Raw genomic sequence first — 144,179 nt, forward strand, 5'->3', positions numbered from 1 at the left:
TACCACAGGTATGTCTCCTTGAGCTGGGAATCACATCTGCAGTTCCAGGGTGTAAACACCCTATGTAGCTAGCTAAGGATGGTAGTGGCTGCAACCACAGATTATAACTGTGCACCTACAGTCTCTCAAATCATGCACAGTGCTATTCTGTTTTGAGTGTAGTTCATGAAATCCACTGCTATTTTGGAAGCTGTTTTGGGGCCCTTTTTCATTTCAGAATTTGTTTCACCAGAGACAGTGCAGTCTTGAGGACTTCAAGGTACAAAGTCCCAATATCTACTCCCTGTTCTGATGACTCTCTCCAGGATTTAGGCCTGATGGGAGTAAGTGACAACATACCTACTTCCCACTGGGGCTGTCAAGCTTCATTAGTTAATATCTGTGCAGCGCTTTGAAAACATCAAGCACTGGATAAGTTCTACCTATTACTCACACCTTTAACTCTGAGTTTTTAGATGAAGTGGCTGGCTGTGCCTTGTACCCTTCCCCAGCATTGACTAAACCTATACTTAAATTCTGAAAACCAGACCGCAAAGAGCTGTGATACACACCAGCCCCATCCCACAATCTTAACTCTGCCCCTTGGAGCTGGCAAGAGTCACTGGAGATGTGCTGTAAGAAAGCTTCAGCCAGGGCTGCTCTATAATAAGCAGATGTGAGGTATGATAGAGGAATGGGGCATTTCACATGGTGTGGTGTCTACAGAACTGTATTCACTCATTCATCTGCAGGCACCCCTCAGCTACTCTTCTTCACTGTGGTAGGGACAACTATGATGACTAGCACAGGGAGTACATGCAGCAGGGTGCCACAGCACGCACAATGATACAAGGACTGGTGCTCTGGCACCCCTAGTGATCATGGACCCTTGTTTCTGTGCTGAGTTACAGGGACAGTGCACATAGAGGAGCACAACAGTCTCTGCTTGCTGTGCAGATTTGTAGGAGTCAGGTAGCAGTTGTCCCAACGTACAGCTAAGAACAGCTGATGTTTCAGAGGGAATCTTTTGGTCAAGGGGTGTGTCACAGTGCACCCTTATAGTGTAATTATGTATTGTTTAATGCAAAATGTGTAATGTAAGATGTTTTTGGAATGCTCAAGGCATACTGAACCTTGTTATAGTGATATGTTTGTTGCAATGTCATGTATGGTTATGAGGCTCTATGTAATATTCCCAAATATGTGTCTAACGACTTGAAGAGTTTTGCCTGGATGTGTCTCGAGCAAAGAGGCAGTTCATGCCTCACTAAGTCATGCATAAAACAAACCAGCTCTTCCAGGAACAATAGACTAACCTAAGCATTGATAAGTGGAGGAAGCCATACAAGGACATTGTCCGTCACCTGACTGTGAGAGAAGTGAGGCCCCAGAAAGGGGTGAAGGGACATGTTGAAAAAGGGAGACATTTTGGTAATCTCTCTCTCTCTCTTTCATTCCATCTATGAAAAACATCAAGCAATTGAAGCATTGACCACAGGGGAAGAGTCTGACTGGAGGCAGACCAGCCAGCCTGTGGTGAGAAAACCATCTAAGACTGTATGGTTGTGGAAAGTGTTGTTCTTAGTTTAGAATGTGATTTGCCTTTTATTTACTTTTGATCAAAACTGACATGCTTTCCTCTGACTTATAATCACTTAAAATCTTTCTGTACTTAATAAACTTGTTTTTATCTAAAGCAATGGATGTGGTTTAAGGTGTGTAGAAACTCCATTTGAAGTGACAAGGCTGGGGCAAATAAATTGACAGACTAATGAGCTTGCAATGTGCCATGGACAGTGCTGAACATTTAAGACTGCAGTTGCATATGGGACTGGGGATGTTGGCTGGTGGTCATACCATTGCATAATTCCATTGGTGGCCAGCTAGAGGCACTCACTCATTGAGTCGGGGGGAGGGGGCGGTGCAACTTGCTTGCTGGGGGCTGTGCATGAGCTACCCAGGTGTAGGGGTTCATGCAGCAAAGCAGAGTGAGATGTGCTCCAGGCCTGGTGGATTGGGGTGACAGTGGTATACCAGACCAGATTGCAGAGGGGAATGTCACAGGTTGATAACAGCTGGCAAATAGCCTGCAGAATAGGTGAAGTAGTCGAGCATAGGCCAGGCTTAGCCAGCTGGTGTTCACTGACCCTGTGCCAAATGCAAATGTGATGTTTGCTTTAGTGAAGACATACAGCAGGAGAAACCTTCAAACTATCTGCAGTGCTCCATATCATCTGGAAGGATACAGTGCTGGGGTATCTGGGGCATCACTCAAAGAGGGCAGACTTAAATGTGTGGGGCAGGGACTAGTATGTACCTTAACACTGTGTTCCCTGGTTTTCAGAGGTTTAAGCATAGGTGCACTCAGTGCCTGGAAGGATGGGAGGCACTGCCAGTCACCCTTATCGCCACATGAATAAAAGATTTTTGGACAATGGGTTTCCCTTTGTGAGGAAGTAGTGAGAGGTGTGACTAGAGAGCACAGGGGTGGGAATGGTGAATGAAGAGACTTCCTAGGAACACTCCACCCGCCTCCTTCACACCTTCCCCCCCCCCCCCCCCCAAGGAACTGAAGCACTTTGCAAGGTGAGAGTGACAGATGTGAATCTTTGGGTTATCAGTTGGATGAACTATTGCAAAATTAAATTAACTTCTTGTGTATTTTTCAGAATAAATATAAGTTGCTGTTGTAGGTGGGGGCCGGGTGAGTTCAATGGCCACAGTATGGCACCGTGAAACACTCACATACTCTGACATCTGGCTTGCAACAGAGCTCCAGTCTGACTGTGTGTGCACAGATAACTAACTGTGGCTCTGACATTTGTTGTACTGTGTAGGTCCCAGGTTATCAGACAAGGTGGGTGAGGTAATATCTTTTATTGGACCAACTTCTGTTTGGTAAGAGAGACATTACTTCACCCATCTTGTTACTCTGGCACATCAACTTGGCTTGAGCCATTCTGTAGATCCAACTTCCATCCTGAATAACTTCTAAAATATTGCTTCCCCAAAGGTGGCTGACATCTGTTTGGGGAAGAGCAGAGCCATAGGGAAGCCCTAAGTGTATGCAAAATAAATCCCAAGAAATCTGATGGCTGCATTTCTGTATGTCTCTAAACAAAAGCTCACAGTTGCAATGATGTTTTGTTTCTGATATTTACAGGGCAAAGATTTGTAAACATTTTAATACTTTCTAAATAGTTTGTATACATTATGTGTGTGCACACACTATACAATTGTCACATGATTTCATGGGGTTTTATATCTGGAAAACTGTCCTAACAATCTAAAATTTGTACCACTAACCCGATCCTGGACCTTGATGAAGCACAGCAATTTTGAAAACACTCCAAATAAGCATGTGGATTTTAGAGCACATAGAAAAATTGGCTGTTAAAAAGTAAACTAAGCTCACCTTAGTTAGTGAGTAGTGTTAGTTACAGTAGTGTTGCTGCCTTACTATAATAATTGATACATCATCCTCGCTGCTGAGGCTGTCATTTGTGTGTTTTACTTTAACATTTATTGTGTAACTTTGTGAAATCCGCCCTCTGTCTCTCATCCACTCCCGAGAAAGGCATTTTCTTTTTAGCCATGGAATGACTTTTTCTTTTTCCTGGAAAACGCCTTGGCTCACAGACAAAAAAAGCCTTGTATACTCATGAGAAAAATCTACAGTGAACAGTTTAGGTGGTGATCAGCATATTGATGGCTGTGAAATGGTCTGTTCAGAGCTTCACTAGAGCACACTCCCCTTGTACAGATCAGGAGATCCAAGGAAAGTTTACAAATATCCCTGTAGGGATAATAACCCCATCAGTTAATAACCCTTGTCCCTGATGGGAAGTTCTGTAAATCACACCGAGTAACTCTATAGTACCCATGGTATATTTATTTCAAACATTACCATGCAAGCATATGTATGGAAACCAGCCTCAATAAAAATACAGCAACCTGTAAAGTTTACTTTTTAATCTCACAGAATGGAGGTGTGAAGTGATATTAATTAGAGCTTGAGAGCCAGAAAGGCTAAGTACTTGCATCTGCTGACTTCAGCTGGAGCACTAAGGGCTCAGCCCCTCTGACAGTCAACTCCAAGAGAGCTCAGCACCCCTTCTTATGACCAGGTTTCCAAAAACTCAGCATCAGGTGTACTGAGCTCTTTTAAAAACCTGACCCTTAATGTCAGTATTGTAGCTTTAAAACACAAAAGCATTATGTATGTGCTAATATTAATTACAAGGGGAACTCTGCCTCATTTCTACAGTGGAAAAAGCTGTTAGTGTAGCATGCTAGCCATTAATAAATCTTCCTTAAAAACCACACCAAATCACTTTCCTGCCTGTGTAACTAGTAACACCTGAGATTATGAAAATTAGAAGGTTTTTTTAAAATGACATTTGTTTCACATTTTTTGCTAGTTCCTACTTTCTTGCATTTCATTCAGCTTGAACGGTGAAACTGACTCGAGACATGGTGGGCGATGGAATATCTTTTATTGGACCCACTTCTGCTGGTGAGAGAGAAGCTTTTGAGCTTCAGAAGAGGTCTGTGTAAGCTCGAAAGCTTGTCTCTCTCACCAGCAGAAGTGGGCCCAATAAAAGATAGTACCTCACCCACCTTCTCTCTCTAATATCCTAGGAGCAATACACTTACAGCAAAACTGTATACAACAATGGAAGATGATAAACCACTTTCACGGCCTTGCCTTGTGTTTGCTACCCCAGACACTGCAACACTTGCTGGACAAGGGTCAAATGCAAACCAAAACAGCTGAACAATGTGATCCCCATCCTGATAGGGACCTGTGGATGGGACTGCCATACAAATAACAAAATAGTTTTCTTCTAACAGTTTTTGTGAAAAGCTTAAAGAAAAAAAGACATTGAATTTAACATTGACAGTGTCTTTTTAACATAAGCAGTGAACAGACATTTTACAACATCTCACACAGTGAGATGTTTCTTAACTCTTTACTAGCACCCTAAATGATCTCTTAAACTTTATCCCACCCTTCACATTGTAACCAAAATAACCTCCCAGTTCTAGAGTTAAAACAAAATGGTCAATAAGTTGCCACAAATGTTATTTGTACCCCATTTCTTTGTTCAACGCACTGGTGTCTGATTTAAATTCAGTGTGTGGTGCTTACCACTCTTCCAGATGCCAATTCCAGCATTTGCACAACCAGCCACTTTTGCTACCCAACTTGAGCCTTCCTGATTGTCTCTTGGTTTGTCAGATACAGCTGCAGAATGATTCAACTAAAGGAAGTTAATGACTTAGCAGTATGAAGTGATTACAGCAAAGCTTTCTTCTCCTCTCTTGCTGTGGGGGAGCATAAGAGTCTCAGTGTGGAGCTGAGAGGTTTTGGCACCAGCTACAGAGTGTCTCTGTATCATCCATGGAAACACCTTCTAACCCATTCTCCCGCAGCATTTGTGTTATTGTCCTGTGTATGAAGTACCCTGTGCAGAATGAAAGCTCCACCCCTTCACTCACTGATGTTTGATCCCACTGCTGCTTAATGATACTTAATCAAAACAAAGGACTCAGCATGATACTGAGACACAATCTAACAGTGTGACAGGCACCATGCTGATAGATGGAAAAGAACAACCGAAGAGACACAGTCTCCCTGTAAATCACATGGCCAGTATGTGTTCTAATGCTATTTCCAAGCTACCCCTGTGGCTCCTGCCCCATTCATTTCAGGAGCAATGACCATATTCTCAAAGGTATTTAGGCAACTATCTAGGCCTTTCTGACTGTCTGAGCACCTCTCAGGTTTTAACGTACTGATCCCATTTTACAGATGGGGAATTGAGGCAGAGAGGGCCAGATCCTCAAAAGTATTTAGGCACCTAATTCCCATTGAAACCAATGGGAGTTAGGCATCAAAATATCTTTGAGGATCTGCATACACACTAAGGGTTTTTTCAGTAAAACTATTTCAATAACCAAAATAGTGATATGGGTAAAATCAGCCTGTTGACCACATCTAAGTCACTTAGACTTGCCCACAGTCCCATAGGAAATCTGTCACAGAGCAGGGAATTGAAGCTAGCTCTCCCATGTCCCAAGTTAACATTCTCCCCACAGCGCCATCCTTCCACAGTTTTAAATGGTTTTAACAGCATGCATATTATCTCTTTCCAGCTTCCCTCAGCTCATTTATTGCCAGCCTCTTTCTGTCTCTTCTGATGATATCTTCATCTTTGTTGGGTCAAGAGTTTTCTCCTCCGCAGTTCCTTGACACAAGCAAGCTGGAAGATAACTTTCTTGTATCTCTCTGCCTCACTGAATTCTTCTTTTACTTGAAAATACAGAGGCTGTGAAGCATAGTAGTTAGAGCATGGAACTGGAGCCATGCAACTCCTGAATTCTGATCTCTATTCTGCCACTGACTTGAAGTATGACCGTAGCCAAGTCACTTAACAGCTTAGTGCCTCAGTTTCCCCATCTGTAAAGCGAGATGGTGACTTACCTGTTAGCACACATAGATGTATGAGGATTTTCTTGTTTGTAAAGTATTTTGAAAATCTATATGCTTGGTGTTGTTATTACTCTGACTTAGTACACACTTACCGGGAAATTTGCATAACTCCCATCTCCACTGCATTGCGCCAACAGAAAATGTATTCCCATCCACACAGCGCTACGCCTTTTGGGCAATACCCTCTGTGTTGCCAACTTGCAATGTTATTGCAAGTCTTGCAAGAGTTGTGTTTTTGTTAAAGCCTCCGCTCCTGTAGTCAAGTGATTATGGGAGAATTGCAAGTTTCATTTTTTAAAAAGTATATTTCTACCCCCACATGATTGTGCAGAAAGTTATGTCGGTATAACTTATGTTGCTCAGGAGCGTGAATAAGCCATCCTTCTGAGCAACATAAGTTACACTGACCTAAGTGCCGGTGTGGGACAGCACTATATTGGTGGGAGAAGCTTTCCCGCCAACATAATTACCACCGCTTGTTGGGGGTGGATTCATTAAGTTGATGGGAGAGCTCTATCTTGTCACTTTAGACTGGCTACACTAGAGTAGTCATAGCCTAAATGTCTGTTCTCTTCAGCTGTTGGTCTTATAACTGACTGAATGCTTCAGTATTACTCAATATACAATATCTTTTCAGACCTGTTTTCAGTCACTTATGCCATATACTGTCTGCTGGCTTGTAAGTTCTAACTGCAAGGTAAAGCATTATGGGAGACTCACCATATCAAATAAAAGTTGATATCTTCCATTGCTATAGCCCTGTTGGTCCTAGGATATTAGAGAGACAAGGTGAGTGAGGTAATATCTTTTATTGGACCAACTTCTGTTAGCGAACGAGACAAGATATCGAACTACACAGGTAGTTCCTATTAACTATACAAACAGAACCAGCTTGAGCCCCCTCCAAGTAATGGTGGAAAATTAACCCCACCCTGGGCTACACTAAGAGGCAATACTTCCCCACTCGTATATAACATGTCTGTGTATAACAAAAGAAAACTTCTATTAAAAGGGGAAGGAAACCCAGCATTAATCTGGGAAAATACCACAACCACTATTTGAAAGCACATAACCATAACCAAACACCCACCCCACAGTATATTGGTCAGTGTTCTTTGCCTCAGTTTCTCACCTTGCTATTTGAAAGTCTGACAAATGAATGTCCCTTTAACGTGCCACTCCACCTGCCCTCTGCTGCATCCTACTCACAGTTGGTTGTTCTTAGTCAGCGAAGTACAGAGGTGCATTCACGTAGGTTGACCTCCCACCCCTGAGAAGGACGAAACCTGAAGAAGCGCACTGTGTAACTCAAAAGTCTCTTTCACCAACAAAAGTTGGTCCAATAAAAGATATTACCTCACCCACCTTGTCTTTTATCAAATAAAGTTATTTTATAATGTATTATATCGCATGTTTTACACAGTGCAACAACAGACATGCAGGGATTTTAGGAAAAGCCTGTGTTGAGGTTGCAGAGTCTATAGAATTAGAAGGCTAGAAGTAGGTATGAGAGGATAGGGGCAGAGAGAAGTCAGTTAGGCACGCTGAGAATGTGACAGAGTACAGGTGAAAAATAAAACTATGTTCCGCCGAGGATTTGGGACAGACCTTTTCCCTTGACACATTCTCAGGGCCTGATCCAAAGCCTATTGTTGTCAGTGGAAAGACTCCCATTCACTTCAATGGGCTTTGGATCAGACCCTTACTGTTTGCCCTGAAGTGACTACCTGGCTGGTCTATGATAAACGTTAAGGGCTAAATCTTGGTTTCACTGATGTCAAAGTTTTGTACTGACTTCAATGGGATCAAGATTTTGCACTAAATCTTTAACACTTCCTTGTACCTCCATCCCTTCCCCTCCTTCCTTATGGCTTTGCATTGTTAATCAACTGTGGGGCATAGCCCCTTTTTCCATCTCTCCCCACAGAAAGTATAAAAAAGTCACAGAGATTGGAGTCTTTGACCTTTCATCTCATTTAGGCCCTGCCTACACTTGGGCCATAGCTGTGTTTGAAAATTGTAACAGGGTTTAATAATGGTGTACAAGAGTGTTGCCAAGTCTCACCAATTTATTGAGAGTCAGGCAGTATTTGGTGTTTTAATTGAAGCCACAGCTTCTGGAGTCAAATGATTACAGAGAAACTCAGCTTCCATTTTAAAAATAAGGAAGTTTCTAATTCTCGTGGTTGCAGAAAAAAGCTTGAAAATGTGACCCGAGTGCACTCTAAAGGCTCAAAGACCAAAAGGGCAATAAAAAAAACCAAAAAGTTGGTTTTGTTTTTTTACTTTCATTATTTTTAAGCCAGTCTCATGATTTTTGGGACCAAACTCCTGATTTTTGAATGTCTGGGTTGGCAATACAGACACAACCTTATTGTTAATAAAGCCAAAGCCTGAGAAGAGGTGGGATTTGGATTCTATTCAATGTGTGGCCTTCGTTTTAGAGCAGGGAAGGCATCTGCTCATGACATTATCTTCATTTTGCAGATACGGATATTGAGACATAGAAATGATTTGCACAGTGACAGACCTGGGAAAAAGATGCAGGATTCTATGTTCTTACAGTGGGAGCACAGTTCCATCTCCATGGCTTCTGACTGCCAGAAGCTGCTTTACAGATGTCTCCACAAAGGACATGTTCAGTTTCAGTAAAAATCTACTTGCTGTTTCTGCTGCTCAGTTTGGGGATGAGATGGGAGGGATCAAAAGGCATTTGTGTGTCTGCTTTGAATGACAAAGGCTCAGGCCAAAGCCAGCTGTTTTCTTTTTGAGGCTGCATTACGGTCAGCATCTCACCAGGTGGCACTGTTTACGAAGTCACAAAGGCTACTGTTGTGTGCGGGAGGAAAGATTGACAAATATTTTCCTGTAAAAAGCATGTCATGAGTAGTCACGTTGATTTGGGGGAAATGCAGTTATTTTGGCAGTAAGGATTAAATTAATCCAAGTGCAGAGAGCTTGCGCAAGGCCCTATTATGCTGCTGCTATCTCTGTTACACACCAACCACACTTCCCATAAACTCTTAATGCAAGATTTCAGAGGTGAATAGGGTCTAATTTCAACATAGAATATCAAAAATGTGTATGTGTGTGTTTTCATACACCCATATGATTTCACATGCAAGTGCATGTGGAAACAGGCAGATATACATATATGTGCACACAAACTTATCAGCTTGCAGTCAGTTGCCAATTAATATACAGCCACTAGCAACACAATGCCCCTAATGCTGTGCTACAGGATTTGGTGATGGACTACACATCCAAGCAACAAAGGATAGCAATGCAGCACCCTCAAGACACTGCTGGGTAGGATAGAATGAGCATATCCGTGTGCTTCCCCTGGAAACTGAACTGCTAACTTTCTAACTGGGTGTGTTTGTGAAAGAAACCTGCTGTGAAACTGAAAGCAGTAACTGATGCATATGGCTCATTTAATGAAGACCTTTCTTTGTGATGCCAGCATGTTAAACAGGTTGCCATAGTAGCAGCATCCATATCAGAGGGGCCAACAGGCTGGAAGAAGTAGGTCAGTCTGATCTAAATTGTACCCAGACATGTCAGTTTCAAACTCAGCTTCATCAGGGGAAGGAAATGGAAAGAAAAAGAAATCTAGAGGCAAGATTCAAGTACGTGGCTTTAAAAAGTGCATTTCTTTTCATCAGAAAAATACACTATGAGCAACTTTTTAAAGCTACTTATCTTTGTGTTATTACGAGAGATGGGCCTGAACCAACACCATAAACCTGACCATAAACTATGAGGGCATTTGGATACTAATCTGGACCACAACTTCTCAGCTGGTCTTTATTTCTTCAGTGGCCCAAATCAAAACTTCCAGACTCCAGCTCCACACAGTTAACAACATGGTTGTACTGTGAGTTCTTATATTTCTAGTTTAAAAAAAATGTTTTAAAAGTAATAATTACATCAGAACTGACAAACCAGGACTCCCATTGAGCAAGAATTAAGATTCTTATAGAAAAGTCCTGGTAGAAAAGGATAAAGGAGGAGTGGGGCGAGAAAACAGCCTCAATTATCCTGACAAAAGTTTAGATGTTCAAGGCACTGACATGTTGTTTGCATCAGAAGCATTACTTAGGTATCAGATTACCTGATTTAGATACATTTTTGATCCTAAATACTTAAAACTCTGAGTTACTTGCTGGTAACTGAGAAGTATAAAAATGGCCACTCAGATATCCCTCATGTGTGAAAATGTGGCTAGCTGAAACAGGGCTATTGTGAGTCATTGCAAGCAGGGTGATGAGGCTGAGCCAGGCAAAACTTCCAAAGTGGCAGTGAACTAGCAAGCACCAAGCCGGTGAGCGCCTGAGCCGGCCCTTCCAGAGGGCTTACTGAAGCAAGAATCAGTTCTGTACTTTGGTGAGCGGCTGAAACAGAGGGTTGATTAGCAAGCTGAAGGGTGTGTTTAAAATTGGAACGAGACATTTTAGGTCTGGTCTTGCATCTATGGAGTCATGGGAGTTTTGCCATTGACTTCAGTGGGTCCAGGACCCTTTTTCAGCTGGCTGGTGACCTCCCTGGCTTGTTCTGAAAGCTCACTATAGAGACTGCCAGAATAGCCAGGCACTTTTGAGCCACTGGCACAGAACTCACCTTCATATAACAACAAGAGATCAGGCCTTGCCTATACACAAAAGTTGTATTGCTTTAACTATGCCAGTATACTTAAAGTGGTATAATGCATCTCCCCCAGGGTGGTTGTAGTTACACTGGTACAAATATGCTTACATCACTGTATCTTATTCTCATACGGGAAGGGGAATAATCTATATATGTATTAGGCAACATTATATTGGTGTAATTGTGTCCACACTAGGGGTGGTACCAGTATAATTATATCAGTACAAAAGTCCTACCCCTAACTATTACATCAGTACAAAATGAGCGTGTAGATCAGGCCTCAGTTTAACTCATGAAAAGCAGCAAACACATGAGCTTCCAAATAAACACAGAAAGACCTAACAGAGAGACCTGGGAAAAAACATGGTGAACTGAGGTGATCTTCTCAGATGCTTCAGATTCCAAGTGAAGACTGATGCTGGAGATGATCCTAGTGATAAGATGATGATGTAAAGAGGGGGGTTGTGGATTCACCAAGCATAGAAATGCTTTCTGAGGTGAGAGTTCAGCTGGTCAACATTTGAGTGTCACCTTCTCAAAACAGCCTCAGAAATAGCCTGGCTTGTTAGCAAATTTTAGATGAGGACAGTTGGGGCAGGGGAGCTTTCATACAGCTTCAATAAGCAGACAACCATTTTCAGTGTAATTAATAAGAAAGAATACATACTCTGTAAGGGGAAGAATAAGAATACAGAGGTGAAATGTATGCTTGAACCGTCATCATTTGCACAAAATGAATGGGAGGCACATTGTGGATTATCCAGTTTTGTGAATTAGCAAAAAGAAAAAAAAGGCTGTATCATACAATACATATTTTTATGAGTATGATTTTGTTTTTATTAATCATCATGACAATGTTCCTTGGGGCTTGCTCCAAAGCCCATTGACCTCAATGTAAAGACTCTCATTGAACACTCTGGGGCAAGCCCATTAGCATGTAAAGAAAAATCCCAAAGCATTAGCAGTAGAGACCACCCTGTATCTCACTACTTTAATCCTTTCGTAACAAATGGAGCAATGTAAGACTGCCAGAGAATTAATCAGGTTTGCAGATTAAGAAAGAGCCTGTCTATATTTAAAACACCGCTGTGCCACTGTAGCCCTTCAGTGTAGAGACTCCCTACACCAACGGTGGGGATTCTCCTGTCGGCACAGCTAATCCCCCTCCCTGAGAGGTGGTGGGTAGATTGAGGGAAGAATTCTTCTGTTGACCAAGTGCTCTCTACAGGAGGCCTTAGGTCGGCTTAACCGCATCACTCAGGGATATGGATTTTTCACAGCCCTGAGCAAGGTAGGTGGATTGACCTAATTTTCTAGTGTAGACCAGCCCTAAGTGAGAGTTAACAAGGTTTAACTGTACATAAGTGTTTATACACAAATGCAGGGAGCAGAGGGAACAAGCAACACAATCTAGAAGTTGTGTCCAGCAATGGAAAGAATTACCTAGTGTGCACTGCTGAAACATGATGGGATGATTCTCATACCTGAGATGTAAATGTCAATTGGTACAATCTCTGTAAGAAAGCCATGAAGGGAAGGGGGACAACAGATAATGAGCCCCATCATCTTTTAAGGAGCAGATTTTTGCACACTGATCAGTTATCCCCCTCCCCAAAAGGGTGGATGCTGACAAATTATGTATTATTTGTATTGAAGTAGTACTGAAGATTCCCAATCCAGGATCAGAGGCCCATTGTGCCAGGCACTGTACAAATAGACAGTCCCTCTCCCAGAAGGCTTACAGTCTAAGTGTCAGACAGTGTGGGATAGGGGGACAAAACAGTTAGAGTGGAGGTGAGATGGAAAGATAAGATAATACAACTAAAAGGGATTAGTAGAAAAATAGCAGTCTGGGTTTACCCTTTTCCCAGTCAATGCCACAGGGCAGCAATGTGAAGGTTTTTTAGGAGGGAGAAGATGGTGGAAGAAGGTGGTGGATTTACACACAACAATACTTTATTTCTTGTAGAATGGCCTTGATTTGCTAGAGCTGCTGGTTAATTCAACAGTTCTAGGCTGACAGCCTCCCAATGGGGTTTTTTTCCATTTCTTGTCTTATATTGACTTTGTTTGACCTTCTAATAAGAGAGTGGTAAAGCTATGGATATTATTAATAACCCTGTCACGGCCTAGCCCATCCCCTCTTCCATGGGAAACCCTAGAGAGAGAGGAAATCGCTGTGAAGATTCCCCATCAAGTTCTGACCCGATTATTCCATCAGCTACAAGGAATACCCTCTACCTCCCTCCACCAAGGGGCCTTCTCCTGAACATGCAGGATATCCAAGGATCTGGGGCAGGCCAGGGGTATTTGCTCAGATGCCTTGCTTATCAGCACTGGCTGTCTGGTCCTCAATTTCCTGGCAGTACAGCTTCACTGCAGCCATGCTCCCAGGGATCTCCACTTCACATCAGCTGTCTCTGGGAAATGGAGAAACTCCATGGAAAAGCTGATACAGCCTCATGCTGTATTATCTTTTCCAGGCAATTACCACAAAGATAAAGGAGGGATTCCGATGCATGTCCCCCAACCACACATGCCTCTTTCCGTTCCTTAGTGAAGGAAACCTTCTACTAGCTCCGGGGTGGGGGGGAGGGAAGTTCTTTGCTGACCCTTGCTTCTGCATTGATGAGGGAAGATCCACAGAGGGAGGATTCTCTCTATCTGTGGATATTGGAGGCCAGAGTGGGAGGATTATCTGGGCATGTGATTTCTAACTTTAAGATGCAGTCTGTGTAATACTTACCATATGGACATCTCATGCTGCCAGTACTAAAACATCTTTGGAATTTCTAAGCATTACAGATGACAATTTACTCCCTCAAAAAGGGTCACAGCCAACGTGGAATAAATCCATATTAGACCTTGTCTTAAAAGTTCCTCTGATGGAAAAAATAAAAATGAAAGGTAGCTTAAGTACAAGTGATCATGACTTGATCACATTTATAGTGTGCAAGCAGCATAAAGTCCAGACCACTAATGTATGTACTTTAGCTTTAACATGACCAATTTCATAAAGCTGAAAACAATTATGAGCCAAATCAGCTGGGAGGAAGAATTTAATCAAAAAATGTGAATGATAACTGGGAATCATTTAAGAGTACCTTGCTAGATGCCCCAAAAACCACAATCTCACAATCAAGAAAGAATTCTGTACCGGTTTTAAAAAAAAAAAAAGGACCTGGTTCAGTGGGGAAGTGAAGGCAGCTATAAAAAAATAATATATAACAAATGGAAGAAAGGGGAAGTTGATAGTAATGAATATAAATCAAAAGTTAGGAATTGTAGAAAATTTATAAGGGAAAGAAAAGGGATACAAGGAGAAATATATGCAAGCAGAGTTAAGGACAATAATAAGGAGTTTTTAAAATATATTAGGAACTAAAAGAATCCTGACAATGGTATTGGTCCATCACGAGATGGAAGTGGTAAAATTATCTATAATGCAGAAAAGGCAGAAGTGTTCAATTAATATTTCTGTTCTGTATTTTGGGAAAAAAACAGGTGATATATTCTCATCATATCATAATGATAACACTATTTCCATTCTGTTAGTATCTCTGAATGATGTTAAACAGACATTACTAAAGTTAGACATTTTGAAATCAGCAAGTCCAGATAACTTGCATCCAAGGGTTTTAAAAGAGCTGGCTGTGAAGCTTGCTGGACCATTAATGTTGATTTTCAATAAATCTTGAAGTACTGGAATAGTTCCAGATGACTACAAAAAAGTTAATATGCCAATATTTAAGAAGGGTAAATTATGGACCTGTCAGACTGACATCGATCCCGGGGAAGATAATGGCGTGATAGATATGAGACTCTGTTAATAAAGAATTAAAAGAGGGTAATGTATTTAATGCAAATCAACATGGGTTTATGGAAAATAGACCATATCAAACTAACTACTTTTTTTTAATGAGATTACATGTTTGGTTGATAAAGGTAATAGTGTTGATGTAAACAGACTTCTGTAAAGCATTTGAGTTGGTACTGCATGGCATTAAAAACTGGAATGATATAAAATTAACATGACATACATTAAGTGGATTAAAAATGGGCTAACTGATAGATTTCAAAATGTAATTGTAAATGGGGAATCATTATTGAGAGGGTACAGGGTTCCCAGTAGGTTCCAAAAGGAACGGTTCTTGGCCCTATGCTATTTAATGTTTTTATCAAAGACCTCAAAGTAAATATAGATTCATCACTGATCAAGTTTGTAGATGTCACAAAAATCGAGGGAGTAGCAAAGAATGAAAAGGATTGGTCACTGATACAGAACGATCTGGACTGTTTGGTAAACTGGGAACAATTAAACAATATGCATTTTAATATGGCTAAATGTAAATGTATACATCTATGAACAAATTGTGAGGCCATACTTACAGAATGGGAGACTCTCCTAGGAAGCATTGACTCTGAAAAAAGTTTGGGGGTCGTGGTAGATAATCAGCTGAACATGGGCTCTCTGTGTTACACTGTGGCCAAAAGAGCTAATGCGATCCTGGGACGCATAAACATGGGAATCGAGTAGGAGTAGAGAGGTTATTTTACCTCTATAGTTTGCACTGGTGCAACTGCTGCTGGAATATGGGTCCGTGCCGTATCGTTAAGGTTAAGATTCTGTCACAGGTATTTATACTAAAAGACAGGGACAAAAATTCACAGAAGCCCTCGACCTGTCCCTGACTTTTACTAAAATTACCCTGGGGGAGGAGGAGCAAAGAGGTCTGTCAGGGCTTGCAGCTGCTCAAGCCCTGCCGCTGCTCCTGCAGGAGGGGCTGGCTGCTGCTGCTCCAGCCCCAGGGGGCCTGACTCAATCTCAGCTGCGCTAGGGGGTCAGCTGTTGGGCGGCCACAGGGCTGGCCTCCAGTCAGCTGTTGTACAGCTGCCGCTCTGTGGCCATGCCCCTGGCTGCAAGTCAGCTTTTCAGCAGAAACTCTGGGGCTGACACCTGCTCCAGCGCTGCCCCAGAAGAAGTCACGGAGGGCCCAGAAAGTCACGGAATCCGTGACCTACATAACCGAATCATATCTTTATGTATAATGATAGACTTAAAAAAATTAATCTATTCAGCTTACCAAAGAGAATGTTAAGAGATGACTTGATTACAGTCTGTTTGTGCCTACATGGGAAACAAATATTTAATAATGGGCTCTGCAGTCTAGCAGAGAAAGTATGGCATGATCCAATGGCTGGAAGTGGAAGCTAGACAAATTCAGACTGGAAATAAGATGTAAATTTTTAACTGTGAGAGTAATGAACCGCTAGAACAATTTACCAAGGGTGGTGGTGAATTCTCCATCACTCACCATTTTTAAATCAAGATTGGATGTTTTTCTAAAATATATGCTTTAGGAATTATTTAGGGGAAGTTCTATGACCTGTGTCATACAGAAGGTCAGACATGATGATCACAATAGTCCTTTTTGGCCTTGGAATCTATGAAATCCATGAATATGAAAACCATATGCTTGAATGCCTACTTAACCTGTGCACCAAAAAACCATGGTTTCTGCATGATTTTCATGTTCAGTAAAGAGACAAATTAAAAAACTAATAGATATCATTTTAGGATTACCATCCTAGACAGAATTACCCTTGCCAGATGGCAGACTTTAGGGCCTATGTTTTACCTAATTTAGTGCTGTCCTGTCTGTCCTCCTAGCTTTGTAATTCATGCTGCAAGTTGGATTTTCATTCCACAATTTTCTGCTATAGGTCTCTTGACTGATCCCTCCGCTTTCATCCCTCCTCACCATGAATACCATTGCTAACATAATGCAGGAGCTGCGTGATTATTGGGCAGACCATTTCTCACGCAGATTTCAACCCAAGAGGCCTCCCCTTCGCCGAATCACCTCCATATCCACTTTCTACCTCCTTGACTACAGAACCCGGCAGGCTGAACTGGGTTTGGGTTACGGCCCTCCGCAAGCTCAGCTAAGTGATGCCAAGTTTGTCTTCCAGGATGGCAAGTGGCAAGGTGAGAGTGGCCTCTCTTATCGGCCACCACTGCTGCAGTTATTCTCCTCCCGTGATAGAGAGAAGCCCTGCAAGGTCCTGAAGAAGGAGAACAAGGCTCTCCTGGAGGAGAACAATTATCTGAAGCTGCAGCTCGAACTGCTGATGGATATGTTGACAGAGACCACGGCCCGATTGCACATGGTGGAGAAAAAAATGGATGTCCCCACATGGCGTACCAAGAAGTCGCCAAATAAGGTGTTGATGCTTAAATCCTAGCAGGAACCTTGGATGCAAAACCTGGGAGTTTGCACTTGCTGAAACACATGCATATCTGCATCCTTGGTTCCAGAAGTCTAATAAACTCCTGAATCAGATTAATTTATAGAGTGATTTTTGCTTTATTAAATACATTGGGATTTAGACAGCAAGAAATCAGTCAGTACAGTTTATTACCCTTCTAAACCAAACCTGACTGTTCATAGATTGTGTCATATAAACAACAGAAAAGTGGTTTTACCCATTATTCAAATGCAGAAATTGGGACTTAAGAATATACCTGAGCTTAAAATCACTTTTAACTAACAGTATTATAAAACAACACTTAGCACTTGTATGATGGTTTTCATCTGGAGATCTCAAAGCACTTTAAAGGGAAGTAAATATCATTAGCTGAATACTACAGTTGGAAGACTGATGGCTGATAGAGAGGAAGGGTGCTCCAGTGGCTAGAATGCTAACATAAAAGTGAAGAGATCTGTATTCAATTTCCTACTCTGCCAGGTGCTTCCCATGCATGACCCTGGTCAACTTGCCTAGTCTCTCAGTTCCTCAACTGCTAATGGGGATGATACCTACCTTCCTCTTAGTGGGGTTGTGAGGATAAATACAGTCTATTAAAGATGGTGAAGTAGCAAGATGATGGGGACCTCCTTAGATATGGGAGCTCAGCTCTTATGATAGTCTTCTGTCTGAATCACCTGTCAGTAGTACCATCTCTTTTCCCTCAGGATCTGCTAGGTGTTATCAGGACACAGGCAGAATTATTTCAGAATTAAAAAACCTTTGTAGTCCTCTGAGTTCAGAGGTAGTTTCCTGAGACCATAGCTGGTCCACAGTAATTTTAAAAAAGAGGCCAAATTACTGTCTTCAGTACACATTTTGAGCGGCCTGGCAGTAAGATGGAGAGTCCCTTTGGAGCTGGAATCAGCCCACTCCCTCCATACCACTCTGTGACTACTCCAGACTCAGGGATCCATTTGCCTTTGTGTTGCTTTGTTTGTCTGCTGCATGTGGAGAAGAATGGCCAGTTGGTCTGTGTAATGGCAGATAAACCAGCCCCACCCCTAAATCCCCCTGCGCTGCAGCGGAGAGTAGGGAGCCACCCCACACAAAACAGGACTCCATGATTCAGAGGGTGTATGCATCTCTCTCCCATGTGTAGTCTTACCCAGCATAGTGGACCTGCTGCCCCTAAATGACAAGCAGTCGATCCCCAATTTTAGTGCAGCTGCCTGATTCTAATACTAAAATATTTGTAACTTTCTGCTTTAGCATCACAGACTCAGGGGTCAAATAAACCACTGATTCACACCCCAGGCAATCTCTGCAGGATAGAGACCACATCTACCTTTCTGTTTGACCAATGCCTGGCAAATCAGGGCCCCGATTCTGGTTGTAGCCTCTGGCTGTCATTATAACATAAACACAGAATAAAACAGGCGTTCTCAATTTTTCCCCCCATACCGTGGGTCACATCTTAATACAATTCATTGTGAATCGCTTCTACCTCTCCCTCATTTGCATTCATGCAGTCCCCCCATTACCCCTCCCATTTGCAATCGGGCAACCTCCTCCTTCCAAAAATGCGCAGCCCACCTCCCATTTGCGCTCGCGAGACTTTTTTTGCGGCAATTGTTTACAGAGGAGTATCGCGTTACTTTTAACTACTTTGCTGCTGGTTCCTGAGAGTGCCCTAAGGCAGGCTCCCATTTCTTCTCCTCCGACGGAACCGCTGCTATTATTGGAGGCAGCCAGGCTGTCTTCTCCCCCCCCCCAGCTGTTTTCACAGGCCTCCTACTTCCTCTAGGCAATAAAAAGCAAGGGCATTTGCAAAAGCAGCTGGAAGCTAGGAGGTGGAGCCAGAACCACCTGACCCACCCGCTTCCCGGGCCGGAACGAAACGACGACTGCTGTCCGTCATCGTTGGCGTCTCTCTCTCTCTCTCTCTGCCGCCCTCTCGGTTATATATATCCGGCCCGGGGGGGAGCAGCCGGTCGCTGCGGGGAGCTGGGGACTCAGGCACCTCTGTCGCACCGCAAGGTTTGCAGACGGCTCCGGCGGGGGAATCAACGCCCGCGTGTATCTGGCCGACCTGCAGGGGAGCGCGGCTGGGCGGGGAGGCCTCGCGGCTCTGTAGCGCGGTGGGCGAGGCGAGCCGGGACACAAGCTGCCGCCTTCAAAGTCCCGTTTTCTCCAGGGGCAGATTAAACGAACGACCCCGCTGCTGAGGGGACCCCTCCCCCCCGTGTTTGTGATAGCGTCAAACGTGCCACGTGAAAAGCCTTAATCCCCCCCCCCCGCCGCCTTTAAAGCGTGGGGGAGGGGCAGGGCTGTGGTACATAACAATCCCGTGTAGCGGGAGGGGGGGGGCGGCGTTGTGTCGTGTCGTGTCCTTCCAGCTGCCCTAAGAACCGCCCGCCGGCGAAGGCGGACCCTCCGGCTGCGCTGAGCGGGGTGAAGGAGGCGCCTGCCTGCTTAGTGCTAGCTCCCCCGGTGAGCCGAGCCGAGCCAGCGGCCTCCCCGCTCGCCCCTTATCTCGCTCCCTCGAGCGGCTTTTCTTGGCCTCCCCCCTCCCCGCTCCCGTGGCTGCTGAACGTATTTCACCCAGGGGTGGCTGGGCCCTGAGGCCTTATCTCGAGCCGCCTGCCGCCGCTTACCCCAGGGGGCCGCCTTTGGCCTCCCGGCGGGACTGAGGCGCCGCATTGGCCGCCAGCTGATTGGCAGCGCGGGAGAGGGGCGGGGTTAAGTAATCTGACGTCACACAATCCTGCGCGCCCCTCCCCCCCCCGGTCACCAGCTCTTTATAACCCTGCCCGGACGCAGCGCGCGTGCCTGTAGCAGGAGGAGGCGGGAGAAGAGCGGTTGGGGTTCGGCCGGGCAGGAAACAAAAAAAATCCGACTTACCTTTTTTTTTTATATTTGTTTTTAAAGACAAGAGCGCGCGCCGAGGAGACCGTTGCTGCGGGGGTAGCCTGACGCCCTCTGCCTTCCTTGAGCCGCGACCGAGCCCCCGCTTGCCGAGCTTTCTCTTTCCGCGGGCCCCTGTGAGCGCCTGGGCAAGATGGACCCTCTCCGCAGCGAGGAGACCGAGGGGGAGATTCCCGGCCTGAGTGAGTGTCCGTTGAGCCCCACGCGCGCGCGCGCCGCGGCTTCCAGAAACTTCCGAGCCGCTGCCGCCGCCGCGCGGGGAGCGGCCGAGCCTGGGCGCGGCGCAGCTGCGCAGGCCGCATGAGCCCGGAAGTGGCGAGTTGGCGCCGGGCGCCGCGGCCTTCTCGACCCCCCCCCCTTCTCCCTCCCCACCCTCGTGGTGTGCAAAAGGGTGGGGCAGCCCGCTGGGGGACGTACCCCCGCTGTAAAAGGGGCCCCCATCGGAGGCCTGTGCGAATCCCTGCCCCCGATGGCGGCGGATGGGCCCCGACCCAAGCCCTGTCTGCGCTAGGCCCGTGCCGCGGCCCACAGGCCGCCGCGGCGGTGGAGCGCGGCTCCCGCTGCGGCCTAGGCCCGTGCCTGGAATCGGGAAGGTGCAAAGGGAGCTTCACTCCTCTCACCCCCCCATCCCGCTCTCCTCCCCGCTTGCTGAGAGGCTTGGCTTCGAAACCGAGCCTTAGTCGTCCAATTTGGGAACGGTTTCAGGGGTCATTGGGGGAGCCCAAGATAAAAGACTAAACGGAGAGTCGGCAGTCTCCTGGGTTGAGTCCGCCCATGCGGGGAATGGCGGCGAAGAAGAGGCTGTTGCAGTTCAGCTGACTGCTTTGTCCTTCCCTGTATTTATTTTCAGCCTCTGTAGAAGAGTGCTGGTCGGTGGCAACAGTTTAACACGTTGTCTGCCGTTATTCAGTAAATGCAATAGCCTGTCTGTACGCTTTACAAACGTTCTGTAGTATTTGCTTGGGAGTCAGCATAGACAACGACATATTTAAGAGTTCATTGCTATTGAAATACTAATTCCTGTCATTAGCATAAATATTGTGAAACACTGACTCCATAACACAGCGGAAGCCATAAATGCTGTTGTTTAAAGCAGTGAACCATGCCAATTGCAAAACATCATGCGAGTGAGCATGCCCTGGGATACTTAACTTCCTCATAAATTCAGTTGACTGTTCGACAGGGAGACAGGCTGGAACCTTAGTACAATTACAGAAGAGGCTTGGAACCATTGTTAGGAGTCCCTTGAAGGGTGGTATGGAAACTACTACTGAAAGTAATGCTGCAGCAGCACTCCTCTTGTGTACCTCCTACCAGATGTCCCGATTTTATAGGGATAGTCCTGATAATCAGAGCTTTTTGTTATATAGGTACCTCTTACCCCCCCCCCCCCCCATCCTGTCCAAACAACAAGTGTGAAAAAATCAGGTCACCCTATTCTGAATTCTGTTAGGGTTAAAAAGTGGGGGAGTTAGAACTGATACACGGTCAGTACACTCAACTACCTGCCCGAACACCCACAATCTTAAATTTTGCATTGCATGGCAATAGAGTTCCACTCACCCATTTTATTTTATGGCATTTGCAAAAAGTGTATTAATTTTGCCATTTGTTAGATTAGGCAACTACTTGCTTCTTAAAATGTGTAAAACACCATATTAGTGTAAATAGTTTGAGAATCAAAGGGACTCTTACAATGGTGCAAGAGTTAGGAGAATAGAGTCAGAAGCAGAGCAGGGACTAACGTTAACAAGCCCTGAATAGCAAATGTCCTGAGGAGTTGCATAGGAATATTACTGCCTTGAATACTCTTAATATAGTTGTACAAAATCTGTCTGAAGTTTTAAAGAAACTCAGTCTAGTCTGGTCATCATTCTTACTAATCTTCAAATGTTAAGAATTCAAAAAGCTTTGAGCTGTTAAGAAATCTACATGATTGAAGTGTTTCAAAAACCTCCTAACAGTTTGTAACACTGTTTAAAATAAGTTACGCTTAATTGCTTCCCTTTCTTCCCTGTGCGAAGAACAAATCTCCTTACTGTACAGGCTTCCACACATAGCTCTTCCCATACATAAACACTCTTGACCTAAATGCCCCAGTCTATTTGTGATAGATGGCTATGAACCCAGTATTTATCATTTGGAAATGCACTTGAGTTAATTTCCATGAAGTCCATCCTAAATAAATAACTGACAATAATGCTGTCCTGGTTCTACCAGAGGATTGGGCTGTGAGTTTCAGATTGAGGGGAAAACAAAGTCTTATCAGATGGCTAAACACAAGGAATGAAGATGTATATAGAAAGACAGATGAGCTTAACTTTAAGGTGGGGGAATAGAACATGACAATAAAGTTTCTCTTCTCAAACTATAGGAAGAGAAAAAGAACAATTGGATAAGGTATAGCCGATCATAATATGCAAGGTTATTGTAGTATATCGGTACCACCACATTAGTTAAGTTAGGGGCTTGGATACAGGTTTAACAGCTCTTGAGTTTTCGAAGTGGTCTAAAATTCACATGCTTTCTTAGATTGCCTTAAAATGTTGCATGTAAATTCCGTGTAGGATTAGTGGGCTAAATTTGAGATTGTTTTGAACAAGGGGTTCCTAAGTGTGGCTTGAACCAAGCTGTGAACCAGAGTGCTTTGCATACGTGCAGCAGAGCAGAACTTCCTTTCACCTCTTAAAAAAGAATAATATGCAGCCATGATATGGTAGCAGTACCACTAACCCATAATATTGCTAGGTCCCATTAGGATCAGGGGTAGGAGTTAAACTTTGTCATCTTGATTCGTCAGTCATATCCCCACTATCTTCCCCCCTTCCTCCCTCCCCCCAGGAGCTGATTTTAAAAAGTGTTTTAAAATCCATGTATGTGGGGAGATGGTCTTGAAAATTGGTATGCCATGACAGGGGTTGGGGTAGACTTAAGGAGAGGAGTGAGAACACTCACTACTTAGTTCACACCTTTCAGAATTGATGGAAATGGATAGGCCACTTAACACCTCTGCAATTCTATTGTGCAAAGGGTTGTGCTGAACCCTTTCCTCCATGCTAGTCCCTGAAGTCCAGCTTCCTTCCTCTCCCTGGCATCTGCTGCCATTCTGGGCAGGGGCTTCCAACCCTCTCTGCCCGCAGTGCCTGGGGACATGGAGGAGCCAAGAAGAGGGCAGGGCCAGTAGCAGAGTTAAGTTTTTTTGCGTAGTGATTTTAACCTGTGCAGTGGAGGCAGCAGCATCTTCAGTTTAAAGTAAGGAACTTAAGAGATGAAGGAAAACCTGGTATTGATTAAATCTAGTATAGATTCTGCTACTGGTTTGCTGTGTAGCCTTAAGCAAATCACGTAGACCTTATTTAGAGTAGGAAAACAAATCCCATTAAACTAGCTTAGCCTACTTGGTAAAGTGACACAGGTGTCAAATTAAGTTAACTCAATTGAGTTAGTTTGGTGGGAAGGAGAAAGCATTTTTTTCTTCCTAGTTAAGGCGATAGGCCCAACTTTAAAGGTGGTTAATACTCAGGTTCCCATTGAAATAATCTAGAGTTCTTTCCCCAAATTGTACAGAGGAATGCTTTACTCTTCAAACAGCTACTTAAGTGTTTAGATATTGCTTATCAAGTAGCATTATAATGGAGAGTGCAGTGCTCCAATGAATCAGTCCTTTTATAGACAAGACCTTAACAGATCTTATTTCTTGGGGTTTTTTGGTCTTCTCATGAGTATCTGGCTTAAATGAAACTAGAAGGTAATATCAGGAAACAAATGCTGACAATCCCAAGAGATGAACTGTTTATTGTAATGCTTAGAGACCCTGGTCATGTTGTACTACTGTAATAAGACAACTCCTGCACTGCAGGTCTTACACTAGAGACAAGAAAGGGAGTTGCAAGGTATGGGGTTCACTATTAAACTTATCAGTATAAACAGTGGTCATGGCATACCAACTGACTAGTCCTTGTCAGAAGGTTTTTGTAGGCAAGTAAGACAAGTCAGTATCATACTCTTAGCAGAATATAAACTTTTATTTAATGTTTACAGCCCTTCTGGTTGTGAAGGTCCTTTTCTGAGTATGACCTGTCAGTCTGCAGCTAAACTCGAACAATAGTAAGAAAAGGCATGAATTGTCATTTTTTCCCCCCTCAGATGTTCATGATGAGCCTGATGACCTAGCTAGAGAAAAATCTTTAGTTCAGTCACAAGGAATGACTTCTGTGGGTGCAAAAATATATTGATCACTCTGCATTCTGACAATAGTACCCTCTATTTTAAAAGAGCTTATCATAGTAGGGAAAACTTATTTTCAGACTCTTCTATTAAAACTATTGCTGTGGAACAATTGTCAACATTCTGTTCTAATTACAGGAGCAAGTGGGAGAATTCTTGAAATACTCCTAACTTTTTTGTCTCCTTTGCTAGCTAAATGGATTAGCATATTGTAAAATGCATTTGTATAACGTCCTTTAGGACAAATTGCCTCTTCTAAATGCCAGGTTTTTTTAAACCCCTTGAAGATTTTGCTTAACTGGACAGCTTGCTCACAGGTTAGCAAGATTTTAAACCTGTTGAGCTTTTATCTTTCCTTCGGAGTGGACTGTGTGACAGGTTATTAATAACTAGTTTCTACCTCACCCCTTTAACAGGAAACTAATTCAAAATACCATAGGCGAAAACCTGAACCAGAATTATAACCTGCTTTTGGAGGCTCTGCCTTCCTCCGCAAACTAATACAGGAAACTTGTCTTCCTGCATCATGCCAAATCTGAGCAAACAGACTAAGCAGTCTCCGAATTCCACAGTGTATGATGCACTCATATCTGGGTCATGAGTTCCACCCTGTATTAAATTATACTTGGGAGTATAGATGTTATAATTAGTGCACAGTCTTAATGTGTTGCTGGATTTCAGTGGTAGGAATCTACTGCTGTTCTACTCTGAAATGGCTTTCTGGTTTCAGCTGAAAAGGAGTTTTCTCGGGAAAGTGCTAATCCAGCAGACGCATCCAGTGAATACATGTCCTGCAACAACTTCTGCAAAAGAGACATCGACTCAAGTTAGTAGCCAAGGATTTACCCATAAGTATTACACTGCTTGTGCCAACCCCGCTTAGCAGTGGATTTCAAGCTTCAATAAAGCAAAATATAGCAAACTTCCAGATAGACACACTTCTTCTAAAACTTTTGCTCCCAAATAAATAAACTGAACTTTGCCCAATTTCCCTAATGATTTATTTTTCATACAACTCCAACCTCAATCTACAGTAAAAGCTGTTGTATGTGGTAAACCTGCAGAGGCTTGATGGCTGCCTCCCCAGCTGCTTATCTTGAAGCTAGGATTAATATTTAAACACTAGTTCAAATATAATCCATTGGCCTTAGTTTAAATGTGATCAGAGGTTCTCTCCCATATCAGAACTGGAACTTACTTGGTAAGCAACTATCTGTTCTGCCAACTGTTTTGGTAGGGAGCAGCAGTGGAGAACTAGGCTGTGTCTATACCACCACTTATGGTGTCAAAATTTGTTGCTGGGGTGTGAGCCCTCTTCAGTCTCTTATCTGCAACCTTTCCTGCATTTCTGCAAGAGTAAACAAAGTAGTATGGCTCAAACAGCATTCATCATGTTTGCACTTAGCATAATAGCTCTAGCATGCTCACTTTAGCTAAGTAATGCATTGATGACTTATAAATTTTTGAAATGTCAAGACATAGTTTCAGTTGTCCTTACTTGCAGTACTACTGCATTAGATGTTTAAAAGTATATTTCTTCATCTGTTCACCACCATGTAGGCAGCTTCCTTTTTGCTAGCAGGCTTCCTTTTTTTTATTTTTGTTTGCAGTGTTGGTCCCAGAATATTAGAGGGACAGTGTGGGTGAGATCTTTTATTGGACCAACTTCTGTTGATGAAAGAGTCAAGCTTTTGATCTTACAGAGCTCTTCAGATTTGGAGAAGGGACTCAGTGTCCACACAGCTAAATACAAGGCAGAACAGATTGATCAGAATAGGAGTTAACATGTTGTAAGAGCTCACTCAAGGTGAAATGGGCAGCTAACTCCCCTTGCTCAGTCATAGGACAAAGGAGGGTTAGCAGGTCATAAGCTTTATGGCTCATTACAACATACCTTTGAGCTTCTGATTTCTAGTGTCAAACAGTTATGATTTTAAGCTCCCAGGCTTGTCTTTTAAAGGCTTTTTTATTCTTGTGTGTGAAGATGTAAATAGACTCAAACCTGACTGATTCATATGCCCTGGCTAAAGTGACAGACTCTCTGGCTAGTCTGTATACACTAAATCTCCTTCACTCAAACCGGGGGGGGGTGTGGAGAGGGGAAGAGTTTCTGAGAACTCACTCTAAATGGAACTTTCTTAACCAAAATGGTTTTACGGAGGTTAAAAAAAATAGTTTTATACATTTTTCGTACATGCTTTGCCTACCAAATGAGTCACAAACCCACAACTGTAAGCTTTCTATGACTGTTCAGGGCCCTTAGCAACAGTGGTGAATGTTGGCAACAATATAGAATCTGCTGACATCAGAATAGCAGTTGAGAAAGGAGAATTTTGTTTAGATTTAGTCTCTGTGAAAGAACTGGAGACTGCAGCTGCTGTCTGTAAGTATGCTGTGGTGTCCTGTCCTTACGGTGGCTTATTTGTATCTTCTAAATCTGGTATTTGGGTTTGTCTCAGTTGGAGTGTAAAGTACAGCATAATAGGATAGTGTCCTATATTCTACTTTAGAAATTGATTCCTGTAACATGTTAGGAATACGAACTTTCAGAATGCTGTACACATAGTCTTTCATGCTCACTAAAACCCTATCACCTGGTGTCAGGTTTTCAAAACCACGTGTCCATCAGCAAGAGCAGTTCAAGCTGTGTGGAATTTTGTTGAAATTGGCACAGGCTTCCAGTTCTAGACTAATTTGTACCTGCATTTGACCCTGATCCCCCAATGTCTGTGTCAATGAGTAACTTCAGTATTAAACTATTTAACTGCTGGACCCCATAAATCCTGCAAACAAGTGCAGTCATCACGCACAACATAATTTCCTACTCTGTGTTGAGGATGGGATGTCTACAGACAAGAGCTAAGAATATTCTTTAAGCAAAATCTCGGGTTCTGCAGAAACATTGGATAGCAAAAATCCCTGGAAGACTGCAGAGTCTCAATGCCACTTGCAGGGCCACAAGAAATGCGTCAGTGGTGATGGACGTAGACATTTTAGGTGCACTGTGCAGAGAAACTGATGATATCAGAGCAATGATATGACACCCCCTGTATTCCCAAAAGCAAATTAAAATGATCATTTCAATCTATTTAATTCCAGGGTGGGAATACCTTTTTTGAACCTTCCCCTAGATGAGGCATTTAGCTACATCTACTTGTTTAATTTTTAATTAAACAAAACCTGATCTGCCTCTAGCCATTAAATTAATGTTAGGAGTAGGGGAAACCAAGCATAATACTAAAATGTTGAAAATACCATTGTTTCTCAAATAGTGAGACCCTGTTCTCACCCATTTCGTAGCCTCTGTTACATTTACTAACACTTGTTTTGGGTTCAGCATACAGATTGAAGTTAAGAGGAAGTTCAGTTGCTATCTGATCTTGTATAGTCAAAATACCTCAATTAGGTTATTACACTGCAGGTAACAGTGTAGTAAATAGCTCTGAGTGAAAGGAAGTATGTAGGTCAGACTGCATGAGATGAGCGTGACTTATTATATATTTCCTGTTTTACAAGAAATGACAACCAATTCAAATATTCTGGTTTAGAAACATCTGGAAATGGTTATTTATTGCATAAGTAATCATACCTCAGGTGTAGTTCAGAGGCGATCAAGCCTTTCAACTCTCTGATTCAAACTGGTGCAGAAGCCACATATATATATATATACACACACCATTCTAAATAAATAGCCCACTCTGTTTCATTGATATTTCCAGATTCAGGTTGGAAACAAACACATGCCTGCAACATAAGACACTTCTTATAATCAAGTGTAAGGAGTGGCAGAAACTTTTAAACTGCTTGGAAAAGCTTTTTAAAAAAATTAGAATTATATGATTAAGACAGCACAGGTCTTGTGGTAGACAGCAGTTAGAATGCGTGTCATAGCTGTAGTGCCTGAATTAGTCTACAGTTGAAAGTAATTTCTTAAGATAGGATATGAACTAAAGTATAGTAGCTATTCCAAAATAAATCCATGTGTAGACTAGCCCTTACCTATGCAATGTATTACCTACCATAAGTGGGCAAAAATGCTTGCCACTTTTTTCCATTAGTCTTTAAGAAGCAGCATACTACTATTCTTTGTAGCAGAGTGCATGTATGATGAAGTGTGTTATTCTTGCCTTTCATCAACATTCATTACTCATTTGGCTGAGTCTACACAACAGGTTCATTGGGCCTTTCACACTTTAGTTTTAGTGTGTAAAAGCTTGCTGGTAACATAATGGCTAGAAAAGGCTTTTACAGTAGCAGAATCTAAATTGGTCAATGGGATCAAAAGGCATATGACTTATTGCTATTCCCACTACATGAAGCTGACAAACTAGAGTATAAATTTAAAGCACAATAGTTATTCCTGGCTACTGACCCATGTAGGCAAGGTCAGAGACTTTGAATTAGTCACTGAACTCTATCAAACTTATTAGCCACCCAGACAACTTTTGAGTTACCTGTTACTGTACAGCAATCACTTTTTTTTTTTTTTTTTTTTAAAGAATCTGCTTCATGTAGCTTAGCTGAGACAGGCTTTAATTGTGATCTAACCCTACTCAAGCAGGCATAAGTCTGAAAGGTACAAGCCCAGAAGATGGGCTTATACAACATTTGAAATACTTAAAGTTCCTGGGAGGAAAAAGGTAAAGTTAATGAGCAGCATTTGTGCATTCTCTGTAACTTTTACATTATTTTTGTTTGAGGCGACTGTAAGGGTCTGTGGGTTTGTTCTCCCTCCCCCAATTAGGAAGAATGTTCTGAACACTATTTGCTTAACATGTGACTTATTTCAGCTGCCATGTGTGAGAAGTGCAAAAATTTACAGTTTTCTTTGACATGTAGCTATTTCAGCATTTATGACATCTCTTTGGAATAGATAAGCCCTAACCCCACATCCCCCTCCCTCAAAACATTTGCAGGGATGCGGGAGGGAGGAAGAGGGTGAGTGTCTTATGCACGCTTGAAACTGCATTTTCCATTGAATAGATAACTTTTCTTTGCCTCTTGAAACTTCTGCTTTGGGAAAAGGCAATGTTACTTGCTTGTGGTTTTTAGAGGCTTGTAAATGACAACTAGAATCTAATAAGATAGGACTTGGTGGGATACTGTGAACTAGCACTGTTAGCTGCAAACCTGTTTAATCAAGGATGTTAATCAACCTCCCTTGTTTTACAAAATGTGGTAGATTTCTTTTTTCAAGTTTTAAATGTTGGTCTGCCATAGTTGAATAGGGGCTTTGGATGGGGGGGGTGTCTTTACCCTATTTGTACTGCAGTAGTGCCAGGGACCCATTGTGCTAGGCACTGTACAAACAGGGACAGTCCTTATCTTAATGTGCTTACAATGTAAATTATTTACTTTGTAACATTACATTTCACTAACCTAGAACTTGTTCAGATAGTTTTTTGTAATTTTTTTAAAAAAAAAAAAAAAAAAAAAGGGAGGGGGAGTTGTGTAAAGGTGAGATGAGGCTTCCTATTTAGGTACTTAATTCCCTGCTTCCCTGCCTTACAGCCAGTGTTAGGATTGTGCTGGTGCTGAGGCCTGGTAGTTCAAGGAGGAACCCTGTGCCTCGAACTAAATGCAGCAGAATCCCAACACTGTTCCATTTGGCAACTGGAAGAAGAATAATTTCCTTGTTCTCTTCCCCACCAGCACACCTACCTCCTCTTACCCATTTTCAGGTTTCTGAATATTGCATCATTTGGCATAAATTCAAGGATTGCTCCCCACTCATCATTGTATTTCTCCAGCATGTGAACAAATGTGGATTTTCCTGCAGCGATGGAAGATTTGCAAAAACAAGAATTCTAGCTTTTCACTAGACATTTTATCAGTCCTGCTCTGGCCAAAGTAAAATGCTGTTTATTCATAGATGTTTCAGATAAACAGTTCTAAAATGCCTGAGGTTGTTAAAACTGCACTTAAAATTCACAAATCTGGAAAGCCAAGAGGCTGCCTTGCTGTCATCCATATTAACTGTCCCTTGTCTGCAACTTTAAGTCTGACAAATCTGTTTAGCTGGTTGTGATAGGCATATAAAATGTTTCCAATATCTGCTTAATTTGTATCCTCCCAGTAGTATGTTACTGGCCACTACACAAGTGCTACTAAACCAACTTGTTTGAAGCAATTAGAAGGCATATGCAGCACTTGGTTTGAATAGCAAAATTTTTACAACTGCTGGGAAATGCTTAGTGTTACAGAGGTGGTGTGTGTTAGTACTTTGAGCAGGGACTAGAAGCTGTGGGAGGCCTTCATCACTGACTTTGTAGCGGCTCTTGTACCTTTTCACTTGCCTGCAAAAGGGATACGGTATCTGTAGCACTTTGCAATACACAGGACAGTAAATTTAGGCTGCCTTGTTTAGCTAAGTCAGTAGGTGGAGCTGGAATGGTGCTGAACACTGAGCTTAGCTACATTTGCAGCTAAGAACTGCATTGCCAGCCACCATTTTAGAAATCATGGCTTTAAAATGGGGTGGGGCTTAGATGTTGCCAATGCTGCATTCTTTAAGAGCAGGGGGTGTGGTGGAAGAGAGGCTGAGCACACAGTTGCTGTACACATGCAACACAGCAGTTGAAAATGAGATTGGAGGGAGTGTGGGAGAATTACTAGAACTTGTAGTTGAAATCTGGCATTATCTGCAAGATTACCAGAGCTAAATACAGGAGGCTGAGGAACCAGAGTGCCACTTACAGTATCCATATCTATTTTGGGCCAATAAGAGAAGAACTAATTCAGTGCCTGAGGACCCACATTGTGTGACTTATTTAAATCCCATAGTACAAGTGCTGTTTTTCTTAGGAATCACTAACGAGTAGAGGCTGAAAATAATCTTCGCTCTGTGAAACTATAAATAATGCTGGTTCCAGTCACAGCAACTTCCTGACAAAGCCATTACTTTCTGTTAGCAGAAACTGGTGCTAATAGATGCCACTGAATTATTTCCCCTGCTCCCTCCTTAAAGCTAATAGACACATTGCATGTCAGTGCTAGCCAAGTGTCTGTCACTTTCCTTGCAGGGACTGTAACCTAAATCTTGCAGCGCTGTGCTGGGGAAACTGACCAATGTCATTGATGCCCGGGTTGAATGAGGGACTGTCAAGGCTGCGTGCGCATGCAGAGCTTCATTCCTTTTTATGCTAGGGTTAAACATTGATGACTTGGAACAAAGGCTTGGGTGTGTCTTTCCAATTGTACTACTTGACAGAGTTAAATTGGTTGAAGGGCAGATGTGCCTGGGTGCTGAACCAGGACCAGTAATTTGATGCAAACACCTAGGAGGAGTCTGGCAGCTGGCTGCAAAGCACCATGCCACTCTTGGTAGTGTTTGGTGCTGTGAGGCATTAGCTTCGTGGCCCGTCCCACTTTCTCTGTGTACCTCCCACATCCAGCTCCTGTCTCTCTGGCACCTCCACCTATGTTAAGAGAGGCTGTGTGTGTCTTTAACTGGGAAGGGGGAGGAGAAAAGAGACCCAATCCCCTACCCCTAAACCTGGAGGAGGAGGTGCATCAACCCCCCCCGGATTGTTGCGAGGGGAAGGGGGGGGCGAGTCAGCCCCTCTAGGCCCTGAATGAAACTAGTCAGACCCAGTGCTTGCAGCCCCCTGATGGTGGGCCAGGGAGGGAAGGCCAAGGGGAATTACTGTAGCCTAAGCCTGCCCTGTGCCTCCCTCCACCTTGCTTCCCACTTCTCACCACCAGCCAATCTACAAGGTTGGCTGCCTCCCTTGGCCACGCCACTGCTACAAGGGCTTGGTGCCCTATGCACAGGCTGCCCCTCCGTGTTAGTACCCCACCTCATCCCACAACCACTGTTGGCTGGGTCCCCTGTGCCTGGGCTGCCAGATGTCCCCCCTCTCCCCCTGCAACAACTGCTGGCCCTGTGCCAAGTTCTTCCATCCTGCTGCTGGTTCAGCCCCCAGTATCTAGGCTGACTTTTCTATACCAACCTCCTCCCTCTGATGCTGGAGGCTCAGACTCTGTCTGTACTAGAAAAATTGCACCAATTTAACTAAATAGATTTAACTTTGACCTGCTTTGTAAGTTACCTTTTTTTAAAAATTGGCTTTCTTAAGCTGGTGCAGTGCTTTTAGTATAGTCAGGGTCTCAGTCCCCTTCCATTCTAGCAGCCTCCATGCATACTGTATCAAATGCATGGACTGTCTTCCATATCATGTCTCCAACAGTACCAGCTGCCTCTGAGAAAGGGGCATAAAACTCCATATTTGACAACTCATGGAATAACTTGCCTACAGTGTACACATGCATCTTCTGTGTCAGGATGGAAGTGCATGCCCACATTGCCATGCGCGTAAGGAATGGAGATGCACTGAGGTGCCTGTTGATGCTAGAGAGTGGGAGGGAGTCAAACAACTTGCATATGCACAGTGCAGGCAGTTACTTATGCACATGCGCTCCGTGCCATGCTGCAGCACGGTATGAACTGGAGAGCCATGCTGCGAGCTGATGATGAGCCCAACCCCAAGTCCTCTGGCCGCTGTCCTCTAGCCATCCTCATCCTGACCCCCAATCCTCCCAGCAGCGAGCAGGAAGAGGACGCACTGTGCGTCATAGGGGGTCTGGGCTGTTGGCTGGACCAGGGACAGTGGCTTGGGCCTGTGTTCTTTGTGCAGTGGCAGGGCCCAGTCCATTGGAGCACCCGCCACCATTTCACGTCCTCACCACAAAATCATCCGTTTGCTGCTGCCTGACTAGGACTAGGCGATCTCCGGACAGAGGATCAGGCTTGCATCCCTAGCATCACTGTGTGCATGCGGGAAAGGGGAGGGTCAGCATCTGTGAAGGTGGGAGTTCAGTCGTGTTGGACCTGGCAGCTGGCTGCCCTCGATGGGAGGGGAAGTCATGAACAGCAGCAGGGGCCACTTGTGGGGGTGGGGGAGGGGGAGGTGGTAGCGCTGGCCAGGGGCAAAGGGGTTGGGACTAGAAGGGGGTGGTCTGGTGAAGGGGGCCATGGTGGGTGAGCAGCTCTATGCTTCGGGGGAGGGCAGCGGAGAGCCCTGTGTTTCGGCAGGCGGGTGGTGTTCGCCCCACCTCAATGTGTTGTCTCTCCTCAGCGACAGAAGGCGAATCGGAGCCGAGTCTCACTTCCAGCATGATGCTGAATACGGAGGGTGGAGAGGGCTTCGTGGTGAAAGTGCGTGGGCTGCCCTGGTCCTGCTCCGCTGAGGAGGTCCAGAGGTTCTTCTCTGGTAAGTATGTGGGAGGGGCTGCCTCAGTCTGCCTGCGGCCTGCTGGAGGGGAAGAGGGTTCCCACTTGTTGATTGCTGGGGAGAAGGGTAGGCGGGTTTCATGTGACTCGTCCATCCAGCGCACCCACCTGCCTCCCAGGGAAGCAGGGAAATCAACTTTGGAGATCCAGAGTGGAGGCAAAAAGTAGGGAGAGGCCTGTGGAGGGACTTGGGGGGGAAGGAGGGGTGTCAAGGCACCATCCAGGGGCAGCACTTCTGTAAGATAAGGGCAGAGGGGGAAATGGTATAGAGTACGATCCCTAGTAAAAGTAAGTAGCATTTTTAAAGTACTTATTACAGTAAGCCATTAAGTGTTTAGTTTAAGGATCTGATATATAACAAATAGCTAGTTCTTTTGTACTTTATCTAATTAAAAGAGTTGGTTTACAATGTGGTTTAGTGTTTGCTTGAAAGAGCGCATTCCTTACTTACACTTCACTGAGCAGATTTTAAGTCGCATATTGCAACTGGTGAATTCTTGATTTACTAGACTGAATTGACAGATTACTAGACAGGTTGCTTGTCCCATCTGAAAAATCAATCTTGCCATCTTAAAAAGACTTTTTTTAGTATTTCCAATTAAAATGTTTAAAAAACAAAAAAAACCCCAAAAAACTAAAACCCCTATAATGTGGGCAGTCTTTAGAGGTATGTAAGAGGGATGGAGTCTGGTTTCTTTCATAACTCAAAATTTACCTTGGATTGTGACTGCCTGGCTGTGCAAAATATGCTGGCAGGGAAGCTTGAGTTGTATTTCTTGAGGGATTTCAGTCTTAATGGTAAATTTAAATATACTAAGAATATTAAATTCAGCTAAACACAGGAGGAAAACCAGCAATCATGTATTACGGTAGATGAAGATAATAGGTATTTAGGATTAAACTGGTATTCTTCCAGGAATAAAAGATATGAATCACTGCTGTTGAGTAGTGTTAGAACAAAACTGTTTTGGGTTTCTCTCCTAGAATGCAAAATTCTAAATGAAGCTTCAGGTATCCGTTTCATCTACACAAGAGAAGGCAGACCAAGTGGAGAAGCTTTTGTTGAACTTGAAACAGAAGATGATGTGAAATTGGCATTGAAGAAAGACAGAGAAACAATGGGACACAGATATGTTGAAGGTTTGACTTAATTGGCCTAGTAATTGATTAAATGTTTGTATTGACTTCTCTTTTTTTTGTAACTTGTGGTGTTTAAAAATGCATGTAAGTTGATTTAAGTGAATTTAGATTATACCAGTTGACTAACTTCTCAAATGGCAAATGACTTAACTGTTTATGCTGCATTCCAAAATTCATTAATTCTAAGTGCCTCTTACAGTTTTCAAGTCAAACAACGTTGAAATGGATTGGGTTCTGAAGCATACTGGTCCTAACAGCCCTGATACTGCTAATGATGGTTTTGTACGTCTTAGAGGACTCCCGTTTGGCTGTAGCAAAGAAGAAATTGTACAGTTCTTTTCAGGTATGTGGGGTATAAGTATTAGCTGTAGCATTATGGATCAATTCTAGAATCAGTGGCACTGATCACTTGCCCATTAATGCTTTCAACAGAGCAAACTGTGCCACGGTTAGTGTGTGAGATTATATTGATCTCTGTGTGCAAGTAAATACTCACTTTAATCTCTATTTATCTAGGCTAATAGCTTTTAAATAAATGTTAACCCATAAATTAACTTAGATTGATTATCTACAAATTCATACTTAAAAACAAGTTTTTCATTTAACATAGAAACATTGTTTTTTGTCCTTTGAATTGAAACTTTAAGTGGATACTTAAAAATCAGAGGATAATTCCTGCCTACTATTAGCTATTTCACACATGCTACTCAGTCAAGTGCATATAAATGGTCGAACCTTTTTATTTCTGGACTCAGTAACATGGGTGGAATCTATAAGGATGGCAAGACGAATGTTAGGCCTAAAATCTCTGAGCTCAAGTACTGACTTGCATGACTTGTAGAGTCAAATATTGTACGCTAATTTTGTTAAAGTGCAGAGTAGTTGTGGTACAGAAGTTTCATTTTGTTTCTTCACATGAGTTTTTATTTTATGAACTTTGTTTAGGGTTTAAGACTGAGTTGTAAAGATTAAAATGTCTCCACTTGAACATGCTTTCTTGCTAATTTGTATCTAATGTTGACTTCCTGTTTTGAGAATTGGAGTGATATTTACAAATGCTTAGAATCAAATCTTGATCCGGACTAACTAAACTTGTCTGTTTTAAAGCAACTTCTAAATGTGATTTAAGCATAAGTTATTAACTTGAATATTAGAATGTTTAACAATCCAAAGAGGTTTGAAAAATGCTGTTACAGGTTTAGCAAGGACTTTTTGTTTTTAATATAGACTGGGAACAGATGACTATTCTGGTTAGAATGCAACTAAATTGTTGTGTATTTTGGCAAAGTGATGTATTGAAGACTACCCATTTTTAAGCATATTAATGGACTGATCTCACCATGTTCATGTGGTTAACAAGTATCTTATGAGTGGTGGTAGAAACTGTATACATGTACCTAATATGCAAAGTGTTTCTTTTCAGTTTAGCAATTAACACTTCTGAAATAATTCATGAATTTCTCTTAGTAAAGCAGTACTCTACAAATATTACTGAATTTAGAGAGATTTAAAATGTTTATATAAGTGTCATTGTCTTATATGAATGTTTACTTTATTAAGATGCTGTGTAAAGCTATTTTTACTGTTTTTGTGACTTAAGTTGTATGAATTTCAACAGACTGAAAAATTATGTAAAGTACTCTTAAGAGCTCTATTTAACATGTCATCTTAACACACCCTGCACTAATTAAATGAAAATTGACTTTACTGCTACAAAGTAAAAGCTTTTTCTCTGTGCAGCAGGATGGGTTAAGAATGTAAATTGAATGGTATGTAATCATGACGTTTCATGTTGACATGCTTGCTGCTAGAATGATAATCTAGAACTAGCATACCATTCACTTAAAAGTATTAAAATTCTGGTGTATTTAAAGCTATAAGAAAAATTCATGACTGGGCTTGTGATGTTAATATTGCCCCCTACTGGGGTTATTTGTCCTTGGGTTGAAGGGTTGGAAATCGTGCCAAATGGGATAACATTGCCGGTGGACTTCCAGGGGAGGAGTACGGGGGAGGCCTTCGTGCAGTTTGCTTCACAGGAAATAGCTGAAAAGGCTCTAAAGAAACACAAGGAAAGAATAGGGCACAGGTGGGGATGGATGGTTGGTTGGATACGTCACTTTTCTTATGGTAAATGCTAATTAAATCCATATTCTCTCTTCTTAAAAGACTGATTCTTAAACCATTAAACTTCCTTCATCTAGTATTTTGGTCTCTAACTTAGTCATAAGTAAAAGTATTGTTACCACCTTGTTTCATGTGTACATAGCACAAACTTAATAAAACTTTTTAGACTACAAAACGAAATTTGAAATTAATTGAACTTACTCTAACATTTGGTATTAAATTGTAAAAATGATAGCTAAAAACTGACAGAAGTTGAGAGATTATGGCTTTAAATTTCTCAAGTAGCACCAAAAATGTCTCTAGCTGTAAAGACACACATAGTACCTTATTACCATAAGAAAATGTGATAATTTCTAAACTTGTTTTATAAGTTGAAATGTAACAAATTTTCTTATTGTATTAATCTTCAATGTAATAAGCATAGCTTTCAAGAAATTGTCACAAAGGGTTTTTATTCTATTTTACTTGTGACTATTTTTCATTGAAGCATGCACTTTTTCCTATGCTGAACCACTGAAGCATAGGGTGGGTTGATGAGCACATGCAAAGCTTTTTTTTGTAGACTTCTGATGGGTTAAAAACTTGGTGGAGACTAGGTTTTTTAACCCTATTTGAATATATTGCCACATGAGCAAAATATGAAAGTGCTGAGTTGAGTGGACTTGTCTCCCTCCTGTTTGTTTGTTTTTTGGTTTTTTGGGTTTTTTTGACAGACATGATTAAATTTAAACTTTGCTGGGGAACTTAACTTGCTCCCCCACCCATAAGGTTGGGATACTGTGAAGTATGAGGAGCGAATAAACCCTTCAGTAATTGTAATTTCTTGAAAATACATCATTTTGAAAGTAAAAGTAGAATTTGTCATTGCCTGTATAATATAAAGAAATCTGGCTTAAAATAGAGTGCCAGTTTCAAGGCGATGACTAGACTGTCTTGTTCTAGTTAAATTTTATACTGATTTAATGTTTCTGTATGAAGAATTAAAGACTGACTGTCTGTCTTATGTGGAAAACATCTTAGGTATATTGAAATCTTCAAGAGTAGTCGAGCAGAAGTGCGTACTCACTATGATCCTCCCCGCAAATTGCTGGCCATGCAGAGGCCAGGTCCTTATGACAGGCCTGGTGTTGGAAGGGGCTATAGCAGTCTCGGTAGAGGAAGTGGTTTTGAAAGAATGAGACGTGGAGCTTATGGTGGAGGTATGTATTATGGCTTTCAAATAATTGAAAACTTCTACGTTGCATATTATACAGCTTCATACCTATTGGCCAGTGAGTAGAAACTCCTGGAAAAATCCAACTGAAGCGAAACTTCTAGAAATAATTTCACTATTTTACATACTAACTTCTGTAGTTTAGGATAAGCATTTTAATATGTATCTTGTATTTCTGTTTTACAGGTTATGCAGGCTATGACGACTACAATGGATATAGTGATGGCTATGGCTTTGGTTCTGATAGATTTGGAAGAGGTAAGACTTCTTGAATGGGGGTGGTAATTAATTTTTAATACATATTAAAGCTAACTTTCAATACATCTGAAAGATATAGAGTGGGCTCTTCTCTCCGCAGGCATGTCTGACCACAGATATGGAGATGCAAGTTCTACTTTCCAAAGTACCACTGGTCACTGCGTACACATGAGAGGATTACCTTACAGAGCTACAGAGAACGACATTTATAATGTGAGTTCAAATGCTTTTAGGAGAAAATATTTGTTACACAATTGGCAACAATATTTTGCCAGATGAGTCTTATCCTGTAAATATTTTCTACCTAGTTCTTCTCACCTCTGAACCCTGTAAGAGTTCACATTGAAATTGGACCAGATGGTAGAGTGACTGGAGAGGCAGATGTTGAATTTGCTACTCATGAGGATGCTGTGGCTGCCATGTCCAAAGACAAAGCAAATATGCGTAAGTTTGACCATCTTTTTCATAAAACTATGGGCTTTCCTCAGTTTAAAATCCAATGTCCAAAATATGGACTGAACAAAAATTAAAACATACATCTTGAATGTTTGTATTAAAAAAATGATCTGTTATCCTTCTAACATTGTAGAATAGTAGTTACCCCAGGCAAGATGTCAGTTGGTATGTAGATGATTTAAAGTAGTAACTATAACATGTAACCAGATTTAAATCATTCACATCCTCCATTGGAGTGACCTCTCACAGTGAGACAGACTGGAGGTGGATTCTGTAGGAATTAGTCTAATGCCAAACTTCTCTTAGATGCGCTGGGCTAGCTTAAATTGAAATGAGGCAGTGTTTGTATCATATATATTCCTAATGTCCAGTATGTGTTTCAGTGCTGTGTTAAACATTCTTCTCCTTTCAGAACACAGATATGTAGAACTCTTCTTGAATTCTACAGCAGGAGGAAGTGGTGGTGCATATGGCAGCCAAATGATAGGAGCAATGGGTATGTGTGAACAGTCTAATTGCATTTTTATTCCAACACTTCATATTTAACAAAGCTGGCTAATTTTATACAGCGCCTGCTTATTCTATGCCTGGCATAAAAACTGAAATTCAACATTCTGTCTTAATCACACAGTCAAAGAAACGGAAGGGGTAGTTCAAGATTGGAACACTAGCACACTGGCAGGTATATAAACCTTTTGGGAATACATTCAAACAACTAATTAGGTTGTTGTGCTGAATGTGAAGAGTGGTGATATGAGTGCTTTCTGGGAGTGTGAGATATTGTACAAATGACATGGGAGATGCTAGTTTTCCATGTCCTGTTTTTTTCCAGACCAGGTGTTGATAAAGGGTGTATCAAACTTTAAACTTAAACTGACATTTGATCTCATAAGTCTCTTTAGGACCAGGGAGCAAAAAAGCTCTGCTCCAAAACTTGAAAAATCAACACTAAAATATTATAGCAGAACTAAAATTACCAAATTTAAAACGTGAAATGTCCATTGTAAGTTAAACTAAAATCTGTTACTTCTATTCAGAAACCATTTTCTCCTATATGGCCATAGAAACTTTGATGTAACATGCAAAAATAGATACCCCTCTTGAAACTTTACTGGTCTGTTAGGATAAGAACTTAAAATGGTGGTTGGTTTCTATATCTGGTGTATGTGCGTGCGTGTGGATGCTGCTTGTATATTATCTTGATTGCGGAACGAGATTTCATTATTTCAGAACACTGTAATGCTTTGTTTTTAAAAAAATGTAAACATAATTTCAACTGCAAACTTTTGCAGAGGTATTGTGCTCTTCAAAGGTAGTTCACTGAGAACTTGGCTTCATCTTACGGGAAGATTAGTTTTAGTAGTTGATTCAATAACTTTACCAAGTTTTCATAAAAGTATAGGAACTTTCCCATATGGTGCATGCAAGAGTAGCCTGATGGTCTGGAGGATTGTCATTCCAGGTATCCTGGTGTTGACTTCCCCCATGCCTCTGAAAATGCGTGTGCTGTTGTGGAGGATATCAGAGGCTTCTCAATTGGCTTAACTGTAACTGAATTGCCAAAAATCCTATCAGATGGATTTTTGCTATGCAGTAACAGTCAGAAAAGTAAATTTCTCATTTGTACTTCTGAATTGTGGGTGGGGCAGAAACGTAAAATGTAGCACCCCTTTAAGTCTCTTGTCACTTGTAGCTGAGAGGAATATTTAAGCTTCTTAAACCCTCAGACTTTGTGACTTATAGCACTGAGTGAACTGATGCACTTATGGTGAAATAGGGTAGGACCCCAATACAAGTTGCTTATTCTTAATTTGGTTTTTCGGCCTAACTTAAATTCTATTTAAATGGAACTGATTAGTCAGAAGCACATATCTTGCTCTTGGGCAAATTCTTCCACTAATGAGAAACCAGAAAAAATAGCTAGGCAGAATGGTTTCTAAATAGACCAGATACATAGGACCACATGGGCAAAAATCTGTTAGGACTTTTATAATTAGATAGTATGTAGAACTTTTTGTTGGACAGATACTTTGGCAGTCAAGCTCTTAACGTTCATATCCTTAACTTGAAAGGAAATCAATCCAGTTATGGTGGTCCTGCTAATCAGCAACTGAGTGGGGGTTATGGAGCAGGCTATGGTACTCAAAGCAGCATGAGCGGATATGGTAAGATGGTTTTTATCAGCCTTAGGTGGGTGTCTGATACAGTTGTCTGGCACATTGTGTGTAAGGATTCCTTTGAAAGTGTGAGGAGGACAAAGGAACATAGGTTGATGGGCAGTACTACCTTGAAAATGTAGACCCACAGTGAAGCACTATTTTGAAGTATTTGAGTCTCAGTGCTAGTACTAATAGATAACTTGCCAAAAATCAATAATTCTTTTGAAATATGAAGCTTGGAAATTGGATTTATTTCTGTTTATGTAGATACACTACAGAAGCTAAGTAAATCCACACTTTACAACAAATATAAGTGCTTGTTCAGCTCTCTTGCAAGTATAAATTGGGAGTAAACTCCATTGCAGTTACTGGAGTTTAGACCACTGTAAGAGAAGGAAACCAGTCAGTTGCTGTTTCCCAAAATAAAAGCAGGATGCACTAGAACTGTAGTGTCTGAACTTAGTCTTACTTCACTGAAAGCAACTTTCATTTAAATAGCTGGATGGTCTATCTTTTTAATAGTATAGGAGTGTATGCAAGGTGGTGGGTGGATTTGAATCTCAAGAAGTGGGCACTTCAGAATAAAAAGAGTGGAGTTGAATCTCCTCCCCAAACTTGTACAGGCAGTAAGATGGAACACTGTTCAGTTGTCATCTGGATTTTTTTCCAGGTAACCAGAGCGCAATGAACAGCAGCTACTACAGCAGTGGGAATCGTGCATCCATGGGAGTGAATGGAATGGGCGGAATGTCCAACATGTCCAATATGAGTGCTGGCTGGGGAATGTAACTGACTGACTTTTGGTCGACCTTTTTTAAAAAAACAAAACAAAACAAAAAACTAAGTTTAACAGTTTTGCAATACAAGCTTGTGATTTATGCTTTACTGTAAGTGAAATCAGGATTATTTTAAAACTTCAGGTTCAGTATTTTTGAACATATGGAAATAAACATTCACTTAGGATGTAATAACCAAGTTGAGTAAAGTCTATAACTGTTAAACAATTTTCAGCTTTTTCTCAAGTTAGTTTTGTTGTAGGAGCGTATTTAAGCAGTAAGCGTATTTAGGTTAAAGCTGTTTCAATTATGTTAAATGTTGCTCTTATACCATATTACATCCAACACTGTTTTGAATGCATGTTGAGAAACATGCTTTTTTGTAAAATGAAATATAGGAGCTGTGTCTGCAATTCAGAGTGAACATTTGGCATGTTAGTTCTAGTTTATTTCTTTTAATATCCTGTAAGGCACGTTTAAGCTTTTTTAAGTTAATGGAGAAACCTGTTGAGACGTGATACAGCTACTTTAGAATTTTGGTCTTGGTGTTCGTATAAAATTCTGAGGCCTTGATTTAATCTTTCATTGTATGGTGATTTCCTTTTTAGGTGTATTGCGCTAAGTGAAACTTGTTAAATAAATCTTCCTTTTAAAAACTGGAACTTTTTCTTCACTTAACTTTAATATTCCATGTGTAATGTCCTTCGTAACTATAAAAAGTGGTTGTGGGTGGGGCATTGCAATAAAATTATTTTGCATCTGTATTTGCAAGAATTTTAATGTCCACTTCCACCTAATAGCATAAATATTGTACGTGCTTTCTTGTTTGTACTAGTTCTAATGTTGAGTGCAGCATGAGTCATCAAACAGTGATGAAATTTAAAATTATGGTATAGCATGCCTAAACTGATGTGGTCAACCGGTACTGCGTGCCTGGAAAAGGCTATTGATTCCGGCAAATGAATATCTTCCTTTGCCTGGTTGGTCCTGCTGCTTGGGTATGTCTACATGGCATTTCAAAACCCATAGCTGAGAGTCTTAACCTGTGCAAACCCCATCATCCTGTTTCTCTAGGCACTAAGGTGCTGACAAGAGCAGTGTAGACAGAGAGCACCCTCCCATCGACTTAGCGTATCTTTAGCAAACCTGCTAAGTTAATGCCGTTGCATCAAAGACAGCAGCGCCAATTTAGTGTGTTAGTGAAGACATGCCGAGTGTCTGCACAGGTGGTGGTAGCACTGTATCTTGAGTCTGTAGACCTGGCCTCTGAGACTCACTACTGTGGATCTTAAAAACACACTGTAGATGTATTGCTTGAGGATAGAATGATCTGCCACTTCTGAACAGACTAGATGCTGCATTTAATTCCATCAGGATCAACATCACGAACTTTTATGTCCATAAGCTTCCTAAAGGTGCACTCAAACCTACATTCAATGGAGATTTGTTTCTGGGTCCTGATTTTTCTGCCACAGTCCAAAAGCCATATGCTGCACAGGGGCTGTATGGTAACCTGGCTAATCAGGAGTGAAGTACTGAGGTGCTATATAAAAGTATGTCCTGCATCTTCTAGCTAAAAACTGCTGATGTGTTTAGCTCCCCCACTCTTCTAGCAGGCTCTCTGAAAGATTGACATCTATCAGAGCAAAAACCATGCCCCTGGTGCCTCTAAAATGGAGGCAGGCTTCATTGTTCAGATGTGGATAACTCTGTATTCAGGTGCTGTGCAAATGGAGAAACTACTTAACTGTCACAGATGTTTATATGGGATAAGTGTTCTAGTTTACATTTTGAAAAAGGTGCACCCGATACAGATGCACAAAGTAATTTAACAGTACTTTAACCATTGTTTATATTGACCTGATTGCTCAGTGTAAACTAACCCTCAAGGAAGGGTTCTAGCCCTTTAAGTGAGCTCTCCTACAAAGCTAGTTTGTGTGGTGGTGTAGATTCCAATTCACTTACCCCTAGCACCACTAGAGCTGGGACAATGCAGGTAGTAGAGGGCCTTTATAATGGTACAGCATCTCACTTCACATTCAGTGACAGCAGGAGCTTCATAACTAAATCCCATCCTTCAGTGTCCTCTGCCTGCCTCAGAAGGTAGTCTAGAAACTGGCTCTTCTGGACTGGTGGTGCACTTAGAGAGGTCTGCATCTTGGTTGAGCAAAAACCACCTGCTAAGTGGAAAGTATTCTAGCTGCTTGAAACATTAGGGGCTGATGTCAGACCTTACTGTTGTGGCCCAAGGAACTCTCAGCTTCCTATTGAACTGTGGCATAACTTACAGGAAACTCATTTGCTATGGCCGTCCTCCCCTCCAAGCAGTGAGTCAGCTGCATCACCTCCCCCCAGCTTGTTCTCTGACCAACCTCAAGCTTGCATGATGTGTAAACATTCTGAACAACACATACATGAAACTCATCAGGGCAAGAATTGGCATATCACCAACAGGGAATGTAATTGGGGGGCTCTTCCTCTAAGAGGCAGATCCAGTAGTCTTTAGACCTTAGGTGGGATGGCTTGGTTTTGTAACCTGACCCATCTACCACTGTCTCCTGCATCATACCCTCAGTCTTTCCCTCTTGCACCCACTACAGGCTCTCTCCTTCCTGGTTATCTTCACCCCACTAATTCCCCAACTACCTGTTACTTCCCCATTCTCCTACTAGCACAGCTAGGTTCTAGATCCACATCTCACCTGATGGCTGGACCACCTTCCACCCATCTGACCATTCCTCCCTTCTGCTGGTTCAAATACCTGCTTTAAAAAAAAACAAAAACTTTTCATCTCTCCAATTCCTGGTGCTAAGAGCTGGATCCCTTTATGTGATAGTGGCTCTATGCAGGGAGATGGGGTGGTAGTGATAGAGCTGGGGTGGCACAGGCTGACTGTCAAGTGCTGCTGCCGGGGTTCAGGTGGATTTGTAGTTCGCCTGTCCCACCATGGCTACAGTTCTTAGCACACTAGTGTGAGAGCGAGCATCCTTCTTATTGACATGAGCTGGGAAGCACACCTGCCTAATAGTGCAGGCAAAGCCGTGAGACATCTATCCTCCTGCTACCCCGTCTAGAGAAAACCATAGGAGGAATGCTGGGCTCCTTTCCTGCTGCTTTCAACTCCCGTTTGAGCAGCACTGCAGTCAACTCTTGTCCCCACCAGCCTGTTTTCAGCTACCATCCACCCACCTCTGTGTCATCTTCGCTTTCAACTCCTTACATGACTGAATGCTGCACATTTTCTCACCTGTCTTCAACCCTCCCACTCACCAAGAGGATCAGTCACTCAGTTTGCCTTCAGCAAGCTTTGATCTATGGTCATTCAGCATCACCCATGACCCCTTCCATCATCCCATAATTTCTAATCCATCATTAATTGGTCTGTTCTCAGTCCTCTCCCTTCCTTTCATTGATATGGCTGACTTCATCTTTCACTCCTGTCAGCCCTGCTGACTTGCTCACTCCATGTTCACTTCCTCTGGGGCTGCTGTCATCCTGCAGTATAGGATGGGATTTTTTGCCAGATACTTTGCCTTCCTCCATTACGTTTCTCTCCATTCTTTCATCTTAACTTTGTCCACTGAATCCCAAGCCTGAAATCCCAGCCATCTTTTTGCCACTTTTCACTCACTCCTTAAACCCTGCATTTCTCAATGATTTTTTCAAGTGAATGACAAAATACGTGACCCAAGGCTTTCTCTCAAATGTCTTTCCGCTCTATCCTACATGTAAACATTTCTGTGACTTCTGCTTGGCTGAGTGGCCCCCTCCCAACCCATTTCCTGCTTGCCCTTATGCCCACTCTCATCCCCTCTTCTCACAGTACATGTAACCCCCCCACACAATACCTTTGACCCCACTTGCCTTTCAAATTACCACCCCCCATCTCCTTTCATCTCTAAGCTCATTGAATGCATTGTCTACAATCAAGCCAGTGTCTCTCCATTCTATTTTAAACCCTCTCCAGTTCAGCTTCCATCCCTTGTTCTCAATCAAAATTGATTTTGCCCACATCTAATGACCACTTCCTACCCAAAGCACAGAACCAGTACTCCATCCTTATTCTCCCTGATCTGCCAGTCACCTCTGACAGTTGACCACAGCGCCTCTTCTTGAAATCTTGTCTTCCTTTGGTTTCTGTAACTGTTCTCTCCTGGTTCTCCATCAATTTTCTTCAGAAGATCCTCCCCTCTGTAACTTCCTGGGGGCATTTCATAGGGCTCTGTCCTTGTTTTCCTTCTCTTCACCCTTTCAACCTTTATCTCTGGGTGGAACATATTCAGCTGCCATCTCTATGCTAACAACTCAGAGCTCTCTCTACTCCAGTTGTTACCTTCTGTCTGAACTAATGTCTTGGGCTGTCTAACAGCTCAAGCTTAACATGGCTAAAACAGCTGCTTAATCCTCTTCCCCCCTCCAAAGCCCTTTTTCTCAATCACTGTAGACACCATCCTGCATGTCACTGAGGCCCATAATTTGGTTCTTTCACTCAGACATCTCTAAGATACAGCCTTTTTGCAGCCCAGGTCTCCTTCAGGTCTGAACTGCTCTGCTCTCTGCAGTTCATGGGGGGGGCTCAGTGTTTTGGCATCGCACAGTCTAGTCTTTGCCATGGCTTGCTGCCATATTCGCTGCCTCTGCAGCAGTAGACAACGGGTTTCTTTTGCTGCTTCCCTTAGCATCCTCCTGCTCAATTTTTGGGCAGCAGGGAGGATGGTCCTGCCTCAGCATTCCTCCTCCTCCCTTGATTGGTTAACCCCTTGGGGGTTTAACCCTCCCTGACCATCTACTGCAGCAGCTCCCTGTTGTCTCTTCTGCCCCATACAGGCATGGCAGAGCAGTCAAGCAAGCACTGGAACAAATGTAAATGGTACTTTGTGTTAGCCAGCTTCCCACCCAGCTCACCAGACAGCAAGTTATGTCCTGCCTGCCTCTAACTTCCTGTCCCAAGGTCCATTAGATCCCAGGGCTGGGAGTCAAAAATGGACCAGGAATTCTGCTGCAGAGCAATGAGATGCCCCAAAAGCAAGCACCACTTCACTCAGGAGGAAAGTCCTAGGGGACCATGCAGAAGAAAGAGGAAAGGACTTGTGGGGGCTACTAGTCATTCCTTTAAGTGTTAAAGTGGATCCTGAGTGCCCTGGAGAAACAAGCCAGGCTTTTAATCAGCCCCCATCCCTCCCAAGCCAAGCAGGAGGGCTGTGTCTGACAAGTTTTTCCTTTCCATGGGTAATGGGACCTGGAGGGGGAGGATTTTGAAGTCATCTGATTCTTTCTCCACTACTGAGGAAGGTGAGCATCTGGTTCTCAACCCTTCTCCCCTCAAAATCCTCCATGAGGCAGCAATACCCCTCACTCCTCCTTTAAGGAAGTGATTAGGGATGGAACAAGCCTGAAAAGGGCAAGCATCTTAACAAGAGTGACCTCAGCCTCTAACAACACTCAAGAACCAAATTGCTCAGGGGTGAGACAACAAAGGTTGAGGCCAGTCACAGAAAGCTGGAGGCTACTCTCAAAAAGAGCTTTGAAGCATCCTCCACCACCCTCAGGTTCGCTGGCAGTAGCTCCCTACTTTGCAGGAGCATCACTTTCCTGGCTGGAGGATCTCAAAATCCATAAGGACAGAAATTACCTTGACTTGGGCTCCATTATTAAAAAAAAAAAAAAAAAGTCCTAGCAACAGCAGCTATAGCTCTTATTAGTCAATCTCAAAGTATTTTTCAAAGGCGGTAGACAAACCACCTTCCTCATCTAAAGCAGTGGCTCCCAACCTTTCCAGATTATTGTACCCCTTTCAGGAGTCTGATTTGTCTCTCGTACCCCAAGTTTTACCTCACTTAAAAATTACTTGCTTACGAAACCACACAAAAATACAAGTGTCACAGCACACTATTACTGCAACATTGCTTATATTTACCATTTAATTATAAAATAAATAGGAATATAAATATTGTACTTTCATTTCATTGTATAGAGCACTATAAAGTCAGTGTTTATATGAAATTTTAGATTGTACTACCATCACTAGTACTTTTTACATAGCCTGTTGTAAAACTAGGCAAATATCTAGATGTTGATATATCCCTAGGGGTATATGTACTCCTGGTTGAGACCCACTGTCTATTTTATCAATTCTAGCAGTCCATCCTATTGAAGCAACATTACTCTTAAGCAGATGCTATTTTTCAGCTTTGAACTTATTTTGTACTGGAAAAGTAAAAGTGTGTGTATTTATAGACACAGCTTCAAAGTAGCTCTGAGAACGTTGTTAGTGAGTAAACTGCTAAAGGCAGTGAAACTGGTATAAAACAGGCATCACCCATTACATTCTCTTTTCTACCCATCCCCACAAGACATGTCCTTTATGCACCCAAATTCAAAACAGTGATTGGTTTATCAGTTACCCATAAAGCAATTACCTCATCTGGAATACTGTGTGCAATTCTGGCTCCCATCTTTAAGAGATGAACTGAAACTGGAACAGGTGCAGAGAAGGGCTACCAGGATGATCCAAGGAATAGAAAACCTACCTTATGAGAGGAGACTTAAAGAGCCTGGCTTGTTTAGCGTAACAAAAAGAAGGCTGAGGGGATACGATTGCTCTCTATAAATATATCAGAGGGATAAATGCCAGGGAAGGAAAGGAGTTATTTAAGTTAAGTACCAACATGGACACAAAAACACATTGATATAAACTGGCTAATTAGATGCACGTTTCTAACCATCAGAGGAGTGAAGTTCTGGAATAGCCTTCCAAGGGGAACAGTGGGGGCAAAAAACCTAACTCGCTTCAAGACTGAGCTTGGTAAGTTTATGGAGGCGATGGTATAATGAGACACCACACAAAATGAAAAAGTGAAGAAACTGAAACGATACAAAATAGTAATTGCATTTTGTGGAGGGTGTTTCAAGTTTCTATGAACGGAGACACTGTTTTTCCCAGAATGTCAGGATGTTTTTTCTACGTATACGTTTTCTTGCTTCTTTGCTCTTGGTTTGCATTGTTTTTTATACTCACTGTACTTCAGTTCCACCACACTGAGTTACTTTAAAAGTAATTTCTTGCTTTATATTGTCTACAAACTAGGAGCAGCATTTTGATTTGTGATATGAAAAACATCTTCCAAAGATTACATGCTTGATTTTACTCATTGCTATTTATTTTCAGGAAAAAATGGAACAGTGTTAAGACTAAATATCTTATTTTCATAGTTTAACAAAGACTTTATTGCATAATCACTATTGTATTCATAAGTGCTTAAGAAACAAATATAGTCTATCTGCTATTTTTACTTTGAAGTATATCGTGAAGGCACATTAATTTATACACTTTCATTCTAAAGCTTTTTTCATAGACACAAACTGTAGAAGGTTGACAGTTTTTCCATGTTAGACTTACTTTGACCACATACAAAACTGTACAAAACAGCATAATATAATCTGGAGTATATTAAAAGTGAATAATTACAGTAGAACCATGAGGTTACAGTGTGCAGAAAAAAACCCAGTAATTTTTTTAAAGAAATCAGTCAGATGTACAAATGTCAAGTACAAAGTTTCAAATACAAAGAAAATAGCTTTTTATAAAATTCAGAAAAATGTGAGTTTGGACCTCAAATTTTCAGCATGTTGAGGACATTTTAAATTATATGACCTTTTCTATTATTTTTGTTTTCTCCTACTTGATTTCATTATGAAATATTATATTAGCAAAACATTAGCTTTCATAATTCATATAAATACCATTGTATCTTTTAAATTATATGCATTTACTTGACCTGTTCTAGACTGGAAAGTGTTGAAGACTAAAGAGTTATTTTCTTCTGCACAGGGGGTACTGGAAATCAGAGTTTAAAAAAAAAAAAAAAAATCATGGCTCCTTCTCCAAGCGTAGAATGGTCCTCTTGAAACCAATGAAGCATTAGGAGGCATTAGATGAACATCTCTGAAGCAGTAAAGTGTGACACGTATCACAAACACGCACAGGTTTAGGGTAGGATGGCAGTGCAAGTTCATTGCTGGAACAAGTGTTGCAAAAGATGTCACCACAGTTTCTACAGTGATGCTGCAAGATAGTTTGAAACAGAATTAGGGTTGAGAAAGCACAAAACTGTAAAGTTTAACCTTTAACTACAGCAGGCTGTTAGGAAATTGCAATCAGCTCCATGTGCCTGTTGGCACCATCCACTGTTTCCTGCTTCTGAGCCTGCCCCCTCCCCACATCAGGACCCACTCCCTTCCATATAAGGAGGACTGTACAGAATTCAGTTTGGAGACTGTCGTCACAGCTGGTTAGACAGAAGGGGGTCATTGTGCATCTTGAGATTTATTCTTTCAGGAGACTAAAAACTGCCTTTTAGCACTTCTAGCTATTGCTGCTTAGAAAAGGGAAACCACGATGGGAATTGGACCCAAGTTTCTCAAGGGCAATGCAAAGCACTACCACAAAGCTACACATTCCTACTATCAAGCAACATCCTCGTGGAGAGAGCACTCAAAGCTCAGGTTCAATCTAAATCACAGTTTTCAGAAACAATCAGCTTTCTAACATTTTTAAAGAACTTGTTCTCCCCTCTCCTCTCATGCTAAAGGAATAGTGTTACTTAAAGTCAAGTCAGTTTTCTCTGCCTAGTGATGTGTGACAAGATCTGGAATAGAGACTATAAAATACTTCTGGCACTAGCAAAATCCACTGTGATGCATTAAAAGGGAGATCACATGCCAGCAAGTTACCATTCTTTCATTTATTGCTCTTTAAAAAAAAAAAAAGGGGGGGGGGGAATTCTTCATAGTTATCCACTGAACACCGCTACCTTTCTTCTTGATATGGAGAACTCCTTCTCACATTGTTTACAGTGGGTTGCTTCATCATCTTTTAGCCAGGTATGACCCTAAAACAAAAACCAATCACAGATGCAAGAAAGATCCATTCAGTTAGGAATTACTTGGCAAAAGGATTTGAAGTTGAAGGTGATTTGGGTTGCAACACTTGGAATTTCCCAGAATCATATCAAAAAACATTTCACTCAATTTTGAGGGAGTTGCATGTATGAGGGCACTTAAGATGAAATCTGTACATTTTATGAAAATGTAAATTATACATTACCTTTAGTGCTTTATTTACTTCTTTAATATCTTCCATCTTCAGTTTGGATCTGGAAAAGATAAATTAAGAAATTAATTCTCATTTTAACATGAGATGAAGACTATTTATAGAAAAAATGCAGCAGAGTTTAGCTGGAACTAAGGGAAGGGAAATAACATCCCAATACCACAACCCTTACTTGTGCAAAGAGTACCACTGACGTGAATGGATGGACACACATGCACCAACTGCAGGATCAAACCCAAACTTTTGCATATACTTTCTCCATACTCATCTACTGTTTCCTTATATTCACACTTCCGATTTATGTAACTGGCTGGTTTTTAACTGCTGCAATGTTATGAATTAGTTTGAAAATCCAACCTCATTTAGTTCTTAAGTTACTGGAACTTACTGGCTGAGATGCAGTCCCATTTCTTGTAGAGCTTGTTCCTGTTCTTCACAGATCTTCTCTAACTGCTGCTTCTCATCGTGCAATTTTCGCAGCTCCTATAATTAAATACTAAATACTCTGAACAAGAACATGAATGCTGAGCATCTTCACCCCAGTGTGAAGAATTAGAGGGTTTTTTTTATTTTGCAGTTTTATTTACTTATTTTTTTAACTTGACCTTATGTAATCTGGGTCCTAGACAATCAATGCAATACTGGGGAAATTATGATGTATTAACTTCTCTGCAGAGCTAGAAACCTATTCTTGGAATTTAGGATCTTGCTTTTACTGTGTTTATGTTAATAATCAGTTCACATCTAAATGGTACCCAATTTATGCATTGCAGATAATTATGGACAAATTTTTATATAAGGGAGGTGAAGAGATTTTTTTCAGGCCTCTGCAATCTCTGAGTATAGCTAGCATATGTGGCAAAAATCAACCAATTGACCAAGGGTGCAAGTATTATTCAGTCAATATGCAGTGTACACACCTCTTATTATTTATACTGCCGAAGAGCCAGTTATATAACCGGATCCCATTGTGCCAGACACTGTACAAACACAGAACAAAGAGACTGACTCTGCCCCAAGGGGCTTACAATCTATGTAATGTATACTTTGTTCCTCCAGCACTTAAAATAAATACAACAAATGCCAAATGCACATACGGGGAGTGGGTTACCACAAGTGTAAGAGTCATTTTAATTTCAAGAATGATGATTTTTAGAAAGTGATTTTTAAGAAGCATAGCGGATTTGAAAATCTGTAGAATTAGTCTACTCATTTTAGTTAAGTTTTAAACATTCGCCACTGAAACCTTGGGTTATAATATCTATTCACCTTTCCTTTGTAATATGCTGTTTTGTAAGTGTTCCCAAGCTCCTCCCCTTTGCATTTTCTTGCACAAAGTTGGTTGAATTGTTGGCCCTTTCCCTGTAACCACTTTCACAAGAGGGTAAAGGGGGGGGGAAGTCTGTAGGGGAAAAAAAACCTAACTACTGAAATGAAGGTTGGAAATACTTGCATAGCTTCTGTTGACTTTACATGCTAATCACTCATGCTCCCAAAGCACTTACCTTTTTCAACCCTTCCATTTGTTGCAGTTCTGTTTTTAGCAGACTAGTAGTATCCTTCTCCTGATGTAGCTCTCGTTGCAAAGATTGTCTCTGTTCTTTTTCAAACTTTAAATCCTTCTCCAGAATTGAGCTGTTAAAAATAACTTTGGTTCTAACAAAGGCTGTTTTCATAGAGAGTTTTAGGGAAAAGAAAGACAGGGGCAGTTGTCCAACCAAGGGCAAAACTGGAAACATTGCAAGGGGAAGAGACATGTCTTGGAAGTGCAGAGTCTAAAAATTACGTTAAACCATCTTTTCCTTTGGTCACAGCAAGAAGGGGGAGCCAAGACAATGGGTTGGAGGCAGTGCTTAATTTGTAATCAAAGAGGTGCTGGAGCTCAGGAATTTTTTTTATTTAATAACTGACAAGCCTAGGGGGGCCAGGGCTATGAACTGCTTAGCCTAGAGGTGTTGGGGCTCAGCCTTGGTACAAATTAAGCACTGAATGGAGGGGTTGCAAAGTTTTTATTCAGTTATGTGTGTATTTGACTGCTTATGTATAAATAATAATTGAACACACAAACTATTACAATTGAGAGTATAACCCCACCAGTGACATCCTAGAAAGACTTCTTAGATAAACATCAGCAGCACAGTGGTGTATGCGTTTGGTATTAAATTCCAGACCCTTTTAATGCAGTAAAAGGTTGTTTCTTTGAGCACTGACACTAAAAGTGAATCAGAGCAGGTTTGAGAAGGGGATGAGTTCTGGGGAGGAGCATGATAGTGTCCCATAAATCTTCCAACTTACAAACAAACAAAAACTCAAACAATTATTATGATTATGGAGGACTAAAGGCACCCTTACAGCAGGGAATAAATCTCCCCTCAGAAACCACTTGCCATCCAGCTGGAGATCAGAATTAAGAAGAAGTGTATTGCTAGATTAGTATCCCTCTAATAACCCATTCTTAGGGCTCATTCAGGGATAGAATGTTGACGATTAGAAACAAAATCTTCAATCCTAGTGAAGGATGGATGTCAGGTGGTTTACTGCAATTCTGAAGACGTGGAGCCATATCTTCACTCCCTCCTAAATCCCATTTGTGCCACTCCAGCAGCACAAAAGGGACTTAAAGCTGCTTTGAAGTGGCAGGTGAGAATTCCCTTATGCAAGGAAACTCATCTGGTATAGAATGCTGGGGTGCGTGGAGGTCTCCACGGAAGCTGGTATTCACTGGCATAAATTAGAGCAGCTTGAGATGACTGGTAAACCTTTGGATACTGTTTAAACTAGTGGTCTCGGTCCAAATAGATGAAGAAGGTACTTTTACTATTGCTATCATACATCTTTTAAAAAAAAAGAAGTTATGCTAATACATTTCAGAAAACATTTTCTGACTTATGATCACTCAAGTAAGTGCTCAGTCTGTCAAGGCAGACAGATTAGAAAAATGAAGAGACTTCTAAGAACGAAAGGTATGTGAAAAGCCTATGATTTGATCCAAAATTTGATCCAACTTTCCTTGCAGACTTGATAGTTTATTTAGCAAATAGCATTTGTTGGGACACTGAGCCCTTATGCTCAAACACCCGAAGTTCTCACTATCACAGAAACCTCCATTAAGTGCATTATAATATGAATATTTGTTGAACCAGCCTGGACACTCAAAAGTGTCACGTATCCTTTCCCATTCTTTTGTCTGAATGTTGTCCATTAAGACTGTAAGCCTTTTGGGTCAGGCGCTTGTCTAATTTTATGTCTGCAGAGGACCTAGCACATTCCCAGATGCTAAATAAGTTAATCATTCATAACCTTTTATTATTAAAAGGCAAAGCATGCAAGTTTAATTCATCTATTAATAAAGCATTCATTCACCATCTTACCTGTGTATGTACATAAAGTTAAAGATTGCAAATAATTTACCATCCAGAAAGAGCTCGTTATCTATCACTCTTTAGCACCAGCAGAGGAGAAACACAAATCTTAAAAAAAAAAACACCTTTCTACTTTTTTCTTTATATTAAGTATTACACAATTTAAAAAAAAAAAAAAAAAAAGTACCATTGATTGTCCAGCTTGGAGATTTGTTGCTGCAGAGTCTCAATTCTGCCACCCAACTCTAGCTTCATCTTGTTATTTTTTTCTTCTGCTACTTGCCTAGCCTGTTCTGCATGCCGTAATCTAAAGCAAAATAAAGCATGCAATGCATTTATTATAATCAATACACAAAAATATTACTGAAATACACAGAATACTTTCTTTTAAAAATTTCTATTGCATCTATTTTTCTATATTGGTACAACTGAGAACTTGAATGCACAGAAATAGAACATTTAAAAAAAGCAAAAATTTCTGTGCAAGCCATAACTCAGCCATACAGGATGTATGCCTTAACTCAGAATATAATTATATGTGCAGTGTGCTGTGATGTTGGCCAGATCCATGTGTAGCCGGGGAGGGCCGGAGGAGGGGCGGAAATGTGCACAAAGGGGAGCTTGGAGGGAGAGCCTGAACCTGTGCAGGAGATGAAGGCATGGTGTGGGTGGCTGGAGGCTGTGCCGGGTTTGGGGGCGGGTGGGAAGGAAGTGGAGAGGCAAAATTTAGCAATCCGTGCTTTGCAAGGTGGGGAGAAGTGGATCTGTGTTGGGGAACCACAGAGAACACCCAATCACACTTGTCCTTATCATCTAGTTTCCCTACCATCCTGCCTCCCTGCTCAGGTCCATCAGAATAGTCTCATTATCCATTGCTGCCTCCATTGTGGCCCTTGTCACAGACTGTCTCAGCTTCGTTGTAATGACTAGAGCTAGGGAGGAAGCCTATGAGAAGAGGAGCATGCTGTGGACAGTGACAGACCTGTCAACTTCTCTTAACGTATGGTTACATCAAATAAGAAGAGTAACTGATCAAGGTTTATATTTCTATTTCCAGGATATGGTGGTCATATGGACGTGCATGAAGATAAAAAACAAATAATACACGGAGGGCCAGATTTCAAGGCAGTGTGATTTTAAAAGTGTTGTCTAGAAGAGTAATCAAGTATTTTTTGCAATAGAATAGAATAGAAAATGCATGGATCACATGAACATTAACTGTGGTAAATGTGGAGACTGAAGTGTGCAATGGAGGGATCTTAGTCCTGTTTTAGATGAAAAGCTCAACACTGTCTTAACTATGCAGTCACTACCAAGGCTTCTATCATATGTACCAATAATGGAAATTCATCCAATATTCTTTTTCCAGCATTGCATTTTTGAGAGTTTGTAAATATTACCTCTCTTCCATTTGTTTCATAGTAGACATCATCTGATTTGTTTTTCCTTCAAAAGAAGATATTGTTTCTTTTTTCTGTTGTAGTGAGCTTTCTGAATTCTGTAGGGAGAAATTAGATAAAGAATAATTTATGACAGCCAGCACCAACATCAAAGACCCCCTACTAAACATACAGTCCAGTCCTCAGGAATCTCTCTCATGCTGCATCATCAAAGCAACAATTTTGAAGGCGTGGTCGAGGTGCTGAGAAGCCTCCTCCTTTTCCAGTCATTACTACCATCTTCGACATTCCATCAGTTTGGCAACCGCCTAGCTCCATTCTTCCCATCTTGGAGACTCATCATTTCAGACAAGTGGCTCTTAGAGATGATCAGGGAAGGATACTCCATCCCTTTCCTACCTATCCTGCCCCATCACTCCGCTTCCCCATCCCTCTTCAGGGACCCCTCTCATAAGTCCATTCTAAGGGGAGAAATAGAACACCTTCTGCAACTGGGAGCCATAGAACATGGGAAAGGGTTTCTACTCCCACTATTTTCGGGGAGGAGGGTGGAAGTGGGGAGAGGTCATGTCACAGAAGTGGAGAGTCAGAAGCGTCAAAGACCAACAGGTCTGCCAGGCATTTGAAGTCTTGTGGAGGGGGAAGAAGCATCATTCGTGCTTGTGTGAGACATGGTGCCGTGGAAAGGGTGTATGACCCCAACCTGTTGGTACGGGGCATTGGAGGCTTGGCCAGTGCCGACGGTTCAGCTGGTGCAGAGGATTTGCCCGAAGGCATTGACTTGGCCGGTGCCAACTATTTTGACGGTGTCAAGGTCTCACTCGGTGCCAGAAATGGTCCCAGTACCATAGCTCTTGAAGGCGGCTTGTCTCGGTTCCCAGAACTGGGAAACGGTGCACTGGGCTGTAAATCTGCCCCGTTAGAGTCTTTAGACCATTTCTTTGAGCCAGTACCAGAGGTACTCAGATGAGCCCTGGAGTTAAGTCTCCCGTCAGATGACGCTGAAGCAACAGACCTTGCCAGAATGTGAGGAGGAAGCCCGTTTCTTGTCATCCGAACAAGCAAGGGATGATTTTCTCTTGAGGGGACATGGAGAGTGAGATTCGGCTGACAACCTGGCAGAGCATGAGGGCGTCTCTGGGGAAGAGTTGGGGCCCAGGTCTGATACCGGTCATAGCACCTTTCTCCATGAGGAGAAGTTTCAGTCTAATGTCCTAGTCCTTTCTGGCCCTAGGTATCAGGCCGAAGCAGTGGTAACACTTTTGTGGGACATGTCCCTCCACGAAATAGTGGATACACTGCAGATGTCCGTCCGTTACCAGGAAGTCAGCCCCACAAGAAACTTGCCTCTTAAACCTGGGGGAAGCCAGGCATAAGGGTGAAGGAAAAGGTTTCCCTGTAGGGAAGGGTGAGAAATGGGGGAAAAACAGAAACTTAAGCTATGAAATAACTGTAAATATAGAGACAAATTAAAAAAATTTTTTTTTGATAGACAAAAGGAGAAGACAACAAAATAAACTAATTACACTAAGGTATCAGGTAAGGCACTATCTACTGTGGGAATAGAAGGGGGCTCTGCTGCAGTTTCCATTCCAGAACAAAGGCAGCAGAGAAGGAACTGGGGGCGGTCGGACTGCACAGCACTATATATACGTCCCGTGCACAGCGTGAGAGGGGAGGTGCCCATGTGCACTCTAACGGGCACTGATGATGAAGATCTCTGATCCCAGGTACAGGGAGCGCTGCTGCACCCCAAGTGGCGCATCCATAGGGATATCACTCGAAGAAGAACCAAAGTTTAGTGCTTGAGAAAGAAAATCAATGATATTTTGAAAAATGTGATGCTGTCAGATGAAAACTGAAAAGGGCAAGATGTACTAAATGGTGTTCTCTCTTTGGATGCACTAGAGAGGGAGTAATGACAAAAAGGTCAGGGAGTTGGCATACTTGGGGTTCATAAGATCAGTTAACTGAAGGCAGAGGAAATAACCATGGAGGATTTGGAATATTATATGGTGGGGAGGAAAGGAAGATGACAGTAGTTAAAGGGACATAGTAGGAGATAAGGAGGGTAAGGGGCTACATATCTACTGTTGGCCCACCTTTTTTAAAAAAGAAGCTAAGAAAAGGAAAGGACTTATTCAAGTATCTTGAGTCAGTGTTTGATTTTAATTATATCACTAGCACCAGTTGGACTAGCACTGAAGAAGTTAAAAAGCGAAAGAGGAACACCCCCATTTCCCCTTTGAGAGCCAGCAGCCACACACCATATCTCAAATCTGTGTTAAGGGAGAAGTGAAAAAACGCAAGCAACACAGTTTTTAAAGGGCTACTTGGGCAGGATGAGAAAACCCATGGGCTATTACTTGGACTGTGGTATTTCAACAGAAGATACATGGGAGCAGGTGGGCTGGTCTTTTAAGTCAAAATTCAACACAATCCAAAGCTTCTCTTTTTAGAAATAAACACTCAGAGGAAAGGAAGTAATCAGGTTGGATGAACATGGAAGATAAATTTAAGAGATCAGTGATGGCGCTTAAAGAAAAAGGAAGTGAAGATGCACATGTAGAAACTGAGATAGTCAGGGCAAGCAAGGGCAAATATCAGACCGGAACAGGAAGATGCATATGTAATACTGATAGTCAAAGTATATGAAGAGATGGTGAAAATATAGGCACAATTAAGAATGAAATGAACAAGTGAACAAACTAAAAAGTACTTCACTAGTGTAACTAGAGCTTACTTAACGTTAGACTGTGTGAAAATACTCATTTGCACCTGCAAGTTTTTGTTGGCTAATTTACACTTCTATAGAACATTTCATTCTAGTATCTTCAATTGCTTTACAGACATCAAGGAATCTTTATAATACTCCTGCAGGAGATTACGATTATATCCATTTTGAGGAAACAGGAAGTAAATGACTTATCTAGTATCACACAGCAAGTCAGTGAGAAAGTAGGGAACAGAAACTAGGAGATTCTATTTTTCCACCCTGCAGAATGCAAGTAACACCCATCACCAGTTTGATCTTATGGCCCCATCTGCTCCAAGGGATAAATTTTCAAAGACTAACATCTAAGTAGTCGAGTGGCTAGTCCAATAGGCAGGACTCCTGGGACCCTATTCTCCACCTGTACAAGAAATTGATTTTTTCAGTGCACTCCCTTGAGGGTACAAATGGTATTCCAAAAGCAGTTTCAAGGGAATTTATATAATAATTTACAACAAAACCTAGTCAACCTACAATAGAGAGGCATGACATCTGGTAAGAGAAAGCTGTGGAAGGAAAGGTTAAAGACAGGTGTCAGAGGACTTCTCAGAAGATTATTGAACACCCCCCCCACACACACACACACACGAGTTTGCAACAAAGATCATGTGTATGATTACCAAATAACAAGACAACATTTTGGTTCTCTCCATCTACAAATTTGATATATTTACCTGGGATTTGTGAAACATCTGCAAATTAATAGCTTTAACTTCTTCCAGCTGTTGGCGAAGAGCAACCAAAGTGTCTTGTTTTTCATGAGTATCTTTTTCTAGAAGTTTCATGGCAATTTCCATTTCTATTTTCATTCCGATCTGCAGCTCCAATTCTTTTTCTAGTTCCTTAGAAGGAGATGTCCTAGTTATTGCTTTGCAGGGCAGGCATCACATAAAAGAAATGTCTAAAGTGCTAAACCTACATAAAACTTGTCTGTATATTATGTCCAAGGAATAATGTTGAGCTATATGTAGAGAGACATAGAAATCACAGTGAGTAAGTTAGTAAGAATGGTAAGAAGGAAAGCAGCACACAGCATATACTAGCTCTCTCAGCATTCTGCTTCTTTATTTTATTTGAAGTCCTGCTCCAGAAGGTAGAACTGAGTGTTTAAGTCAATCTTCTCCATTCTGAGTATTTCTTGTCAGTTAGGGACTGGCTAAAGGAGCTCAGAGTCTGACATGAAGCAAAGGGCTCTTAATCCACCAATCCATAACTGCGGAGAGAATGCTCCACCTGAGAGGTGACTGTTATAAGTCACAACAATGCAAGACTGAGAAGAAAGAGACAGTTGCTTTTTTGCGTTGACAATTTAAAAAATTGTTAAGAATATAGTATTCATGGTAACAGTTTACCTACCAGCTATATTGGTACAACAAACAAGAGAAGAGGACTTCATTCTTAACTTTCCACAGGCCCTATGTTTTGTTTTCTTTATGGACTCTTGCTGTCCACCTATTTGAGCTACTGTGAGAAAGAGGCTTGAAAATCCACTGTGCAGCATGGAGCCTGGATTCAAGCAACTACTGCATTTTCTGTATTACATGCTTATAACGTTATGGCACTAAACAAACATGAAAAACTAGTGTCTTCCATTTGTCCTCCACCGTGAAGTATCCTCACCATCCTAATTCTTCTTTCCTCTTTCAACTGCTTCCAGACATCACTGTACATTTCATCCAGACCTTGACGTGACTGTTTATAGGTATCCAGTTCAATTTTTGTATCCTGTATTGTTACCTACATGAAACATTAGGAAAAAGTTGTTTTTGAAGTTTGCATGTAATTTGGGTTATGGGATATAAAATAATGCATTTCTATTCATTCTTTTAATATAAAATTATTTCCTGTCATTGCACAGAATTGATCTTATATCTAATAAGATGGTCAATATTAAAATGAATTCTCAAAAATAAATATTAATGCTGAGGTTTTTAAGTGTACAGTGCTTTTGAGGATACTTCATTCCTTTTAAAAAAACATCTGTAGTCTACAATCTGAAGACAGGGTTTCATTATATTGTACACTATGGTGCTAACTTTCTTTTTAAAATGTGTATCAAGTGAAAAGCAAATTTTAAACAGAGGGAACATGTTCAATACCAATATGCTGTGTGTGTGTACAAACAAGGTTAGCACTCAAATTAAAATTGTTTTATAATACTGAAGCTAATTGATCAGAGGATGGCCTGTCTTAAATATTTCCCATATTCTAGAATTTGATGTCTAACCTCCACACTCTTTTCACTCCGTTCACGAATTAATTCATTTTGATGTTTTAACTGTTGCTGTTCTTCTTGAAGTGAACCAATCCGATCAGTTGCTGCTGCAAGCTGGTTAAAGAAAAGAGTAAGACTATAGTGATTAAACACAGACAAGGGTGTAGCATCTGGATGAGCTTTAAACATACCATTTAGAATATTGTTAGAAATAACTCTTAGCTGTATTAGGAAACATCCTGTATTAAGTAAAATATACTAGTCACAGCTAATCTTTAAAATAATCATTATGGGACTAGATAATCTGGTGAGTTACCACATTAGCCTCTCACCTTGAAATACCAGTTTGAATTCTGGTATAGATCATAGGTGAGTTGCATTGTTTTATTAAAGATAGTTTTGAGATGTGCAAGGATGGGACTATCATGTGTTTTGTCAACATAACTGTCCTTAGGATGCTCACAAGTGAAATGTAAGGCACACTGCAGATTAGATTCAACATGCTTTGAATGGATGACAGTGTTGTCACTAAGTGACATCTCCAGCACGGGTAGAGGCTGGACTTTGCAGAATGCAGTTAGAAGTGTAAAATCACACCCAGAAAATTTAAAGTAATCTGCATAGGTGCAGTACAGTAAATAGGATGGGCATCCTATTCTTATTTGCAAATGTTTCTTTGCTTGAAAGCTGAAGTGTGACTCCTCCTTACAACTTCCCCTCCCCCCCCCCCATCTACTGTTTCATTTTTTGCTTTAGTCTTTCCTCTCTGTTTCAGATGGGAAATGAGAGCATGTTCTGGGGAGAGATGTCCTGCTGACATGATAAAAGAGGCAAATATTCTGAGGAGGAAGTGGGATGAGGTATTTAATGCCTCCTCATTATTGAGCTAGTTTGATTTTTTGTTTTGTTTTGTTTAGAAAAAAAAACTATAAAAACACTTAATCGGACATCAGAGTCTGCAGATATCTTGAAATTACTGGTATAACGAGGAGTCTTCTGCCAACACCTCATCTACCCACCAAAGCTTTCTAGATTTTTAGACCACATTTATCACCATGGTATTGTATGTGGGAAAGCTTTCACAGTGCTCTGAATCAACTCAGTCCAATTAGTCCCTACATTTCACAAGCATGGAACTCACTGTAGATTTGGGGTGAAATCCTGGCCCAACTGAAATAAATAGCAAAACTCCCCTTTCCTTTTTAGGGATGTAACAATTAAACTCTGTTAACTGTATAACACGTTTGTATTTTAAAAAGGTAAAGTTAGCCACAAACCTCTTCCTGGAGTTTTGAATTAGTCTTTTCTAAACAGTCTATCTTGCTCTGTAGATCACCAACTGTGCAACTGCAGCAAAAGATTACATTTGGCTTTAAATAAAAGGAGTGCCAAATGTTCAGTTTTTATTAATCCTCACAATTATATTTTTGTAACAGTCTCCTATGAACAGCAACTAGGGGATGGAAAGGCAAAAGTTCAAGCTAGTATATAGCCCCTAGGTGAGCCAACTACTTCTTTCATAAGGGGGAGTGGAGGGGGGGGAGAGAAGAGAAAATTTATCATCTTGGTCTACTTGCAAAGACATACATTTGAAAAATCAATACTCTCCTACAATTAGCATACTGTATTCATTTCTCAGGCCCACTTCTGAGCTGTGTGCTCGGAGTTTATGGTGGCCTTGAATGCTCTGCTGCAGATCTACTTGGGTTCCAGCTCCTTTATGTATCTAGAGCTGGGAAAAGGGTCCAGAATTTGGGTCTGAGTTTGTAAAGAATCATAAAAGCCTTACAAAACCCTAACATTTTCCAGGTCAAAGAGTGTCTTTTCTGCTATTTTAAATATTGAAGGCCTCTCGTACCTTACATTAGTAAGTTGTTTTATTTACTTTGGTATTTTTCCAGTTCAGCACCACATACAATATTATGTCAAAATCCAGATCATCTGGTAATACAAGATCAACCCCATTAAGAAGCTAAATAAAACCAGTACTTTGTAACTTAGGATCTGAGTCTATAGTTACAAATTTATCCATAGGTTATCAGCAGATAATGGAACATCCAGGGGGAAAAGTACACACTCTGATTAGACCAATATTGATATAAGAGTAATCTCATTATCTAAAGAAGGTAACTTCAAGTTGCAATAGAAAACAAATAATTAACTTTTAATTATGGTGGAGGAGATCTCCAGTGGTAACCAAAGAACTGGTGACCCAGTGATAGAGGTTATGTACCCAGAAGAAGAATTTAGGGCTATCCTCTGTGAAGCCAATCCAGCAAAGCACTCAAAAAACAGACTAGCTTTAAACATGATGAGTAGCCACATTCAGCTTTCTCCCATAGATTTAGTTGGATCAAGGACTACTGCCTTGCCTCAAAGTAAGTCTCTGATAACAGAGCTATTTGTCAGAGTTCTACTGCTGATAGAATCCCAAGGTTGGTTTGTAATCCTTGGTATAGCCAGAAAAATTTAATACTTCTCAGCTGATTTTGAAGAGCTGCAAAGTGCTATAATTAAAATGCAGAGAAACTACTGGGTTTCCTCTCCAGTCTAGCCATGGAGCTCAGTTCACATTCCTACAAGTATTCTCACTCATCCTAGCATTTATTTCTGACATCTAGAACATCTTTTGTAAAAGAAAATCAGTTGTCATTTTAGATTTGAATCAGATCTTTAAGTTCGGTATCGTCTGTTTATGTGAAATCTTTCAGGAAAGAGTCAAGTCTTTTAGTCAGTATTTTAACTATCTTCTGCACCATTACTTAGATTAATTCCATTTTAGGAATGACTGACATAAAAGCTTTTTTGCTCAGTCATTGAAGTTGCACATAAACATAGGGTGCAGATTAAAGACTAATTACTGGTATAGGTGTGGCTGGCATAAGATAAGAATGTTTAAGTTTTGTTTAAACAAGTGTAAACTAGTCATGCTAGAAAAAAAACATTTGAAACCAAGAGGCACAGTTACAAAACAAACTATTAAAAGATTCCTTTAGTGTTTTGTCAAGGTTAGAATAAGAAAAATAAAAAAGTGTTAAACATTCAAATAAAGTTATAAATAAAAACACATATGTAGACATTGAACAAATGACAGATTATAGGTTTTTAACAATAAGATAAGCAAATATGCCTGTAAAATGGCAAAAAATATAAACACACCAATTTTTTTTTCCCCCTTAGTTAACCTTATAAAACACATATCATCCAAGAACTCACACACCAGATACAAAATGTCTTAGATCCTTCCTATGCATTTTAATTTAAAATCACTGCTAAGATTATAATGAGTGCCATGATATCTTTGGAAATAGAATATGATATATAATTCTGAATCTTCACTTTTACAGAAGTTGTTATATTTTCTGAATACAAAATTTTAGGCAACACTTAGGTTCCTCTTCTTAAAGAGACAAATCGGTAATTTGAAACTTCCTAAAAATCCAAGAGGAACATGTATTTGAATTAAGTGTGTATTCATATTTTGAACGTTACCTTTTCATCCTTCTTAGGAGAAGAGTTAGGCTATGATCTAAAACACTAGCATGTTCTCAGAATTGGAAGCTAAAGAAGGTAAAGACATTCTGCAATAAAAAGCTCTGATTTTAATATAAATAAAGATTACTACTATTTGCACTAAATTCTATCAACTGTAGAATAATTTTTTTTTTTTTATACAATAGAGAGGAAGGAAAATATTAAAGCTAATAAACTCACCATATGGAGTTGTAAATTATGTAAATTATAAGTCAATAGTACTAAACTGTAAACTGTTTTGTTTAACTAACAGATTGAAGTTATACTACAAAGTTATTTTCCCAGGAAAGATTCTCTTGAGCCTCCTACACCAATTTATATTGCTTTTATTTTGAGACTGGTGAATGCTAACTACAAAGCTGTAAGAGACTTGCTCTTATGTTTAAGTATCCAAAGCAGAAGAAGAAGAGGCGGGGTGGGGGGGGAAAAAAAGATTATGCAACTGATGAAAAATTAGTTTCCTTTGGAAATCCACATATTGTGAAAAAAAATCATCATTTAGTATATGAATTTGTGAGCAAATTCTACAAAGTTACAGGAAAGGCACAAAAAAAAAATCACAGTGGAAAAGTAAAAACAGAATGAATATTTTTGCATTCAAAGCCAAATCTTACCTTAGATGACGGTTAAGTTCTTCCACATAATGCTTCTGGTCAAGCACAGCAGTAATTCCTGCATCTCTAATTTTTAAACATTAAGAAATTTAAAAAAGTCTATTCATTAAGTGTTAGTCTGTACTAGACATGGCATCTCCATGCCTCTCCCATATGATTAAATAAGAGGGGCATCAGGTTAAGAATCTCTGTAGTAGACTTCAAAATTACTTTGCCAGTGCATTTAAGATAAACCATGTCATACTACTGATGAAAGACAGAAGTGTGAAAAGGTATAGGAGCAGCACTATAAGCCAAAAAAACATAAGCAAGGATAAAGGAAAGGGGGAAATAAAATAAAATAAATAAATAAACAAACAAACCTCACCAGGACATGGAAACAGTAGGAATGCCATCAGAAATTTTAAAAAGGATAGGAATTACTTACCAAACAAACACACAGAGCAAGTTTTATAGGGCAAAATTAGAGATGCTGATGCTAACAAGGCCACAGTGACAATGAGAGATTTCAGTTAACCTGACATACTGGAGCAAAGTCAGAAAAGTAAACAAAGGACTAGGGCATCTAAGTGTGTAACAGATGATGCCTTTATAATTCAAACTGTAACAGACAACTAGGCAAACTTCAATTTAATCTTAAGGAAAGTAAAAATAGACAATATTTTGGGCATAGCATTTGATATTCTAAGGGGGCAAAAGAGAAAAATGAAGGACTCATTCTAAGGATGTGAAGTCATAGCAGCTGTTAAAAGACACTGTCAACTTAAAATCTAGTCAGTTTAAAAAAAAAAGTGGCTTCAGATACAGCACCTGCCCTGAGTCCACATAGACCATTTTTATGATTTTACATTGACTTTTTCTATTTTTGGAAATGTGTCTCCTCTGTTCACCTATGAGAAAAGTCCCATGTAGAGCAGGTGAAAATGAAAATACAAGGTGAAGTAAACAACCAACAAACGTGGAAAAATATTTTTTCCACCAATATTTTACTTACAGTAATTATGGTGCTGCTTTTTCATGAATTAGATGTTAAAAATGTTCAGAAAGAAGTATCTTTTATTGGACCAATTTCTGTTGCTGAAAGAAACAAGCTTTCAAATTCCACAGAATTCTTCTTCAGATCTGCGGGGCTCGAAAGCTTGTCTTTTTCCCCGTAAGAAATTGGTCCAATAAAGTATTATCTCACAAACCTTGTCTCTTTCATATCATAGGACCCACATGGCTACAGCAACAGTGTAAACAGAAAGAAGTAGACAGCTTCCTTTGAATGCCCCCACCCACGCACCCAGAGCAGCAAAAGCCACACCCTTTGTATCCACCCTCCAAAGAATGTCACTGAGGCAATCTGATGTTCCCTTATTAAGGAATTTAGTGCACTGAACGCCTGCAAAATCAGATCATACTAGTTTAAGGACTGGGGGGGGCCCAAGCTCAGGACATGAACTCTGATCTAATTAGAGATGTCTCCAACACTTATGCACGCCAAGGGACTACTAACATTTGACAGTTTCATATTCTCAGTTTTCTATTAAAACAAAGAGTAATTAAGAAAGGATAGTTCATCATCATACATACTGTTTGCTATCATCACTGTTCTGTATATCCTTAAGGTATAAGGAAAAATCAATCACTCCAACCTGATAAAAACAATTTAAAAAGTTAACATCTCTACAATAGAAGTTAAAGTCTTTCAAGCAATAGCTGCTACCATTATATAAATTTCAATAATTTTTTTTAAAACACATTTAATGTTAAGTTTAGAAATACAGTTCTTATACACCGAAGCAAAATAAGGTTGCCTTTTTATTTTAAAAATATGATCAAAATGAAAACTAATTATATAACGGATATTGTTCAATCTATCTTTGTCTACACTAGGAAATGGAATATTGCTGACATTTACTTTCAGCAATAATCCCCTTGAATAGGTACTGAAAAAGTATTTAAGTGCTGCATAGACAGGGCAATAGTTTCCAGTACTGATTCAGAAAGTATGACAAACTCGTATATGGCAGTGAGCAAGTCTTAACCACACTTTCTGAAATTGTGCTGAAAAAGGTCTGTCCATTCTGCACTAGCATTTAAATAATTTTCAATATATATTTGATACCATCTTTAATAAGAGGTCAGTTTCCTAGTGTACGCTGCGTGTTTTGTGAATTTCAGTATTGCGCTCTGTAATGGAATTTATTTCCAGTGAATTTAGTTTGATTTCTCTGTAATAATTCCATACCTGTCTTGTATTTATCAGTAACCCTGGGTCACATGAAGTTTTATCAGAGTTTTTAATTTTTATTGCATCACTAACCTATACTATAGCATCACTAACCCAACTATAATTAGCATTCAGCTGCGGTTTACCTAAGATTAGATACAACTCAATGGTAACAAACTTCCTTTTGGGCTGAAAGCAGGACATGAACTCAAGCTGGGAGTAATTTAAAAAAAACAAACCCTAAAGCTGAATTCATTTGCTGGCTGTAAATAAAACAAATTCAACTACTAGAATTTCTATGAAAGGCAACACAGGGACAGTAGGTACAGTGCTGTCATTAAAATGTCAGACTACTTTTCACAAAAGCGTATATTTAAATAGTTAGCTTTCATTGTTTATTGTCTGTGTGCTCCATTTCTCATAAAGTCTTCAAAGGTCCGCCTGCGACATAATGCGTCAGACAGCATAAACTCAAACAGTGAACCATGTTTGCAAATTACAGCACCAATTCAAAGTTCTTATGCATGTGCTTAAGTGTAATGGGACCTAAGCACGTGCTGAAGTGCGTTGCTGAGTCAGAGCCTTTTGAGATTTGTTTTCTATTTTAAAGCCTAATTCTCACCTGGGAATCCAAATCTTCTCCTTTCAAGCAAAGGTTCGCATCAAGAACATTCAGTCCCACCAGCAGACCTACAATCACTGCTCCTTCCTCCTCCATCATCAATGCATCAGGTTCATAAAATTCACTAAAAGAAATAATTTGAGGAAATTCTCACACATCATAGTTTCAAAACCAGCAATATCAGAAGTTCCATTTAACAGAAGTGTTACATTGTGGTATTATAGCCCTAGATAAAGGGTAGAGTGTAAAATGATCCTCTCCTTATCATATAATACAAGAATGAGAGTAGAACTTGAAACTGAAAGGCAATAAATGCACAACCCCTAACAGGAAATATTCATTTGCTTAAGCATACAGTCAACTTGTGAAATTCACTGCCATTGTTACCAAAAAAAAGGTGGGGTGTTTTTGGGTTTTTTTTATGTGAACAGTTAGATTCACAACCACTAGCATTTGTAGCAATGTAAGGTTTCGTGTGAACATTAAAACAATCACAGAACAGTATTCAAGGGCTACAGGAGTACCAAGCCCCTATCTAAATCAAAGATAACAGAGAATTACAATCTCGGTTTAAAGAAAGATTGTCCTTTAAGATAAAGATTATGCTAAATAAATGCTCAACTGCCCATTGTATTTAGAATAAGATTTTGTATCTTTTGTTTCAGTAGTACTCAGAGCATTGGTATTAAGTAACTAATTTTACCAATGTATACCAAACCATATTAGGGGATGTTGTATGTCATACTTTGTTTGCTGAACAATAATTTCCAATAGTATCAGAATCAAAATAGTTCTATGGAATTTCTTGCATTCTCTGTCAGATTACCAGACAGGATTTCGAAGAACTACAATAGCTTCCTCTTACAAACATTCAGCGGTACTACATTCTCCTTAAGTCTTGAATGGCAACCTTCCCTGCTTTTTCAAGTCACTGACTCACAATTTATTCATTCCATGATTTTATTTAATTCAATCTTGATAGGGCCAATGAAGTTGAAAAAGAACACTCAATTAATTAATAAGCTATATGCAATTTCTGCTCATTTACATTCAGAGAACACTGTCCAGCACTTTAAAAATTTAAACTATAACCTCATCCATTGTTTTACTTCCTTAGAAGCATAAAAATGAAAGACAAAAAAGATATATTTCTCAAAACCAAAATGCACAGACGTTTCACTTTTCTATATGTAAGTGATGTATTGTCATCAAAATAATACAAATTGGGTGTATAGTTACCTTAATAGATTTTTGTGGTCCAAGAGTACTTTCAAGTAATCTGCCAGTTTCTTTTGCATGAGTGCAAGATAAAGCCAAGCCCTTCCTCTTCCTACTGCTGTCCTAAAATGTAATACAAAAAAAAAAAAAAAAATTATCAAAATCTCAATAAATCAAGATTTTAAAAGCAATTTTAAAACTGTATTTCTGCAATTCAGTATTATAAACAAACATTCCCTAAAAATAAAGATGATACCAAGTTGGAGGTAATAATGTATTAAATTAGCACAAAAGCCCATGAAGAAAATTAAGGGAAAATAAAAGTGTATTAAATAAATCAAGTATTTAACTGGATGGAAAGCATCTAGTCAAATTAGGCCCAAAACGTGCAAGTTTTTACTATGTTTTAGACTAAAAGAAAAATTCCCATTATTATTAATTCCAAAGAAAAAAGTCTTTTAAATATGAATATTCTTCTGTAACCCAACCACTGCAGCATTCTGTTAGAGTTCAAGAACCTAGAGGTGAAGCCAATCTATTTTCATAATCCAAAAATAAAGCAAGAAAGTAGACAAACTGTATTGAAAATTATTTTAAAATTCTCTTGTTTTTAATAGTTTAAAGGTTACTTGTAAGACAGGTAAAGAATTTTTAAAATATATATATATTTTTTAAGCTGACAAGTTCTTTTGAAGGTTGTGGTGAAGATACAAAAAAGTTGAAAAATTATGTCATGAAAGACATGAAGAGCTTGTGCTGCAGTTATACATGGTATCCTCTGGCTCAAAGAATGAGATCTCCCCAGCTGAGAGAGAAAGACTATAGGAGGAATTTTGCTCCATCAGTATAAGTTGTTATACTACCCCAGCCTTCAACTCACTTCAACTCTGGCAGGTTTTTAACACTAGTTGCTATATCTGATGCTTCTGGACAAAGTTTCTCCACCAGCTCCAAAGGACCAAAAAATGACTTATTCTGTCCAATAAAACTCTTCTTGGCTATAGGGGAAGAAATACAGTGGTGTCAATAAGCAAGAAAATGACAAACTTCCTATTTCAACTCCACAATTACAAATGGTACAGAAAGAGACTCTTAAAATGTACTCCATCTTACAGGATCTCAGTATGTACAAGGCGGCCATTGCTCAGTCAGGAAATGACAGACCCGATACAGAGCATATCAGAATGTAAACAGATAATGCAGTTGATCTTAGCTGTACCCCAATATTTCTCTACATAATTTTGCTGATAAAATATTAATATTTTACATTGTAATAGGGTTTGAAACCACACTAAGGCAAATCTGAATGGATTTCTGCAGCTTCTTAACATTTCTACGATTTCAGCCAAAGTCATTCAAGAACTATGGTGCTCACCTTTCAGCCCATGCTTGAGACAGTGCTCCATCACCACAAAGAACTGTTGCAAAGGAGGAAAGTCAGAATCCAGAGTCCTACCCAGGCTCAGGGCTGACTGGATCAAGACTTTGATACTGAGCTTCATCATATTCATCAGGTTTGAACGCTCTTCCATTGTGTGGCATTTAACAGCTAAAACGTTTTAGGGAAAAAAACCAAAAAACAATGAAATCATACAGGCTTGTTTGTCCTTAAGATAACATAGAGAAGGGTAGTACCCAGGTATAGTTTTCAGCCTTAGCTTCCCCAAGGCCTTAATGTGTGACACTATATTTTAAAATATGTTGGACACAAAAACATAAGGCACAGCAGAAAGAAAAATGTATTCACAGGAAGAATATCAAAGTGATCAGAGGTTCGTTCAGTTGCCATGTGTGGAGTATTGTGTGATTTCAGGTTCAAGTATCAACATCAGATTCAAATTTACAATTAAAAATGGTTAAGTAATAGCATGACTGTGTGCTATGTAGCCATAATTCGGCTCCAATGAGCAACACTTTGTAATTAGGTACAGAGGTAGATGGGTGACAGCAAGACTGAAGCGTGCTCCTGACACTGTCTTCAGATTCAGGCTGACTCTGTTACTCTGTCTAGACTGTTTGTCCTTTGATTCCTAATGCCCTAAGTCAGGGGTTCTCAAACCTGGTATTATTATATGGGGGGGAGTGGGGGTGGTTGCGAGTGGTCAGCCCTGGCACATGCCAATAAGGGTGGCATGGCATGGGAGGAATGAGGGGGTCATCACAGCCTGAAATATTTTCAAAGCGGGTCCCAGAAAAAAAAGTTTGAAAACCCCTGCCCTAAACTATTGCAACAAGCAACATACATGCTGAAACTCCATCCTAATTCTTCATTCAGAATGGGGAACATTGTTGAATGTAATAACTTCATCCTATTTCCATCTCTCCCCCAGAGGGGTAGCTAGGGCTGGCTGTAAACACAAGCAAACAACTTGTGGCCCTGAAATTCTGATGACTCAAGCGAGATCTTCCAGTTGGTCTGAAGGGAAACCCCTTGCTCACGGGGAAACCTGTGATCTGGTTGCTTGGGTTCCCACAATTAATACCTGTCTAGTAAATTTAGGAGACAACAAAGCCAAGTGAAATAACTGGCACTCTGCCTAACTTGAAGGGGTCCCCTCCACAGCCTACTGCCTCCCCGGTGCCACTATGGGATTGCCTCTTGTCCTTCCGAAAGGGGAGTCTCTCTATGGCCTTCCGCCCCCTAGCACTATTCCCTCCACCCCCAGGGGAACCCCCATTATATCCCCTGGCCCCAACACTATTTCCCCCAAGTGGAACCCCCATATCTTCTCTTCCCTGGCACTTTGCCCCTTATGGGAATTCTCCCATTATATTGAGGGGCATTATATTTTCCCCATTACTTCGTTTCCCCCTCCCCCCCAACAAATGGGGGTTCCCCTGTGGCCTGCTTCCCCATCCCCATAGTCTCCTGTCCCCAAAGCCCCTAAGCAGACGGGTCACACGGGTGGCCCCAGACCAGGTACCCAAGATCTCCCCTCCCCCAGTTATCCCCACTGACTTCTCACCCACACCAGCAGCAGCGTTACCAGAGAAACAGCTCCCACCCACTCTCTCCGTATAGAGACCATTCAGGCCCGTGATTGGGTGACGGAGCCCCATCATTTATTCCCCCATACAAGCCAATCAGGTTGCAAGGCCCCACAGACACCGCCTCCAATTGGCTGCATGTTCAGACCGGCCTCTCGCCCGTTCCGATTGTGTGCGGAAGCCTTCGCTACCAGCCCACCTCGATCCTCATTGGCTCGAAAGAGAGGCACGAGAGGCCTGGTGGTAAACAGGGTAGACGAACTGTCAAGGGTAAACGCACACAACGAGCGCTCGTGCTCTCGCGAGGACTAGGGAACGAACGAACGAAGTCAAGACGAACGAGAGGAGAAGACAGAGACACGCGCGGCAGGGGCCGGCTGCCATCTTAGGCTGGGCGGCTACCTGGGTCCAGTGCGGGTGGGGGACGCCGCCTACTCCATGCCCGCCATTATCCCGCCTTTCCTTAGCCCGTGCGTGGGGGCGCTGCCTGCCGCCATCAACTCTTTTCTTTATCCAGTGGGGGGGAGGGGTTCTGCCTACCCCCCATCCCCTCATTAGACCCCGCCTTTATCCAGTGGGGGGACGGGGGACGCTGCCGATCCCATGACCCCCCCCCCATTAACCCGCCGTTTATCCAGTGTGTGGGGGCGCTTCTTATCCCAACCCCCATTAGTCCCCCCTTCCTTACCTAGTGGGGGAGGGGTGCTGCCTCTCCAACCCCTCATGAACACTCCTCTTCCTTAGCCAGTGGGAGGGGGATGCTGCCTACCCTATACCCCTCCATTAAGCCGCCCTTCTTTATCGGGGGGGCGCTGCATACCGTTACGTACTCCATTACCCCCCCTCCCCCCGATTCAGGTGGGAATGGTGCCTACCTGCCTCATCCCAGCTCCCACCAGTGATGCCCTCATTTCCAGGTGGGTGCAACTGATTATCTGTGACATGTTTCCCTCCCTCCCCAGCCACGAACACCCCTGATACCCTGTTCTCTCTATGCCAGACTCCTGATTTTGCCAAGAGATGCTGCTCACTACCTCCTTTTATATTCAGTGACACACCTGTTTTATGGGGCCCCTGCCAGCCACTAGCCCTTTCACAAGCAAGACACCAATACTGATGAGTGTTGCCAGCCACTGACACACACTAGCAGGCATTTCAAATGCAGGGAGAGAGCTGTCTGTCCCAGCCCATACCACATTAGGACAGACCTGATATCATCCATGGGTCAGCCTCTGGAAGTAGTGAGGCAACAGTCTCAGAGGACCACGTCTAAAAGGTAGAGGCCCAGTATTAATTATATACAGGGATACTCCTGACAGTGTGGAGAAAACAACATCATGTGGTACTGTGGGATAACAAACATCACAGTGGTAAGGATGATTGTTTATGCTGCACCTAAAATGCTCAGAGCTAAACACACACCTAAAAATAGAAAATTCAGTTAAGGTATCATCAACCTCCAGAGCCATCTCAGCTCACATGAAGAGCTATTATTAGTCTTATTGTTCTTGTCTGTTATTATTACCATTGAAATAATAGCACACACACATAAAGGAATCACAACATGCTCCCCACAGACAGCACAGTGCAGACATCAGGTTCCTCAGTATTACACAAACACACATGCTGAACTCTGATGTCAGATGTTGCAAGGTAACAGACTTCAGATATATATGATTAATCTTACTGAGATGGCAGGCAAAGTGTGTTTGAGTATGATTTTGAGGAATCGAATGCATGCATTGTGCCTGATTGCACAATAGAAGTGAAAAGAAAGTTGATTGGTGGAGGTGAGGAATCAATGACTTATTTTAGGTATTATGTTTCAGCAGTAATGCATTTAAATTGAGGTTCTTGGGATAGTTTCCAAGATCTTAGTTTGTATTGAAAGGAAATACATTTTTGTAAGTTAACTCTAAGGTCTGATCTACATCCAAAGTTGCATTGATTTAGCCAAAAGTGTAATTTTAAACAGATTTAGTTAAGGCGGTGCAACTTTGTGCATGGACACTCTTAAATAGATGTAAACCTGACATACTGGTTGAGTTGCACCTGTAATTTAATGCAAGCTAAACATACGTCAATTTTCAACTGATACAGAAGTGTCTGTGCTGGGGTTTGCATCAGTTTAAGTAAATCATTTTTTAAAATTATTTATATTCAACTGGTGCAACTTCTGTGTTTAGACAAGCCTCCAATTAATATTTGTATGTGTATATATATATGATAAAAAAATTACATTTAAAGGAACATTAAGATTGCAAAATCAAGCATTCACGAGCCAGGAAATGCCAGAAAAAAGGTTGCCTTAAGTTGACCCTCATGTGCACATGCATTGTGATACAGTCCAGTTACATGATCACACACTATTGTTTTCTCAGGACTCTTGCCTTTCTCAGTGCACAGGACAGATTGTGTTCTCTGAATGAGCAGCTATTCAATATTTTGTTTTATTATTGTGTGGTCTCATGCCTTGTTTACTGCACACCATTCAAACTCTGCTTTGAATACAGACTTAGTGTCCTCACAGGCATTTCTAGCATTCATCATTATAGTATTGGTAGGGTCAGATTAATACATAGGCAAACTAGGCCTAGATTCATGGGGGAGCCCAAAACGGGGTCAAATTTGACCGAGTGGCATTGGGACCTGGCATACAGGGTCAAAGTGCCAGTCAGATTTGGCCCAGCCATCTCTCTGTCATGATGGATGGGGCAGCCGGGCCACATCTGAGTGAATGACATTGGGACCCCATGTCACAATGCCACTCACTCAGATTGGGCCTGGCTGCTCACCATCATGGTGAGCAGTGCCCCAAGCAGCAGGAGGATGAGCAGCTGGTCCTAGCAAATCCACAGCATTGCCACCCAGACCATGGCAAGTGTATTGTACAGTTTATTGTTATTCATTATAAGGTAAGGGCCCAGAAGTATGTGTTTGCCTATGGCCCAGTGATGGGTTAATCTTGCCCTGAGTTTCAGAGTGCTTTACACACATTAGTGAATTTATACTCAAGATGAGGTGGTATTATTATCCCCATTATAAAGATGGGAAGCTGAGACCAAGAAAGAGTCCATTAATTTTGAAGCCCAATTTGAGATGCCTGATTTTTCACAATACTTAGGGTATGGTAGCATTTTATATATTCAAAGCACAGCTCCCATTGGCTTCAGTTGCAGCTGTGAGTGCTCAGCACTTCTGCAGATCAGATCCTAGCATCTCAAGTTGGACACCCAGAAAATGAGGAACACATAATTAGTGACCACCTGTGGAAAAAAATCTGATTGACGTGATTTGCCCAGCATCACATAGGACTCTGGCAGAAGCAGGAGTAGAATCTAGTCATCCAGGGCAACTTTCAATAGTCTTAACTATGAAAGCATCCTCACTCTTCTTGCAGTCCCTTCGCCATTCACTACACACCATCCAACTTCTGCAACAAATGAGGCAGGGGGCCTATAGACAACAGTCTCCTCACTGCACACAATCCTGATTCCTCCCTAGAACAGGTTCATTCTGTTTTGTGAACAAGGCACAGATCCTGCCAAGTCAGTCAGCCTCCCTGACTCCTCCCGCTAACTCCCAAAGTCTGGCTCTTGTACTCTTTGCATTAGATTCAGGCAGCTTCCTCCTCCTCTGCTTGGATGACAGCGTGGGGACACAGAGCATAGGGGAAACAGTCTTATGGTTCTCCACACCTGTGTTTGGCACCATAGCAGCCATGATGAGCAGTTAGAGGGAAAGTCCTTCCAGATCAGCCCCGCCAGCATGGACTAGAGCATATTCTGTGTAGATAGAATCTTTAGAGAATTTATCTGCCAAACTCTTACAAGTCTGTGAGCATGTGTGAACTGAGATTTTTCAAAGACTTATAATTGATCAAGTTTGGGTAGTTTTTCAGAGGGACAGCAAAAAGTATATCCCTGACATCAGAGTAATGTTTTGGCCAAATGTTGAGCTTTGCTCCAATGAATGGGAGTGCTTAGGGCATCTCAAATAATTGTAAGCTTTAAAAAAACAATAACAAACAAAACAAAAATCCCACAGACTATCAACCCCTGTTCCCCCACACCAGTCATGTTCTCAGAAATGGATGAACCATTTTTGCTTAACCCCCGGCCCCCATCCCAAGTGTGTCAGCCTGAGGCAGAGACCTGACATGGTAAATTTCAACCCAAATGGTTAAAGTTTGACAAAGCTATAAGCAACTGAAAACAATCTTATAATGGGAAGTGCTGAGTAACCTTAACTATAGGCAGTGCTATCAGCCCCACCTATAATATTTAAAGAGTGCCAGTTTGTATAGCACTGTAACAGACAGTGTACTAAAACAAACAGGTTCCTGCCTGGAGTGACTAACAGGAGTTGGCCCAATAAAAGATATTACCACATCCACCCTTGTCTCAAACTAAAAACATGCAGACAATAAGACACAGGGTAGTATAACTGCGTTATAATCAGAATGTATTATAGAATAATTTACATACACCACATATATTTTAGATGTACTTATGGACTAATAGTTTTCATTGGGTTTGCAGTTTTAAACTTGAGCGGTGTGTGTTATACTGTACAAGCAAAACAAAAAAAATCCAACTTAAAAGTATTCCCCCTCCGTTTAGTCTAACAAAAGCAGCCAGAACAGATTTTGCTTCAGTCTTTTGTAATATATCTTTGGGTTTAGTCAAAGTAAAAAGTTTCAGACCAACGTTTTTTAGAAAATTTGGAATGACTGAGAAAGAAGGGGTTTAAGATGAAAGTACATTGCCTTACAACAATGTAATGAAACAAAACCCACCGTGAGGCTGATGTCTATTACTGTACAATTATAAAATGTTAGTTAACGTTGGAGTTGAGTAACATACCAATAAACCTCTCTTTTTAGGACTTTGTAATTAAACCCAAATACATGTTGCAAGAGTAAATTTGACAATACTGTTCTTTGCACTTCTGAAGCATCAAAATATCTAGTCCATTGGCTCCTGCCCCTTCTGATCGAGCGATGAGTGGCTCCGGAACAGGCGCCAAATTGGTGTAAGTGAGAAACTCCATTGGCCCAAGGTCACTGAAGAACAAACCTAAATGCTCAGTAGTTACTACAGCAAATTAATTACTGTGCTTTCTATTTATTTGCATGTTCTAAATATCATCAGGATGGTATCAAACAGCAAACTATTTGCCTCACATCATGGCAATGGAATTCACCTCACACAATGAGCCAAGTAAGTAATTTGATGCAACTACAAAATACCCAGTCTACTAAACAAAACCAATTGTTATCAAAATACATAATTTACACAATTTAAGATCTACAGTAGGACTTTTTTTAAAGAAACAAACTACATTAAAATAGGAATTGTCTGAGAATCTCACAAAAGCAAGGAATCAGTTTAAGGCCAGAAGAGAACCCCAGATCATCCTGTCCAATCTGTATATCACAGGCCACCAACACCCAAAATTAGACTGAAGCATTATAGCGAGACTAAACTATTATGTGCCACAGGCAAACAATAGGAGGGACTGAGGTGTACCAGTGTCCGAGGCCTCTGCAAAGGCAGGGAACTCACTGAGATATAGCCAGATGATCCTGGCAAGTAACCCACACCCCATGATGCAGATGAAGGCAAACCCCCTCCACCCCAAGGTCACTTCTCAAAGAAGGAAATCAGGTTAAATCTACCTTTGGTAAAACCATGTTGCATTACATCGATTTGGCTCCATGAATTTAAATATTCTTTTCTTCACAATTTGTTCTAAATCCTGGCATACTACTGAGATCAAACTAACAGATCTGTAATTGCCTGGATCAATTCCTCCCCCGCCCTCTTTCTTAAATACATATATGGCTGTAGCTACTTTCCAGTTATATGGTACTATCCCCAAATAGAATTATTGAAAATCCTTGCTACCAAATTAGCAATCTCCTGTGCCAATTCTTTGAATATTCTGGGTGCATTCAGCTTTATGTTTTTCTTCAACTTCAGATGTGGTAATGTTTCTATACACTTTCCATATCCTAGTCCAACCCTGGGGTTCTACAACAGACCCTAACGCTATCCCCACAGAACCCCTTTCACAAACCTTTCCCAAAGAAATTTTGACCTAAACAGATTCAGTTTTGTCCATATTATCATTTTGCATTTCTTTAGTTTACCAGATCATTGATGTACAAAGCTGTCCCAACCACCTTTACCTTTATTTCCAACTCTGCTAACCAGCACATAGCCTTCACTACTTGTATCCAGTCATAATACTATTTCACCATGTTTCTGTAGTCCCTATAATATCTGGCTTGACCTTAACCACCAGTAGTTCCAGTTCCTTCATTTTATTGGCAAGACTCATTGCATTCATGTACAAGAACCTGAGTTGTTTCCTGCAGACCTCACCCAGTTTTCCAGCTGGAAATGCAGTGCCATTGAAAAATGCCACACATCTTTATATATTGCCAAATTAATCATGGGTACTTGCTCCTCAGACAGCAATTTGGTAAAGATCTCAAATTTGTGAGGCTGAATTTTACAGGAGCTGGAGGGCTGCTCCACTTTAATACTATGGAGGCAGCCCTTTAATTTCATTACATTGCTGTCTAATAGTGGCATACACAATTTTAATAGCCGCACAAACACAGCAGTTCACTTAATATACATGAGATCATACACATGCAAAGGAATGTATTTTATAGCTTTGACTTTTTAGTTTATTCACAATCCTTTGTACCTCTTGGAGGCTCTCCAAGTGCTTTACCAACTGTTGGAGGCCCAGTACAATTTGAGTTGCTTGAGCACTGTCCTATAGGCCTCACATAGCTTCAGTTGCTTGCTTGGCTATTCTGACCTCTGTAGCATGACATCTTCAACACCAACCAGTTTTGCAACCAGTGTTATTTTTGCATGTAAAATCTGATTATTATTAAAAGACTAGAGGAAAATTCTAGTCTGTTTTTCAGTTTACTGTGCATTTGACAGCACTTTATGTATGCATCTCCACTTTCCCCTGTATAGTTAGTTTCCTGTTCATGCACATTGAAAGAGAAGGGAAGATATTTTAAAAAAGCAAATGTAATTGTAATGCAACAAAAACTGGCAAAGTAATACAGGGACAGGTATACTGCCTGAAATCACTTAACTCATATTTTGAAAGTGATTAGATTTCAAGTTGATGTTTCTAAATGATTTTTCCAGGATTATGGGAGTGGGGGGTAGGGTATGCCCAGATTTGAAAGCAAAGGAAACTACCACATACGGATCTCCCCTTTCCCACTGGGAAAGTTGCTCAGCCATCTCTGCAGCATTGTTCATTTCCCTTCCCCTCCACTAGCTCTTGTGAAGGGTGCTCCACATAGGGCTGGGAAGGCTGGAATGGTGGTGGTGGTGGGTAAAATGGGGCAGGAATGGATATCATGTCCCATCTGGCCCTGGAAATTCTGAAGATATAATAGCACAGCCTGGGGAGCTCACATTCTAGTGGGGAAATCTCCCTTGTGGGCTGGGTTGGGTTCCAAAGGCAGCTTAATTGCAGCCACAATGCCAGGGGCCAAAAGGGGTCTAGCAGAGACAAAAGCGCTGCAGGAACATATGACTGCCACCTAAATGGCCCTAGTCTCCTGCTGTCCCCCTTCCAGGTACCACAAGTGGTGTTCTGGCTAAGCCATGCAGCTCATACCACAGGATTTGGAGAGGGAGGGGCAAACTCACACCAAGCTCCTCCTCATGGAATGATGCAGGGTGGAGGGGGCAAAATGCCACCAGAGGATTCTTATGGACTTTTCCTTCTCTTGAAACCAGGTATGGTTTTAACCATTGGGGGTGCAATCTGAGCCGAGGTCCAGGGCCTTGACACTATGATATACTGGGATTTATTTGTTGATTAGAACTAGATATTCAGTTATTAGTTTTCCATATGCAATCAGTCCTGTGTTATGCCTTCATGGACCTACACACACAGAGCATTAAGTATCTTGCTGCTATACAGAAACAAATACTCCGCTATTCTTTTTTTTGGTAGAAGCTTCATTAGGTGCCTACTGAAGTTTGAAAAATGCCATTGTCGTAAACATCCCAGCTCCTGTTCTTTATGGAAGTAATTAGATATAACAGGGAATTGGACTACTTCAGAATATTTTGATCAGAACCAGTAATTTTTGCACTGTTCATTGCAGATCTCTCTCTCCTTGTCCCTCCTCCCATGTTTCCTCTTCTGCTTTTCTCTTCCTTTTCTCTAGTTCCCTTTTCTACCGATCCTTTCCTCTCCAGTTGTTTGTCAATAAAACATTTGCCTTGCAGTGGGACCTGAGCTGTGCTAAGTCAGCTTACCTGGGGATAGAACTTTCAGTAAGTACAGTAGACCATGACAGGCAAAGATAGGGTAACCTCAGAATCTGATACCTCAATATAGAGCTCCCAGATAAAGAAGGGGTCAGTCCCATTAGAGGATGCAGAGCCTTCATGTCTCATCTTTCTCTCCCATGCCTGGCACTATGTAGTCTCCTTCAAGTTGGTGTAGCATTAAGTCTGCAACGTTAGAAGATTTCCAGTTCTTCTGACTTTTGTCAGACATTTTTTGGAAGACTTACAAGAAACACCTTAGCTAATATATGCAGCAATATACAGAAGGGGACATTCTGACCCTGCTGAAATCAGTGGCAAAACTCCCCTAGACTTCAATGGAGCCAGGATTACAGTGATGGTCTGGAAACAGATTTAAGCTCCTAAAAGAATATCCATAAATGTTTGCTAATAAACAGTTCAGTTTCTCTTAAGAATCTTTTTCTGCATTATAAATAATTTTAATATCTTGTTATTTAGACATTGCAACTCTTTATTGCACAATTAGTTCCTGATATTTCATTACTGTGTATCAGAGAGACTGTGGAAGTCATATGACCAGAAAACAATATATATAGTTCCCTTGTATATACTGAGCCCAGCTATAAAAAAAGAAAGACCATACTAGCCACTGATGCAGTCATACTACATATAAGTTGAATTTTTCTGGGTAAGTTAGAAATAAAAATGTAATGCACAAAAATTAAAAGCCATCATCTCAAAAATATTGAAAGGTTATGCTGTCCCTGATAATGTAAAAAGTTTGCTGAGATTTGTTCTCTGGGTTCATATGTACTTTGTAGAAATCATTACAGTATCCACAGAAGATAGTTTTTTAAGAAATGCAAAGTAATAATAATGCATCTTTGACATTAAAACATGCCACTTGCAGGCTATAACTAACTTATTTGTACATGGTGCAAGTAAGTTTACTGAATAAACATAACCATACTTGTTTTTGCTGTGTTGTCATTGCTGACTGGTTTGGGTACGAGTCCTACCAAAGCTGCAGACTTCAGAGCGTTGCCATAGCTCACTGCTAAGTTTTCTGAAGCTTTCTTGGCCAGTGAAAAGATGGGAGCAGACCATCCTGCTTCTTCAGCAGTTTTCTCTTTCCCCTCCTTTTTCAACTCAGTTACATTAGGAATCAGTTTTCTGTCAATGATCTCAAAATCTTCTCTCTCTTCCACGGCAGATGCATTGCAACTCTCCCCTTCAGCCATCTTTAAAATGTCATATGACACTAGTCATGAGCAATCGAGTTAAGCAGCAACTCCCTGCCCTGTCTTCCAACTTGTAGTTGATAGGAGTTATATAAAAAACAAACAAGTGTGTACTGAGCAATACAATACTGTACAGTACTGTACAATATCCATTTGCATGAGCAAAAGTGTCAGATACTGAAACTTCTCTGTGATTGTGGACATTTTGCCTGGTATGCTCCAAATTAGTATATTTTTGGTTGCTGATTAATTACAACAAATGATATCACCTTAGGTATTGTGTTGTGAATGTCCTTTTGTATTGTTATTTCCAACTGTTATTTGCAGCAATCTGAAAAACCCAGTGAAGCCTCTGCCTTTCTACACAATATTTTAAGTTAGCATTTTGCCAAAGTATATGAAGTCACAGATTTTGCAGTATTTACAAGCACACTCAACCTTTTAAGACTGGATTGTCCTGCCTAAAACTGGACCATCATAACCTGTAGAAGAGGGTTGATAGAGATCTATTATACATTTTTGAAAGTGAAGTATGCTCTCCTACACCATCCACACTACAAAAGTAGCCATATTTAAACAGAGTTGTGAAACATGGCTGCAGTTTAGCCACATTACAACATGCCTGTGTGGATAGAAAGGACTTGTTATAATTATGTTGGGGAATCAACCAGCATGGTTAGAAAAATGTAACCTTACCAGGTTAATCTATAGATTAAAACAGGGTTCCTTATCCTGGTTGAAATATGCAGTTTTCTGTCCAACAACTGTATAACACAGCTGGATGCTTGTTTAAACTTGTATTAAGCATGGCTGGCTTTCCTGTTTCTAAATTGTACTTTTGTTGGATAGACACGGAAACATTTTGCTTGGTGGAGGCTAATAGGACAGGGACAGGGAGGTAATCAGGAACATCTTGTTACCAACAAACTTGGTAGCAGAAGAAACATCTTTAGGCTACAAGTCTCATCTTTTGTTTATTTAGATTTTTTTCTAGTTTCAAATATATTTTATTTGATTGCAGTAATGAACAGAGGACCAAATTGCAAGGAGAGTTACAGACGTTTCCTCAAGAGGATGTATGCACAGCATACTTAATAGATAACAGACAAGACTGATTTAAACAGTGGGGGAGAGAAAGAAACTGGTCATCATGCTCGGTTATGAAGCAGAGTCTTGTTGGGCTGATTAACTTTTGTAAATTAGAACGTTTGGGGTCAGACTGGGCTTCTTTGTTCCAGGGAAACCTGTTAAAGGGATCTGAGGGGAGGACATTGACAGTTTCTGTTCACTAAACCTCTGTATGGAGGCTTGCTAGCTACTGAGTGGATGACTTGTGGTATTGGTGAAACAATGTATTTTATTCCTCCAGGGCCCACCCTCTGCACAGGTGCTTCCAAGAATGGGGAGTATGGTGGAGAATGAACCTCCCCTTTCATACAGGAGAGGGGGAGAGCTCTACATGTAGCTGTAGGGAATGCAATCTGGCCCCAAATCGGGGTCTTCCTAACATTTTGTATGTAAACTACTGTTCTACTCTCAAGTATTCTCAGGAACTGTAAACACGTAAAATCACACGGTTAACTTATTCTCCACAAAACAATGGGCAACTTCTAAGTGCTCATGAAGGGTGATAGAACCTCTGAAGCACAGGCTTTTTGGAGGGGGTGAGGGGGCATTGCCCCCCAAACTGCAAGCCTCGGGCAGGCATAGAATTGCCCCCCTCCTCCCCCCCGCCCGCAGGCATGGCCCCATTGGCCTGGCTGGAGCTGCCCCCCCCAAATATAGGAGTCAAACTACACCTGTTCTCTGAAGGCTGAAATCTCTTCTTCACCCAGGATTTATTTAAACACAATATAGGCTTTAACTGCTCAGCAGCGTGGCTACAACCAAAGGTTTTGGACTCCATCTAGTGGGATGAAATGGTATTTGACAGTGTCCATTTGTTCGTTTTTTGTGGAAACTAGAACAAAGGACAGTTGTTTTGTAACAGTTGTATAGGCCCCAGTCCTGCAATTGACAGCATGGCCCCCTAGACCTCACTGGGTCTCCCCATTAGGTGCAGGGGCTGCCTGCAGAGTCAGTTGCAGGAGCAGAACTCCATGGGACTAAGGAGGTGAAACAAGAATGGTATTCTCCAAGGGCCTTTGATGATGTTATTTCAATTCAACTGTGTTGAAATAAAACAAAATAGATTTCTACTTTCAAATAATGTGAAAGAAGAACAGAGGGGGCAAATAGAGGGTGGAGATGCCTTCCCTGTCTCCTGATCTGCTGCTCCCAGCAACTAATGATGCAACAGACACAGATTAGCATTACAGTACATATGTTAAATTGCAAAAATATTAGCTGGAAGTAAGACATGAACAACAAAAGAATATACCTTCCCAAAAAATAAGAGAAAATGAAAAAACTCAAAAGAAATATTTGAAAGTGCATAGTAAGATAATAGTGGAACATTTCATTTCAATCTCCCTGTCATGTAAGCTCAGAAAAGAACTGTTTTACTGTGCACAAGTTAACTATCTAGTAAAAATAATTTAACATTAATAAGTCAGCCAACTGAAATAGCATTAAATAATTCCCCTCTTTTTGGAGGCTAGAGACCTTTTAACGATGTAAGCAACCTGAAATGCTAGGGTTGTTCCAGTTAGGTACAAATTCTTATGGGGAATGTTAAGAAAGCAACCCAGGATGTTGTTTGGCTTTAGCAGAATTACATAATAAAAAGAAATAATTCATTTCATATAGCAGGTTGTTACAGTTTATATTGTTTTAAACATTTATCAATACAAGGGGCATTAATTATGGGCAATGCTACCATTTAAAGTTTCTCATATTGATACAGATCCCAAAGTGAGTGGAGTGCTACTTCTGCATTTCATGGTTCCCTTCTGCTGTGACATTTTATTCCAATAGTCATCTCTGACACAAGATTGTTAGTGCAGCTCTTACTATCTGTGTGAAGGCAGAGCACAATTTTCTTCTGACAACCCATTAAGCAAGTTGTCTAGCAAGGTTGCTGAAGAATGTAGAGGTCAAGTCTGTTACTTAGGTGACATATCTGTCCTATTTCTACTTGCTCTGATGTAGAAATCTGCCAGATGCTTCTAAATGTGGGCTACCATAACAGGCCATCTTTGCTACTACAGAAGTCTAGTTCTGGTTACACACAGCTTTTATGTCTTACTGTTGTGTTTTATTATTTTTAAAATTACTGTTTTAAGTATCAAAATCATGCATATGATCATGTAATCGAGGGAGCCAGAGTAATGATATATATATCCTTCGTATGGATGCCTAACTTTGATCCTGAAGTTACACATTTAAGGGATTCTGGCTATCTGAAATTAATGATTCTGAATTTTAAATGAGAAAAGGATAGTTTATATCAATTGCATTGATTTTCAGTGACATTGAAAAGAATGGAGAAAGTGTCACTGAATGAAAATTTAATGCAATTTTATATAAATGGTTTCTTCTAGTTCAATTTTTTTCTTCCTGAGCTTTATTCTGACATTCAGTAATACTGATTATAAAAGACATATTTTTGCTATAGAAAGTACTCTGATATGTTTCAAATGCATCATGTACATCACTGTCTAAAGATGTAATTATTTTATTAATTACTCATTAATAAAATATCTGATTCTGATCAGCCATTAAACATACCTTGCATTTATGTAATGTCTTCCACTAGAATATCAAAGAGTACTTTACAAATGGTAAAGTGACACCATCAAATTAATAAAAAGCATTTCCATCTGTTTTTTAAAAATTCTAGTGTTAGAGGTGATACCTAAGATTATTGTAACTGGAAGGGAGTAGAGAAGAAATATTTTGAATTTATTTTGTGCATTTGACAGCACTTTATATCTAATCAGCTAGGCCTGGATCCTGCTGATATTTATATAGAGTTCAACAGGACTTCTTATGGGAATAAAGTTACTCAGATGTGCAAGTATTTGCATGATTGGGGTCTTAGTTTCCCTGTCTGTGTAAGTTTTTCCTCACAACAACAGGGGAGAGAAAAACCCAGTAAAATGGGATTGTAAAACCACAAAAGTTGGCAGGGGAATTCAGGGACAGGTGCAGTATAGGAAACTGCTTTTAACTAATTTTTTTAATTGATTAGATTTTGAGCTATAATAATCATAAAGTTAAAGGCCAGAAGAGGTCACCAGAACATTTAGTCTGACCTCTTGCACATCACAGGCCACTAAACCCTACCAGTTACCTCTCTGTTGAGCACAATAACCTGGATTAGACTGAGATATTACAGTTTTCAGGAAACTGAACTCTTGTGTGCCACAGGCGGAAAATAGAAGGTGCTGAACTGCACCAATTCCCTAGGCCCCTGCAGTGTCAGGGAAACAATTTGGTGAGATATACCCAGATGATCCTAACAAACTGTTAGAGCCCAATGCTGCAGAAGGAGGAGAACAAACAAAAAAAACCCAAGGTCCCTGCTAATCTGTCCTGGGGGAAAATTCCTTCCTGACCCTGAAAATAGTGATCAGTATGACCCTGAGAATGTGAAGACCAATAAGCAAAGCATCTGAAACAGAATTCTCAGTACTGTCAGAGCACTGGCACACCCTGTCTGATGTCCCATCTCCAGCTGTCCCCATCTCTGATGCTTCAAAGAAAGGAGAATCCTTCCTCCTCAGAATACATCTGGGGGAAAAAAATCCTTCCAGACCGTGTACAGGCCACCAGCTGAAGCATGAGATATAGACATAAGACTGGAAAGGACTCCCCATGATAGTTAATATTTAGTAAATTAAGCCTTGACACCTCTATGGGGTAGTTCTCTATTTCACAATTGATGAAACTGATAAACAGAGAGATTAAGTGATTTACCCATAGCTACATAGTCTGTCTAGAACATGTAACAGAACTAGATCTCATGACTCACAGTCCTGTTAATTGGAAAGTCACCCATCCTTTCAAATACTGGTTTGTTTTCCCAGAGAGATAGAGGAAAAATACATCATTTTGTTCTGGATCAGTTTCCTGTCCTGGTGGGTTGCAACTTTGTTATAGAAGTGTGAACATATCAGTCAATCAGCATGTTTGTTTGGCTTTAGGGAAATCTGTTGAAACATCAACAGCATAGCCAGTTTATTAAATGTTATGAAATAACAGTAAAAGAAAAATGTTCCTGGTAAACTTTTTATGTATTTGAGTGATTCTAGGAATATAGATGTGCCAGAGTTTATTCTGAAATTACTCACATACCAATTATATTGGTATTAATGAAGGTCTTTGGCTTTGCATTTATATTCTATGGGTATAAATTGGTGGGTACCATGTTTTAGTATCATCTAGATTGTTTTGTATAGGCTTTAGAATGCTTATATTCTAGTAGCATCTGGAGGTCCTTGTCAGGAATGGGTCCTCATGTTAGTCACTGCACAAACACATCAGACAGACCCTGCTCCCAAGAGCTTACAAGTTACTTTTAAGACAAGTTGCAACAAGAGACTGTAACAAACAATAGAGGGAATGGGGAGGGGGGGGGGGGAGAAGGGGGCCGATGGCATAGGAATAAAATTATGCATTTACATAGCTCAGCAATGTGCAGTGATAAAAACAGGCAAAGGATTAAAAAAAAATTTAATATGATTTGTTTGTTTGATTTTAATTTTTTCAGTGGATCTCTGGGATGGATACAGATGAATAAACATGATCTGGGCATTTCCTAATGTCTTACCCTGCTAGGGGCCATCCCCTAGAGACTGTTGAGAGTTTCTCCATGTGTACAATGGGATGAAGGGATAGCAAATGGGGGATCAGACAAAGATCTCCTGTTTTCTTTGGGAAATCACTAAGAAAATTTTATAGCGCTTGTCAGTATTTTCTTACTTGTCCCATTATTGCACAGTAATTAAATTATTACACTTTGCAGAGAGAACAGTTTTAGTTGTTCCACATGTAGCATAGCTAATCAACGAATAGCCCTCTCAATCACTTTTAATCAGAGAGCTTACTTAAAGCATCAGAAATTAGTTCCAGTTCTGCTCTTGCAACTGTGCTGCAGATCAAGCAGCCATTCGTTTCCTATCACATCTTCCTCCTCCACTACATAAATACACCAGCCAACACACTCCTTAGTGCAATCCACCCATGATTGCTACTACAAGATCAGCTTCTAGATACAGATGCTTCCATGAGGTACTAGGGTCCCTGAGGGGAGGATAAATTGTGTTGGGTGAAAGTGAGTAGTAGGAATTAAAAAACAAAAAACAAAGTAGTAGATAAGGCAGAATATTTGAGGGAGCTCCTTGTTAAGAATTCATCAGCAATTGACTGGTTGATATTGGCTTGATATGAGAAGAATGTTATGGTTTAACATTCAAACAAACAGTTAGAGCCAAATCCTGCATTCATGAGTATCAGTGGGAGTTTTGCCTGAATAAAAGAGAGTAAACTGTGTAAGGACTTACCTCAAGATTTGAGAAGCGATTTTATAGTGATAAATAACTAGTTCCTACTTTTCAAAGCTGCCAATAAAGCAGTTAATAGAAATGAGATGGGTTCAGGAATTTTACAGAAACATTTACCCTATTACTGTAGGAGCTGAGACAATAAGCAGGACCCCCACTAGATGGTACTGTAACACTTTAATCATGGAGAAGAGCATCTGAGACTAGATTTTTACAGTGCATTGAAATCAATAGGAGTTGGGCACTTAAATACCTTTAAAATTCTGGCCCCCCAATGTCTTGAGAAGCATGTTGAAAGGATCAAGAGAGGATGTGATAGTTCCCTTTGGCTCCTGCACATTGCATGGGTTCTCTAGAAGAAATAGTAGGGATCATGTTGTAAAACTACCTGGGGCAGAGCAAATACCTTGCAAGGATTCATTGTTTTATCAAGCTCTGTGTAGTACTAATAGATTGAGTGCAACCCTTAAAATAAGATACTGATTTTGAAGAGATCTTTTAGTGACTTCATGTTGGGACAGAGGTTGAAAACCATGATACACACATTAGACCTATTCCCATTTCAAAGCCCTACTTTTTCTGAGAACACTTAGTTTTATTTGAAAGGAAATAGGCTGATCTGCTTACCTGAGCAACTCCTAAGATCATGGTCTTCAGTGAAGGTAGCCATGCTAATGGAGGCCATTTTGGGGGAGGAAAGTAGTTGTCTGGTGTGCATTTATAGAAAATGAAAAGATGTGCTCAGTGATCATGTGTTACCTAAACCTACTTTAGTAAAACTCCCCTTTGGCATACCCATACAATTGGGTAGACCCAGGTGAATTCAGGATCACTGGAAAACCTGAAAGGCTACAGTGACCTGATTTTAAAGATGCTGAGTGACTTCTGTGGGATTTGTAGGTGTTGAGAAATTATTAAGAAAGAGCACACATTTCTGTTTAATTTTCTGTGTGTTTTTAATTTTTTTATTAGAAGCTTTAGTTATTTATGTAGTGCTACAAGGCCTTTGTAAAAGCCAAGGAGTTTAAAGGAGTGAAGTTGCTTGACTTAGCCACAATACAAGAAATCTGAGGACACCTATCTGAATGGGAAGAGTTATGGACTTTGCAGAGCTTAAACCTATGATATACTTGTGTTCCCCTCCTGCCCCAGTGATCCTCTTAATTACTATCTGAGCCAAAACCGGTCCCATGTAAAAGTATCCAAATTGAAAAAAGAACAGTTCAGCTGTATAAATATGTGATGTTTATATTTAAAGAATTAAGTTACAAAAGAGAGAGCTGTTTATATCATCAAATTAAATGACAAAATAAGGTCTAAACTCATCCTGTTTTAGGGTTCATAAACCCACTTGGGAAAGCTTCAAATGTGGTGGGGGATTTAGTTAACTCTATAATTGTGTCTAATTCAAGTTGACCATATAAACAGCTAGCTTTTTTCTAACGTGACTTTTTTTTTTTTTATGTATTACATCTGATGGCTGACTGGTTTTGTCTTGGTTTTTATTGCATGCTCTCATTCTTTTAACTTGGCTGCTATTGCATGTAGAATGTTTTGTGTCAAATATACTTTTTGGGGGCTTTGGAAAAGTGATAAGAATTAATCAATAACTGGACTGATTGGTGGGTGGGAAGGGGGGAAGAGATATAAATCTTAATTAAAAACCCAACCCTAACATGGCTTTGAATGCAGTACCTTTGAACTATCAGCAGAAGTGTCTGTCTCATACAATTTTCAGCTTATACCCAGGGGAATATTTATATGGGGGTTAAGTAGGTACAGAAAAAATCTTATATTGTTCTAATAATGTAATAGAAACTTTATGAATTACAGAAGAAAACAGAATCAGATATTTTATATTGTCTATAAAATGCAAAACACATTCCCTAGATGATTCTGAAAACTACCATTATGAAAAACTATGCTGTATGTTTGGTTTTTGTTTTTGTTTTTTTTGTTTTAAACAAAGCATTTACATGTTCATTAGACATTTTAAGTTTATTATCATAATTTAGAGTTAATAAATGCAACAGTTTATTTGAGAAAATAAAAAATGGATGAATTTGTAATAAAAATAGGACAACCATCACTGGGTTTGGTCAAACTGCCTCAAAAATCACAAGACCATCACCTTATCTGCTGGGCTATATAGTCTTTGCTTAAAAGCTTTGTAAATTTACAAGCAGTGGTCCCTGGATGCAGTAGAAACATTGAGAATTATTTTTAAAAAGTAGTTAAAACTGTGACTATTATTGCAACAGAATTCCAGAGACATTTAAATTTTATGCAATACTTCATGGAAATCAGACATAATTTACTGAGTTCTTTGCTTCTTCAAGTTAAAAAAATGAAAAGGAATCAGGGAAGGAATGCTTAGTTTCCCACAGAATATTGAAGTTATAAGTTTCTCCTTCAATAGGGAGGTTATTAAAATGACTTTCAGTAATTGATATGAAAGGGTTGTCAGATGCATGCATGCAATTCTGATGGGAGCTGGATGTGCACATATGAGGGTAGAAAGTGACTAAGCCTTTCCCACAAACAATAAAGCTTTGCTTGTTGGTAATGGCTAGGCAGTACTTTATATTCCCTGTCAAGTTTGGTCCTACATAGATGATAATTGCGGTGTTCTTTTTATAACTTGCCTTGAGTCATTTCTATGAGATGCACTAAACAAACACTGCAGAGGAGGCCAACTGCACCAGATAGTGTGTAATGCACCACTCCCCTCAACCTTTGTTGGCTTGGTTTTTTCAGTCTTCTGAATGTTTTGTGAATGGTACTGCATACTGACTAGGGAAGGTATCTGAGGAGCTCAGATACCAATATGATGGGTGGGTGAATAGGGTGAATAAATATTCAGCTAGAAGTTTTCTTTAAATACAAACAACTTCAATATCTCCTTGCCCTCTCTTTCCCTCAGTCCTCATTTATCCTTTCTTTCCTTCCCTTCATTTTCCTTCCCCCTTTTTTTCTTCTTTTATTTCCTCCTCTTCCTTACTTTCCTTGGGCCTTAGGATTTTTCCTCTCAATACAGCAATCGGTAAAGGGTGTCATGTTCTCACACACACACTTGAGAAGGTCTGACAATATCATCCTGTCTAATAAGAAGCAGTATATGGGAGAGCAAACAAACCCAGTGTTTTTCAGATATACAGTAAAACTTTGATTATCCAAAGATCTCAGGGAAAACCCAAAGTCTTTGGATAATTGACTTTAAAATGTAGACTTTAAAATGTTCCTTATTCTGGCTTTTCTTGATCCCTCAGTGCTTCCTACTGAGCTGAATCGTCTAAGACACCTACCCAGTTAGCCCAAGGCTTTCCATGTAAACAAGGCTTCAGATGTAAGTCTGTATGAGCTGAAACTTTCTTGAGCACATTAAGTGTTATACCTGAAACCCCACTGAAGAACAAGAATATTAGATCTGGAGGGTTAGATTCAGGTGTGTCCCTCATTCTGACATGCTGTTCTGATGTCGGCACACATCATGACCATTGTCATGTTGCCAACTATCACAATATCATAAATCTCATTATATTTGTTTTTTTTATCTTAAAGCCCTAGCTCCTAGAATTGGGTGACCAATGGAAAATCTCAGCTTTCATTAAAAAAGTAAGGGTATGTCTACACTAAGGAGACTATACTCACATACCCATATCGCTGTAGCTATGCCAGCATAACCCTATAGTGTTGACACAGCCTACACCAACGGAAAGTTTTTTTTGGTTATTGTAGGAACACCACTTCCCTGAACGATGGTAGCCACGTTGATGGAAGTATTCTTTCCTTGACACACCTGTGTCTACGCTGGGGATTAGGTCAGCATAGCCATGTCAGTGAGGGGTGTGATTTCACACCCCAACTGATGTAGCTATGTTGACCCAACTTTTAAGCATAGGCCACGCCTAAGTTTCTAATAGATGTAGAGTTTCTGATAGATATAGAGAAATGCTTGGAAATATCACCTCATTGCATCCCAAAAGCTCAGCCACCAGAAGGCAAATTAAAATAATTTGATGTTTATTATTTTTTTTTAAATCTCATCTCATGATTTTTTGGGGGCCTGACTCAAGTTTTTTGAATGTTTGGAAGGTTGACAGTACTCCCATTGTACAATGTAGCTTATGTTACTTCTTTCCCATAAACCTCATTTTGCGGTTACACTATTTTTACATCTGCAATACCATGTATACTGCAACCTAGGAATCTGCTCTGCTGCATGAGGTACTCAGACTAGGAAGCATTACAAGTTTTTTACCTTGAAACAAAGTTGGAGGGAATAGTAGAACCCAGAATCCTCACATACATACAACTGCAAACCTCTATTGTCCCCTCACTTCATGTAATATAGTCCATTTAAAGTATCTCTCATATTTAAAATCTCATATATAAAAATATATATATAAATTTTATATATAAAATATATATTTTATATATATTTATATATATTTATATATATATATTTTATACATATATTATATATATATATTTTATATATATAAAATCTCTCATGATTCCTTTATGTATAAAGCCTCCTTTTCAGGTGTACTATAAAAGCTATTGAATTTATCAAACGGCATAACAGCTGTAAATTATAGTAACTAGGGTGGAAAATAGAGACAAGCGATAATTCCCTATGTGAAATAAAGTGGAGATCTTTCTTCTGTTAGGTAAAACTTGTTTGAATTGTTCAGCTGTTTGAAAGGAAAGAGATCACTAATTGAATTGCTTCTCTGTACAAATGGGGAGATAAGGACACCTCCAGTGGGTCACTATGTTTTCTTAACAGAGAATAATAATTGGCACCCTGCTGTTAAGATTCAGAATCTTGTCATCTTTGCTTTTCCTCTTCATCCTATTAATTCCAAAAGATTTTATGTGTCGTACTGGCTACTATCTAGAAATATGGAGTTAATCACCAAAGCAAAATTTTCAGTAGTGCATATGAATAATATCCTTTTTTAAAAAACCTTATCTAAAGATGCTCTGGATCACTGGGGCATGAAAGAAAAATGCAGGGTCCTAAAACTAATATAGGAAGCTTAAGTTAGATATAATTTTATTATTCATTTTTCCCCCCATAAATATAAAACAAACTGGTTCATTTTTTATTTAATAAGAAAAAATGAGATATTGTCATTGTTCTGGCCATTACTGCCTCAGCCTATGATCTTGTCAGAACTTATAAGCTAAGCAGAGCTGATTGACACCAGAGTGTAGATGGGAGACCTCTTCATTAACCCCTGTACTGCCAGGATGTGGTGTTATTGATCTTCTTTGAGTCAGTACTAAATTGGTGCCCCTTAGCATTCAGAGAAATTGGGCTACCTGAGGTGCTGGCTTTCAGATGAATAATACAGATAATAGCAAGGCCCTAACCTTAAATCAGTGACCATTTCAGTGCTGCCTAATATACTAAGTAACTAATGGGCTAAACAAATCTCTGTTGTTGTCCCATGGTGTTGTATTAGTGTGTCCCCTACTGCAATCTTAATGGTCCTATTCAGTGTCAGCACTTCAAAGGATGCTTCCAAAGATCTCATGGTACTTTTAATATTATGGGTGTCAAATCTGAGGTCCTGGCCAAATTTCAGTTTGCATAACTACATTCTTCTCAGGAAAATTCTCCATTAGTTTCAGATGGAGATGAAAACCTGGATATGTTGCTAGCAAAGATGGCTCAGAGGTTGTTACATGTCATTGAAGGAGTGAGTGAGCCCTAAACTATATATGCCATTTGGAAAGAACTTCCTTAGCCTTTTGGTTGAAATGCTCTGTGTACATAAAAGGTATTACAGAGTCATAACAATGTAACTCCATAGTTAATGCTGTCAAAGAAATTTCCAATATCGGGCTGATTTTAAACCTGCCGTCACAAATTCCTAGGAAAAGTTCCTTTCATTTATAGTCTCTTTCCAGAGGAGAATTTTTCTGGACCTTTTGAGTTTACTTAGAAAAGTCATTCTTGAGTCATGTACCTTTAAAAAAAATGGTGGGTGTTTAACTTTTGAAAAAACAAAATCTGTCCATTCATAACTCAGATATGACTTGATGTAAAAACTTCAGACTTCTTTTATACACTAAACCTCAGAAAGGTATGTAGAAAGGGAAGGATGGTCTTATGATTAAGTCACTAGCTAGGAACTCTAAGTTCAATTCTTAGCTCTGCCACAGGCTAATTATGTGACTTGGGCAAATCACTTTCTCTGTTTCTCTCATGTACATCTGGAAAATGAGGATACTATTACTTCCTCCTATCTTGTTTAGATTGTAAGCTTTTTGGGGCAGGAACTGTCTCTTTCTATTTGTATGTACAGGTGCCTAGCACAATGGGACCCTGATCTTCGTTGGGATCTTGAGATGCCTCTGTAATATAAATAATAATACAAACCACTGGATAGGGCTGCTACTAAGTTGGGGTGCAAATGTTGTTAGTTGTCATGGTTCTCTGTGTACGCGTGTTATAACTGTTGTGAGAGGCACTGTGAATGTTACAAACCTTGCTGTACCCTACTAATCTTTAATTCAAAAAATAATGTAAATCCCATCACAAGCCTTCTCAAAGGGTTACAGCAAAGCCTGAAAGTGGGTCCCTTATGTCTGTTTGAAAGTAATTATTAGTAAATGCAAAATATCCTTGTTGTTATTACTAGGGTCAGAGCTACAAAGTTCAGATACAGAACTGGAGTTTCTAAAGTTCAAGTGAGATAGTACCCGAAGTAGAGGGATGGACTTAAAGAGAGAGAGAGATTTTGTCCTGTAGTGTTTATCCTACAGTTAGGATTTGGTAACTGTTACTATCAGCCAAGGGAATTTTTTCTTTAGCTCAAGTCTAGAGGCCTATGTCTGTGGAGCTAAAGAATCAGTGTTTTTGTCCCATTTCCTTGTGTCTAATTTACATAGTAATTGTGCCTACTCTTTGCAGCACCATGGATTTTAGTATGCCCAGAGTTTGATCTAGCCCATTATAGAGATAGGGAGCAGCTGTCAAGTCTGGATCCCAATCTGGACATGGATGTCCCCAAAGTTTTACTGTTTGCAGATCCAGAGCTTTCTTTCAGACTCATTCCTAATTATTATAAACAATAAAATATTGTTTCCTCTATTTTTATAGCTACAAGCTTTAGCTGCAAAGCCAGATGAGACACTTCAGACCCTTTCTAGCCAGTCCTGAGTCAATCCCCCTGCAAATATTCTGCTGCCTTCATTTAGCGCTGCACTGGGCAATTCTTCCCAGCTAGCTGAGCTGCATTTATGTTTAAATTTTACTTAAGAAACCAAGCAGTGAGAATCTTAGCTCCTGGCATAGCTTATTATGTAAAAGCTTAACTCGAAAGTGGACCAACCGATGAGAAGCTGTGCTGAGCTCAGAGAGGCCAAAGGGATAGAGATAGAGGAGGGGAGATTTGCATGAAGAAAATACTAAAGCATTTGGCTGCCTTTGTAGATAGAGCCTCGTGGTATTTACTTTGAAAAATCATTAGAAATAGAGGAAGAAAGACATTTTACTAGAGATGGATTTGAGCTAAAACCCAGATCCCAAAACTATGAAATTAGGGGTAATCTGGATGTGAACTCTGGGACGCAGACTCATCACTTCCCCACGTGCTTTTTTCTTTTCATCTACCTTGTAGTGAGTGGGTGTGGCCTCCCTCTGAAACTGACAGGGAGGAACAGGCCGAGCCTGTTGGGGTGGAGCCAGAGACTGCCTGTCCGCCTGCCTGGAAGCAAGGGAGTGGGACAGGAAGTATAAAAGGAAGGTCCAGGAGCTCAGTCTCTAGCAAGCCCCTGGAGAGGAAGGATGTCTCTCCCTGTTCTTCAGAGGGGACTTGGGACTGGCAAGTGAGCGGCTGGTGGCCTGGGGCCCAGAGGTAATCCTGAAACCGAGCACCCTGGAGGACCCAGTGATCCAGATGGGCCAGGATCTGGAGGAGTTGCCAGATGTGGATGATGAGTAGGGGGCCCTAATGGGGTCAGACTTGGAGGAGCTGCTCTTGGAGGAGTTGCCAGAGGTCAACGATGGGGTGAGGACCCTGATGGGCCTGGACCTGGAGGAACTGCCCTATGCCGACTTCCCTGATGAGCTGCCTGACCTACCGCCCCCTGCTGATATCGAGGGGCTCTGCAACCTATCCCTGGGTGACTACCCTGATGAGGCCGACTGGGCCATGGCCCACCAGGTACCTGAGGGAAAGGGGGCAGGAAGTAGCCCAGGGGAGGGGGAAACCTGGTCCAGGGACTGTGGGACCGGAAAGTGAGTCAGTGTGTTGTGGTTGGGACCCCACTGACTCTGTGGCACACCCCTTTGCCACAGCTAGGAAGCTGGGCTGGGATGCAGTGGAGCCAGGTGGGCCTGTGTCCCCCTCCCCCCTTCCCTGACCACCCTGGGAGTGCCCTGAGCTGTTTGCTGCCCTGCCGGGGGCCCTGGACTGTTGCCTGGGGGCTGTTCCTCCTGGGCCTGAAGACCGTTTCTCTGCCCCAGTGTGAGCCAGTGCCTGCCGGAGCAGGGTCGGGAGTGAGTGTGGCGTCCCTCTGCATCAGACAAGGGGGGATGGCCGTGCTCTACACTTGTATACATTATGTAAATGAGCTGAGCTGATGTCAGGATCATGTTTCTTGTATGATTAAAACATGTGACATCATCAAAATAATCTATATATACATTTCAAAACAATATTAATGACCCCAGCTTTTGTTTAAGACCTCATATGACACTTGTTGTTGAACCAGAATGTACATATCAGAATCAAATATCAGAATCAGAATTCCTATAACATCCTTGCCAATTGGTATTAAGGGGTTCGTGGGTCACACAGATGTTTACATTTTTTACCCCCTAATCCATTTCTTTATTTTAACTCTGATATTTAACCACCAGTCATGAGATTATCACTAATATTTATAGTTCTGTTGGTGGCTCCACATTTGCAATGTACTTTATCAAACCAAACCTATGAATAATTATTTTAATACAGTTCTGGGGTTGGAGTTCATTACTGTTACCAAGACAGTCAGAGTTAGCTTGGCTTAAATGTCAGAAAATATTATTCAGGTGCATAAGACACCAAAAATCACAGCTGACTGGAATATTGAATTTTAATTAGCATGGAGACCACATAAAACTCAGAAGCTTCCATGTACTAAGAAAATAACTTTGACATTCTTTGTTCTGCTCTGAGTATTTGTTACTGACTTTGATCTCCAGTGATAATCTCCAAAGGGTTGTGGTTCTGGCTCACTTTAAAAACGGTTTTAACTTCCAGACTTTGCCTATTAAGTCGTTATTATCAAATAATGCTGGAGAATAGAGCCTCATAAAGGGACTTTATTTTCTGTGATGAGAGTTAGATGGTTAGGTAACAACATGGTATAAACCAGAGAGATTGTTTCTTGTCTGCAGCTCAGTTTATTTGGTGGTAAATCAAAACTAGGTAACTCTTTAACAATAGCAGGTTTTATGCAGGCCCCATCCAGACACTGTTATGAAAATGTCTTTTTGCTTATTTTGTATGTAATAAACAAACTGTTACAAATAGGATTGATTTACACTCATTTGTGTGAGAAAAGACCACAATCCACGTCACAGTTAACAGATCCATCTGGCAAAAAAAAAAAAAGCTTGTCCTTCAAGCTTTGTTTCTTTGAGATTTTTTTCTTGGCAGGATCATTTATAATGAGCTTGTTCCTTTTGTTAATCCTAGAAGGGACACACACACTGATCAAGCAGGCTTTTTAGTTCAGACATCTGAACTAAAGCTAATAAGCTGCAGATTCTCTGGCTAAAGCTATAATTAAACCTAAGTTTTAAAGCAGCAATCCACAAGCAGAATAAAATTACAAGAATATCAGAATAAAGTTATCCTTTTTTTGTACACAGAGATTATGGGACTATGCCATGGATGATGATGTATTATATTTCAAATTATTTGCAGCTTTTATTATGGCAGAACTCATCTGTTCATATGGTAATCTCCAGAAGCATCAAGGAACTCAGACCTTGAGACTAAGTTTAGTTCGCTTCTTACTTAGAGTGTTATGTTAAATGGTGGCACATGCATTTCTTGTAATTTTATTGATGAATTAGCCTGCTAGTCATAAAAATGGGTAGAATACTAGGATTTCCCTGTCTCCCTTCCAGAGCTCTGGATGGACTGGAAGCCACAGTTGAAATCTCCTCTCAAAGACCTTGGTAAACAATGAAATGGGTTTGATATACAAAAATGTTAATCAACCAACCTCAAACCTATTTTCTTATTTCTGGTTTTGAAAAGTAAAATGTATTTCTTTAGGTGGTCTTATATATCCATTAAAGTAGTGAGCCTGTGCTTACGGTGACACAATATACTGATTTCTATAGAGTGGTTTTAAAAAAAAAAACACCAATTTTCTTTGATTCTTTAAATAAAGACACTAATTCATTTGTTGTAAAGTTGGGTTGGGAAGAAAAGCTATGATATGCATAAATGTAACTTTAGAACCATGTGTTTGGGAAGGAAGAGAGCAGGATATACATATCAGTTATTTAACACCCAGATGGTCTGAAGCACGTGGAAGTGGGTTGCTTTGCAGGATGAGGTTTGTTTGAGCCATGATGCAGAGACAAGGGTAGGATGGATTTGTTGCAGTCAATATAGAGCAAACACTTCTATGTGGAATTATTGGAAAACTCTGGGGCTAATTATAAGAACCAGTTTCTCATGATATATTAAATGAGACCAAATTCAGGTAAGTGTAAGAGCAGCTCCATTTTCTTCCTGTTTACACAAGGACTGAATTTGACTCAGCTAACGTTCTATTGCTTTGTTTGGGGGTTCTTTAACCACATCCAAGTACAGGGAGATGCTACTCGCCATCTATTGCAACTTTCCGACTGAGAAAGATACTGACCTTTTCTTTCACAGCTAAGACACATAGTCCTTCATCCTGCTAGATGCTGTGTACCTCCTGAGAGGTTGCTGAGTACCCTCCACTCCTGTGGAAGCCAAATAATAACATTATCTCAGAATCTGCAGACAATTGTGAAAACTGTTAGTTTTGCCCTCAGAACTCTGCAACATGAACACTACCCTGATTAAAAAGTTCCAGTTACCTGGACAGAGTCGGGTTATCAGAACCTTCTGAATTTGTGGGTTTAGGTTGTGTTTTAATGGCCAACTTCTCCCCTTATTGTTACTTTGTATTTCAGTAGCATCTAGGGGATGCAGTTGTGGACCAGACTTCATTGTGCTAGGTGCTGTACAAACACAAAATAAAAAGACAGTGTGCCTGCCCTACAGAACTCCCAAGCTGCTTGCCACATTTGTTTCCTGTGGCATGGTGTGAGTTTATTAGACACAGGATTGGTTGACTCCCTTGAGAAGGTTTACAAACTGAGTTTAAAAAAAGCTCAACCGTCTTTCATCCCAGTCTAGCAGGAAGGGTTTCTACTCATCCAACTTCTCTCTACTCTCAACCTTTTATAATCCTGAAGGGCCACCAGTCTCTGACAGTAGTCCCCCTGCCCTCCACTGCAGCCAGACCGGAAGGAGTTTAACAGGCCTCCTTGATGATCTCCCATCCCCCTGGCTGCAGCAGGGAAACCTCACGCGTCCTGTAGCCCCATGCGCTCCACCTGGGTCCCTAGGCAGTGGCTCCCTTCTGCAGCCAGGGAGATGGGAGTTCAGTGCTCCCCTCCCTCTGGCTCCAGCACGGACCCCAGCGCCTATGAACCCAGACAGAGCGCTTTGCCGTGCTCCCTGCTACAGCCAGGGGAGGGAAGCACTGATCTCCAGTCGCCTTGGCCGCAGCAAGGAGCCTGCATCGGTCTTGTTGCTCCGTGGCAACAAGCTCCGCCTGGGTCCTTAGGCAGCAGCTCCCTTCTGCAGCCAGCAGGAGGAGAGTGGTGGACCACTTTGAAAGACCCTGTGGGCCACTTTTGACCCCCGGGCCATGGGTTGGAAACCACTACTCTACATTATAGATGTAACTATTATCCTGATGGGTTCCATGTCATCTAGTTTGCTATACTTGTCCCTTCCCCACACACAACTAAGGATTGATTTAGAGAAGAGTGCCACCTATTGAACTGCCAGTAACACTTCCTATAATATCTCAATATTCCCCAACCACCTACTGGCCCACCTGGCCTTGCAAAAACTGACAGATCACTGCATCATTGCAGACCAATAGCCTATCTAAGAGAAAAAGGCTGATTTAGGATTGGATCAGAGCAACATAAAATTCAACAGTGTGTGTCAGTATAGTCTCAATAAACCCACCCAGTAACTGCTTATGTTTATATAAGCCTTGCCAATCATGCAGCCATCTAGATTTACATAAGTCCAGTTAGTTGATTAGCTATAGCAATTTGGCATGCAGCCCAGCAAGGTACTAAACCTATATACACTGAAGTGGAAAAATTTCATTAGACAAATGTCACCAATTTGGCTGATAAAATTGATGTAAGTTGAGATGCATGTGGGAAGGCACTTATACAATTCACAAATCTGCTGGTTTTTTTCCCCTCAGGTATTTAGGGAGGAAATGAGTTGAAGGACTTGGGAGGAGGTGAGGTGACGGAATGGGTGACATATTGGGTTGGATTCACCAAACTTAAATCTCAGCCTGTCACTCTGATATCTTCTTGTGGATGTCTAACCGTCAGCTCAAGCTCAATATGTCTAAACCAGAGCTCTTAATCGCCCCCCCAACCTTCCCTGCTACCTCTTTTCTCGGTCACTGTGGACAACACCACCATCCTGCCTGTAGCTCAGGCCTGTAACCTGCATGTCATCTTTGGCTTGGACCTCTCTATAGGTCCTCCCATCCAGGCTATATCTAAATCTTGCAGATTCTTTCTGTATAATATCTCTAAGGCCTGGTCTACATTGCCACCAGTGGTCAATGGGAGATACACAAGCTGCATGCTGTAATGGAATAATATAGCTTGCATATCTCCTGTTGACTTACTTACTTTGCCGGACTGAGGTGTCTCCACTGTGCTGCGTCAACAGGAGACGTCCTCTGGTCGACACAGCCTTACTCCTTTCAGGGGAGAGTGGATTAATGGCGTCAACTGGAGAGCAATTACAGAAGATTTGAATTCTTAAAAATATGTTGTTACAAAAATGGGTATAATATGTCCATCTGTAATGAACAATGTTATATGAATTGTATCTGCTGTAGTGAGATTAACATTTAGTTTCTTGTAAATGATGCTAAGGTTCTAAGTCATACTCTGTGACCACTAGCCTGCAAAAGGAGCTACATCTATTTGCATGAAAAAGAAACATTCTCTATGAAAGTAGGTGAAAGCAACTGACACTTAAGTCCTCATGTAAATCACCTAAATGTTACCTGCTGGCTGCATTCAGTCAGTGGGAGTGGGATAGAAAGCCTTGTATGAAAAGCATTTTGATCTATAAGTCTTGGAACAAGAAGTTAACCTAACCCATATGAGTGGAACAACTGAAAGGAATGAAAATTAACCTTGAGTAGATAATAGGAAAAAATGTGTTGTAGTAGGCCTTGTCTACACACAAGTTGTATATTAGTTTAACTTAAATTGGTTCTTAAACCACCTTAAGTTAAACTGGTGCAAACCCATGTGTGGACACACTAATTTTGTTTTAAGAGTGGTGTATCTTGGCTTAGCTTAAAACTGCTCCCAATCAATGTAAGCCAAAATGAAATAAATCTGATGTAAGGCACAATAAGGCCTTGTCTACACTACAAAGATAAGTTGACCTATGTTAGGCTGACTTACAGTCACCGCATTAATTACTGTGGTGGCTGATGTCCATAGTACCCTCTTTGGGTTGGTGGTGTGCGTCCTCACCAGGAGCACTTCCATTGACCTAAGAGGGGCAATGTGGGGAGCTGAGAGACCGGGCTGGCAGCTCTCTGCTGGGAGCCTGGCTGCCCCACAGGCTCCTGGGCTCTTGGTGGGCTGCCTTTCCCCCGGTTCCTGCTGGGAGCCATGGAAAGTTGCCTGGGGCTTCTCCCCTCCCCGTTCCCTGCTGGGAGCTGGGGGAAGCCATCTGAGATGTCTTGCCCCCAGGAAGCAGGGTCAAGCTGCTGTCCAGCTGCCCCAGCTTCTTGCCCCCTCTCCCCCACATCCATGCCCCATGGGAGCCAGGCACCCTTGTCAATTTCACAGCTCAGCCCCAGCTCCTGGCTGCCCCAGCTCCTGGTGAAGAGTGGGCAAAGAAGCCGCTGGGCTTCTCCCCTCCTTGTTCCCAACCAGGGGCTGGCCAGGGCTTCTCATCCTGCTCCCAGCCAGGAGCAGGGTTCAGCCACTCATCTCTCTAGGAGAGTGTAGGGACAGCTAGAGCAGTGTCTACACTGACACTGCGTTGCCTTAACTACACCGACATAAACCCTACACCTCTTGTTGAGGTGTGTTTTTTGTTTTTTTTTTAATTATTTTTTTATTATGTTGGCATAGCAGGGGAGTTACATCGGTGGCAGGAGCATTTCAGTGTGTATGCCTCCACTGTTTTGTCGACAAAAGCTGACTTTTGTCAACAAAACTCTGTAGTGTAGACCAGCACTAAGACTCTGTAAGACAGTTTGCATCAATTTAAGGAAATTGGTTTAAAATCACACCTTAAGTTAAACTGGTTCAACTCTTTTGTGTAGATAGGAACTTATGGGGCATTGACAAGATGTCATGCCACAGTGGTGTACCGAGGTAGGTAAAGCCTACATCAAAAGAAACAGGAGGATAAACATTAGGGTATTTCCTGATACAGAAGGGGGAAGAAAGTGGAACAATGCATACAGATTTCCAGGATATGCTGAAATTTGAAGCTGACAGATTGGACAAATCCTTGTAAGTCTAGGAGAGTAAGACATTGTTGACATGCTTTAGGTAATGTCCCCTTACTTCACAGTGCAAGCTTTGTGCATGCCTAGCAATACCTATCATAGTGCTTATTTTTGCTTTGTGACTTTCACTTCAGTTTCTGTACCTGGCAAATACAATTTGCTTTTAGGTAAAATAACTGGCATTGGATTTGGAATAGATATGGAGACTATTAAATTGAGATTAATAACTGAGTGCCTCTGATAGAAGGAACCTGAATTTTGACCCTAGAAAAGTTTAATGGGGAATAGTGTAGTTGTCAATTGGTAAAGGACCAAAGAAGTGGAGTTTCTTGTGTCCAACCAGTGCTGTGAGGTAGCTGCTTGAGGTTAAAGTGGGCATGGCATGAGCCAGAAGGCACAGTGGGTGCCATTTCTAATAAAAAGCAGTTTTAAAGTGCCCTCAAAGAATGAGCAACAACTCTCTTCTTTAGAAGCTTGTTACTAAGTAATAGCACATTTTAGCAGCCAGATGTTTGCAGTTTGAATAAACTAAAAGTGAGTGAATCCTGCAGATGTTAGTAGAAGTGATTTTCATTTCAGGGAGCTCAGAGAAAACACAAGATCAGCTGTTCCAACGGTCCTTGGAGAGGTCAAACAAAACTATTAATGACTCAAAGCAATCTTTGTGAATTGTTTACCAGTGACTGATTCCAGAGGCAGGTTCTATCCTGAAAGAAGATAGGACCTCACAATATATCAGATTGGAGACTTCAGCAATCAGCAGCACTAGAGTAAGGAGAGAAGAAAGTGGGAAAGTAAAATTGGCTCTGCAATAGAGAATAGACGTATTGTACTGCCTTGCATGCTTCCTGCCTCTGTATTGATGTCAGACCTTTTATGTAGCAGCTTTTATCTTTGGATCTCAAAGCACTCCCTACATCTAGGGCCACATCCTATCCTGCTACAGTAAAATCATGGAAAGTGGATGAAATGCCAAGGAAACACTGCATTGTTTAACTTGGAATGCTCTCCTCTGGAGTGATGTTGGCCCTCTTGACATGATTCCCAAATGGACCATAGTGCCTTGGCTTCTTTGCCTGGACAATACGGTATGAGAGTAGAGCAAGGAGTATTGCTGCTTAAAGCAGCACTAACTCTCTCAAAAATATCTGCTAGGCTCAAAGCAGCTGCTTTGCTGGCCTCAGTCCCTCCTGCTACCTGCAAGCCTTCTCCCACTAAACCTAGACTCTGCAAACTTGGGGAGGAATGACTTCTGTGGGATGACAGGTTGGGGGAGCTGTGGCTCTTGATTTTAGTGTCCACAACCTAATTATATCCACTGCTGCTCATCTCCATTTCTGACAGGGGAGGGAAACATATATACCCTAGAGAATTATGGTTAATATTTGCATTTGGACTATTTGGCCAGGTCGTTAAGACAGATATTTTATGCTTTGTAAAAGCTGGTGTAAGTTACCTATAAAACATGCCATTTAGGGCCCTATCTTGGGAATTGCTCAGTATGTTCTGTGAGGTGCAGCATGCCATCAGCTCCCATTCAAATGTCCTTCCATGGCAGTGAGGGTTCTTAGCACCTCATGGTATCTGCTCTAATTGTGTTACAGTTAGGAGTGTCTAAAGCATTTTTATTTTACAAAATCTTGAATAAGCTCACAAAACCAATACTGGGCTATGTGGATCAGAAATAAAACTGTAATTATTGTAATCCATTCTAAGAAGAGGACATGCATCTGCAGCAGTGGATATTTGGCTTGTATGGAGAAGACCCTGCTGCAATCAGTAATGGCATTTTTCTTTCATCGTTAAGTGCAAACAATGATACATTTTTATAGAATAGTAAAGGGTGGGCTTTGTAGTGGGATTTTCATTGTTGCTACCACACATGGCCTTTCATGAGGTTCTGAGACAGCAATGCTTTCATAAGCATATGCAAATCATTCCCTATTGACCTTGGTTAATGTCAAAGTATTTGCATTTTCTGGTAGCAGTCTGTTCCTGCTGTCAGTCACAATATTGCTAGATGCACTAAAATTCTTTTAGAGCTGATATTTGTGGGAAGGCAACCTAAATATTTAATTGGTACTTGGGAAAGTAAAACTGGATTAATAGTTCTATAATCAGCAATCACTGTAACCTCAAAGTAATTATTAAAAGCTCATGGAGATTATTTGGGGGCAGTTATTGCTGAAGCAATTTTTGACTGATTTAGGACCAACTACACCATAGCTGTAAATGGGTACAATACCTTTGACTTTACTGGAGTTAAACTTACTTAAACTAACAATTGCATATGACTCTTCAGGTGGATCCTCAGCTAGTGTAAATCCATGTAGCTCAATTGAAATCAATGAAAAAACGAATGGCAGATCCTCAGCTGGTGTAACTTGTCTCATTTCATTCAGTTCTTTGGATGCCAGTGTTTGGGCAATAGTGATTACACAGTGTTGTCTGCAATGAAAATGACACACTCCAAAAGGTAGTCATATGTTAACATCACCACCTTTTTCTCTATTCCCCTCTGTTTAAACCTTGTTGCATTAAGAATTCATGAGTACTTTACGTAGGCAGGTGGGAGCAGAAAAATGCACCACTTCATTTGTATTTCTCCAGAGTTATTTTTATAGCAAAGTTGTCCTTTTGAACCTTTTGCTGGAACACACTATGCAGAATTCACAACTCTATAATTTACAGAGGAAATGGGTGAGACACCAAATAAATCAGAACCCTTCATTTGACTCTATGTTGTGAGTGTGCTGATGTGGCAGTTCCTGGCAAGAAGCCAAGACACCAGTCAGTCAGATGTTCAGATCCCAGTAAATGGTTCAGCAATCTTATTCAATCCATAGGTGATGCTTACAATTAACTTTCAAAATACCTGTCAAAATGTATACATTTTATTTTGTACATGTAAAAACTGGTGCACTTTAAATGTTTAAAAATGAAACAGGTTTACCAACTGTAATTCCTCTTTCCCCACAAATTTGTAAACTTTCTATGAACAACACTTTCATCTGATTCTGCAGCCAGATGTTAGAAACAAAGTGTGCAGTGGATTGTTATCCTTTTTTCTTTTTTGTATTTAAATAGTTTAAGTTTTGACACAGGAAATTGGTTGCTAACAAGAGGTAATACAGAGCAAAAAATACACTGTAATGAACATCTGCATTCTTTAGATTGTTTGCTACTTTATTTAAAAAACCCAAAATGATGATTTTACAATCTTTAACCTGTATTTATCTGGATTAGATTCCATTTGTTTATGCAGATTAAAAAATTGTTTAAGGAAAATAGTTGGATTCCTTACTTTAGTTCTTCACTACTTAATCAAATACTTCAATTTATCATTTCAATGCCAACAAAGAGAAGCAGAAAAGGATATGAAGCTAAAGCTAACATGGATTCCAAGAAACCTATATTTTTTGTTTGAAGCCTTTTAAAAAAAACACCACAGATATTATACAGTAAATAGCTAATCAGTTTGATTCCTTTGGCAGTCATTGTAATATTAATTCAGTTACACTCATTATGTTTTAATGAAAATATAAATTAGTATGTACAGTAATTCCAAGAATATTAACCTATTCATTTCTCTAAAGATGTGTATCCATCCTTCCCAGGTAGAGCTGAAACAATGTAACTCTGTCATCTGCCTGTATAAGTCTTTGCATGTTATTAGCAAGAGTGACCTCCATAAAATACTATTGATTCCAGCCACCAGAGCTGGAGTGCATACTCCTTCACAACCACTTATTTAATTAATTTAAGTAAATGACATAAATATGTGGAAGTCAAAACCTCTGATGATTGCATTTCATTTTTGGCACTTTCAAAGACTCTGTTCTCTCTCTCCAGGCATTTGACTCCATGGCAGTCGTTGTTCATAAATGTAGTCCAACATGATAACTATTTGATTTCTCATGGTGACTCATGAACAGTTGCGATTTTGTGCAAGGTTCAGTCTTCACCTTTTTTGCAGAACTTTTATGACATTGCAACTAGTGATGAGAAAACTACCAGGATACAAAGACTCCATCAGGGGCTGAGAGGCAGTGATTTAACAGTGTCTCCCTGTCCCACAGAACAGCTCAGGGGTCTGAGCCCACATATCCGGGAATGCCATAGAATCCAATCATAAAAACTATGGGTTGGGCTCAGCTGGAACAAATTAATCTTACAGGAGGGACTATGGGCCAGATTCGTTTCTGTGATGCTGCTAGTGTCCGTGCAAGGTCAGGAGGGAGGTGGCTGGCAGCCCTGGGGCTGCCTTTAAATTGCACTCCTCCTATGGCTCAGTGCAGGGGTAGAGAATTACTGGTAGCAGTGTCTGTGTGGTAGGATGAATTTTTTCTCCAGCCAACCTCTGATCTGTGGGCTCCGGTGGAGCTGAGATATTTAGGTTCCTGTTTGCATCTTCAGTTGCCAAATACTTTTGTACTTCTGGCCTCTAATACTTAATAGTCTCTCATTGCATTTGGGTTGAGCTGGGAGTTACACCCATCCTGAGATGAGGGGACATATTGTTTGAAAGAAGCCGATTGGATATCACTGAGCCAACTCTGGCTGCAAGAGACATTTTTGTCTCCTTCACTTAACCCTCAGTTTAGCTAACTCTCATAGGATGTTTACCCAACCTGACACTCAGCCCTTACTGCTCAGTGTCTGTAGAATGAGGGCCAAATTCTGACTTTACTTATACCCATTGAAATCCCGCTGCCATTAGTGCAGTGACATGTCTGTAACAGAAGATTTGGAACTGTCTCTATTAAAGCTACTCTTCATCAACAAACCAGCACTTTATAAAGATTTTTCCACCCTCAACTATGTGGGAGCTGAATTAGGAACTGAATAGATGAGGCAGGGTTAAGTAGTGTGCAATACACTTTGATCTGAATAATTTATATGCAAAGTACATAAATATGAGAATCTGAACTGATAGCAAAAGGCAGTCTGGTTAAGTGAAACAAGGTTCAGTATCAAAGAGAAAAGGAAGCTTTAAAGATACAATGTATATAGTTTAATGGGTGAATTAAACAAATGAAAAAGTAATTAAGGCCCAAAGTCTATTAAGCATCACTTACTTTGGGGAATCTGAACTAATAGAATACATTTTTTTTCTAGCAGAGTACTAGGCTGAAGTGGTGAAAAGCACAGATAAGGAAATAAACACTGTAGAGTACCCTGAATAATCACACCTCACTGTCTGTCTGAGGGGAGGAAGATTTGCATTAATATTTTTAAAATATGATTTTTCTTCAGTATTCCTAAGGTCCTTTCTAGGAAGCCTGTATTTGAAAGGGATAACACCTTCATGCTCCAGGGCATAAACCAACCTCTAACTAATAGGAGTTAGGAAGAAACGTTCCCTGGGGGCTAGTTATCTGATAAGTTCCTGCTGCAGGGCTTCTTGAACCTTTTTCTGAAGCACCTGGTGCTAGCCACTGTCAGAGAAAGGATACGGGATTAGATGGACCACAGCTGTGATGAAGTATGGTAATTCCCGTGTTTCCTGGCAGAACAATAGTGCTGCTGTGCTGAGGGATGCTACCCAACTCTCATCTCTCTTTCTCTTCTACACTCCCTTCTGTTGATCTATGTTCCTAAGGTACTCCTGGCCCATTTTCAAGCTCAGGGAAGGAGGAGGTAGGCATTACATGAATAAAATGATTGGTGTTAAATAGATATGGGCCACCAGATGCCTGGATCCAAGTGTTTTGGATCTGGATTTGAACCATAGGCTCTGCTGCTACAAGAGACATGAAGTGCAACCACCACACTGACTCCCTTTTAGGTCCTTCCTCCCTCCTGCTGGCACATGCATGCCCAGCAGGCTGGGCCAAGAGTTGTTCCTGCACTCCTATCTCTCCAGGGTGGAGTTTATCAACCCCATCATATTCCATCTTGTGTTTAACTGTGTTCCCAAGGACAATTGGTCAATAAGGTATTTTATATTCAAGTCAAAGTAATCCTCTAGGGATGAATAGGAGCAGGAGTTAAGTACAAGAACTTCCACTGAATTAAATCAATGTTAAACCAACCATGATCATCAATCATGTGATCTCTCCTCTTCTAAAAAAAGCTTCATCAATAAGCAATCCACTATCATGTTGCACATCTAAAAGCTTTAGGGAAGTCACAGAAAGCATGTTTTTGTATCTGTTTATATTGTAGTCCAAAAGATGGTTAGGAGAACAAATGGGCCTGAATTAAAACTCTGAATCAGAACACCCTCAGAACTTCGGGGGAGCTAGGATCTGGACAGAAATCCAAAGTTGGGAGCTTAGAGTGCATCTCTCATTGGGAATGATGTTCTATTTATTTCTTGTTGGTGACATAGATTTTTGATAAGCCTACAGAGTAAAGTAAAATAAAATTGCAAAAACATTTTATGCCTACAGGCAAAAATCAGTGCCTGGTGATTTTCAATGCATAGCTTAAAAAATGTTGTTTTAAAAAGCTGTGTTTGATTTGCTAATATTTAAGTAGATCTGGGATAAAATTTTCTACAGCACCTAAGGGTATGTCTACACTGCAGTGTAAACCCAGGATTGGTAGAACTTGAGTTAGTGACCTGGGTTTGTTAATCTAGGACTTGAATGTCTACTCTCATTTGTAACTGCAAGTTAGGAATTGTTCAACCCTGGGTCCCAACCTGGGACTCCAGTGTCCATGCCGCATTATGCAGGCCCAAGTCCAACCAACCTTATCCCAGACTTCCTAGCGCCCTCCCAAAATGCGTCCTCTCTAGCCTTTTCTTCATGGTGCATTGCAGGAAAAGTTGACTGTCCAGAGGACAAAGAAGGTTGGCTCTTGGGATTGTGGGATACTTTTGGTGGAGTAGGGCTGTGTCTACACTGCAAAGCAATAGGGCTTGAAGCTGTGGCTTGACTCAGGCTCAGAATCTCGACCTCTGTAGGATCCCTGGGTCTGAGCCTTGGGTAGTGTGATTTGTGTGTAGACAGAAGGGGGGTTAGTCGTGAACCTGAGTTTGAACCATGCATTACAATGAGACATACGCTTATAAATCACTGAGGCATTTTTGAAAATTTTAACCACAGTTTATTTAATTGGCCTTACTTGTAATAATATAATGGAAAAATCTTTGGGGTTCTAAACACCTGGGTGCCTGTCTTTGTTCTTTGTTTTTTAATCCGTTCTGCATGTGGAATTGGTGGAGAATTAAGCTGAGTAATTTTCAAATCCATCTGACTGCTCAGAAATTAGAACAAACTCCAAGAGTTATGGTTTTTATTATCTAAGAAAATTCAATGTTTAGTGCTCCCTCTGCTGGTTCTGCAGCAGTAGTTTACAGGCATCAACAAATATAACAGCAGTGCAGATATTAGTTGTCAAAGATGGTACACAGGAAAAGGTATTTGGCATCTCCAGCCAAGGTACCATATGCTGCAGTGACTCCCAGTTGACAGATGCTTTCTAAATAAATACCTAAAAGTTAGGTAGATAGTTGACTACACTGAACTGGTTGCTGATGTTAAACATAAGAGCTACACTAGATTAATTTTAGCTCTATTCAAAACAAAGGGATAAAATGTCAAAATTTGCTAAACGTGAAAGGACAAATTCTTCAGGAATAAATATTTTCAAACTGCAAGGATAGCATTAATGCAGAGGAAATAACAAAAATTAAAAAATGTCTTGACAGTGATCTTTAAACACTGGAGATTGTAGTTCAGTCCAGATGGCTAAATTTTAAGATATAGCAAGATAAGCCAGATGTAACCTTAACTTATCTAAAACCAAGTATTACTGCAAAATGTGAAACCAGATTTGGTCTCCTGTCAATCAGAAATACCTTGCACTTCTGCGGCATCTTGTAATATTTATATAATCTAAATACACATCTTTGAGTATCTTAAAGTGTTTTACAAGCATTAACTAGACCTCCCAACACCCAGGTGGATAAGAGGTGCCCTCACTGCTTAAGTGCCTATGCCTTTGGGGTGGAACATGGCAGCTGTCTGATAGTGCACAGCCATGCTGACAACAGTTTAACACAGGAGTCAAGCTGCATCCAATTGAAACAATAGGGTAAATTTAGATAGGGAGAAAATAAGTAATGGGAATGGAATAACTTGAAAAGGGCAGAAGAACAAAGCTTCTTCAGTGTATTAGACACTTGGGGCCTGAGCCTGTGTGGCCAGAATGGTTTCAATTCTGACTTCAATGGGGAGATAAAGTCATCAAGCACCTTAAAGATTTGGTCCCTGAGGGTATGTCTACATTGCAATAAAACACTCTTGTCTGGCTCCAGGGCTGCTTGGACCCAGATGTCTATACTGTAATTTTATAGCCCTGTAATACAAACCCCGCGAGCCCGAGACAGCTGACATGGGCCAGCCAGGAGTGTTTTATTACAGCATAGACATACCCTCAGAGCCCTATCTTGCAAAGCACTGAGCAGCCTCAACTCCCATTGAAGTAAAAGGGAACTGAGGGTGCTCACCAGCTTCTAGGATATGCACAGATTATGTTCTGTTTGGGGGCAGGGACCCTATAATCATATCTGCCTTTCATATGTTCAGCACACTGTTAGCAATCATCTCTGCTTCCTCAGTGTAAGCATATTATAAGTGTAGGCCAAGAACTTGCTCTGTATTGGAACTATTCTGTGTGTTCCAAGTTTGTTTTGTTCTGTTCTGCATTTTCCATGAGAGCTAGCTAACATTTCTTCATTTAAACATTCTTTTTGTTAAAAAAAAGTGGAAAATTTCAATGAAACTGAAAAAAAATATGTGGAAAATTTTCATTTTGATTGAAATTTTCTCTTTTTGGACAAAAAACACTTAAATTTTCCTAATAAAAATATGTATTGAAAACCAAACATTTTTAGCAAACCATTAAAATAATTTTTTTTGCACAAAATTCTAATACCACAAATTTTCAAAATTGTCCTCAAAAAATAATTTTGACCCTTTACAATCAGCTCTAATTTACATGTACTGCCTAAACTGGCATCTCAGGCTATTTACTGGCTTAGGTAGTTAGGTACAGGTACTGGCTTAGAACAGGCCTAAGACTCCATGTCTATGTAGCTAGGAATGCCTGCAATGTGTATGGGGGCAAGGAATCACAATTACTGCTTTCTGTATGACATAGAGTACTAGGAAACAAAGACTGCTTAGAGTCTGGATAAGCCCAGATATTTCCAGCTGCACTAATAATGTAATATACGCATCATTGTGCTAGACATATACCTTTCCATTAGTCTGTTTTCCCCCATTGTATTTTCAGGGCTAAAGTATAGAAATTCAAAAGAACTTGCTCAAAGCTATCATTTTACTAATCCTCTGTGACTGCCCTATGCCTTTCACTGCAACAGTAGATTCCTGACCATTTTCTAGTATTCTCACAACTATAAAAATATAATCTTTTAGTTTGCTGCTGGGAAAGAAGCAGTTCATTTTTATTGGGTTGTCTAAAGCCCATAAGTACGTGCACAGACACAGACACAGACCGACCCCTTCCTAAACAAAATCATATACTGTTTTAGCCTTTTGTTTTATTGAACACAAGAGGTTAAAGTGACATAATGAAAAGTCAGAAAGGGGCTGAAGTGGATCAATATATTGCTAAATTCTTATTGAAATTCTAATGCTTTGACTGTTCCATGCAGTTTTATTTCTGCTTAACATTTGCTGAGTAAAAGTCATTGCCCTGGAGATGCAAGATTTATTGACACAAAGAGATGAAAATGATTAGCTAAAAGGTTTCTGCACAAAGAGAATCAAAATCTGCTGAAACACTATAGGATGGATCATGTTAGGAGGCTGAATTATTTCAAACAAGTTATTAATTTTCAAAGGTACTGCATCTTAGAGTTTAGCATGCACAGATCATACCAAACCTTTATTCTCTGCTTCATTTATAGAGACAACATACTTCTCAAAAAGGCTTTGGGTTATAAAAGATATATACATCCATGCTTGTTAAATTGCATAAAGATATTTAATCATTTCCTAGATAGATGATTTCTTAATTACCTAACTTCATTAGTTTTTTTTTATTTGCACCTCTTGGACTTTCATAGGTTGACATTATGGGCTGATCCTACAGTCTTGACAAAGGGGAAAATCCTGTAGCAGTAAATTCTGACTATTTGCACTCATGCCCTCATATGTTTTCCATTTGATCTTCCCTGCAGCAGGAGAGGTGTATTACCTACAGAGTATTTAACTCTTCAAACATCTGAAATATGCAGATGTGGATTTGGCTCCCTGTGTATTTGAGGACCCTAAAGAATTGGGCACGTTTCTTGCTTTTAGACCACTGGTCTTTTAGACCACGTTTTGGCCTGAGAGCCACATCTGGGTATAGAAATTGCATGGCAGGCCATTAATGCTCCAGAAATGAACAATTCATGTTCAAATAGGGACGACACAATCTTGTTTTCAAATCAACACTGTTAAAATAATTTTGTTGAACAATGCGCTGTTAGAAAATTACATTATTGATCTGTTTGTTGCACAATTTGCAACAATTTTGCTCCTGTCTGAACACAGTGTATTTACAGCTAACATATGCATTAGCTAGCTATGTATATTTGGTAGTTTCCCCATGTACTGCAGTCTTCTTTATGCGATCTGTAATTGGCTTTGCTGAATCATAAGTGTTTCTCCATTTGACTGTGGAAATGACCAAATATAGGCTATTCAAAGTATTTTACCTTAAAAATAAAGCCATAATGAAGTTAATCAGTAGTAGTTAATCAATTTAACTGTGAAGATATTACAATGAAAGTATTTTGTGGAAATAAACATAAAACTTACTCACTATTACAAATATACCATCATAACAACCTGATACAATAATTAAACCAAACTTACTCCCTTCACCGCACCCTGTTTAATCAATGTGAACAATGCAGCTGGTCACCTTTCTTTAAAATGGCATCAAAGTCCAGTGTCATTCTTGTTGTGAAAATGTGCAATACGGAGCTGAGATGCTACTCAGTTAACTGGGATCTGTAGCGAGTCAGGGTGCCGCTGGGCCCACACGGTGGGAGAAGGGTGGGGGGAATGGGGCGGAGCGGGGCTGTGCGGGGGAGCGGCTGCCATGCTGTGGCCAGGGTGCTGCTGGGCCCATATGGTGGGAGAGGGATGGGGGAAGGTGGGGGATTGGGAGGGGGAGTGGCTGCTGCCATGCCGCACAGCTTGTTCTGCAACCACCTGAATGGAGCTCGTGGACCACTGGTTGAGCTGGAGAGCCTGATGAAAAGCTCAGATGGGCTTTATGTGGCCCGTGGGCTGTTGTTGTTTGCCCATCCCTGTTTTAGACCATATCAAGGAACAGGATGTGTTCAGACTTGATTCTGCACTTCACATAGTACAATGAAAACTGGGAGACCTTAACAATCAGACAGATCAAGGTCAAGTGGAGAGTGGTGGGCGGGGAAGATTCAATTCCAGGTGGTGAGTAGGAATCATGGGAAGCGAGACTCAGTGGTTGGTCAGAGGCTAAAGACATGGAAAGATTTACTCTCTGCTCAGTGGGGTTCAAAAAGAGGAAAGTGAAGTTGGAGGGTGCAATTGTGTTGAAGGGGGACTTTTTCTATGGGTGGGAGGGCAGGGACAATACTTAGAGTTAGAAGAGGATGGGGAGTCCTTTTTAACTAGTGGATGTATTTAAGGGGATGCTTAAGTAGAGCCAAAACTAAAGGATCAAGCAGATAAAATCCTTCTGTCTGCAGGGAACTGGAATAACAGAGGGATGGCAACCAGAAGGTTCCAATGATTGCAAACTTTTGTGTTTGTTGCTGTTTCCATCTGCTTTAGGATGGAATAGAAATAATAAAAGGCATTACCTTTCTATGTGCAGAATCCAGATAGCTTGCTGAACACTGGTTGGCAACTGGCCTGCTCAGTGATTGTTGAGTCAGATTATCATTCCTTTTATGAAGAGTGATTGACTTTATTATTAATTTTAATTACTGAAAGGGATGCACCAAAGCCATGGTCTTGGCAGGGATAGGAAGTATCTGAAGAGACCTAATTAACACATAAGAAAGGACACTTCTTTACTGCAATTTATGTTTTTTTGGATATTAACCAGTTTGGACAGTTATGTTACATTACTAAAACTACCCTTTGGACTGGTTATATACTTTGAAAACTGCAGATATATAATAATTTAACCACATAATCAAGAATAATTTAACACCAGAAATGTGTACATGGCTTTTTACAGAGTGCATACTAAGACAAAGCCCATGCTTGGAAGCACATGGAATTTACTAATCATTCTGTGTCATTACAGCTGTATCATTACATTTTTGGTGTGATAAATTCCTGTTGGCCTGATCTTTGTTCCCTCTATGCAACTGCTTCAAGCTGCTCAGTGGACAGCAGAGGGGAACCTGTGCATGGTATAAAAGAGCCATGGAGAGACTGTATTGTGCTCCCATGCTCAGAGGCTAGCAGAGCTGCCCCCTACCGGCCAGTGTAAGTTAGAAGAACACTTAGGCTTCTCTAAGCTGTGCCAGGGTTGAATTGGCTCCTAGTTGTCCCTGGGATTGTGGGTAGGCTACAAGGGGGCATATCTCACAGCACAACTTGGCCAGATCCAAGGATATGGCCCTATATATTTATACTATTCCCATAGCACTTTTTTTAAACATGGAAACTTCTAAGCAAAATTTACTAAATCAGAAAGACTAAATAAAAATCACAGTTCAGAGAAAATGAGATGAGAGCTCAGTGAACCCCAGACAAAGCTGCAAGGATTGAATAATTATGTATATTGTTGCAGGAAATGTATGAAATTTAATTCTTGGTTTCATGGAGGTTTTAAAGCTTTAAGCAGGTTTTATTTTCAAATAGAAATGATTAAATATAATTTTTTCAATACTTTTACATGATTAATGTAACAGTCTGATCTTTCCGTGAGTGCAGCATAAATACAATCCACATTGGTGCGCTGTGTACGGTGAGTTTTATTGCGGCAGCACTTTATGAAATTATTCTTTGGGAAATTATAGATAGTCAATGAATAATTCAAGGCACAGAATAAAACAAAATCTAATAAGCTCTGGGTATGATTGAACTTTGAATTATTACATAATGTGTATATACAAACCTCCTTGGTCTTCTGGAACTGGGATTCAAATGCAGCATGATTTTTGTAAGGGTAGGCCTTTTCATAAGTAACTCGTTTGAGAAGAAGGGTGACATTGATTTAATAATTGGTAAGCTGTCAATCTGTAGAACATGGAACTGTTTCAAGAGAAGTGACAAAATAAAGGATAATTGCAGAGGAAATATAGGATTTTGGATGGGGATACCAGACACTGTAATTGTTTTGTGGGGGTTGAAAATACCACCGTAAGCAAGACAAAGGAAAAGGAAAGGAAGGGATGAGTCTCATAAGGTGGTAGCATAACTCTTATCCTAGGCACACTGAAACCAGAGCAGAAATCACTGTAAAAGCCACACAAACCCCCTCCTGAAATAGTGGAAGGGAGCTGTAGTGTTGCTCAGGAGAGAAACAGTTACTGCTTTTTTTCTTCCCCAACACAGAGTGTCAAGGGAGGCTTGCTGGCCTTAATATGGGGAGAGATCGAGTTCTGGTTGGTCTAAGCAGGCAGGCTGCAAAAAGATGAGGAGGTTTGGGTGAGACACAGGAGAGCTTGGGCAGGTGAGGTGATAGTCTGAGCAGGGCCATACACACACTGTGCTAGACTGTATCTGTGCTGAGCTTTTGTGGAGGATTCTAGGGCTCAGGTTCCCATTCTGTTCCCATTCTCATGAGCTATGAAACTCTCCTGTCTGAACACCAGATGTGCACTAGATGCTCACCTGCTAGGTGTCCCACAGCTGATTTCAAATAGGGTCTGCACTGGCTCCTCTCATGAACTATGAGTTGCTAGCCAGAGCCCTGACTAGTGTGCACACTCACTCACTAAGTGTTAGTCACCAGTTTAATCCAGTTTTGATGTTAGAGATGGGCCTAAACCAAGATCCCAAGGACCAGAATGCCCCCTAAATTTAGAATAAGATCAGATCCAAAAATGGCCCATCCTCTATTTCAAACCACACCACTAGCTCCAGACTATATGCATTAAAAACAGTGCTGCCCTGTCTACTCCTTAGCACTTTCCCATTGATGTAGCTATTCTCCTACCCTCCCTCATTTTATTTGGAAGGTGTATAATGAAGAAACACAGGGCCAGTTCTATAGCTGTTGTAAATCACAGTAGCTCAATTAATTTTAATAGACCTATGCTGATTTACACCAGCTGGGGATCTGGCTCACTGCTTTAAATTGAGCTACACTGCTTTACACCAGCTGAGGCCCTTTCTACTTTTGATTGTCCTTCTGGGAAAGGAATAAGCAGCAGAAAAAGAGAGAGATGGATAAACGAGCTGTCTAAAAGAAATGAAAGTCAAAGAGGCAGAATTCTCATTTACCTGGACTGACAAAGATTAGCAAGAATCTTGGGGATTGCCATGAAAATGACCATAGGGGTCCACATATTGTAATTACTTTAAAAAACTTCCTCTCTTGTTCGTTAGAAAAGTCTAAACATTTAGAGCAATTCTCTTTTTTTCTATATTTTTAGTCTAATTACCAATATGTAAATATGGAAATTTGAAAGTGCCTCGGAATAGACCTGTACTTAATTTCATTGTGTTTTCCCTGTTCAGTTTGGGGATCTGCACATTTAATTTCTTTCGTTTAGCTTGTGAATTAATGTTTGTTTCACTGAGCTGAGGGAATCAGCATGATTATTATGGAAAAACCTGGCATAAATGTAAATTTAAAATGCAATAAAATACGAGGAAGGAACTGGTTTGCTGTTGGAAATTGAGTATAAGTGATCTTGGCCCAAACAGCTAGGTAAATGTTACCTATTATACCAAGTTTTTTTCTTTATCTAAATAAATTATCAAGTTTCAGACAATTCTTATATTGTTTGCAGTGTTTTTGTAGCCGTGTTGGTCCTAGAATATGAGAGATACATGGTAGGTGAGGTAATATGTTTGATTGGACCAAATTCTGTTGTTGGAAGGTACAAGTTTTCAGAGTTTCACAGCACTCTTCACTCAGCTGAAGAAGAGCTCTGTAAAGCTTGGAAACTTGTATCTTCCACCAACACAAGTTGGTCCAATAAAATATATTACCTCACCTACCTTGCCTCTCTCAATTCCTATATTGTAAGTTTGTGACAAGTGAAATTGATTAGGAAAGTCAATGTTGTTTTAGTCCTGACCCTGTTGTATATTATTGCAATACTGGTAATTGTAAGAAGATTAATGTAGATCCACGTTATTTTTAAAGAACCCAGGGGAACAATTGCTGTCCTCATTGGACATACATAATTAATGGATATTTTTTAAGTCTCTTCTCTGTCTTTAACCCTTAAAACACTGGCTAGACCAAAGAGACCAGATCACAACCCACAGAGAAACCTAGCTTCTTCCTTGCATGGGTCTCTTTCTGTGTTATTGTAGGCAGCAGGAGGCGCTGTAGGGAGAGAACCCCTTAGTCAGTGCTACCATTGGATTTGCAGCTGATAAAGATACTAGAAATATGTGAAGTTGCAGCAGTTCCAGCAGCATTGGTGGCAGGCTAAGATGGGACCCAGGGGCTTCAACAGACCCCAGAGGCCAGCCCTGAAGCCAGCTTTTGTATTGAAAAGATCAGGAAAGTATCTTCAGTGAAAGCTGAGACTAGCAGCAGCTCTTGAAGGGGCCCAGAAATCAGGCAATCAGCAGACTTTACTGGTTTCAGAGATCAGCTCTGCTAGACCACGCCTCTAAAATGCTTACCTATTTCCTGAAAGTAGTGGATATCATAAGTGTCCTGTGAATAATTACTCCCTTGCCATGTTCCTGTAAGGAAGGTGAGTGTCATATCTCCTTTCCCCATTTCACAGGTAGGGAAACTGGGAGAGAGAGATGACATGACTGGCCCAGTCATTGGCAGAACCAAAACTAGAATACTGAAGATTTTGATTTCCTCTGTTTAGTCATCCAGACTACATTATTTCTCAGAGTAGAAGAGAACAATATCTAAATAATAGGAATAAGACTGAAATATTTCTTAGGTACACTACTATGGAATATAAGGGGTTCGTGAAACTGTATTGTGATTTACGAGAGATGAGCCAAAACTAGAATCTTTATCTGAACCTTAGTGAGCTATGGTGGTTTGGACCACATGGAGCAATGCTGATCATCTGAGAATCTGGGCTTTAAATTGCAACTACATTTTAGTGCAGTGCATCATACCATGATAAAGCTGATTATATAAGTTCTGTTTTGGAGTTTCATTTCTTTTATTATAATGTAAGGGGCATCTGGCTGTCTTGGCAATTAAATAAACCCTGACTTTATGTGACTTTGTTAGATACCTGCAGCATCTATAACACACGATGGGATCAGTTATAAAAAAGGTGACTTTTTAATACAAGATTAAGACTGAAATGATGAATTTCACATCTGTTAAATAGACTTAATTTCTGGTGACATTATAAACTGAAAAGGGCAGTAGGCTCCTTTTTCAACATGCACCAATTCTGTCAGAAACAGATTACTATATACAACATGTTCAGAATCAAAGGTACAACATACTCAAGTCACTGCTGAATGATCTGAAGAATGCAGTTTGCTCTATTATAATGTCACCTAATGCTTTTGCTGGGCTGCCTTTTGGCCAAGTGTATCTTATAAAATCTCACTGAATTTGTTGTAGCTGATAGAGATGGGCTCTAGGGAAAGATCTTTCCCATCTCAGTACCAAGTGAAATATATTCCATGGTAACCTGAATTGCATGGTGCCTGACAAAAATGAGTTTCAGTTCTTCTGATGTGGTAACCTGCTACTTAGTTGAAGTATGCATGAATGGCAAAACCCTGTTAATCTTAACTCAGCATTGCAAGGGCATAGTCAAAATGTGGACCTAACTACCCACTGATTTCAGTGGAGTTATGCTGATGTAAAACTGGAGGGATGCAGTGGCAAACACCCTTTGACTTCAGAGGCCCACTAGACATCACTGTCTATAGGTTACTCAACTTGAGCATGGGTGGCAAAATTAAGCTGGAAGGGTAGATTTTCTTTAATGATGTTGAAAATATGACAACACTTGCAATTTTAAAATCCTTAAAATAAATACTTTAAACAGCAGGGCACACAGTATTTAACAGGGCTTTGCATTATTTTCCTTTCTGGACATGGCCTTTATGGCAATGTCTGTCCTCCAGATTTCTTTCTGATCATTCCCTGGTTTACAAAAAGGCTGAATTTATCCCCTAAGTACTTTTCCTAATGGCTCTGTTGTGGAGCACTTGCAGATTTTTACTTCCCTTTATTCCTTTGAAAGGAAAGAATACATTCTACCGTCATACCCTATGTTTAAAAGCATTTGGGAGTTTGTTTTCTTGGCTGCGTTATATGGATTTCTAAAGTGTTCATCACTGTATAATTTGGGTGCTCCTAATTAAAATCTTCAACCATTGACACATTTTCAAGTCACTGGTTGAATGTTTTCAAAGAAATTGAAGATTGTACAAGGACTTTCTAGCAAAAATATAGGCACAGAGTAGTAGGCTTAGGCTGTTTATTTGCCTTGTGGTTTATGTAATCTGTATCAACTCCTTTCCACATTTTCAGAGAAGCTCCTTCTCTTTTTTCCCTCTCCTTCACAAAGGAAACTCTTTTTGTTTCATATGACCCAGAGCTAGATACTTAAATATTAGAAATTAAAAGGTAGCATCTGTGGAAAAATTCACATCTTCTCCAACACTTGTATCTTTGCTTTCATTGTTTTTCTGAATCCGGTGAAATATGGGTCACACAAATACAGTCATAAAGGAACCACACAATTGCTTTCCCAAAAGCGCATAAGCTGAGAAGCACTTTGGGAGTAAATGTATTAAAAACATTTCCACTAAATAAATCTACCACACCCAAAGTCAGGTCCAAGGAAAGGAAAGAAAGAAGATCCGTACTATAAAAAAGACATATTTCCCACCATCCTTTATAGTATTTTACAGCTTTCCTCTTTTCCAACACTTTTGAGTCCTAAAAACTCAGATGCTCTTCTTTCATATATCCATGCTATTTCTGTCACGAGTATGGTCATTGATTAGCATGTGGGAAAGGATAGTCATCCCGAATATATGTAACTGAGGGCTCAATCCTTTGCACTGCTCTAATAGTGCCAAGGAGACTTAAACTGCCTTAAGCGGGCAGCTGAGGATTCCAGTAAACAGAATGCCATCTGCATCCACCACACTTAGGAGCGTTCTGCTGTCTTTAGCCCTCCCAGTGCAGATGCAGAATACACCAACAGGAGTTTTTCTGCTGATGTAGGAACACTACCTTCCTGAATGACATTGGCTATGTCAACAGAGGCACTCTTCTGCCGGCATAGCTGCTACATTGGGGGTTTTGTCAGCATAACTATGTCTCTCTGTGTGTGTTCTTTTCATACCTCTGACCAACGTAGCTATGCCAGTATTAGTTTTAAGTGTAGAGCAAACCTGAGAATGGAAGGGCAGTGAAGGGGAAAATGAGGGGGAATCAAAGACGGAATCACAAAAGTTAAGGCTGTATAGGGGAAGGGTCATCAGTGTCAAACCCTAAGGGCAGTATCTCCCACCTATAATTCTGCCCTTGAGCATTATTTACCCCTTGCATTTCTGCCCTGAGGACTTTACTTCTGCCTCCCACCCCATATTTCTGTCTTGAACATAAGAATGACCATAATGGGATAGACCAATGGTCAATCTAATCCGGTATCCTGTCTTCTGACAGTGGCCAGTGCCAGATGTTTCAGAGGGAATGAACAGAATAGGGCAATTTTGAGTGATCCAACCCCTGTCATCCAGTTCCAGCTTCAGACAGTTGAAGGTTTAGGGACACCCCAGGGGTTCCCTGAATGGTCTTAATGAAAATCTCTTTAACAGAGCTGGTTGGGAAATGATTTTTTCCCCTGTAGGATTACATAGGTATATAAAGAGTAAAATTAGCTTGACTAAAGAAAATATATGGTTTGTAGTTAGCAGTCATGGTAAGGCCCTGAAAGATGGTATGCTTGATTGGAAATACTGAGCTTGGAATGTGGTTTAATTGGAAAAACTGGACTTGAAGGGTAACTGGTAAAATAAGAGGAAAAATCCTCAAAAAAAGGGCCTCAATTACTAGAAATGGTTCTAGCTAGTTTGAATAATAAAGGAGGATCGTGTATATTGAACGTGTGTATTGAACCAGTAGTGACCCCAACCAGGCCAAAACCTAGATTTTAGCTAAGATACTGACAGTCAATATGACATCACTTGTTTGTTATATAATGCAAGTCACCGTATAAAAGAACCAATTCTATCTCGTCATTTTGGAGCAAGCCAGGATGAAAGAGTTATCCTTGGAACTGGTCCTTTTGTGAGTATTTTGATCGAATGTTTATGAGTGTGTGTTATTGTATGGATGTATTAACAACTTAATTATTTAGGCTTTCTAGACATGTTTAGAGCAATTGTACAAACATCACTTGGCCTTTAGAATTAATAAAGGAATTGATGGTTAAATTGGTGTCATGGTAATACCCTGTATAAAACAACGATATCAATAAATTGCCAATATTTCCCATAAAAAACTTCTAATTTTTCATCTTCATCGACATTTTTCTTTGAAAATTTTTGAGTTTTGTTGAAGATTTTTTTATATGTAAGCCTGAAAATATTTGATGCACATAGCTTTTGACGAGTTGAAGGTTTAAGTCAAATCAAAGGCAGTCATCCAGGGGACAGTATTTCTATGGGGGGCCATTAGATTGGTTTCCCAAGTAGCCAGTCATTTAATAGTCAGGATGGTATCACATCTGTTACATAGAACCCACTCTACATTGGAGAAGCAACAAAGAGGCATTGCTGTATCTGACATTTACTTTCACGACAGAAAGAAGATTAATGCACTTGCTGAAAGCTTGTGCATTACTATCACTGGGTTTCCAAGAATGGAAATCATGACAGCAGCCTTATTGTTGAATCCTAAAGAGTCTTTTTCAACACCATGGTGTAGAACAAGAAGCTAAAGTTCTTCTCATCAGGGATACTTTTTAGGGTCTCACAGAGGTAATTTCTCTTTAGCTTTTTATGACTGGGCTGATAAAGTTTCAAGCAATTGCAGCTTACAGCCCTTTCACAAAATCCACCTCAGATCTACTTTTAAAAACAGTGGGAACATTTTTATGTAGAAGGTAACAAGACAAAGAGTAAAAAAAATCTGCTTTAGCTCAAGGGGTTGAAAGTCTGTGCTTCTGGAACTAGCGGTCTTGGTTCTGTCCCCACTGCCCCATGAATACAATACGCCTTTGTACTGCATATCCTCTGCTCTTCCCCACAAGGTCATAACCATGCTAACTGCCTGAGGCAGGGAGTGCATGACAACAAGGAGGCAGGAGCCTGTTAGCAGGAATGGAAAGAAGTGGTGAATAGAGATAGCCAGCAAATGAACTTCTCTTCCATGGAAAATTCTGACTTTTCACCGAAAAACCAAGACTTTGCAGCTTCTCTCGTCTTGCCCCTAATGTGTACTCTGCTCTGTTTCCCAGTGGTAATGTCCACACCCTGCTGTCTGTTCATTGTCCTGTATGCATTCAATGCCTGAGACTTTGAGGGATCAATGCTTTTAGTGATTCTACCTGTCCCATACAGCTGAAGTGCTGTGGAGAGTCCAGCCTTTGTGCACGTGCTGCCATTTCCCTGTTTGCTGTTGTTCAGATAATATTCAGTATTTGGTGTATTGCCATACCCAAACATTCAAAAATCACGACCCAGACCCACAAAATCACAAAAATGACTTAAAAATCATGAGATTACTTTTTTTTGAATGAGGGTTCTTTTTGTTTGTTCTGGTTTTTGAGCCTTCATGGCTCACATTTTGACACTTTTCTCTGCAATTATGAGGGCTAGACACGTCCTTTTTTAAATAAATGAGAGATGACATTCTCACATAAGTACATGATTCCAGGAGCTAGGGCTTTAAGGAAAATACCCAATATCACAAAAATCATGATAAAATTATAAGAACTGGCATGTTGAATCTGTCATTGATTTTTAAAAATATATTTTATGCTTTGGGCCAAATTCTGCCTTCAGCAACATCCGTGGAATCCCATTAACTTCATTGGCAGAATCTTTCCAATCCTAAAAGTGGGATTGGGCCATTCAACTTTAAGATCCTGCACTGATCAGGAACAAATGGATATTGGAAAAAGTGTCCTTTCTGAGGATATTGAAACCAACATTACTGCACCATCATATAAACCTACAATAATGACACTGGACAGTTGTGCTTATATAACTGCTGAAAGGCTATGTAAGGACAGAGTGTTTCTCTCTATTTCCAAGTCATGCTCAATGAGGAACATTCTGTTCTATCCTTGAGGAACAGCCAGAATATCGGTAAGCTACCGTACGTAAGTAAGCTACCTACATAATGAAATGCAGTTCCTAGGAATAGGTATTGTACATTGGCGAGCTGAAGACTAAGGACAGCTGGCACATTCTGCTGTCCACTCTACCAATACAGTCCTTTTTGACTTCACTGGGGTTGGGTGGGGAGAGGTCAGGGCAATATTTAACCCAGTATGTTTAGGGTCAAATTATCAGAATGGCTTCAACTGAGGCCTCTTCATGCACATACAACTTTGTGCATGCAAGTGATTTATACATACAATGTTTACACCTGTAGTTTTTGCACACTTACTTGTGTGCACAAATGATAGACTCTACACTTACAACAACACATGTACAGTGTGCATGTGAATTGAGTACAAGAGGATTTTGCATGTGTAAATTCTGATATTGATTCACATAATGGATCCTGTGCAACAAATGTGTTTCTGAAATTTGGACTAGTGGTTAGACAATTCCTCCATTCAATTGGAAGGGCATATTGAACCCACACAGTATTGTTTACTATAAGGTATGGTATAAAAATCTATGGAATGCAGTGTTGGACAAATATTCTATTTCAAATCAGTTGTGATAATGTTTCTAAGTTCTTGATATACTTTCTCAAAGGTCAGTCCAGTTATCACAGTTGCCATCATGTACACTGTAGATACCCTAGCTAATATTCAGGTTCACTTTCCTGTCAGAATTGGTATGCCTTAGAGTTTTACTCATTTTATTCACTATGCACAGTAATAAAGTTAAGCATGTGCTTAAGTATTTGAAGGATCAGAGTTTGAGAATGTCATGTGAATGCTGCTTTATTTGGTTTATGCATGGCTTCTTCATCTTTTTCTTAAAGCTGCTAATTTAGATCTTTTGGAGAAGCTCCTGATTGAAGGGATGAGCAATCTGAAAGATTATGAAATATTATGGAGAGGCAGTACCCCTTCATAGAGAAGGTTGCAACTGAGTTTTCAGCACCTTGCAGGATTGTTGACCTTAGTTTGGATTCATGAAATGCTGGGCATTCCTGTAAGTGATTGAGCACCCTCAATTCTCATGGTCTTCAATGGGAGTTGAGTGTACTCAGTCAGCCCTCACGCAAACCCCAAATGAGGAGTGGAAAATGACGGTCTTCATTCTGCTGTTTGTCTAGTCAGGAATTTGTAAACCAGTTTCCCTTTTTTGATGTGTCTGACAGTACAGAAAGTAGGCATTGGCCAGTTATGGTCATTCATAGTAAGACATTCTAATTTTCATGGTCACTGATGAGATGAAGCTGTTTGTTAAGGATGGATAAACTTGTCTGAGGTTATGATTTTTCTGGTTGCTCTAAGGGCAGAGCTAAGGTAGGCTGAATACATTGTATGGGGACCAGATTCACTGCTGCTCTGCATTGACTTCCTGGTGGTGGAAACTCTGCTACCAGTGCAGCCCCAAAGCATGGTCTAGCCCATCTCTCTTGCAGCCTCTTCCAGCAGAACTTCTGTGGAGCCTCTGACAGAAGAAAACCAGCCTTCCCCTCCTATCACCTCTGAAGTGGGGAGGAGGTGGAAACGCAACTTTCCCTGGAATGGGAGTGCAGTGGGCAATAGTGACACAGAGTGGTATAATTTGTACTGGTGTGACCCTGGCCTAGTCTCTCTAACCTATAAACACAATACAGATCCATATGCCTTAAAGATAAATGCAGCTTGTGTGAACTCGCTGATAGTCTTTGAAAAGGTCAGAACTAAATACAGTACAGCCCCATTTGTCTGAGTGAAATTGGAAACACAGAATTTTTTTAGATAAATGGGGACAACAGAAAAGTAAGTAGCTTAAGAAAGAGCTGTAAGACCCAATGTGGATAAGCATTATGGTAATCTCTCAAAATGGTGTACAAAATGTAAAGTATGGTGTGTAAAGTAAAGGTTTACACCAGCTGAAGAGCTGATAAAGTTGACATCTGATGAGACTTGTAGATCAGATCTATGTGCCTGTGTATGCCAGTTCTTCTAGTTAGTTATATAGCACGGCTACCTGGGGTCCCATTGTGTGAGGTGTTGTAAAAACAATGAAAACAAAGTCAGCTTCTTCCCCCACAGAGCTTACAATTTATAATTATTGTATGCAGTGTTGATCCCAGGATATTAGAGAGACAAATTGAGTGAAGGAATATCTTTTTTATTGGACCAACTTCTGTTGGTGAGAGAGAAGCTTTTGAGCTACACAAAGCTCCTCCTCAGGTCTGGGAAACATCTCACAGCTAAATACAAGGTGGAATAGAGGATTTAGCATAGGTAGCTAACATATTTCAAGGAACCATTCAAGGTGAGGTGGCCTGTTAACACCCCTCCAGTCATAATGCCCCTGTGAAGTCCTGGAGTCCTTATTTAGGGCCCCATTCTCCCCTCCTGTCATATTCATTCTTCCAGAATGGTTGGGGCTGGGGTTTATTTTGTGTCCCTCTGGAAAAAGTCGGGGGTTCTGTTCTACAGGAGGCAAGGGACATCCTCAGGGATGCTCCTTGCCTTTACTCTACTGCCCAGCCCCCTTGATCCCTGGAGAGCATGACTCCAGCAGGAGCTGAGCTTCCAGAGGCTTCCCTGAATTGAGTTGCCCAGGAACCTCCCCTGGCCTAAAGGGATTCCGTAGTGCATAGGGGGAAGCATGGTATGCCAATCCAACCTGAGGCTGTATAAATTTGTGTGGCTTCTTTTGTGGTCTGGGAGAGGGGGACCATGGAGGAAAGCAGCTTATCACACCCTTCAGTTCTGTGCAGCCTGAACCACACAGAACCTACAGGTAGCTGCTTTCATAGGACCTCAGTGGAAGGTCAAAGGTAAAAGCACATGCCATCGAGGGAACTTGCCCCTTCTGATAGCACAGGGCCCTTTTACATGCAGAGTGAAGCATGAGGCTCTTACCTTTTATTGAGGCCTCACTCTGACAAACTGCCACTGAAATCAGGGCTAGGTAAACTGCTCCAATGACTTCAGAGTTTAGCTCCAAGAGACCTTTCAAACTCTCTAATAAAATTTAATTTCTCCTTTTCCTATTGTATCCAAATGCTGCAAACATTAATGCCATTTAATGTACTGTGATGTCGGCTCATTGGTTCTGAGCAATAACTTTTTACTTAGCTCTACCATCCAAAGATTAATATTAGTGTGATTACTTTATCTGATTTTTTTCAACGTATTTCAATTTTACAGACCTTGTGTGAATAGATTATAGTTGTTCTTCTTTATTTTTTCCCTTGCAATCACTATTCCTTGATATTAAGTCTTCCAGTCGTCTTCATCCTTTATATCAGGGTGTGCTGTTGCTGAGCAACACAAGATTTGCTCTTTAAAATTATCCAGGGTTTCTACAGCCAGCTTTCTGAGCTGTGCAGAGGGAAAGCATTAATATGCCTTAATGCTCTGAAAATATGCCCATTTTTAGTTCAAATTATTTATTTAAACATTTCTAGTACTTGGGCCACAATACACAGATACTTGACTGTATATCTGAAGAATTATGTAATATAGTTTCATTTCATTTTTAATTTACTCCATCTATCTAGCTATCTGTCTAGCTGTTTTAACTAGCTAGATAATCTATAAAATTAAAGCATAAATATTGTTAGAAGGAGAATTCTAATTTGAAAGATTTATACCTAAAATCTTACTTTGCAGACAATCTTAAAGTCTTTGTACATTTCTGCTTTCAGAATGCAGTTTGATATCAAAGCCCCACGTGCTGGGAATGTAAGTGAAACCCCATATATTACGAGAATTGGCAACACTACTGTGGTCCACTCTGCCCTTAAAATTGATGAATCATACTACCTGAAGGGGCAGGCCTATTAACTAGCATAATTTTTAGATGCATTTTTTCATCACTGCCACTGGGGAGAAGGTACGAGGGGCAGAGAAGTCTGGGGGACTCAAAACTAGGATTATTCTTGACTCACTTTCCTCCCATGTGGGGTAGTACCATGAGAGCAGAACTCAGCACAGCTTCATCATACTAATAGTAGCCATTTTCATGGCTGCTCTCAGTCCTCTGCACCACAATTGACTTCAGTGGGCTTGCACAGGTATAAGCGATAGCAGAATTGAACTTTACCACTGTTGCTGTTTGCCAGTCACTGTGGTCAATGTATCTATGCCGCTAGGGGCCATCAGAACACCAAACTCACCGTGATGATAGTCTGTTGTCTACAGATTTTTAGGGGATCAATCTTGAGGCACCTAAGACACCTTCACAGAGGAGTAAAAGGCAGTGTGCAAGGTGGCTACCCCTTACGCTCTACCATGGGTGACCCACAGTGCTGGTTTGTAAATAGGGGATAGCAGCCGTGAAGCAGTTGTCAGGAGTGGGTGGGCAGGGACAGTCTTGGCTCTGCCTTCCTTCCAATATTCTGGCCAATAAGGCTGAGATGGAGGGGGAAATTAGGTAGGCTAGGTAAAGGGCTGGTGCAGCTTTCTCCCCCCCACTAGAACAAGGGCTAAGCAAGGACTGAATTGTGCCTGTGAGTCCCAGTTTGATCCCTGGCCTGCTCCCTGGGCAATGCAGCTATATACTTGGCTTGTGGTAACTCCATGATCCAGCCCTTGAAGGGGCATAGTCTTTACCCTCTGCAAATCTATTAACTTGTTCTTTTCCATCATTCATGTTTGTTATAAAACAAACCAATATTAAACACAGTCTGGGTTGATCCTGGGTTGGTTTGATCCCAAGCTCCTTTTTTGAAGTCAATGGGAATTTTTTGTGTACGAGAAATGTAGGATTAAACTTCTTGTGAATAATTAATGTTTTTCTCTGGAATTCATCTTGGTATCTGAGTGGGGGGGTAAAACCCTCCTCACCTATAGCTTTTTCTCTTCACCTCTTTTCTCTTGTGCAGATCAATATAGAAATGTAAATATTTAGCATGGAGCTAGATAGCAGCTGATCTGCACCACATCTGCCAGCTTGTAAGAAACGTCTCCAGAAAGCCTAAGGAGTCTGGCAGTGGATCTGAAGTGGTGTGCTCTGCTGTAGAAGGCTCTGAAGTGTAGGCATGGTTCAAGAAAGTTCTAAGAAGTTTAGGAAAAAGGCACATGCTTAAAGTTCAGTACATGCTTCATTGCTTCCTGAATCAGGACCTGAGATTGCAATAGTTTTATTTATAAAATTAGCTGTTGAAGTGGGTATTCCTAAACTGCCTTTAAAAAAAAAAAAAAAGAAAGAAAGAAAGAAAACGGCAAACAGGAAAAATGAATAAAGCCAAAAAAGGTCAACATGTTCAATTAAAATAGCCTGCAGCTGGTGCCTAAAAACTGCTAGAAACATTAAAAAAGATGACACTTAAATTTTTAAATACCTTCTGAGGTTTGTTTTTAAGTTCTGGTTATTTTACATTGATTTCACTGACTTGCTATCGAACTGGGAGTGTTTCTGAATGTTGCTAAGGTTGAGCACATTTGCATCAGTACTCTAGGGGGAGAGGACAATGGGAGGATTCATTTCTCATGATTATGCTCACTTTCAGTTTGGAGAACTTTGAATATTTCCTGTGTTTGATTTGGATTGCTGGTTTATTTTATGTTCTCTTCTAGGCCTAAGGTACTATGGGGAAATACTTTGGCATTCCGGGGAAATTAATTATCTGATTTTTGGAAAGCTTATTTAGCATGTTATTTAAAAAACAAAACACAAGTTCTTAAATAAGATTTGTTAAGTGGGCTTTTGGGGCATATTTAATCAATTTTAAGCACATTTCTCCCGGTATCTTCACATTAATTTTTTAATGAAATCTTTATCTAGACATTAGAAACACGTTAATTAAATGCCCAATCCTCTCATTCCCCAACTTCAATTTCTAAAGCTAACAGTAACAGGTTCCTCTTAAAATCGTTGTAATATCACAACTATGGCCCTGATCCTGAAAACAATTAGGCCTCGGTTCAGCAAAGCAATAAGGCATGTGTGTAACTTTATGCAAATGAGGAATCCCACTGAAATCACTTAAAGACACAAGTGCTTCAGTATCTTGCTGAATCAGGAACTTACTATTACGTGTAGTGCTTAGTCCCATCAAAGTCCATTGGACTACTCACAGCAGTAAGGTCCTGACTGAGAAAAGCACTTTATCCAGTGGTGCTGGACCAATTGGCATAGTGGGGGTGCTGAGGGTCATTGAACCAAACTGTAAACCATAGATATAATGGAAACCTCCTCAAGCCAAGGAGTGTGGAAGCATCCCCCGCTCTCCTAGTTCCAGCACCTATGACTTAAGCATGTGATTAAGTCCATCCCCATTTAGAATGTCGCTTAAGCACATGCTTAAGTCCAGTTCCATTGACTTCAAAATTGATGTCAGTGAGCTGTAAGCACATTCTTACAGTTAAGTGTGTGCTTAAGTGCTGTGCTGAATAGGGAAATTTTGCTGAACTGGTGCCTAAGTGTTTGCAGGATTGAGCACTATAGGCTGGATCTTGCACTATTAAATTTAATGGGAGCAGTGTCAAGACCTATATTAATACTGTTGTTTACCAATTACAGCAGAGTAAATAATTGCTGCCAGTTTTAACATGATTTTGAATCTGCTATGAGAACATGGATTGTTTTTTGGCAACAATTAGAGCCTGATTCTGATCAGCTCATTGACACCAATGACACTTATTGATGGTGTTTTGCCATCATTGTCCTGGGAGCAGAACAGGGCTTCTTTTTATATTAAAGATTAGGAACAGTTTTCTGTTGTTCGGTACAATTTGCAGCAACTGAGTTTTCTAGTGATGGGTCGAGTCCAGCTGACCACCTTCAATCCCTGATTTACTTAATTGGGAAAGAGGCATGAACGCAGCAGCCAGTAATGGTGTTACCACGCTATCCATTATTTAAGACATCAACACAACAGGGTAAATGTCATTGCCTGAAGAACTGAATAAAGTTCTAGCCTAACAATATCAGTGTATTTTCTTCTTTGCTTTTGGCCTTTTGTCACTTGCTTGGGTCATTTGGACTATAACTTGTTCTCTTTTTCTGGGAAAGATGCCAGGAATTTTCATATTGAAGAAAGCTGAGAGTTAATTAAGCACTAATGGCTGACCAGAGGGTGTTTCCTGGCAGTTAATGACCAAGTGCAAGAGCTGAGAGCTGGAGGCTTCTCTTCATCCAGTTGGTCATTACCTACCAAGAAATATCTGACATACAGGACATTATTGATGCTGTCAACTTGGTGGAACGCTTTCTGTCTGACTGGCAGTAAATGGGAAAAAAAGACTTTTTATAAGACCGTATAGGAGGGGAAATCATACTATGAATCATGAGCATATAAACATACGCTAAGGGATCATTAGATTAATGAAGAAGAGCTCTGCTTTCACTTAGCAGACATGGGAGTACTCTTCTCAGCTGTGCGGCACATTGGGATTCTAGATATGCAGAAAATGGAGTGATGGTTCCGTGATGATGTGCTCTTTCTTTACCAAGATCCTTTTTAAGTCCAGGCCCACACACTATTGGGATTCTGTGGGCTTGGAGAGCCTTTTGCTGAATGTGGCTGTTGTATGCAGCATGTTCCCCTCCATACCTAGCAGGAGGAAATGTTTGTGAAAGATATCACATAGATTTATACTTGCCACCTCTGCTCCTCCATAAAGCTTGCAGATGCCTGCTATCTGATGGGAGAAAGCTGCAGGAACTCTCTATTTGAATTCACAATTTATGTGGCCTGTCCTGCAGGTATTTTCATGGAAGGAGGGGGTTGTTCAGGGCAATACCTTTGCATGCACGAATGGTACTACTTCCAGATGAGGATGTAAGCAGGAGTGGGTGGGCTCGTCTCTAGCATAGTTTCCTCTGTATTGACTGTCTTTTTTGTGTATTCAGTGCAGAGCAATGTACAAATTAAAAATCAGTTTTAAATTAAAAAGAGAGAATATCAACCCCCAAAAGATGAAAAGAAGAAAACTAGAGAGTTTGGTGCTCAAATGCACCTGCCGAGCATATAAAGCTATTTGAAATGCCTCGACAGTCATTGCAAAGGAGGCGAAGAAAAGAAACATGGAAAATAACAATCAGAAAATGTTGATTATCATGTTTTCCAAATGGCTAGAGATTCTTGAAAATGTTGACCTGAGCAGTGAATACACCTAGGCAACACACAAGGTAATTACTTAGGAGCTAATAAATCTCGGAAAGAAGACAATACCAGTATCAGGGGGAAGTTGTTGCATTGGACAGACCCAGATGGAGAGGTCTGTGCCATGAGGCTGTGTCCACTGCTGAGGAATGTTGTATGAGCTCTCTGCAGGAGAAAATGCAACCGCCTTTGCAAATCCAAGATTGGACTTGCTTCTCGTGTGAGAAGCCATAACAGATAAACCCAGAACTCAAGTCAATACTAGCTGAACACTCATCTCTGACAGGAGAATCCATCATCATCAGATGCAAAGTTTAGTGTATTGAATTGGTTCTAAGAAAGTGTTTCTAAGTCAGTGACTTATGTAACCTCAGTTTTTGTTTAGTTGTAAACCCTTTCCCATTTCTTCATGTCCTTTTTATTAAGAGAATTAAAACCACTCACACCTCGTCAAAATACCAGTTAACGCTTTTGCAAGACTGACAATTTTCTGTTTCAATTGCATAAATTGTCACTTAAGTTCCAGACAAAATCTTGCAGAAACAACCTAGTCAGATCAGTTAATTAACAGGTTGATAACTGGAGCACGTAGCTGAGAATGGAGGAAAATTTCAAAACAAATAAGAATGTTATTTCCCACTCAGCTCTTTGAAAGAGTTCAAGGAAGGTGATATATGGACACACAACCCCCAATAAATCACAGGAATAGGTCATTGTGAATTTGTTTAATGTGCTACAGTGTGTTTGATGGGATAAGATTTTGATCCACTCAGCTGAACAAATTTCTGTTAACTCCTGTCACAAAAAGTTCAAGAAAACATGTCTTATTTTCTGAATTATATGAATCAGAGTTTGGCGAAATCCTGAAAGATGAAAGATGATTTTATGACATACTTGATATTTCTGAACATGTAATTTCAGTTTTTGAAAGTCGCAAATTACAATGGATGCTACACATCATTATCTAAAACAAACACTCTGTGATTGCCCTCAGCACATCCTGGAAATAATGATCACTTGCTTCCTATAGAAGTTAACAAACTATAAATATTGTACCACAGACAGGATGAAATTTGCACTGAAGTACTTACCCAATCCTATTTTCAATTTGCACATTAGACAGATGACATCTAGAAGAGTCTTTATTTACACACCTAAAGTTAAACTCATTAAAAAGCATTGCCACATACAGGCAAACTTTAAGCTATATATTTGATTTCCAAAATCTCATTAAACTCTTGTACTATTTCTGCATTTCCTGTGACAATAATAGAGTCACTGAAAGTGTTGCTGTCTTCTAACACTGAACAAGGAGCTTTATTAAAATAAGGAAAGCAATTTTTGTTAGACTAAGGAAAATTGTTATCCCCAAAGCTATTCTATCTCTCCCTCTGCTTCACTGTAGAGTTTCTGGATAGGATTTGCTCCAGCTTTCAGCTAAAGATTTAAAGAAACAGAACACATATCTTCACACTGTCCCATCATTGCATGGGAACACACACAGGAATATTCACAATACTTGATAGAAAATGTTTGCAGGATCAGGCCTTAGGGAATTATACAGTCTAGTGTCTCAGGTCATCTCCATGGAAATGATTCTGATGTCACATCCTTTATCGCAGCATCACTGAATGAACTAGGCAGTAAGAGCAGGCTAATTAGAAAGAAAGATTCATAGATCCAAGGCATTTGTAATCATCCAGTCTGACCTCCTGTATAACATAGATCATAGAACTTCCCCAATATAACTCCTAGAGCTGATCTTTTAGAAAAACATCCAGTCTTAGAATCTTAAGAGGTTATCTAGTCCAGTCCCCTGCACTCAAGGCAGGACTAAGCATTATCTAGACCATCCCTGACAGGTGTCTGTCCAACCTGCTCTTAAAAACCTCCAATGACGGAGATTCCACAACCTCTATAGGCAATTAATTTCCAATGCTTCACTATCCTGACAGTTAGGAAGTTCTTCCTAATGTCTAACCTAAACAGCCCTTGCTGCAATTTAAGCCCATTGCCTCTTGTCCTATTCTTTGGACTTTCTCCAATTTGTCCACATCTTTCCTGAAATGTGATGCCCAGAACTGGACACAATACTCCAGCTGAGGCCATATCACTGTGGAGTAGAGCAGAAGAATTACTACTTGTGTCTTGCTTACAGCACTCCTGCTAATACATCCTAGAACGTTTGCTTTCTTTGCAACAGTGTTACACTGCTGATTCATAATTAGCTTGTGATCCAGTATGAGCCCCAGATACCTTTCCACAGTACTCCTTCCTATGCAGTCATTTCCCATTTGTATGTGTGCAACTGATTGTTCCTACCTAAATGGAGTACTTTGCATCTTGATTTTAAAAATTGTCGGTGATGGAGAATCTTCCACAACCTTTGATAAATTGTTTCAATGGTTAATTACTCTCACTGCTAAAAATGTATGTCTTATTTCCAATCAGAATTTGTCTAGCTTCAGCCATTGGACTATGTTTTAACTTTCTCTGCTAGATTGAAGAGCATGTTATTAAATATTCGTTCCCCATTTTACATTTAACAGTCTAACCACACTTAACTTTGGAAACTGATGGTGATAGGACGTGAGGTACAGATCTGGCCTAACAACTCTGAATTTTTGGAAAATTTGGCTCTAGTGGCTCAGAACCAGCTCTATTCTTTAGCAATGATGGGATGGAGAATGCAGAAAAAGCAACAAGGTTTTCGAAATGTAAAGCAACTGCTTGTGTTAATTGCATGTTATCTCAGGAAATGTTTCCCAGGATTGCATGATGAGCCATTTTTCCAGAGGAAACAGTGGCTGTAGGTTACAGAAAGCTAGGGCGTGAAGCAGTAATGGTGGTGTTGTCTCCTGACAATATCACCATTATTGTACTACACTCTTTATGTGTGTGTTCGTTTGTATGTGAGAGTAGGTGCTTAAGGTAGCAAAATAAAACAATAAAAAGCTGCTGCCTCACAGGGTCTAAGGCCATGTCTATGCTATTGAGCTTACAGCAGCATTACTGTACCAATGCAGTTGCACTGCTGTAAGATTGCTTATGTAGATGCTCTATGGCAACAGGAGAGAGCTCTCCTGTTGACATAAAACCACCTCAATGAGCAACAGTAACTATGACGGCAGGAGAAGTTTTATGCGCTCAGGGGTGTATTTTTTTCCATACATTTTGTTGGCATAAGTGGTATTGAAAATATAGACTAAGTTAAAGGGCTCTTGCACACATTGCAAGTTCTCAATGGGTATCAGCACATAGTCTTTCAAAAATGTATTGAATGGTTTTAACACTACTAACATCATTTTAGGGCCCAATCCTTCAAATCTTCCTCATATAAGTAGTCTGTCCTGACACAATAATCTGGTTGAAGTTGATGTGATTGTGTGCATGAATAAGAAATACTCCTGTGAATAAGGCTGACAGGATCAAGTCCTTACTCTTTGCTACCAATCTTCAGCAATCTTTCTTGAGCCATTTTCTATGAGAACCGGGTTACTATTCAGTGTGGTTTCCAAAGCCCTGAATGTTACAATACATTTGGACGTTGGGGCACCTGCAGAAAGCTGGGTTTGTTTGCTTATTTTTGAACCCTTAGTTGAGCAGCTTCCACAGGCAAAACCCCCATAGAAGTAAAGGAGAATTTAAACTTTTTAAAGAGTATAAGATCAGCTCTTCAGCGGGTATTTGATTTTTGTGTATTCATAGAAAGAATCAAAAGAATTAAGACCCACTCCTGCAAGGCGCTGAGCACTGAGCTTTCACTAAATTTAGTGTGAGATAGGGTGTCCAGCACCTGGCAGAAATGTGATATTCAGGCATATGATGTACCAAAGCTGTATCAATTAAACACTGTTCATGTGGGTTGATCTTGCACTTATTGACATCAGTGGCAAAATTTCATTAGCTTCAGTTGATGCAGAGTTGGGCCTCTGGTCTCTTAATTTCAGTTTTTCTTAAACAATATTTTTTACAAATGGTACAAATCCATTTGTGGTTATGTAAATATATGATCTTTACATACTTGACTTATCTAAATGCTTTGGCCTGCATTCAAAAGGCTGAAGTTTTTCAGTGTTGTTTTTAAACTGGAATGACATTTAGAATTCCTTTCTGTGTGAGTAATAAGACCAGCGCTTGGCAAGAGTTTGTCTGTTGCATTGCAAAATAAAACAAAAAACCCTAAAAAACATAAATAAGAGGCACAACCTCCAAAACCTTTTGTTCTCTTTTGTCCTCCTCCTTCAAAAAGTTCTTAATTTTAAAACATGAGATCAGAATCAAATAAGAAAACAGCAAAAACCAATCCCTTTCTCTGTTCTTAAGGACTCAGTACTTAATAATGTGACTGTAATATTTATTCTTTGGCTTCTTGTATCTATTGCAGAATCACCTCAATTTTCATTGTTGATGTTCCTTTGAAAAGGTGCTTAATGGAAATGTGCATATTTTATTCTATTAATACCATGTCCACCCAAAACATTGTGCAAAACAGAGCCACCCATAATTGTTGTTAATATATTGCCATTGGCACTTTACAGACAAATAATACGAGAATGACAGGTCCCTGCTTCAAGGAGTTTACAATGTATGGTCCTAATTCTTCAAAGAAATAGCCTAGGAGGTCTAATAGCCTAGGCTGGATACAGCTCATCAACCTCTGTGAGACTCAGAAATCTCTAGAAGGAAACAGAGCATCACACTGAGTGAGTGTGAGGACTTTTGTTTTTGTTAATGTATTAATTAATAATGTTGAGAATATAGGTGGTGATGAAAGTCAGCTGTAAAATTTCTAGCCTAAACATGTGTAATAGTAATGTAATAAATAAATATTAAAGAGGGGTTTTTAATTATATAAATAAAAAGAGAATAAGAAAGCATGAAGTTGGGCCACTATGCAGTGTGGATGGAAAGGAGATTAAAGATAATCAGTATAGCCCAAAAACTAAATGAATATTTTTGTTTAATTTTTCAATGAGGATGATAATGTGGAAGATGTATATGAAGGCAGGAAGGCTGATGGAAATGTGTGTATAAAAATGGAAATTACCACATCTGAGATGGAAGAAAATCTTAGAGCTGAATGTGCTCAATTTTTTTTTTTTGGGGGGGGTGGGGGAGTGGAGGGAGAGGACTAAATAATGTCCATCCCAGAATACTGAAAGAATTGGCACATGAGATTGTCAGTCCAGTAGCAAGGATTTCAATAAATCGGTTGATTAGGGAGTAGTACCGTATGATTGGAGAATAGCTAATGGTGTACTAATATTTAAGAAAGGGGGGAAAAAAAGGTGATCTGGGAAATTAAAGACCTGTTATTTTGACCTCAGTAATATGCAAGGCTTTAGAACAAATTGTGAAGGAAAGAATAATTAAATTCTTGGGGGTAAACTCTATTCAAGGAGTTCTAATGCCAGACTTAACCTAATTTCCTTCCTCTGAAGAGTCAGAGATGGCCATGACTGAAGATGGGACACTGGTGGGGGTAGGCCAGTGCTTTGAGGTGGTATTGAGCATTCCCTCTGTCAGTTGCTTGGTTGGCTGGTTCTTGCTCACATCGCCAAGGTCTAGCTCGGTGGTTCCCAGCCTTTTTGGCTCAAGGGGCACAGATATCAATTTTACAACCCTGACGGGCCACCAGTCTCCACCAGCAAGGCCCTCCCCCCCACTGCAGCCAGATGGAATGAGTTCAGCGAGGAGGCTGCCTCCTCGCCGATCTCCAGTCTCCCTGGCTGCAGCAGGAAAACCGCACGCGTCCCTAGGCAGTGGCTCCCTTCTGCAGCCAGGGGAACAGAAGATCAGTGCTCCCTTCCCTCTGGCTCCAGCAGGGACCCCAGCACCTAGGGTCCCAAGGTGGAGTGCTTTGCCATGTTCCCTGCTACAGCCAAGAGGAGGGGAGCGCTGATCTCCCATCCCCTTGTTGCATCAAGGAGCCTGCACCGGTCTTTTAGCCCCACGGAAATGTGCTCTGCCTGGGTCGTTAGGCAGCAGCTCCCTTCTGCAGTCAGCAGGAGGGGAGCCGTGGATCACTCTGAAAGCCGCTGTGGGCCACTTTTGACACCCGGGCCACAGGTTGAGAACCACTGGTCTAGCTTATCACCATATATGGAGTCAGATTGGCAGTGACCTTGGGGGTTTTCACTTTCCTCTCCAGCATATGTGTGTGGGTCACTTGCCAGGATTATGTGGGTGTATCTCATTTAATCATTTCCCTGACATTGCAGGGGCCTTCAGCACTGGTACACCCTGGTCTGTTCTATTCTCTGCCTGTGACATATAATTGTCTATTTTCCTGTGGGCTGTAGTATTTTTGATCTAATTTTGGTTGTTGGGTTTAATGTATGGGGTGGTAGTGTTGGCAAGGAGGTCAGACTAGATGATCTGATGGTCCCTTCTTAAACTCTGTGGGTAAACCTTATTTTTGGAATTGCCATCTTTGGAAAGTGATGTTTCAAGAATACTGATCCAGGACTAGTATAGCAGTTTCTGATTCTCTTTTCCCAAAAACATCATTTTTAGGAGATGTCAGTTTATGAAAAGATATAGAAAAAGACATATGGGTATGAAACGTGTGTATTCCTTATTTGACTGTATCAGCATCTGTATGGCGGTGGTCAAAGCAGTACCTCAAATATTGACATATATAGCATAAAGCATCCTTCCACATAGTATGAGGCCTTAGAATATTGACCAAAGATGGACATATTTATATGGAAACAGAAAATGGCTCTTTCTTGTGTAGATTCAACTGTTTTCAGTATGAGAGTGATATAGTTTTACAAAGATCTTTGGCATATAATAGGGATCTAGAAACAGTGCATGGATGATGACCTCAACTTTAAAAAGGTTATTGAGTTTATCTCTAATGGGGAAGCCAACAGTGCTGAGAAACATAAAGGTAAAATATTACAAATGGCTATTAAGGGACATCCATCTCTAAAGGTGGTATTTTTTACAGCTGAAATATGTTGTACTAAAATACTCCCAATTGGCCTAATTAAAATTGGGAAACACAATAAACGCAGTCTCAGAGTTGTTAACCTATAGGATATGCATTTATGCTTGAATAAAGCTCATTAAGGACCACATAATTTCAAGGTAAGAGGCGAAATTGGTAATAATGAGGTGATAAACCCATGGCTGTATATTTTATGGTAGTTATAATGAGCTGCAGAAAACGCCATTCAGTAACATTTGGTTTAATACAAACAGTATCTTGAAACCTTGAACGGTTCTTTGTGCGAACAAACTTCGATTTCCTCTGTGCTTTTGTGCACACTGGATACTGAATGCAAACCAGTATAAATATAGGGTATGTCTACACTTAAAATGCTATGGATCTTTTAGGCTTAGCTACATCATGGTGCTCAGCACTCATTGCACTAACAGTGTCCATTTTAGACCTGTCTGGATATAATCAAAGATGAGCCATGAGAAGCGTTTCTTCTTTTTTTAGTTGCTGCAACTCAGTTATTGTCTATTTTTGCATTTGTCTTAGATTCTTTCCAGCTGTTTACTACAGTATGTGGATGTGGACTTTTGCCTTTTGAAAGCTATCAAGAATTCAGGAATCACAGTGGTTCTTCCCAATTTCTTTCCTTTTCTGTTTTTCCCTTTTCTTACAATCTTAAAAAAACATTTTAAATCAACATCTGGGATTTTCTTTTCTCCAATGTATATATTGAGACAGGCTGCAACTGGAACCTCAAATCTAAAACCTTCCATTTTCAGCAACAGGATTTCTTCAGAATCAATGCTCAGAACCCAAATCTCTTCCTACAGCTTTGGATCCAAAACCTGAAGGATCCTATTTTCTGGTACCAGTTTAGATGAGTCCAAAATCTTGTGCAAAGAGCTGATCTGTCAAGATTTCCAGCATTTTGGATCAAAATCTCTTGAGAACAATTTGAGATTTGGCCTCAGCTCAGACCTAATCTGGAGCAAAAGATCACTTATTGGCCTCACCACTATAATATGAGACACTGGAAATGAGTCAGATATATATACCAACATTTAATGAAGTTAGCTGTCATTGACAGTCTATGGAAATTGGCCTTACGCACCCTTGAGAACCCCAGTCCAAATTTTGTCTCTGATAGCACTTTTCTGTCATAACAATAGCTGCTCCATAGATAAGACTGATGCTAACTTCCTAGTCTGAGGAAACCAATCTTCTTGAAATCCTCCCAGAATATAATTTTTCTGCTTAGTTTGGTTAAAATAAAAAAAAAAAAAAAAAAAACGGGGGGAAGGGGAGTTAAAGTTACAAGCCAGGATTTTGAAGAATCGGAGCCTAAAGTTAGTCTCCTGAATCCATATTTAAGCACGTACATAAGTAATTTTCAAAAGTATGGCTGAGTATTCAGCACTTCAAAAAAAAATCTTGACCATATTGTTTAAATGTTTCCCTGTTGTTGACTCTGGATTAGTGTTGGTTGAACTCCTTTGAAACACACTTTCAGTCTTAGTTCTTTTATTAGTTTGGAATAATAAATAGTAGATTCCATTGGTGGTACTGCTACTCTGAAACAATGGTTATGGTATATTTGAGCAGTAAATGCGATTTTCCTTTCTGGATTTTTTAATTTGTGCTCATTTATGCTTTGAATGTGTACATTGGGTCTCTACCCATATTTACCTTGGTTTCTGATTTTCACTGTCCAAGAAACTGCATAAACACCTACAATGAACCTTTCTTAGCAGTCACCTTGTTAATGCAAGTCTATCTGGTGATTGTACAGGTATGATGGTGGTACTTTAATATTTCCCTGCATGCATCTTCCCCCACAGTCAGGATGCAGGCTGTCAACGTTAGGTCATTGGAAGCCCTGAACAGCAAATATATGGTGGGGATGGGCAGGTGTATATTTGCTTTTGTACTGTTCCGCTTCTGCGGAGTGTTATTTAGATGGTAGTATTCTTAGTTCATGAGAGTCCATCATTTTTATGATGGTCCAAGGAGACAACTCTCATAGATTGAATTTATCACATAATTAAATAAGTAAGAAATGCCAACATGAAGACAGATGTATCAGTACTCAAGAAAGGGCTTTGGAAAGTAATTCACAATTCAAAACTGCTAGCATTTTCCAACTTGGGTGCCTAAAGTTAGGCACCTTAATACACATTTAGGCACCTAAATAAGTGTCCTGAATATTATAGATCCCGAACACCCAGTGTCACAGCTGGGTTACAGGTAGCCAGACCTAGTAGTCAGAGCCAGAGTCCACAGTCACAAGATAGGAGTCAAGATACTGGGAGGTCAGAAGCAGGAGACATACTGGAGATCATAACCATGAGTAGGAACCAGAGTTAGACTATGTCAAGATACCAGAGAGTCAGGGGAGGACCAAACTGGAGATCATGAACCACAAATCAGATGCCAGGAGTCAAGCTGGTTTGGAATGCCAGGAAATCAAGGGGCAGGTAGCATACTGTCTAGAGCAGGATGAAGCCCAGTTGTTGACATCTTCCTGTTCCTGCTGCTGTCTTAAGTAGGGCCAGTCAGTTGCTCTGGGATTCTGCCACTTGGATCTCAGGGGTAGAGCCTCATGCTGGAGCTGGGCTTTGGGGAGCTCAGGTAAATAAAGCATTGTAAGCTGGCTACCAGGTGGAGCATTGGAGCATGGCTGCTTTTATGAGTATTGTGGGCCTGGTTTTGAGACCCAGGAATCCCCACTGAAGTCATATAAGTAAAAAAATGTCTATAGTGGAAATATCGTAGCTCTCACTGTCATACCCACATATGAAATTCAGGTTATTTCTTTATTTAGATGCCTAGACTTTGGTTCAGGTGACTATAGGCAACAAAGAAAGTTTGCAAATATTGGTCTTTAAAAGGACAGTAATATCAGTCTCCTGCATTTTCTATCTAGCAGAGTCAACAGAATTTGTACTTTAAAAGATTAATCTCCTTAGAATAGGGATTTTAAATGCTATGCTAGGACTAGTACATTTATTAATTTAACTAGTGCTGTGATAGGACTATTAACCTAAAACAAAATAACAATGAATGGAATAATGTGGACTAAGTAGTTATAGCAAGCAGAACTGAAAAAAGAACCTCCCTTTGGCTCCAAAATGTCAAAAGGATTTATTTTTTTAAAGGCTAAACTGTGTTAGAATGTTAATTAAAACCGGGCTTGATCCTTGGTCACCCACAACTACCACTGAATGTGCTCAATACTTTTCCGGACTAGGTGACAATGCACTGACTAGATAAAACCCTCAAACATGGCATCCAAGAGAATATTCTCTTTGTACAAAACCATTTTCTGCTTTTGTAATACTGGAAAAAGAATGTATATCAGACTGACCCAGGTTCAGTAAAGTGAGTGTTAAGGAGCCATAAACATGTATAAGAAGTTCCACCTGAATGGGAGTGGGATATATTTTAGTGAACAACAGTGAGTTTGATATGTAGAAAATAAATGAGACGCTACTGCAGACCAAACAGAGCAAAGGAATGCGTGGAACTATTTTCATGTTTACTATGGTTTTTCTTCCTCCAAATAAACTCCCAGATGAGCTTTAAATATGAACTAAGGGTATCCAACTGTGATCTGTCTTTCTTGGAAGATTGTACTAAGTTTTGTCAACTAATTCTCCAGAGACATTATTGGAGCAATTAAAGGATGTGACCCATAGACAAAGAACTACTGTATGTGGCCCTAACTATTTCTAGATAATGCACCTTATGTAAATAGTCTTAGGTAGCCTGCTACAAACTGCGAAGATCTGCAGGGTTGTGGCTGACTTAATAAATGGGTAGATTGTTACCTGCATACTAGGGCACCCCACCTTTACTCCAATCCGTAGGGCTCAAGGCATAAACCGGTTAAGGCACCCCCACCCTTTCCCAATCCATAGGGCTCTGGGGAAAAGGCACCTATCCTTACCCAATTCACATACCCAATGGCTCAGAATCACACATTCCTAGTCTGTAGGGCTGCAGGTGTAACCTGGTTGATTGAAATACCCACCCTTTCCCAATTGGTAGGGCTTCAGGTGTAATTCTCTGCAGGTTTGCAGGATCTTTTACCAGTGAAGGAGCCTTACACAGTAATATCCTTATTCTCTGTTTATTAGCAAGTACCAAAACAGAATACACATGCTAAGCATATAATGTTCACCACTCCCAATAAGACAGATAAACTTCTGGTGGCCAGTCAGGATTAGATCATCTGGGGACTCCAGCTTCTGCACAGTATGGTTGGCAGGGTATTGAGGTCTGGCAGCTCTGATCTTTTTGGGCTGTGACCTGGAGTTAGGTTTGAAATAACTTCCTTTTGGACCTCAGTTTATATAGTTAAAATTTGGGTCCTGCTTTGCTGTACCTTAACCAATCAATTTAAATTAAAGTACTACAAAACACCAATCCTAGCCCATTATGAAACAGTCCTTTAATCAATTATCTCACCGCCTTAATTGATTTAAATAGTGCACTCTTAGTTATGCAACAGACAGAAACAACCAAAGAACCAAACAGAAATCTTTCAGATAAACAATAGAGAATTGGGTACCATAAAGGGAAAACAATAAGAAGTGTAGATTTTACAACCACAACTGTTGATAAGTGATTCCTTTCCAGGCAGAATGCTATTAAAAAAAAGTTTTCTTTAAGCATCTTAAGATCTGTTTCTTTGTTTGGTGGTGGTAGGTACTATTAGGACAGTATCACCTTCTTAACAGCCTGATATTATGTTGTCTTGAAGTAGTTTCAGGAATGTGAATATGTGACTACTTGCTACTTAGTTTATGGCTTCTAACTCTCCTGGTATAGCTGCTACTGCTTAACCCAAGAACAAGGCCAAAGCTTAGCCAAAAAACCAAGACCTCAGACCTTACAAGTTTATAAAAGGAGATTGTGGGTTTCCACTTGAAGATAAAGCAAGAACACAAAATATTTATTAAGA

At 40.5% G+C, this 144,179-nt stretch overlaps 3 protein-coding genes across 11 annotated transcripts; 2 read left to right on the forward strand and 1 right to left on the reverse strand.

Annotated features, from left to right (window-relative positions):
- The first annotated feature begins 16,885 nt into the window (after window positions 1–16,885).
- Window positions 16,886–17,368, forward strand: CBY3 (chibby family member 3). Its single transcript, XM_067567041.1, has one exon. The coding sequence runs from the start codon at window positions 16,886–16,888 to the stop codon at window positions 17,366–17,368; it is 483 nt and encodes a 160-aa protein (XP_067423142.1).
- Window positions 17,369–19,232: 1,864 nt separating this feature from the next.
- On the forward strand, window positions 19,233–42,565 carry HNRNPH1 (heterogeneous nuclear ribonucleoprotein H1). 6 transcript variants are annotated; one of them, XM_067566244.1, is made up of 15 exons: window positions 19,233–19,411; window positions 20,303–20,481; window positions 25,257–25,352; window positions 33,604–33,738; window positions 34,743–34,898; window positions 35,098–35,241; window positions 36,849–36,987; window positions 38,046–38,224; window positions 38,425–38,496; window positions 38,570–38,709; window positions 38,805–38,940; window positions 39,365–39,448; window positions 39,584–39,634; window positions 41,025–41,117; window positions 41,782–42,565. In XM_067566244.1, the coding sequence occupies exons 2-15, from the start codon at window positions 20,433–20,435 to the stop codon at window positions 41,898–41,900; spliced, it is 1,593 nt and encodes a 530-aa protein (XP_067422345.1). In that variant the 5' UTR covers window positions 19,233–19,411; window positions 20,303–20,432; the 3' UTR covers window positions 41,901–42,565. The 6 variants fall into 6 exon arrangements, with proteins under 6 accessions (XP_067422345.1, XP_067422348.1, XP_067422344.1 ...); XM_067566243.1 differs by lacking the exon at window positions 19,233–19,411 and having other exon boundaries at window positions 20,194–20,481; XM_067566245.1 differs by lacking the exon at window positions 19,233–19,411 and having other exon boundaries at window positions 20,195–20,481; window positions 38,576–38,709.
- A 6,460-nt stretch (window positions 42,566–49,025) lies between these two features.
- RUFY1 (RUN and FYVE domain containing 1) lies at window positions 49,026–88,606 on the reverse strand. 4 transcript variants are annotated; one of them, XM_067566240.1, is made up of 18 exons: window positions 88,564–88,606; window positions 70,328–70,501; window positions 69,833–69,950; window positions 68,974–69,075; window positions 67,735–67,858; window positions 66,473–66,534; window positions 64,898–64,963; window positions 62,027–62,096; window positions 60,762–60,863; window positions 60,155–60,271; window positions 59,209–59,376; window positions 55,762–55,859; window positions 54,549–54,668; window positions 52,505–52,634; window positions 51,388–51,482; window positions 50,994–51,042; window positions 50,701–50,778; window positions 49,026–49,952 (listed from the first exon to the last, which is right to left on the reverse strand). In XM_067566240.1, the coding sequence occupies exons 1-18, from the start codon at window positions 88,604–88,606 to the stop codon at window positions 49,809–49,811; spliced, it is 1,860 nt and encodes a 619-aa protein (XP_067422341.1). In that variant the 3' UTR covers window positions 49,026–49,808. The 4 variants fall into 4 exon arrangements, with proteins under 4 accessions (XP_067422341.1, XP_067422340.1, XP_067422342.1 ...); XM_067566239.1 differs by lacking the exon at window positions 88,564–88,606 and adding an exon at window positions 81,220–81,490; XM_067566241.1 differs by lacking the exon at window positions 88,564–88,606 and adding an exon at window positions 71,919–71,950.
- Window positions 88,607–144,179: the final 55,573 nt, after the last annotated feature.

This window comes from Emydura macquarii, unplaced genomic scaffold (assembly GCF_026122565.2).
Source record: "Emydura macquarii macquarii isolate MOO-44397 ecotype Brisbane River unplaced genomic scaffold, CSIRO-AGI_Emac_v2 contig_2768, whole genome shotgun sequence".
Lineage (NCBI taxonomy): Eukaryota > Metazoa > Chordata > Testudines > Chelidae > Emydura > Emydura macquarii.

What these genes read in the sequence shown, in the direction of transcription:
- CBY3 (XM_067567041.1), top strand. Translation starts at nt 16,886, where the DNA reads ATGAATACCATTGCTAACATAATGCAGGAGCTGCGTGATTATTGGGCA.
- HNRNPH1 (XM_067566244.1), top strand. Translation starts at nt 20,433, where the DNA reads ATGGACCCTCTCCGCAGCGAGGAGACCGAGGGGGAGATTCCCGGCCTG. An exon ending in CCAAATGATAGGAGCAATGG is followed by an intron (nt 39,449 to 39,583) that starts GTATGTGTGAAC and finishes TTAATCACACAG; the next exon opens with TCAAAGAAACGGAAGGGGTA. An exon ending in AAGCAGCATGAGCGGATATG is followed by an intron (nt 41,118 to 41,781) that starts GTAAGATGGTTT and finishes ATTTTTTTCCAG; the next exon opens with GTAACCAGAGCGCAATGAAC.
- RUFY1 (XM_067566239.1), bottom strand. Translation starts at nt 81,490, where the DNA reads ATGGCTGAAGGGGAGAGTTGCAATGCATCTGCCGTGGAAGAGAGAGAA. An exon ending in AACAGTGATGATAGCAAACA is followed by an intron (nt 64,964 to 66,472) that starts GTATGTATGATG and finishes TTTAAAAATTAG; the next exon opens with AGATGCAGGAATTACTGCTG. An exon ending in GAACTTAACCGTCATCTAAG is followed by an intron (nt 62,097 to 64,897) that starts GTAAGATTTGGC and finishes CTTTTGCTGCAG; the next exon opens with TTGCACAGTTGGTGATCTAC.